Here is a 144,179-nt window from a genome sequence, read left to right as displayed (position 1 = left end):
TTTTTTATCATTTTGGTTATAATTTATTTTTCCCTGTCCCCCAAATTTACACATTTTTCAAAACTTATTTGTGAGAATGGGACTGGTGCTACACCACTGAGCACTGTGGTGAAGTGAGACAACAGTGAATCTTAGCTTCAGTGGGAAAATGTTATGCAAAATATTTTACAAATGCAAGTTCAGAACATCTCAATTTTGAATTTTTAGCCACTTCTGGCAGAAAAAAAAATTTAAAGAGTTTAGACATCTGATTTCCTAAGAAATCAAGTGGAATGGAAAGATTGTTGAAATACCTTTAAGTGTTCGTGCAGAAGATTTTAAGAAAAATAAGTGTGAATAAGAGGACCATAAAAAGACAGTAAAAAATATTTTTACAGTGCTTTATCTCCCAATTAATTTGTCCTGTTTTTTTCCATCTTCTGGGTTTTTTCCCCTTTGCTTTCATAATGTATCTTGTAATCTTCAAATTCTTATGTCAAATTTAAAGTATTCAATAGGGATCCTACCAAACAGACTCCTGTAGGATTTGAGATTTTGACAATCTTTAGCTTATTTTCTCTCACAGCATTCTGTTACGGGAGAAAGATATCTTTTGCATTTCACATATGGAAAACTAAAGCATGGAGAATCTAATGATAGTGTGGGAGGGGTGGGAGCTCCAGACAAGCCCTGCCTTAGCCTTGGATTTTGGCAACAATTTAAATTTTAAAAAACACTCTGTCCTGCAAGTCCTTATGATGGCAAAACAGGACTATTTATAAAAATGAATTTGCATTAAACAGTCAAGTGATAACGAAAGATCTTAATCAGAATTACTAAAGGAACTAGAGTCGATTGCAGCCCAACATAAAGCAGTGCATGACATGGAGGTACCTATATTAAAGCCAGCAAAATAAATAGCATTGATTAGGAGTCAAATGTAACTAACCATCAAACCCACAACAATGTACACAGAGCCCCTTCACTCAACCCCTGGGCAGTAACCACAAAGCAGGTATCCCTACCCACAGGAGAAACTCCACACATTTCCAGGGAAGGCGTAGAGGAGTTCTGCTTTGTGGAAGTTTGGTGTTGCATCTACAGTCCTGAAGTGAGGTGTCTGTTGGTCAGAAATCCAGCTTATCCTTCCAGATCTCCCTTCAGCAGTGAGATGTTTATTGGCAGCTGGGAGATGTTAACCAGTGTTAACCCCATGGCACCAAAATAACTCACTGGAAGACAGCTTATCCTGAAGTTATCTCACTGGTTAGCAAGCAATAAATAAGCTCTTGGCAGGGCCTGAGATGTCCTGCTACAAATTAATAGACCTAAAACATAATTCAGGCATCTAACATCAAATACACATGCAGTTTAGGAATCATCATCCCTAAGTCATTATCCTTAAGACTCCCACTCAGAATATCATAGAAATTCCCATATTTCAATAATTCTTTACTTTGTGACCTTTAAGAAAATCTTTCTAGGCAACTGAAGCTGAATTGTAACAAGTGTACTTCAGGCTCTAAAACTCTTACATTTTTGAGTAACACAGCTCCTAGACATTAAATAAAGCTATTTAGAGAGACCAGCCATTCTTTCCCTTAAATTCCATGGGGAATTTGATCTTACAGATGCTCTAGGAGCAAGACAAATGTGCTTATTAAGCTGCTAGCACAGAGGACAGAATTTAAAAACAAACATAGCTGGAAGACCAAAGATTAATTTTGACACTGATATGGTCAGTTGTATGATTGGGTTTGATTTTTTTTGGCTTTTGGGTGGGTTTTTTTTGGGTTTTTTTGGTTTTTTTTTTAAGAATAGGCTCTCAGATCTTGTTTTCTCACCTTATTAGTTCATCTAGTTAGGGAGTAAATAAATACAAATTATGAAGTGCTTAGTTAGGCTCTTGAAGTTTAAGCACTATATTTGCCAGGCCTTTTGTGAGTTAGAACAAGGTGTATCTCAATATATTTCCAGTTAATCTTTTTAATTGCTGTTTTAATTAGCTCATAATAACTTCTATTATTTAAAATTAATATGTCATGAGGTAGCAATAAATGGTGGGGTAGAGGGACAACATAACAATGGAAGATCAATGGGATTTCAGAGGCCTTTATCCTCAGTGAGGTGGAATCTATGTATTATTTTCCCAATTTTTTTCCTCTCATTCTCTTTCTCAGATGATCCTATATTCCCTCATGTTATTACACATTAATTCCCACTTTGATAATCATGCCTTCAGAATGTCAACATGCTGTTCTGAGAAGTTCATTGGGTTCTCTCCTAGTAATATTAATTACAATTACATAGGCAATAATAATGTTTCTTAAATTCTTCCATGCTTTACATATTTTAACAGCCTTTCTGAATTAGTAAGCCTGCACATTTGTATCTCATAAAATTTGAATCAAAGCTAGAGTATGAGCCTGCTTTTGCTTTACTGAAAGTTTGGAGTTTTTCTGCTGGTTTCCACAAGAAAACAGTTTGAGGCCTAATTGGGGATAAAAGAAATCATTCTTTAGCCAGTACATCTCAACCAGTCTATAATAACCTGTTGGTGTGAGAAAAGTTCAAGCCAAAAGCTGTTGATTTCCCTAGAGCCAATCAACATGATAGATGCAGTGGTGGAAGATCACAGCTGACTGGGTTTAGGCCTCTCATCACTAGCTGCAGATGGCATGCAATTTAGGGATGCCCATTTGGTAAAATTTACCAGTTTCTCTTGAGATCACACATATGGGTTTGCATTTAAAAGAAAAACAATTGTATCAGGAATAGCATTTTAAACAACAGATGTAAGTATTGACAGTGAAAGAACGCCCAAAAAGCAGAATATACCCACACCAGAGAATGGAAAGAACATGTGCTATGCTTTACATAACTTCATTTGACATTTTAACTTTAAAAAAAAAACAAAAAACAAACAAAACAAAAAACCCCCCCAAAACAGAAATAATAAAAAAAAAACCAACAACAAAAAAAACCCATAAAAATACACTTACCAAACTTCATAAATTAGATATGAGCTTTTGTTTTTAAAGATTATGGCCTTCAGGCAGATAATTTTTTTTCCCCAACTTTGTATTTCAAAATCATAATCTCAAATCCTCACATAGCAAAAAAGTGGCTTCAAAATAATTATGAGTTGGGCTGATGTCTTTTCTTGCTTTGAATTCTAGATTTAGCTAAAACAAAGCTAGCAAATAGATTGTTTACTGTAATATTTCCTTAATTCAGAGCAGATCTTTTTCTAATATTAAGGCTTTGACCAAATGACTGGTGCAGAATTTCAGTAAGTTGCATGACTAAAACAAAATAAAACACATTAATAATTGTTCCTGCAAAGTTATCACTAAAACAGCTGTCAGGGTAAATCATAATGCTGAAGTATGATAGTTAAAGAAACTGTTCTGTTCACTTTAAAAATCCACCAAAAGAAAAAAAATCTCAATTTTATAACACAGCATCAAAATAATTTTGCAAGTATTCTGATTTCCTTTTTTTCTGTTTAAGTGTAGGTATGGACATTTTCTGATGAGAAGCAGCTGTTTCTTCAACAATGTAGGCCATTAAGTCTGTACACTAACACTACAAATAAGATAACATAACTAAGAGGTTGGGTCTGAACACGTACCTTTCACAGTGATTAGTCCTTCATTGGGCACAACTGTATGTATTCTTTTTCTCAGTCTCCTTATTTAAATAACCTGGCTACAAGAAGACATCAGAAAGCAATATTCATGATTTACATAACTTTAAAAAATTGTGGGATTTGGTTTGGTTTTATTTGTGAGGTAGAAAGATGGGAAATTATTGTTCTACAGATTCAGTGAATGTGAAATTGGATTTTACAAAAGAGAAAACAAAATTATCTCAGTGATGAGATATTTATAACACCATTAAGAAAGGAAAACCAAGAACAAGCAGCAACAGGACTTTTAATATTCTATAATATGTAGGCAAATCAGTTGCTGTCATCCACTTCTGCTATATTGTTATGTATATTTCTACATAAAGCATTTTCACCTTAACCTATTACTTTGAAAAACTGCTAACAACTTTTGAGCATGCTAAATCCTGTAAGTAGTCTTCATGTGCCTAGGCAGAGACAAAAGCATTTCTGTGCCAAAAAAAATAGAAAAATGTGTAAAAATCTAAAGACAACTAAAAAATGCTATTTAAGACTACTGTTTTTGTTGCATCAAAGAAAAAAGAAGTGTTAGAGGAGATTATGGCTCAAGTGACAAAACCATACGGGTTTCTTAATCTGATATGAACCAGATTCTGAGGATCATTAAAGACATAACAATATAATCTGCCCAATCAAGTTTAAAAAATATAATGTTTTGAGAGCAACAACAAAATTATTTAATCTCTGACTTCAGTTAGCAGTCTTCTGTTGACACTAATAATAAGATTAGATCATACTATATTGTTCGTTTCCTCTTTTTTTTTTTTCCCCTCAGGTTTTTCCCTCCTTCTTAAATACCTTTGGTCAGATATGCATCTGGCAAGGGCGGGAGGAGACAACACAACCAGTCTCCAGAGCCTGAGGCTGGGCCACTTAATGTTAAGACACTCTCAGACCTCTCAGATAAAACCAAATGTGTAAGGCTATGCATAAGTCAGGGACAAGAAAGACAAATAGTGGTACATGTTACAGTTAGTCAAAACTGTTAATAAATAAAGACTGCACATTTGAATTACATTAAAATAACAGCATTTTATGAATTCTAGAACTTTGTAATATAGACAGCCTCATGATTAACCTATGCTGTTATTGCTCTTATAATAAGCTGCTTAGGATCTTTTGCAAATATGAAAAGAACTGATGTGCCAGTGAACTTCTGAGCCTTTCGTTGATGAAGAATGATATAATCAAGGGAAACAAACTCGTTGTCTTGAAGGCACCAAGCAGTCTGGGAGTGCCTCATAGGTCACAACCAGTGGAGCATACCTCAAACAAGGAAGGAGGATTCCTAGGCTTTAGAATCTTGCTAAAAGTGTTTTTCAAGAACCTGTTAGAAATGTATTCAGTTATGTCCTGAAATACATAATTTCCATGTCAGAAAGGGAGGTAATTTGCAAATCAATATTGGAGGGAGACCTTGCAGGATAATTGAAGGAGCTGAAGGGAAAGGAAGCAGAGCCTCTGTAAGCGTCCCTCACTACATCATCAAGGTCAACATGAACACTAAATTAGCCTGTCTGTATCTAGGATGCTTTTGGTGTGTAGCTGTTCGTGAAGGGGATAATTTGAACTTTTATTTGCTGAAAGAACTGGGATTACCAGTGGGATTATCCACTACAGCTGTACCATTGACTTCAGCTGAGGTTTTGTTCTACACTCTCAACTGGCTATATCCAGAAGAGAATCTAAGTGCTTAAAGTGGGATGCTCTCATCAGTGACCCAATATCCACAGATACTCCACTGTTAGATGATCAACTCTCCTATTTGTCTAGGGACAGGTTCATGCTGCCTACATCAATATGAAAATTTGGCACCTAAGCACCTTAGTTATCCTCTTTTAAAATTGCTGACATATAGATACCCACAGAAAACAAGCCAGAATCCGTAAGATTTTGGATTCTCTGTGCCAAAACACATCAGTTTTAATGTGACTGGAAAATTCATCCACACCTCAGAGCTGGCACTGAGATGTTATATGTCTTTCCTATTATGTTCATATTAATGGTTCAATTCAGAAGCTTTCTACAGAGCACGTGTAACATAGCACATCCCATTAGGATTAGTTTAAACCCAAAAGATACAGTTGGAGTTTCATCCTAAGTTTATAATGGGCTAAATAGTAGCTATTTAGCTTTCCCTAGCTTTCCTAGTAGCCCATTCTCCTCCTTTCCTTAAAAAGCAGGACATATGAGCTGAAATTCTTTCAAGTCTGGTAGCTTTCTATCACAATTCTGTCATGATCCAGCCCAAGGTCCTCAACTAATGGGATACAGTCTTTCTGAAATATTGGTACAGACATTCTTACTGTCGACACTGATCAGGAAGAAATTCAAGATTCATTGGCACCGACAGTATTTATTATATGTCACTTACACTTACACCACCTCTTTTCATACAATTTTTTCCAACATGAGGCACCAGTAATATGAGGCTACTTAGCATCTTTTTATTGATTAGATCAATATCAACATCTAGATTATTGTAGACTCTGTTAAACCAGGTGAGAGATGTTTCAAAGAGAAAAAAAAAGGAACAAATTTGAAAATTGTTGGTGATAGGTATATCACAAATTATTTTTAATATTAAGGATAGACTAAGGGAGATAAAACTGACAGAATTGGTGAAGAAATAGAAAACATGAGGATTTAAAAAATGCCAGCACATTAATAGAGAGGTGCTCCAAGGTTTCACATTAAAATCCATGTTTTTTAATACATTTTATTAATGATCTGAAAGAGAAGATTGTGCAGTGAGCTAGCAAGATGATGCAAAATTGTCAGTCAAGGCCAGAAGGAACTGCAAAAATCTTTAGTAAAGGACGAACACCTGATATCCAGTTTTTGGCTTCCTGGCTTCACAAATGGTAATTGCTTCAAAACTACCTAAATCAATTGCCTACACTGGAGGAAGTAGGAAGAATGTGCTGCAGTGCATTTCCATGGATTGGGATCTGTTTGAGTCCCAGCTGGAACACAGGAGCTATTCAGACCTAGGAAAGTCTGTAAATAAATCAATTAAATAGTTGCATCAAAAATGTCACCAAACTACATGGAGGAATAGCATGATAATAATTAATGTGGTAAAAGTTAAGAAATCTTTCCATAAATCAGTAGTGTAGTCTTAATTCTAGAAAATGCTGTACAAATTAGCACCCATCAGAAAGATTATTTGGGAATTAAAGCATGTAGAAGAAAGGCAGCAATAACCAGAACTCTGAAAAAAATCTGGAAAAAAAGGTAAGTTTGTCAGGGGGAGAACAATACCGAAAATGAGCAGAGAATTAGCTTGCATATTAAATTTGTGTCATGAGTGCACTAATAGGTTTCAATGTCTTGGAGCAGTCTCATCTGCCTGCTCCACTGCCACTTTGACCACATACACAGGAGCCAAATTCCCTGCCCCCTGGATTGACCTCATCCTTATACTACGGGGTAGTAGTCTCATGGTTGGATCCTGTAGACGTACTCTCTATCTTGTCTCAGAGCTTGTCTCTGTCCCGTGTCTTGCTGCCCTTGATGGGACCCTGTGAATGTATTCTGGAGCTGATGGATTGATTGCCCTGTTGGGAGCTAATGATGGGCATTGCTATCAGTCTGCAGCTCGGCCCGCTGTGCTCAGGCCCTGTAGGACTGCATCCCACAGTGAGAGCACTACCTGCACTGGGGTCACCATGGCTCCTTGCTGGTATTACTTTGGGAAGCAGCCTGCTGCTGCCATTCCTTATTCATCTGAGAAGTGAAGTTTTAGATGTCTGTCTTTAAAGTGACAAAATTCATCTGAGACCCCTTGTTTAGTATACAAAATAGACTTATTCAAATTAGCCCTCTTACAGAAAACATCTGGAAGTGCTATTGTCTTGGCTTACCTGAGCATTTAGATACTGCTCAGCTAAACCCATTTGTTCTGCTGGACTTCACTTGTAAAACAGCTCTGCATTAACACAAGCTGGTAGGGGAGAAAACTTGTTGGTTGGTTAGTGTTTGAAACTCTAGAGAAAAAAGAACCTCTGGTAAAATGTATAATTCAGTGTTCAGAGCAGGGTCTGAAGAGCGTGTGCTAAACAAGGCTTTACATCACTCTTTTGAGTCATGACAATAGCCAATGAGCATCATTCCCAATTTTGAATTAAATGAGTGACATGGTTGATTATGTCAATGAAGACAGTGCCACAGGAGGAGTTCCAGTTGCTGTAAATGATAGATACAGATTGTGCCTTAGCTTTGGGGTTTTAGTGATTCTGTTCTCTTGAAATGATTGTTTTTTAAATGGATAAATTGAGGGTCCTTGAGAACATTCAGGGAAAGATTGGGTCCATCTATGTGTAGACACAGAAACATAAAACTGATTTAAAGCAACCTCATTAGTGTAATTTTGTAACTTTGTATTGTTTGGTTTTTGCATCCTTCATGATTATCTTTCAGGTTTTTTTTCCTACAACATATTCAATATGCAGACAAATCATTATCAGTTAACATTCTGAATTGTATTCTAAAATGTGAAACTGATTTCTTCTTCCTATTATTGTACAGTAAGGAAGAATCCCATCCATTGCTAATATCCATCACATAATGCATTATATACTCTTTTCTTTTCTGGCTTCATATGCTTATCTCTTGATGAAATGTAACACTTCTTGTAAATATGATCCTCCATGGTCTCTTTTTCTGAATTGCTCACATTTATAGCAAAACATTAAGGTCATATGAGGAGTTACAGTGCAGAAAACAATTCACATCTTGTTTACTCCTGCGTTTTTCTTTTACTTTCAGGCAACTTTATGTATCTGATATTCTACAACTTGTTTATTTTAGAACACCATTGTATCTTTTACAGCTGTCTCTGTGTAAATCTTAATTGCAGGTTTTAAGGTTAAGTTTCTGTTTTTAAAAGCTGTAACTTTGGGTGCTCATCATTATTCAGAGTAGGCAATGATTCTCTTTGGGTATCACTCCAGTTATCAACAGACTGTCAGGATTCAACCACTCTCCCTAGCTTTACTAAGCTGACTACAGTACACTCACTTTTGAAATGAAATTAGTTGGGAAAAACAACAATGCATTATAAACAGCAAAGTTTATGCTTTAAGTCATACAGAAAGACAAATTATTCTCTTTCTTGCTCAGTCAAAAATCTTTCATTTATTTTAAACTCTTTCTGCATGTCTGAATCAGTTTACCTTATCCAAAAACTCAAACTGGGTTTGGGCAAAACCCTCTTTCATAATGTGGTGCAGCTAACACTGAACTAGTCACAGTTCCTGTACCAGTCCTTCAAAACCTCACCAATCCCAGCATCTGAAAATGAACCCACTCACCAGAAGCATATCCTCACATTCTCTGCAGACACGAGACAATATTCCACATCCATCCCTGGAGCCCCAACCCAGCCCCAGAGTGGCCATCAGAGAGGAACTCCCACTGGGGGAGGGGCCCAGGCAGGCCAAAGGCTGCTTAAACTGAAGCATGGGGCAAGTACAAGTCCTGACCCTGACTCCTGGAAGTTATGTCAGCTGAATGCTGCTGGAACCATGAGTGGTAGCTATGTTTATTCTTTCCATGTCTTTTCTGTCTTACTCTCTTTTTCCTTCTTCCAATTCCCTCTTTGCAGATTTTCGAGTAACTTAAAATTGAACAGGCTTGGAGTTTGCTGAGTTGAATGGGCCAAGCTAATGCTTTCAGATGTCACTTTGTTGATTGAATGCTGCTCTAAACTTTTGCCAAGCTTATTATCTGATTTTTCTGAAGTTGCCAGCAAAGTTTTTTGTTGTTTTGACCCCTTGGGAATACCTTGTTGGTATTTTGTCCAGGAAGCTAGTATGTAAAAACCACATATGCACTTTTAAAAGGCCCTGTGAGTGACTTTTTTGGGGAGTCATGTATGGATAAGGCAAATAATATGTAGAAAGGACTAACTCTGAACAGTTTGGACACAGGTCATTGTATTTGGCCCTGGAGAACAGGGATCACTCCCTTGCAGTGTGTAGCAACTGCTGTCTTAATATCATCTGAGCTAGGCTGATAGAAAACACCCTAAGTCAAATTTAATATTTGTTGTGTTCAACTCAGGATAGAATGGTGCTTGAATTTTATATAGAAAGAGGTATGCATCATAAAAGCAAATCTGTATATGTTTGTTTCTATAAAACCAGTATCTCACACCATCAGAAAAGGTAGTTTTCATTCAAGCAATTTTGCATGGGTACTGTGGATTGGAGAGAACATATTTAGTTTATTTATATTGAATAAATGAATGAATCCATCTCAAGTGGGAGATGCTTAAGTTCAGTACTGCATTCAGTATATAAGGTAGCATGTGTGAAAATCCTGCAGGTGTCCCAAGAGCATTAGTGTCCCCATAGCAGAAAACAACAGATGACTCATTTAGACCAACATCCTGAAGGCTGCAGTGAATGATTAGGAGAGATGACAAACAAGACAAGGGTAAGTGACATTTTCTCTGGTCTTTCTTTCCTGTTCGAGGCATCAACTGTCTAGGGCTTCTAGAATTGGAAATTTCATCCAAACCTCTATCTTTAGCAAGTACAGAAGGAACTTAACTTTCTGAACATTTTTGGCACTTTATGAGATTTATCAAATTCCTATGGAAATAAAATTCACTTTTTAATTACACACTGTAAGAAAAAATACTTCTTTTAGACATTTATAAAGCCACTGTTTCTTTATCTGCTGAAGCGTTCATGGGATCTTGAGTTGTGAACAATTACAAATAAAGTTCCCTATTCATTTACTATATTTTTTTTTAATTATTTTTTTTGCATAGTCTTTGTGTATGTGTGTTTGACAGTTTGTCTCATTTCCTAAATCAGCTTTTCTGGATACCCATTAATCTAAAATTGCTGTAGAGGACATTTTCCCCACTCTCTTTTAGAGAGGCAATTATGTAACTTAAATTTCAAAATCTGAGAGAGATACCCTACAACACGTATCTACAGGAGCTGAACTTTGATCTGGTCTGAACTACCTCTCAAGACAATTGCTTGAGACAGCATAGCATAACAATCACAGGAACTCAGAGGATCAGTTTCCCATCACTTCTCTGACCCTGAAGAATTTGAGCACTGGTTCTCTTTTCAGATCACCACACACATTCTGCAGGCTGCAGTTCTTGTTTACAGACTTTCTTCTGAGACTCAGTAAATGCAGCTGTATTGAAGCTTGCATCTCCCACAGATTTTTTGGTTTCATAGTTTTTCCCAGAGTCTTCTGGGTATCCTGAAATAGAGTTTATCTCTTCAAGAACTTTGTGGTTGTTAAAGGAAAAGATAAATGTTTTACAGAAATGAACTTTTTTAAAAATAAAAATAGTTATCTAACTTCCTCCATCATGAAAGGAAAGAAATAATGGTCAGGTTTCTTGTAAGTCCATGTTCATCACCATTAATGCGCACTTTTAGCAGACAGATCAAAGACTTGCATGAGGTAGGGATAGAGAATGCCTTCTCTCAAATCTCCCTGTGGTAAGTTTTGTCATGGCTGGTGAAAGCAAGGAGAAACATTTGCTGTCAGTAAATTTGCTTAGGAGTAACCTGACTGACAGCATGACCACTGCAGGTAGCATAAGGCATAAGACTACTCACAAGGTGAAATAGAGCATAATAGCTTGAAAGGATGTAGTACAATCCTTAACAAATACACCTTTGAAACACTAAAGGTGTTTGTTCTGGATATCATGTTCCTTCTGGTTTCTGTGAAGTATCTTGTCCTCATGATCCTCTTACTCCTTATCAGCCTGGATTCAAAAATGCTGTTCTTGAACTTCCAGCGTAGTGCATCCCCTGAAGATATTGCTTCAAGCATTTTGTATTAAGACATTCTCCCCCCACCTACCTCACCCCCTCTTCCCCTTACATGGGCAAAGACTAGTTAGCAGTACTGTGGGATCCAAAGGGCATCACACTGGTTGTAGAGGAGACCTGGGGCTGAGGGATTTGTGTCCCATGAGACCAGACTATCCTTAAAGGACATAGATAGCCATAAAAAATACAAATGTGAGCCAGCCTGACCCTTAGGGTGCAGGACTGGCCTCAATTATATTTTATTTATCAGTATTAACATATGACATAGGGTACATGATGTGGGTTAGGGAAATACAGACAAGTCAATTTAGAGAGGAACTAGTTTTCTGTAATATTAGATGGCAGTAGCCTCAAATGGAATCCTTTAGCCACTGTATGATGCTATGCTCTACAACATAATGAAAGATGATTTCTTTTTGTGGTAATTTTACTATGGAATTAATACTATTAATACTCACAAAATACCTAAACATTTTCTTTTCCATCTGTGTGTTTATGTACTCTTTGTACACGCTTAAACTGCTGGTGATAACAGACATTTCAAACCTAAATTTACAAAGATAAGGACACCATAAAAACATAACTACAAAAAAAGATCCCTAAGGATTAGTTTGAATAATGATGTATTTGTGTTGCATAAGCAAACAAAATGGTGAAATATTTATGAACAGAGTAAATAAGCCCATCCAGAATCTTTGTTTAAAACAAAAAAAAAGCATCAAGAAGGTTTCCATGTAGCATTTGATCATATGAATCTGTGAACCTCCTGACTTTCTGGATCAGAGCAGAAGTCTGTTCAACATTATGTTCTATTCTGACATGTCCAGTGCCAAATGTTTCAGTGGAAGTAGCAGCAGTTCCCTAGAGTGAAAAGTTACTGAATAAGCTACTCATTAAATAGTTTTTCACTTGCTGTTATCATTTGGAAATAGCAGAATGTTCCAAGGCATGAGAGTATCATAGATTCATCAGTGCTGAGGCTGGAAAGCATTAATGTAAATCACCTAGTTTGACTTTCTGTATATTGCAGAGACTTTTTCTCTAATCTTTCTATCAAGTCAATAAATTGCATAACCAAATCATTGTATTTTTGATCCTACTTAGTAGAAATAAAAATGTTATGTATCTAAGCAAATGAGTTAAACTCTTTTGTAGGTGTTGACTATAGTTTCTTCTTATCATTACTATTTTGTTTTTAAGGAAAATTGATTGGTATGGTTGAATAATCATGTCATTATTATTTTAAATTATAATTTCAGTGTCGTCTGCCTAATGTTCACTGATTGTTCTCAGTGAATGCACGTTATGAACAAAATTTTTCAAAAGTGACAGATTATTTTGCAAGGCTAGAAGCTATTTATTTAGGGAAATCTCTGTCATTTACATTTCTGCACTGAAAATTTCCAGAAGCTAATCCATCTTCCCAAAATTATACTAAAAGGCCTTATTCCTGCAGTCTACAATGCCATCTGCCAGAAAAAAAGATTCCTTCCTGAAATAAGGTGAAAAAATCCTATATGGCTCTAAGAGCTGTTTCAGAAGTCTGAAAGGAAAGGCCAAAAGGCAGTCTATTTCTGATAAAGACAATGCTGAAAAATTGTTCTTCATTTGCAGATGGGATATGCTCTGAAAGCTTTATACAAAATGAAAATGCACTTTGTGTTGTTGAGGAATAAATTTATTTTGTTCACAGTCCATTTCTTTCTGTAGTACAATGTTAAAGGAAATAAGTGTTCCGTTCATCCCATGTGGCATGTTAAGGCCCATATTGTTCCATACAAAGGATATATTTGCATCAGGATCAAATATTACCCAGCAAAAACCTCTGACATGCATTTTTAGCCAGATTATAGATCTAGTACTAGCCTGGAAATAATTTAATATTCAGGAAAGGGACTAAGGAAAGGAAAAAGCTGCTTGCTTTTATGACCTAAAAAGCAAACCAGAGATGGATGGAAGAAGAGGAAGGAAAAAATTTATAAAACATCTGCAAGTTTGCTAAAAAGTTGCTGAAGGTTTTTCAGTTTTTGTCTATAGAAGAAAGAAATTTGATGTAGTGAGTAAGGCAGACAGCAGTTGTCAAATTCCTAAGCACTTGAACCCTTCTTTGGGTGCTAGATGGGAATGTAATTCATGACATAATTAATACAAATAACACATATGTTACTTTATCCTTCTTGCTCTCTCTCTTGTTTTTTTTTTTTTTTTTTTTTGTTTTGGTTTCATTTGGGGTGGGTTGTGTGTTTGGGTTTTTTTTGGTTTTTTTAAGAAATTGCTTATTCCGTTGTCATTCGAGAGTATCTTTTTCACCATAATATTAGCACATCTCTTGGACAGTTCATTAAAGTTTCAAGAAGTAGTCATACAAATTAGCCTGAATATCTTATTTTGCCTTACCACCATATTCCTGTTAAAATAGATCCTATCATTACATTAATTCATCATCATGTGGCTGTGAGGTTCCAGGATTCCAGAAATAGTAAACACTTGTACAATAATTGAGAGCAACAATAAATTACATTTCAAGTGCTCATCAAGGTGAGAACAAGGTACTTCATGACTCTTCATACACCCTTGTTAGGAACATTGCCAAGCTGGAAGAATGCACAGGTACTATATAGAAGGTACTATTAGGACTTTTGTGCTGGAGAAACCCAGTGAATTTTTTAGAGACACTTCTCCTAGATTATTTTTAGACAAACAAAAGAAATAAAATGAAAATGGATTCCCTTGGGTGGAGATTTGTGCTAAAATCTCTGATATAAAATGCACTCGTATTCCAATTTGATAATTTAAAAGGTGATATGCATGGCTGCTTCATTTCCTTTGGGGTTCAGGCAGGATGAAATCCTGCATTTAGCTGCAGCTTCCTAGGAAAAAGCTTCCCTCAGCAAGGCACAGAATCAATAACTTAACATTGAATATTGCAAATAAAGCAGCTGTTGCGTAATTTGTCAAGATACGCATATGCTATAGAGCTGGTAGAAACAACATCATAGAACAACTGTCTGCTTTTCACACAGTTTCTTCACAGTTCCACACTTATGCAATGCAATTCAGAGAACTGGGAAAGTTTGCCTTGGCTTTAACAGGGCATATGAGCAAGACACAATTTTTTAAGTACCCTCTAGCTGGAAATTTTGTAGCTTGGTCTTGAAAAGTTATCATTCATTTTGTAAAACCTACTTGATCTCCTCTTGCTGTAATAAAGATATCAGCTCATTCACATGCTAAATTAATTGAGTGTTGCTCCTTTGTGTTAGCTTTGCTGGTATTCCACTATGCCTGGAACCAGATGATTTTGGCCAGCAATGTCCTAAGGGATCAAAGGTGCATCTTACCTGTGTAGTAACCACGATGGGAAGGACTTGATCACTCATGCCAGGAGATGATGACAGTAGACCCAGGATATGCAGGGCCTCATCTTTGCTTTCCCACCCTTGCCCCTTAATCTACTTCTCATGGGTTTGGCCAAATCCAGTCTTCCTTACGGGGCACATGGGAGTTCAGGCCAGTCTGGGAGTGAGAGGGACAAAAGGCTACCACCATCCTTCATCCTCCTTCCAGACCCTGGAGGCCATGAAGAGCCTCCAGTTCCTTCTTTATTGTTCGTGGAACATTAAGAATGAAAAGGATATATCCTGTTTCTAAGAGCCCTTGTTCTTATAGAAAGTTTTGGGGTGGTTTTTTTGTCTTCTGATGGTTCTTCTCTCTAAATGTATTGCTGTAGGTGGCTCCAGCTGAGTGGGCTAAAAAACAGATAGTAATAATTAGACGTTATATAAGACATTACACAGGAAGCATTAGAATAAAATGATATTTAAACATGTGTATGCTACACTGAATTGTGTTTCTAAGATGCTCAGGTCCTTCTTGAGTGTGGTCATATATTATCAGGTGACTTAGATAAAACTTGAGAAAGCATAATAGACACAGAGATCCACTTTGAGATATTCTGTGTGGAAATTGCTTCCCCTTTTATTCTCTCAGCAAAGAAGACAAACGGCTTTAGAAAAATTTTTGAAAGGTTTTGTCCTGTAAAGATAAAAATCCAAGGCCTCCCACATATCTTGTTCCTTCCCTTTGCAGCTGACATGGTTTGGTAAATTATTAAGTTGGTTGAATTCTGAAGCTATTGAAAGAAAATATCAGGCAGAACTATTACCACAACATGGTTTAGGGTAAGGAAATCTGGTAATGTCTGTCCCTGAATCTTCCTGTCATTCTTCCTCTTGTCTTAAATAAACCTGATAAATGTCATGCTGTGAGAGAAAAGTGACATAGAAAAAGTTAACCATGAGATGATGGTACAGGACATCTGAGATAGTTTTGGATACCCAGGCGTATCTAATTAAATTCACAGGTTTCTAGATGTTAATTCCATTCAGTGAGACTATTAGCAGAAACTGGAGTGTATGCTCAGAGTTCTGACTTAACAAAGGCAACTTTGATTTCCTGAAAAATACAGCTAAGTGAGAAAAAAATTAAATTCAGACATGCTAAGCATATACTTGTTCTAATGAATAAATCCTTGAAAGTGATGACTGAATGTAAAACAGAAATAGTTTGTTTAGTCATTTCAGGCCTAGAATAAATTTTTGTCTAATTTTTGGCTGAGTTTGATTTTGGTGAGGAATTGGAAAGATGAGGAAGTTTCTACTATCAGTTATTCTCTCTCTTTTCGTGTTGACAATGAGACTTAAATGCTGTTTTGCCCAGTTGTGGTGATTTGATTAGATCTGGCTAAATGCCAGGTGCCCAAGAAAGGTCCTCTACTACTCCTCAATTGGACAGGGGAGAGAAAGCAATGAAAGGCTCCTGTGTCAAGATAAGGACAGGGAGAGATCACTCACAATTACCGTCAGGGTCAAAACAGAACAAACATTAATAAATTAATTGAATTTGGTACCAATCAAAATTGGTGTACAATGAGTAGTAAACCAGGACTTTAAAGCACCTTCCCAGACTTAGCTTTATTCCCGAATCTCTATCTTCTTCCCCTCAGTTCGCTTCAGTGGGTGCCCCTGAGATGGGCAAAGGGGGTTGCAATTAGTTCATCACATGCTGTGTCTGCTGCTTCTTTGTCCTCAAGGGGAAGAGTCCTTCCTCCTTCTCAAGCATGGCATTCCTCCCATGGGAGACAGTCCTCTACAAAATTCTCCAATGTAAATTCTTCTCATGGGCTATAGCTCATCTCTCCATTAGATCCTCTCCAATTCCATTTTTCTCTCTCTTAATCTGAGTACAGTAATTTCACGAATACAAGCCGCAGCAATTTGACAAAAATTTTGGTGGAAACCCGGAAGTGCGGCTAATAGTCGGGTGCGGCTAATATATTAATAATTTTCTGACATTTACAACCCCAGACGTACCAGCCAGGGTGCCGAGCCAAGCACCGGCCAGTAAAAGCCGGCATTTCGCAATTGTTACAGTGTTACCGTGTTGCCCTGGCTCCCTACAGGCAGCACGGGGGGCGGGGAGAGAGGCGGGAGAGCTCTCTTCTTCCCTCCTCTGCCACAGCCCAGGGGAGGAGGGGGGGGGGGGCGCCGCCATTGCCGCGGCCCGGGGAGGAGAGGTGGGGGGCGGGAGGCGCCGCCATTGCCGCGGCCCCGGGAGCCGACGGGGGGGGGGGGGCGCCGCCATTGCCGCGGCTCGAGGGGGCCGCGCCGCCATTGCCGCGGCCTGGGGAGCCGACGGGGGGGGGCGCCGCCATTGCCGCGGCTCCGGGAGCCGACGGGAGCCCTGCGCAGCCATTACCGCGGCCCGGGGAGGCGGGGGGGGAAGTGCGCGCCGCCATTGCCGCGTCTCGGGGAGCCGGCGGGAGCCCCGCGCCGCCATTGCCGCGGCCCGGGGGGGGCGGGAAGTGCGTGCCGCCATTGCCGCGGCTCGGGGAGGAGGCGGGGTGCTTTGTCCGCGCCCGCCGCCGGCGCCACGGGCGCGGGAAAGCTCCGTCCCCGCCCGCCGCCGCTGCCGTAGGAGCGGGGGAAGCTCCGTCCCTGCCTGCCACCGCGGGGCAGCGCCGACCCGGGGTGACCGAGCCCAGGGGCAGCGGCGGCCGGCCCCGAGCTGCAGCACCAGGCTGGGCCATCTGGCCCCGTCAGCGGCCCCTAGCGGGCCGAGCCTGCACAGCCTTAGCTCAGCCAGTAAACCCCACCCTCCCGCGGTTCTGTTACTATTTGGCAACTTTGTTGCACACGGGTCCTCGCTGAGAGCGACAGAGCGGCTTATATTCGTGTGCGGCTTATCTATGGACAAAAACCGAAATATTTGCCAACACCCAGAGATGCGGCTTATACTCAGTGCGGCTTGTATTCGTGAATTTACTGTACTCCTAAACTGGATGCACCATTTTATATGCAAGCTCACTGGTGCTAAGTAGAAGGGAGGAATAGCTTCTCTTGATCTTGTGGAGTGAGTTTCTTATCAGTGTATGTAGTATATAACAACTGCATACTCAGTGTGTAGTTTGTCTTATTCAGAAGGAAAGAGCATTGGGAAATTGTCTCCAGCCTCGTGTAAACCATAACCCTCAAGCTCTCTTCAGAAGGACTTTCACCCACCTAGACGCTTCCTAACCTCTATTAATGTGTGGTATCTTTTCTCCCTTGGTTCAGATTGTTTCACTTGTTCTTATGGAACCTCAAGAGCTTTCTTTTGCTCTGCTGCTGAAGTTTATTGCAATCTCTTTGGGTAGAGTTGTGACATTTTTCATGCCACAGATTGTCTTGTTGTATATCCAGTCATTAAACTGCATGCAGTTAAAATATTTTTTATGCACACTTTACTCTTAAAAAATCCATGTTGGGAATTCCTGATTACTCTTCTTGTCTTTCACTTACTTGATGTGTTTATGAATTCTAAGAGCATGTGTTTCTTGATTTTCTCAGGGACTGAGGCCAGCCAAAGCTTCTTTGATTCTACAATTAATCTTTGAGATGTCTTTAGGTTCTCCAAAAAAATTACCTAGCTTTCCCTGACATCCTTCTCTTTCATGGCAACTACCCAGCTCCCAAGCAACATCCCGAATTAGAAGAAATATGCAGTTGCAAAGTTCAGAATCCAAAATGTGCTGCTTGCCTTGCTGTTTCACCTCCAGGTCCTTAAGTTAATCATTTTGGAGACACGGCAATTCAAGCCACATCTAAGACTGCCAGCAGGTCTTCCCTATTTGTAAGTAGAGCACTATCCCTGGTCATCCCAGCCAACACTTGCATTAGGAGATATGCTAGAAGTATAATTACACCATTCCTGAAGAGTTTTAACTTCTCCCCGAGGATATGAAATCTTTCCCTGGCTACTATAATTACATTGCATGTAATAAGAATGCATGGTTAATGAGAGACAAATTTTTACATGGTTATAAACTACTGTTATTTTCTATTACCAGAGTTCCAGGAGATACATTTCCAAATACAAGGGAGTTTTTTTACCTGCCTATTGCTTCTCACACAGGGCAGTGTGGTCACACAGGGCAGTGTGTGCATTACAGCTTTTTTGTGTGTTTGCTTTCTAATATTCTGTAAATAATTTTCATTCACATAGTAACTGTACAAACATTTGTTATAATGAAACTCTCTGTATGAACAGAAACAGCATTTTTGTTGTAGAGCTCCAACTTATTCCTGAAGATAGGAAATCTTTTTTGGCTAATATAATAATTCAAATTGAAATCTGGTCCAAAAATCCATAGCAATAAATATAGTTTATCTACAAAAAACTGACTTTGAGCCATTAATAATCAATGACATGTTCTTTTACTTCTAATCCAAAAAGAAGCAGCTCGAGGCAAGACAAGCTCTCCATTCTTCCCCAAACCAGGATGGCAGTAGAAATGTGGCTTTGGATGAACCCACTTGGAGCAGCAGTAACAGTTTTTTCTACTTCTGGCAGCCATGTAATAGATGCTCAAGGCTGTGGAATACCACAGTTGACAGAGCATTTGGGAAGAGTCCATATAAACTTAGAACATAATTTTCAATTCATCTTAGTATAAGAAAGAGGAGAATGAGGGCTTCCACTATAATCTTTGATAAGGCAGGGAACTTTTAAAGTGGAATAGTTTTGACTAATACTGCTTAGTTTAATATTGACATGAAAGGAAAGGACAGTGTCACCTGGTAAATAGTCAAGTTTACTTAGCAGAGCTCTCTGTTTTCCATGGAGATGTCCCAAGAATTGGTTAGAGTGAGCTCCACTTAGTGCATTGGATCTGGCACAACTATATCATGTAGTAAAATATTTTTAATGTACACTGAAAATGCAGACTGTAGCTAAGATGTTAATCTCTCATGGTCATATATATGTAAAAAAATCAGTGTTTGTCATCAAAAAAATTATAGTACCTTGAAGAGCAATAAAAATATAATGTGTGAGAAAAACTTACAAAATAATTTGGATTAGTAATGTGGACAGAAGCAAATAGCTCTGTTATGCTGAAATGCTGATTATAATCCAGACTTTTTATTGTGTTAGGATAAGGGCATTTTTAATATTTATCTGGATTTCAAAAGTATTTCTTTAATATTAAAATACAAGCAAAAAACATTCACAGGGAAATAAAGAGTGTCTAGATACTGTTTCAATATTTGTTATTTAATAGATGCTTCAAAATGTGACTAAAGATGTGCAGATGAGAATGACAAACCTTTGATTAGCTACTGTGTGGTAGTAAAGAATTTTCCCTTTGTTATAGGTGAATACATCTACGAAAAAATTTGGCTCAGGATGTAGTTCAGCTGAATCTGTTCAACTCAGTTTTAAATCTTCTACCTTCATGTGGTTCTTCTTGAGTGCCTGTGTTGCTAGATTTTAAATTTTAATTTTTGCATTCCATTAAAAGATAGGCACCTTTTTCATGACGCCAGTTTTCTTAGTTACTTAGAAAGCCAGAAGAGAATATATTTCCTAATATTATTTATAACAAAAACCTTGACTCCTGTAGGGATTTTAATGTCACACTCATCCATGTTCTACTGGTTTTGGTATGCAGCTTGAGATAGAAATCAAGCATAATCAAATGGTTTTATACAGATTTTTGTGTGCAACAAAATTATAAATGATCTTGAATATTATACATGGAGGTCAATTAATTATCTTAAATGAAGACTTGTAGTTACAGTGATATACTACATATTTATCTAAAATTATATTAAAACAATATTCTTCCTGCCAGAAAATTTGACTTTGAAAAATCCATAGTTTAAGCAACTATCTGAATCATATAATAAGACTCAATTACACCAGGTGGTATTGACTGATATATTTGGTAATGTAATAGAGATGCCAACCCTGACAAAATTTGTTAGTTTGAAAATAGGGCAAAATACCATTTTATTGCAAAGCTAATGAAAAATATTGCTTACAGAATGATGAGACCCATCAAGTAGATTTATAGCATATGATGTTTTTAAGATCTCAAATATTTCAAAGAGATTGGAAGGGCAATATGACTATTGTCTACTCAGTATAATGAACCAAAGAAAAAGGAGATTTGACATTCAGACTTGCATGGTAGAGGGCTATAAACTTTCTGAATAGTAGAACTCTTTAAGAGAGCAGGTTGTTCCTTGAGCTTACGCAGACGCTGTCATGGCTGGACCACCACCTGGATGTTTTTCAAGCTCCACAATTCAAAGAGATGCTGCTTGTGGGGATTAAAGACTGTGAGTCGGATTCAGTGAACCCAAATCCCAGCAGAAGTTTGGCAGAGGAATGAGTCAGTTCCTGGGATGCCAGCATTAATGGCTGAGGTCCAGACACTAATCTCAGATGCACGGCACGTGTCGCCTCCTATCTCGATTAAGCCACGTCTGTGGCTTGCACACACAGCGCACAACAGCAGATTTTCCAAGGCATATGCTGCTTCCAGTGCCATACGTTTTAGTTTAAAATCTGGTCCATAAGGTATGAGTATTTTGTTGGTGTTTTTTTCCTTCAGTTGTTCAATGAAGAAATAAAAACAAAAGAAAGAAACCCAAAAATTTGTTAATAGCACTCACCCTGTTTTCCCCCTGTGGCTCCTTCATCTTCTATTCCCCTCCTTCAAAAGGATTCAATCAGAACCACACCAAAGATGCAAAGAAATTAAAGTAATAATAGAAGCAGCACAGGAAGATTATTTTCCTTCATTTGTTCTTTGGTATATGTGAGACATGACAGGATTCGATAAACTCGTAAGTATTTACTCTTTAAGCTAATTCTGCAGTGTTGTAAAACATGCAAACTGCAGGCTAGAGAGAAATAAGAGAGTCAGCATAGCAAAACTCGATTAGAGAGTTTGATTTGATTATCTGTTCCTTATTTGCATCACACTGCTGTTTCACTCCGAGCTACCTGACTGGAATATTTTCACTGCAATCTGAGTGTGGAAACCAAAGCTATCAGCAGAATAACAGGCTGCAGGAAGCACAGTGTTTTATGCTGGAACATTCCAGCACACTTATTGCTGCTTTGAAAATCATACTCCAAACATTTTCTTGCTTCATTTAATCTCTTGGTTTCAGTGGAAAATGTCCAGAAACAATGCAGTTGAGCCTGAAGATGAGAAATGGGAGACTGAGTGGCTGAAAGCTACCATATGAGTGGATTGATGCAGTGTCTTAATGTACTGGCCTTGAACTGTACAAACTTCATGGTGAATTCAGCCAGATTAAGGAGAGTGAAAATCAATCAGTTTCAGATGGCTCTAAAAGTTGCAATAAAAGGGAAGATGGTGGTCCATTCATTGCCTAAGACCTACACGGAAGACCCTCTTGTGTAATAATAACTGAAAAGACTCAACTAGAAAGATTAGTTTGAAAAACAGGGAAGAAAACTACCTGAGCCTTCTGGTTTTAGAAGAAATCACATTAGCTAAATGATTGATTTTGTGCTTAAATTTTTTCTTCTTTTTTTTTTTTCTTTATTTCTCAGCAAGTATTGATCTCATTCTCTGTATTGCATTAAACACCCCAAAGTATTATCAATTGCATACTTAACCTAGATTGGGAGAGCTAAGTGTGAGACTAATTTTAAAAAGTCCAGTCATATCAATTTTCACTTTTGGATAAGCTATTTTTAACCTTTCACATTAAAGCATACAGGCACCAGAAAAAAAGTTACTTTTGGCTTTTTTAAAATAAAAAGTTTGTATAGGTTATTGGCTTTTTTTAAATAAAAAAATTGTATAGGTTATGTGCCAATTTTTAAAACCATGTTCCTGTTTTGCTCGTGTATAACCACCAAAAAAGAAATACAGTTGAAAGAAAAAGCACACAACTCTGCTTCTGAGACTGTGCAACAAAGAATGATCTTTACCATCACTGCCCCTGATTTTGCATAAGCTTCTCTCTTGCACACTGGCATCATATATAATGTAGATGAGATTGGTAGGGCCAGAAATCTTAATTTATTTATTGTATAAGCATAACGCCAACCACCTCCTGTTTTCATTATACCAATCTAATGCCAGCCATTTCCTGTTTTCATTAGACCATTGTAATGCTAGACTCCTACTGTTCTCATTAGTGCAGGACTGTGTAATGGCAACCACCTCATGTTTTCATTATAACAGAACTGTATGGTGCCAGCTGCCACTTATTTTACTTTACAGAAGAGCACTTGAATAGTACATACTTTTTTCAAGAGAATATATACAGAGATGTCAAGGACCCTAGGGGTCTAAGACCCCTGAGAAAAAGGTGGGAAACGCCCTTCATGACAAATTTGTTGCTGGAAGAATAGCAGGATTTATACAGTGTGTACACAGAAGAGGTTAAAGGCTGGGGTTAAACTGTTGTGGAATAGGTTTAAATTCTAGGAACTGCCTTTCTGATCCATAACCTATCTGATCTTCCTGAAGAAGGTAAAAAGGTGGTTGCAATAGTTCAAGGTCTGGATTAGAATAATAAGTAAATGCAAGTTAAATTCCTGGCTCCAGTACACATTGCCTGTGCAGATTATAATCTATAAATTCTGTCATATTACTCCAGTTGTGACTGGTCTGGAGATAATAAGATTTTATTTATCTGAAATATTGTTTTGTTTTGTTTTGCTTTGCTTCTGTAATACTTTTTCAATATGAAATGTTTCACTCCTTATCAGTAGTGCTTAGAAAGAAGCTGTGACTCCTTCTCTAGGGTCTTCAAATGCTATTGTAATGATATTAAATAGCACTAAGTACTGCCTGATGACACAAAAATCTTCAGTTGAGACTTCTTAAAAATATTGTTTGAAAGCTGCAAGGATTCTGTTACTAAGGTGCAGTTAAATTGTTGTTACACTGCAGAACATTAGGTCTATATTTATTTTTCGTAGCAGGTATCTGAATAAAATTTCCTCTAATTAAAAAAAAAAAAAAATTATAAGATGCTGTAAAAACCTTTTTTTCTGAAAAAATTTTCTATATTATTATAAAAGGTTTATATTTAGATGCTCAGGTTTCTGCTCATATTGAACATAATATAGATGTCAAAAAAATCCTTCCAAAACATCCCAGTGTCACTGCTCTGCAAAAACTATGTAACTTCTGTGTGGATACCTCGTAATATCACTGCAAAAAAATACCTGGTTTACATAAGGGGACTGCAGCCTCAGTTCTATAATGAATGAATGAGTTGCACATCAGTCATGCGGTCGAACTACCACATCTACTGGTACACGCACATCTGCTTCCTCTATTCTGAGGCCTTGGGAGCTTCAAGTGCTCAGTATCACAACCAGAAAAAACACCACAGTGAAGGCTATTACTCTGTACCTGACCAAAATTATCACTTCTGCACAGTGACTTTAATTTTAATTATTTGTGTGATGCCAGCTTGTCATGTTTTATCAGTTGTATGTTTTAATGATTTATAGCCTCGCTGTAGCTCAGGAGAGGAGAAGAAAAGCTCTGTGGACATGTATTATGAAAATAAAATTTTACTGTTACTATAAATGCTGGTTGTGATGGGTTGACCTTGGCTGGACTCCACATGCCCACCAAACTGCTTTAACAGTCCTCTCCCCAAGAACAGAGGGAGAACATAAGATACAAAAAACCCTCATGTGAAAAGGTAAGGGCCATTTAATACAGCAGAAGCAAAACCATGTGCATTAGCTGCATTAGCAATGGAAAACAAAAGATTTATTTTCTACTTCCCATCAGCAGGTGATGTCCAGTCCTTTTCTGGGAAGTAGGACTTCAGTACATGTAGCAGTTGCTCCAGAAGATGAATGTCATAAATAATTAATCCCTCCCGCCTCCTTCTTTCTCTTAGCTTTCATGTCTGAGGAGATATCACATAGACTACCCCTTTGGTCATCTGTCCTGGCTGTGTCCTGTGCCAAGGTCTTACCCATCCCTTGCCATCCCCAGGGTACTGTTGGTGCCAGCCCTGCTCAGCAGCAGCCAAAGCACTGGTGTGTTACCAACACCTCTCCAGCCACCAGTGCAGAGCACAGCACTGTGAGGGCTGCTGTGGGGAAAATGAACTCGTCTCAACCAGACCAAATACCCTGGCACTTACACTGATTTGTCTGGGAGAAAAGAGCTCTTTAAAAGTGTTTTTGTTCTGTGTTTCCAGTCTTGATGGAAAAGTTGTGTTTTCAAGAAAAGAAGAACACTTTCTTTGTCATTCTCAGATTGCTGTATTATTAACATCACTGAATGGAGTAATTGACAGATGTGTATAAGTGTTGCTAAAATGATTAAAAGCTCTGGAAATCATAACCTGTCAGTGTTCCCTGGGAAACAAAGACCTTTCCATCTGTTAAGGGACTCTGTAAAGGAATGTAATGAGTCACCTTTAAAATGACAGCTGTCACCCTTAGGATTTGAGCCTCAAAGGAAGTGCAAAAATATAATGAAATACGTATGAACTGTCAATCAGAATACCCTTAATTTGTTATTATTTTGATCACCTCACTCTGGGCAGGGTGTGAGAACTTGTAATTTTTCTATGATCTCTAGTGTCTGGATTAGGTCCAAGTCAAGAGGAAGACAGTTAGGTTTAGCAATGTTATAGTTTGATAAAGCACTATATCCCTGCGTATGTCTTTGCACATTTTCTGTCATAGTCTTCATAATGAATAAAATTTTACAAGGATAGTGGCATGTGATAGCAGCACAGTTGAAAATTACTTCTGTTTTGGAAACCCAATAAAATGGAAACTGAATGATGGAACTGAAGGATGTGAGGGGGATCGGTACACTTTTAGTTCACTTGCAAAGAGAGTATACTCTATGTGTACCACTACACCTTCCCCTTTTATATTTCAGTTGTTTGAGTAAATGTAAGTAGTTTGTCATTTCTTTACTTGTACTGTTTTTTCCTGTTTCTGATACGTTTTCTGAACTAAGGCAGGTGGAGTGATAACAGTTTCTGTGAAATAAATTGCAGATTCTGTTATGCTAATGGACCACTAAGAACTGAATTAGATTAAGCAGTGGTGGTAAATCAGCAATTATACTGCTTTTTGTTTTTAATAGCAAGATTCCAGCAGAAATAAAATCCGGTGGTAGTCACCACTAGAGGAGAAAGCCTAGGGCTGTTGATGTGCATTACTGAATTTAGTATACATTTTACCACCACTCAGATGCAGTCTTTAAAACCAAGGATGCTGAGCAAAGTGCTTTGAGTCAGCTGGTAACACAGTATATTAATTACAGCTCATAATAACTTCCATTTTTACATAATTGTTGCATGGTTGTACATGTTATGCCAAATAAAATCCTTAGTCTTGACTGGTGATTGTGATTAATATTTATGCTACTGTTAAAAATGAGCATACTTTTAGCTTCACTGGTGCTGAAGATTTTCTGGATTATTTATAAAATGCAACAAAAATAATAACTAAAAAAATTCCCAAACAGTACAAACAGGTGGTTCTTCAAATAGAGCTCTGATTTTTATCTGTCTGCAAGAAAGCATTCTGTGCTAACAAACACAGGCATTGAACCAGGATTGGTCTTTCTCCAGACCACCCTTCAAGGCTTGGAAGTGTCAACTAGCATTTACTAGTGTGTCTTATAAACAGTCAGGATGAAGGAAATAAAGTGAATGAGGGGAGCTGGCATGCACTTACAAGAAGCTATGGGATTCAAGATTTGGCAGCTGCACCTGGTGGCTCCTTGCAGTTGCGTGTTGTCATTGCCCATAGAAGCTTGAAATTTTTCCAGGCAGGAGGTAATGTGAACATCACCTTAGACTACAGGAATTACTGGTTATCAGCAGAGCTGTCTCAGGTTTACATTCTTGATCCCACAGTAAGCTTGGCAAATCTCCATGAAAGCTTTTTGAACAAGAGTGCTTGAATCAGACATCCTCCAATTGTTTGCACTTCTCCTACTGTTGCCATAATATGATGGGCCCCTGACATTTCACCTCTGCTAAAGGGATAAGATGTAATAGGAACTGGAAGTCTGCCTAAAGCATAGCATTCCTTTTCCTTCTCTATGTTGATTTCTACTGCCAGCCACATTTACACTGCAGCTGCAATGGTTTTACAATTTAGGAGTGCACAAAAGGTTATTAATAAGTGCAGAAGTACGAATCTTTTAAAAAAGATGATTCATTTGGAAATTAAAAAACTGACTGTGCTAGCTATCATTATACAGGATTTACCTGGGTTTCTAAAACTTCCATTACCCTCTACTGTTTTAGGTCAATGGAACAGGTGTATTTTGAAAAGAATGGTGGTGGATTTATACTCAACAACAGTGTTACTCCACTACGTTGTGGACGAATAAATGTCTACAAGCAAGACTCTATTTACTATTTTTCCTCATTATTTATTTTTCTTTTTTTGTGGGGACAGGGGGTGATGGTTTTGGGGAATACCTTTCAAAAACTGTTACTTTTTCCTTTGGAATGATTGCTGTGTCTTACTTTGACGTATTCATAAAGATGTACTAACAAAATCGACCTTCTGTGCATATTGGAACCCTAAATGAGCCACCTAAACAGATTGTGCTAGGGTAACATTGAGCACTGAGTGGCAGTGTGGCAGTGAGCTGGTCTATACCAGGGAGCTTGGTTCACTTACACTGGCTGATGGAGGTGCAAAAATTGTTATGGAAGCATAATTACCAGCCTATGGAGTCTCTTCCAAAAGAAGACAGCACAAAAACAAACTAGAGTCTGAACAGGACCCTTATTCTGGTGCTCTCCACTAGTACTACAACCCTGAAATTGAGGCAAAGCGACTATGCTTTTAAGAAGCTTATCTTGTGGTCAGAGATAAAGGCTTATTAACAGTTGCTAATCTCTGTTCTAAATCTCTTATAATACAATCGTACTATAATGTTGTTAAAATAGTTTCACCTGTATTCTACTCTGCTGTAGTTACTATAGTCACATGGTATTCTACAAATCCTTATTAAATGATACACGAGTGCTCATATTACTTTTTTTCTCAATTTAAAATGACGCACAAGGGAATACAGAATCATTGATATAGCCAACACATCTTCAAGCTCAGAGACTCAAAAGGTATTCAGAGTAAATACAACTTCTCATCTCATCTAAGACAGTCTCTAAACATATACTCTTAATGAAATACTACTACTTTGAACTGCATTATAGTTAGAGGATGATAAATGTATGGCTTATCCAGAATACACATTTTTTCTCATAATTTCAATACAAAAAAATCGCAAAATAAATTATTTTCACTGAAGATGAAATGGCTATATGTTTAGTTTTCAAGAAAAAGTTATTATTTAGAGCTGACTAGTTTATTGCAATACTCCTGGTAAGATTCCCCATTGAACTCACAATAATGAATTAAGAATTTGTTCATAAAAATGTAAGTATCTTAATCAGAAAATAAAAATATTGTTTTAATATAGTTCAGCAGCTTTAATCAAATTTTAAACCAAACAACTTCAAGAAATAAATTGAGGTAAGAAGTGTGAAGACTAATAAGAAATCTACTCCAAATTCTCTACATTAGATAAATTTTCAGTGTAAAGAATTTAAAATTGACATATAAAAAGATAGGAATGGTGACTAGGGTCACTTGCAGAAATCATTACAACATGCAGCATCATAATTGATGCCTGTTGTAAAAGGCTTAAAAAATAAATGCATGGAACATTTTCCCATAGACAATAATAACAGAAATAGATGGCATCTCCTGATGGTCAGACATGTATGGTGTTTTTATTTCAATGCTGATGCCAGCCTAGTGATCCATTTTTATTGATCTCAAATCAAACCATTGAAAAGACTTCTGTGTGTGATTGCCTTTAAAAAGATGGAACATGTACTGGTATTACAAAACGCAGTCACAAATTTGTTATGGAGTGTTTCTTGTTGCAGACGATTCTATAATGCTACAGTAATCAATTGATTTCCAGACACAATTTCAGTGCTGCTTTTAATTCAGAAACATTGAGGATTACTGGCCAACTGTTCCTCTAATTCTGTGGTAGCAGTTCAGTAAGTGCACTATAATAAAATTTCCATAGAGTTAGTGTTCAAAGTATTAAATAAAATATGTTTACAGAAATGGAATTTTCATTATTCCTTCCCTCAGTAGGCCAACATCTGAATCTGCTCTGCAAGCATCTATGTTTCAAGCTCGTCCTATACTGTTAACTCTTACCAAGATAAATTTCAGAATCTTTAGAGGTATTTTGGAGTCTTGCCCAAATCAAAGGTATTACCTCTAATGTAAAGAACCTAAAAGGGGAAACCATGTCAGAACACCATTTTTACAAAGTAACAAAGGGCCCAACATTTGACTAGCATGTATTCAGGAAAATATTCTTTAACAAATTAAAATAATTTGTCTCCCAGACAGTGAAAAAATGTTTCCCCAAAATTTGAACTAAATATTTTCATAAGCCAGGCATTATTGGGAACCATCAACAATAAATAAACCAAGAATGCTGTGAGCTTTTCCCTGAATCATAACATATGCATTATGGAATATACATCTCAGAAAATTCTTAGATGGCTCATTAGTTCCCTGATCCATTTCTTCACGCACTACTGAAACTAAGGTGACCTTTCACAAATCAAACTATGCATACAGCAGACAGTTGTCCTTTCTACTGGAGAAATTTCATTTTTAGGGAAACATTACTAACTGAAGAAATAAGCTTTCAGCTGCTTTCATGTCTTAGACTCAATAAAGGATAAGGATAGGGTATTTATCCCGTGAGTGAACACCCTGAAGCAGTAATACGTGGTTGGCTTAAAGGAGATCTAAGAATCTCTGTTTGACGGACTGGCCACTTTCCAAATGAGAAATCAATGACTTGTATTCTGGGTAAAGAAAAGCCAGGATGGTTTATGACTTGTTCTGTACATATACTGTGGGTCCAGCCAAGCTCTGAATCACACACGGTTGAAGACAGTAACATCCCTTGTCCAGCGAGGTCATCAGCAGCATAAGATACATTCTGTCTGCACGGACAGTGGCTTGCTAGATTTTGGAAATCAGCCTGCAGAAAGACAGATACATGTAGCAGAAAAAAGGGGACATAACATTGTTGGGTTTCAGTACCTATGATGGGTAGCTAACTAGAAGCAGGATGTTTTGGGGTTTTTTTTGGCAATGAGACTTGCAGAAAAAAAATGCAATGGGTAGAAGGTAATTCTGTCTGTAGGAATAACACACACCTTTATAATACCTGTAGTATTACAAACAAACTGAAAATCTATTTAGCTGTCAAAAGCAATGTCTATATACTTAATTACTTCTTAAAAAAACGAAACAAAGGTAAAAAAAAATCTCTCCACACGAAAAAAGGAAACAAAAACCCCAAAACCCCTAAAAAGTCTGGTTTACAGGCTTTACACTATTTGGTATGTCATTGTTACAATCACACAGGAGCAGACAGAGAGGGGCACACATTCTGAGGGATTGATCATAATGCTCAAATACATCAAAACCCAACCAAACAAAAGAGGTTAATGAAAGTGTTAGGTTATAGCAACAAACTCAAAAAAAAAGACATAGGACTTAGTAGTATTTTTCCCAGAAATTTGTTACATTGCTTACAGCAACATGAATAAAATTACTCTTAAGAAAGACACAATAAAAAAAGTTAAAAAGCAAAAACCAATTCCTCGCGTTCTTCAGGTTGTCCTTCTCCACTTGTATACTCAAGCAGTGTTTTGATCTTTCCTGCTAGGCTGACAGTCTGCAAGAACTTACAGCCCCACCCCATTTATACTGAATTCACACCAGTACTAAACCAAAATATCCTTTATCCAGTTCCATATTTCTGTGAGCAAATAACAGCCGTAGGAATTCAGTGCATCAGCTGCTTAAAAGATAAACCTACCCAGCTTGATGAAAACTCTTCTCCACTTTCCTGTTGAGAGAAAACGGTTACACATTTCTAATAAATGAAGCAGGAACTGTCATTTTTTTGGCAAACTGATAACTAGCTGTAACAGCCGCATTGCCACAAGTTGCTTTTCCAAAGTAATTACCATCAGGCTCCCTGCGGTATGCAGTGTTTAACACATTTCTTCTGTGTTAATGAATGCAAAAGCAGGCAACGCCACTATTAGTAATCGCTTTTTATTCGTAGTCCTCATTTTCCAGATAGGTCACATTAAACACAGCCATTAAACAATAGCGGTTGAGAAAATCCATACAATGTATGCTGCTTTTGTTTGGTTTTTTGTGTCATTCACCAGTCATTGGTGCAACTTTGAGCCATATGGGGAGACAGGGGCTGATAAATGAGAATGCCAACCTGTATCACAATTGGGCCAGAGAAGTCAAAACCTTAATCAGATTTCATTCAATTACACTTCAAGTCAACAAATCTTGATAGCCAAAACTCCCATTTAAATTAATGCAATAATAACTGCTGCCTGATGTCAAAAGAAAGCAATTAAACAATAATGAGTGAGTGTATGTTATGCTAAGCTTCAGACTCCTCCTTGACCTCAGCAGTTTCCCTTCCATTTGACAGCAAGCAACATGAAAGCTTGTTTGAATGGTGTATCTTGCTCCACTATGATCAAAGTTTGACTTCCAGTGGTAACTTGGATTGAGAAACCTCTATTCTCAAGTGGTAAATCACAATTCAGGAGAATCTGTTTCTTCATAAATATGCCAATCAATTTAAAAAAAGGGGGAAAAAGAAAGGTCTGATTTTGAGTTCTGATTTGATTGGCCAATTGTATAAGGAACTCCCAGTTGCTGACTTTTTTTAATTAAAAAAAGATACAGAATGCTTTATTCACTATTCACAGTGTACAGTACAAATTTATTAGTTGCTCTACTTGCCTCCCTTAATTCCAACTTTCCTTTTGTAATCTTGTGACAGATATTTCCTTCCACTCTTATAAAGCATGTGTGTAAAAAATGAGGGAAATAACTCATAAACTGTATCTTTCATTGCTGCCTCTTTCTCCAATGATGATAGTAGAGATACTATGGAGAAAAAACTAAATTCTTTTGTATGCATACGTCCTTCACACACAATCATGTTAATTTTGACTGAACCAGCAAAACTCACACTGTATAAGCTCTGCTGGTTTATTGGTTCATTATGAATCCATTTTAAATTGTGAAATACATTTTTAACCTGGGATAATCATGTACTGGGAAGCAGTATGCCAGAGTTCTACAAGGCAGTTGAAAGACAAATTAAATAAAAGCAAGATTTCCTAAACTCTTCTATAAAGCTGTGAGTCATGAATTCTGAATAACCTCAGAGTGGTAAATAAATAATCACTACTAAATACAGATAATGTGTTAAACAGCTAAAGCTAGTAAATCACTAGTGACAGAGAGCCTTAAGGTAAATTCCTCTTACATTGGCACAGCCCTTTCTCAGAATGTTGTGGTTTTATGTCTTCAGAAACATACAATGAATTGTACAATTGGTTACTCAGTGTTAAAATCATTTATAAAATACACAAATCTCCATCACTTGACTGCGTTTACATACTGGCTTAGATTTTGCTGAATAATGGATCTCACTGGCAGAGCTAAAGACTTGGTGCACAGACACTGAAGTGATGGGCACCACAGAAATACGTAGAAAAGACTGATCAAACAATAAGAATCCTCTCCACTATGGAATTTCAAGCTATCAAGCTATCAAGCAAAACCAATCTTGGGTCTCCTGGCCAAAAAAAAAAAAAAAAAATTATATAACACAGACAACACCACGTTTTAGATACATAAATTGTCCAAAACATGGAGAGTAGCTTGTTAAGACATGTACAAGATCCTTCCTTTTCTGTGTAATTGTAGACATTTTTTAACAGGTGTTTAAAGCAACTTGTGAGAATTGGTGTCTCCCAGAGACAATTAATTGTAGGACTGACTAGCTAAAATCACCATTTAAATGCAATCCCCAAACCAAAATAGGCTGTTGGGTCAACTTTTCTTCTTGAACTGATAAAAAAAAATATGGCTTGTGGTCTTTCAGATTGCCAACCCCTTTTATAAATTTAAATTTAAGAAATCAAATACATTTTTAAACAATGTGCCATATTGGTATTTCCAGCAGAGTATCTGAAGTATATAAGGGACAAATCCTGAGCTAAACATTTTGTTCTGCTTCTTCTTGTACTGTGGAAGTTCATTTGTTTTTTTCTAAGTTTCATCTGAAAGTAATTTTGAATTTTTCAAATGCAATAAAAGCATTCTTAGTAAACAATAATAAAAAGTAGAAGCTATATCTGAAGTTATTCTAAGTTATTCTGCAAATATTATGCAGATGAAGTGAAAACCTGGCTAAAAACACCCCCCAGAATAAGCAGTATTTATCTAGAACTGCAGTAAGCTATTGTGCATTCTGAAGAATTAAATAAAATACTGCTCATGCTACACTGGCACTGACATATTTTTCAGCTGTATAAACTTAATACCAAGACTTTTTAAATGGTGGCATCTCTGAAGAATTCAATCAAATGTCCTACATTGAGCAGGCTGGTTGAATGTGTTGAGAAGAAAATCAAAACCCAAGGGGGTTCCAGATGTTGATTCAAGTGTAATTTTTGTTTTTAAACATGGGTCTGCAGTAAAAGTTTCGACAAGGACTTGCACATAACCATGACTGATGGATGTATTTGTTCAGTTAGCTCCATCAGTTGACTCAAACATATTTTGAACAGATTATGTACTGCAGTACTTCGTAGACCATACATTAAACAAGAGACTTTGCTCTGAGGCGCTGCTTCCCATATTCCATGGGGAAAAGGAAGCAGGAAAAAACAAAACTCATAGAGTTCGACAGCTACTGAGGCAACACTTGCCATTTACAATATAAGCCCAAATATTTTTGCAACACAACTATATATTAATTTAATAAAATACACAATATAGCTCTTATACACTCAACAATTTGGCTCATATGCACTGAATCTGCAATAAATCAATAAAAATATGTCATTTGATGTAAACACACTGAATCTTCTTACATTTGCACATTTAAATGACCATGTGATTTTTGTGGATGTCTGACAATTTCACTTTCCTGAGCTATTTTAGTGTCCACAAATGAATAAAAAAGTGTTAATAATGTTAATTTATTTTCTGTATTACCCTTAAGGTAACTGGGTTTTTTTTCCCAAACTTTATTTAACTTTCTTTACAGCTTTTTTTTTAACTTATCAGTAACTATTTATAGCTTTGTTGGACACTAAAATGCTAAATAGATATTAAAACTTTTTTTTTTTTTTTTTTCATTTTATCAAGTGAATTAGTTTATGTGTGCGCAGGACAAGATGGACTATATCATTTTACATTTAACCTTAATATGATATGTAGTGTTTCATTAATGATGAGAATATGTTTTCTTGAAAAATGATCTGGAATGGTTCTTTTTGTTTTGTTGTTCTTTTTTTTTTTTCTTTTTTTGTATTTGTGGCAGATAACTTTGTACATAAATGTTTACCACAAATGAATGTTAATGTTTGGCGTCGCTTGGACTACTACAAGAACTCTTTATAGGACTTTCAGTAGAAGCCTGTGGTGACTGCTGGAAATTCACCACAGATCAGCATTATTCAACCCTGTTTTTCTTGGGGTTTATACGTAAACAGTAAAGTCAGCATCAGCTATTGAGGACAGTCTTAAAGTATCAGACGTATTTCCATTCCATCTTTCTCACACCTTCCTATCAGATTGTCAAAATGTCACTGTCTTTCCTTCTTTCATCTTGTTCTTGGTGTACTTGACTCTGTCCTAATGAAAGTTTGGCCAAAATGAAACCAGTGTTATCTGTCAAAAAGAAAGAGCAGTGAAAAGAACATACTTGTGGGCACTTCAGATGTTCACTAAAAGCCTTAAAGCAGCATTGGTCTTCCTTCATTCCTGTAATTCTGTTACAACCAGGAAATCTATTTATTTATTTATTTATTTACTTTCAATCAGCAGAAGAGGAAATGCAACTGCCAGCCTGTCCTTATTTTCCCCCTCACTTTCTGATGGCCACAGGGTCGCTTCCCCGACAGTCCTGCAAGAGCTTGTCTATTTCTCTCACAACTTCCTCGGCATCCACCGACTCCCTGCCTAGATCCCGGGCTGAACGGTCTAACTGCTCCAGAACAGAGTCCATCTCACTCGAGTCTCGGCTCACTCGGGAGTGCACGTCTGCAAAGGCCCTAGCCATCTGATCTGATGCAATGAAGGAAGCGTCCTTTGACTGTTTACTGGGCGATAGATACTGACTGTCAGTTGACAAGTACTGGCTGCTTGGTTCAGCCAAGGCTCCTGATTTCACTTCACAACCATCCAGTGGTCCTTTTGTTGAGGTGCAAGGCTCAATGCATGTCTTGGTTGGGCTGCTCGATGCTGAGGGAACCTCCTGAAGCAGAGGACTCAGGGCACGTTTGGCTTTTAAGTAAGGTTTAACATTGGCAATGAGAATAGTGTGCTCTCTCTTGTCTTTCCCAAATGTACAAAAAGTCTTTTTCCCAGTGGGATTCACAGTTTCATATGTCTCAGTCTCAACGTTAGCTTCAACTGTGGGTACAAAGACATTTGTGCGATAATCTGCATTCTCAGCCTGACTGGCTGCAGGGAACTGTGGCATCCAACACCTGTCAGAATGACCAAGCACTCTGCATTCATCTGTGCAGTTAACACATTCTTCTTGTTCTGCAAAACAAAGGAGAAAAAGAAAAAAACTCTAATTATAAATGGATTTATTTAGGCTAATGGATAGGCTATGATCATCATGTGATGGGCTTACTTGACATCTGGTTTCTTAATTATGGAGAAAAAGAAGAAGCTATAATTAAAATATTTCAGAAGGTTTGCATAAACCTGTTAGTTGAGACAATAGATTTATTTAACTCTGTTCTTCACATATTAAAGCATTCACACAGCCCAATGAAAGTATAAAGAGGTCATTAGAGACTCATTCTCAGTGGAATTGAGCTTCATCTGTAAACTAATCTGCTGTAGAAATCTTTTAGGCTTTGTTCTGTAAAACTCATACTAGAAAAGAGTGAACAGTACTTAGGGAACTCAAAAGGAATTATAAGGATTAATTTTTCAAATCAAATAACTGAGCAGTAACTGCCTTTCTGGAAATACAAACACTTCATAAAAAATCAGCAAGCTGGTTTTTCTTTTTTTGTCACCTCCATTTCATTTGTAATTGTTACGTTTTGTGACAGTCACAAAATAAAAAGGTTTTCTTAAAAGCCTACTTTTCCTGCTGAGAACAGAGAACTAGAATCTTCCATCAGTGTGCATTAAATATAAGCTTGTCAAAAAGTGCATATTGCAATTTTATTAGACATGAGTATGGATCATATAATCAGTTTTCCCCTTTTCTGTTTTGATGCAACTAAGTGAAAATGGATTTGCTCAATACATACAATTTGGAAGAATGACAAATGGTGACACACTATTTGAACTGATGATGTTTTCAGATAGGATTTCTATATCCTTATTTCTTTCAAAGAATATAGTTAAATGAGATTCCTTTGCTACACTTTTAGAAAATATGTTTTGGTACTTCCTGTTCTACAATTCAAAGAAAACTTTCTGTTTTATAACCCTTGGCTTATGTGTCATTTATATTAAAAATGTTACATTTGGGCCAATATTTACTGTCTTATAATTGTACTTACAACTCTAACCAAAGAATCAGAAAAAAGAAAAATCATAAATAGAATAAAACCTTTTATTATCTCTAGGTTTCGTTAACTATACATTGATCTTTAGCTATTAATAATTTCTCTTTCAAAAAATGAGCAGATGAGTTCAATATTCATTTTTTAAATTACATAATTTAGTATTTTAAAAATATATGGAATTCCAGTTAGACAAAAAAACCTGTTAGAATGCCTTTAAATATAAGGATGAAACACACAGAGACATGCAGAACAAGTCTTCAGAAAAGCAGAACAAACATGTTGACCCAAAGATAGGGAGAATTTAAGCAATCATTATCATTCCAAATTAGAAAATAAATTCCTAGTAATCTTATATCACTACCTGATTAATGGATGATTGCACTGCAGAAACATGAGAAAAGAAACACCAAAGGTGTTCTATGAGAATCCGAGAGTGTAAACAGTTTTTCACATTTCTGAAAAGATATGAATAATTGGAACTTAAACTAAGATTGTATTATGTCACAGTGATGTTAAACTGGGATAATTTGCTCTGAACTGATACTTGTTAATGATACAGTTGTGTGAAAAAGTGTCATTCTGTATATGCGCTCCCTTCCTTGAAGACTTTAAAATCTAAGACTGGTATAAACCCTGAAAAAATACCAAAAGCAAGAGAGAATTAGATATGGGGACAGCAGAGCAAAGTGATTGTTGAGGAAAAGGATGTAACATAAAGGCTTTAAACATAAAATTTATAGAGATGAGTATTTGGTAAAATTCTGGAACGGATCTTCCTGGAAGATGTAGCAAAACATACAAAACATATGGAAGATGAGGAGGTGATTAGACACAGATAAGAATGCTTCATTGAGGACAGTTTGTGTCTGACTAATCTGGTGGTTTTCTACAATGGAGTGAATGCATCAGTGGACAAGGCAAAGTCTTTTGTAAGGCCTTTGATATGGGGCGGGGCATGTGAACATCATGAAGTTCAACAAGTCCAAGTGCAAGGTCCTGCACCCAGGTTGGAGAAGTCAAGTATCAATACAGAATGGAGGATGGACAGATTGAGAGCAGACCTGTTGAGAAGGATTGGGGATATTGGTGGATGAAAAGTTGGATATGAGCCAGCAGTGTGTGCTCACAGCCCAGACAGCTGATTATGTCCTGGGCTGTATAAACTGAAAGCAAGCAGATTTAGATTGTACATGAGGTAGAAGCTCTTTGATATGAGAGTAGTGAGGCACTGGAACAGATTTCCCAGAGAAATTGTGGATGTCCCATCACTGGAAGTTTCAAAGGTTGGACAGGATCTTGAGCAATCTGATCTAGTGATGGACGTTAGATATTTCAAAGTCCTTTCTGACCCAAACTATTCAATGATTCTATGATCTCCAAGGAAAACTAATCCACACACTGGTTTTAGTATTCAATAAAAACTAAAATTATCACGATGAAAAGCAGGAGTAAAATAACCCCAGCCTTAGGACTGTAACAAAGTGGTAGAACTGAAAAGATTTTAAGGAAGAAATTTAATTTTGTTTTGTTTGATTTTACTTCACTTGAATGAGATGGCATTGGTATGCATAACCACAGAGACAACATATGTGTGGCAATTGCTTAATGAAATGGGAGCAATACAAATGAAGGACATAGCTATACACCTCATTCCACCCATTAGTTCACCTCCACTAAAGTTCTCTGGAGCTTCTACAGCATCAAACAGCTGCTGCTTTAAAACATCCAAGAGAAACTGCTACTCTCTATCTCTCTCTAAATAACATAAAAAAATTTTAAAAATCCCCAAAGAACCAGACCATCACCTCCTCCAAAAAAAAAAAAAAACTTGCCCAGAAACATAAAACTCCAGAAAATAAAACCAAATCAATATATTTTTAAAAACACCCTCTTCCTGATCCTTCAGCATAGATTTGTGGCAAGCTCAGCCTCTAACATTAAAAGCGAAGTTACAGAGATAGAAGAAACAGGTGTTTTCTTCAGGATTTTTGCTAACAATATCTGAAGTTACTTTTTTCTTGTGTGAAATTCATGACAATTCTGAGTAAAATCTTTCTGGTACTTAAAAAGTTTACCTAAACAGCTAATCAGCTTTCCAACTAACTCTTCTATTGTAAACTTAACTATTCTTTGTATGGATATTTGTAAGCAATTTTGTTGCTTTATAAAAAAAGACAAAAATAAAATCCTGCTGCATGTTAGGCACCATAAAATGCTCAGAATTGCACAATCAATGGACCAGTGCTTTTCTCTGCTGCTCTCTTTTCAATTACTCTATCAAAGCAAGATCCCTCTTTCCAAACACTACAGTCTATTTGATTATACCACAAAAAGGCCATCTGTAGAAGGAAAACTCTTTCTGTCTTTCAGGTTCTATATTATATTATCTTAAAATACTTTAAATAAATATTCATATTTATATATAATTCTCTGCTATGTACACTGACAACACACACACAGATATATATATGAAATATAGAACTAGGAAATTCTATTTTGACAATTACTCTTTTTCTAAAACTCGACTAAACTGTATTTCTTTAAAAAGAAATATTCCCTGAACTAAGATTGAAATGAACGAGCTCAGATGAAAGGTAAAGATCAGAGAAGTTCTCAGTCACTGGAAATAAGTACTGTAAACTTATTCAGTACTGTGCCAAAAACTATGCTTTGAGATTTTCAACACTCATTAGGTTAATTTATAACAAACAAGTTATGTTTGAAGATTCATATTTTTAGCTCTCACACAGTGCATACACATACACTGCTATGAGGAGGGGCCTTACACAGCGTTTATATTATTTGTTACTGCCAACAAAAATACAAAGTTAGCTGGAAATCCGTTAGTAAAAGATGTATAGCATATATATGTTACGTATATATTTCATGCTCCATCTTCTTTCCCCTTCTCATTTCTTATATTTGTTAAAGCGATTTTAATACTTTCATTCCTACTCACTGTATCAACTAACTTTCCATTTCTGCTCCCTGGGCATGGTAGAAGTGACTGAACTAAATATGAAGCCAAAAAACCCCACGGAATGACCTTGAATTGAAACCCACCTGCATTGCATGAGCTTTGGTGCTCTAGCCCTGAAAATCCCTTTCTTTTCATTTCACTATTTTATGTCACATCATAGGGAATGGATTTTGAGTATTGATTATCATACATTATAAGGTGCTTGTCTCACCATTACCCTGTAATTTTGACTGCTACAGCTAGCACACAGAGAAGAAAATCAAACAGGGATTTTTGTACTAGTAGCAGAAACTACAAACACAAAGTAAATTATCACCACCAAGGGCCAAATTAGTACATATGAGAAAATAGAATAAATTTAAAGGTAAATATATAAATATATGTATGTAAAATAGGTTGTATGCTGTGCTGTACAGCAAGATGCGCTGGTAGAGTGATACGCACCATCGGTCTTTATCTCTGTGCTTGTCTCCCTCCTGTTGAAAATAAACCCTTAACAGTGCATGTGTGTACAATAAACAGAAGCAGTCTAGAGGTTTTCCTAATTCTCTGGAGCTTTAAGGGTAAACAGTCAGAAGTGCTTTATGCACCTAGGGGAGAACATACACTAAAATAGAACTGCTAAATTATCAGTCGTAGAAAGAAAAGGAAGCAAGATATCTGTAAACAACAGTCGCCTAGATAGGAAACGTATTCTGGATAGAAATTTAAAGATCGTGTAGGATGAAAGTTATATTGGCAATACATAAAATGTAATGCAAGGTATGTATTTTGGCACAGCAGAAGACATATATTGCATATTTTATTCCATTACCAGAGGAGTTATATTTAACATCTGCCTTCCATAGCAAGCTAAAAGAAAATGATTCTTTATTCTTATATCTACAATTTCCTACACTTTCTTTATAAATATTGTGAACAGAATTTAATTACGGGTAATGATTTCACACGAAGTATATTGCACTATAAAGTTAATTAATTAATGCTTTAGATAGCTGGCTCTTTCAATGGCTAAAACAGATATCTTATTTTTACTCACTAATTATACAAAATTTGCATAATGATAACAAAGATGAAGCTAAAAAAATTATCATTTTTTAAAATACTACTCCTATGGAAAAATCAAGTAAATAAATACAATGTTTTCTGCAACTTAACTGGTCCCTAATTATTTAAATTATACATACATACAAAGCAGAAAAACAAATGGAAGGTAAACATCAGCATGCAAATATTTCCAAGAAATATTTTATGTACTATACTTACAGGATGAAGAACACTATAGTCTGTATTGAAGTACTCCATACAACTTAATACTAAATGTCAAGATTCCCACATATGGGAAATCAGACTATAAATATATCTATAAACACATATACATATATGCTTTTATATATATATTTAAGTAAATAAATGCGTCTACATATATTTAAATCCTAATTACTCCTATACACAGGCCTGGATATATAAATAGACATAGACTTAGACCTACAGTTAGATCTATGCCATCCTAATCCTCATAACACATTATTTTGTCAAATTTTATTTGGAGTTAAACAAGGCAGAGAGAGTTCAGATCACTATAATTTATAAGATTTGAACTGATAGTCATTCAAGTGCATTCTTTCTTAAGAACTTTTTACTTACAAAATATTTTAAAATGTAGGTTTTTATTGCCATTTGTTCATTGATAAAGACTAAAAAAGAAAACAGCTAGGTAAGTACATGAATAAAACTAAATATTTTAAAATACCAGTAACTTTTGTTATTTTTAATTGTCTTAGAAAAGCCTATCTTTCAGAGAGCATTTTTATTCCTTCAACGGGGGAAGTCTAGTTTTTACTATTGCATGAACACCTTCTATTAACGGACTATTTTTTAAATTCCATTCCATAAATGTGGAAGCTAAAAATAAACTTTAATTGTCAAGGATGCTTCATAGGTTGGTTCTGTTGATTCTGACTGGAATGGCTATCAACTAAAAAACTAAACTAGAGGACCAATTTCAAAATATATGTTGCCTTCTTTTCGAAAGTGAATAGTAAAGCACGTCTTTGATGACGCTTTTTTCACATGACAAAGATCTGTCTATAAATGCATACATGGAGTTCACACTGACTTGTGAACTTGATGTTGTGAATTTGTGTTCATTATTGAAAATATTTTCGTTTCGAATTTACTCAGTTATGAAACAAAGTGTGAAATTCTCTGCAGTGTGTATTTCTCTGGTCTAACCACAAACACAGTGTTCTTTATTCTGAGGGTGGTGAGGCACTAGAATGGATTGACTCATTCCTAGAGTGTCCAAGGCCAGGCTGGATGGGGCTCTGAGCAATTTGGTTTAGTGGAAGGTGTCCCTGCCCTTGACAGGGTGATTGGAACTAGATGATCTTTAAGATCCCTTCCAATTCAAACCATTCTATGATTTTATTAAAAAAACCTCCACCAACACCAGTACTTGTTTCAGACTAATGAAATAATGTTATGCTTCATATTTTTAATACCTTAAATAGATATGAAAGATCTGTATTTTCTGTACGTATGTGTAAGCAGATGGACAATAAATGTCACATAACATCTAACAGAGAATGTAATTAACTCCGCTTTTCAGAACTTCAGTAATTCCTAAAATATGACGAGAAAAAATGGTGATGGTTTGTTGTTTTGGTTTTTTTTTTCCCCGTTGTTGTTTTGTTGTTTTCTTTTTTAGGTTTTTGTTTGTTCGTTTTGTTTTTGTCTTTGCTTTGTTTGTTTGTTTGTTTGTTTGTTTGTTTTGAGACAGGCATTTACTTTTACTAAAGAACTGGAAAAGCTATAAGTAGATATTTATTACAGGAAACAAATAATGTGTGCTTTGGCATGTCCTAAACACCGGGTCTATATGACATTTCTATTGAGAACAATCAGCTAAAGCACTACCTTGGATTGTGGTTGGATTTCTGTTTAATTACAATTGATTTTGACATAAATGAGCAGAGATAAACAAATACTTCTATACTTCTCTTGCTGTTATTAAACAGAGCTGTCTCCTATCTGATTATTTACATTGGCTTGTCTGTTTAAAGGCTCCTTTCAGTCAGGCAAAACAATTATGTAGCTCAGATTAACAAAATGACTGGCAGTAAAACGAGAGTGGACTGCCACATTTTTAAACCTCTTTGATCTCATGTTTTTCTCCTGATATTATAAATGCAAGTTTCTGAGGTCTATAATCCTTACACAGTTTCCCACAGGTGGTGTTGGATTTTTGTTCAGTTGGTTTTGTTTGCTTGTTTTGTGGACATGGAATAAAGACAATATATGTTTTATAATTGTTATGACATGAAACACTTCAAAAGCCATCAAAACATGAGGGTCTCTGGATTTAATTGTTGTTCACATTTGTCCCAGACAATAAGTATTGGAGGAATATTTCAGGATTAAAGGCAGCATTATGGAAAATTTAAAACATTTCTTACAGAAGCATGCTCTAATTAAATGCTTACAATTTAATGACAAACACATGTTTTATTTAAAAACATTATAAGAGAAAGAAAAGATTTGCGTTACCTGAAAATTTTCCATCCTCACAGCGGGCTGGTCCACAGATCCCAACAATGGGTCTTTGGCCTCTGCTTTGCTGTTCTGGAGGCAAATCAGACCTGTGAGTCACAGACAGGGATAGGCTCTGCTTCCAAAATTCACAACAATGTCAAAACGTCTGCAGCAGAAAAACAGCTTCTACCCATGGCCCAGACACAGCTCATGGACCTTGAAATTTTTCTCTACTTTTCTCAATGGTACAAGCACACAATTTTATAGTTTGCAGTGAACTGAAAATGTCTAACTAGTAAAAACTATGTCTCGTTTTTTCCTAAAAGAGGAGAAAGAAGAAAATGGACACCCAGTCTTGATTTCCAGTGTTTGCCTATAAGTTGACTGGCCCTGACTCTAATTTGCAGTGAAAAGACCATACAATTGTAATGAAACAGTAATTTTGGTCTCTTCCCCGCTCCATGTAAGAAAGTCTTCCTAGCCCAGGGCTGCAAATATACAAAGGCTAGAGAAGGCAAATTGATATATAAATATACAAAGGCTAGCTTCTCCCAGCTGAGAAGCTACTGGGAAACTTTAGGAATATGACATACTGATAGTTTTAAATTGTAAGTCTTTGTTGTAGAACCCCAAGCTGTTTCCTGAGAAAGAAGGAAAACTAAACTGTAGTCATTAACAGAAGAGAGCAGCCTCATGGATCTTTTAGAAAGCACATTTTTAATATAGCACATTATCATTCTTGATTAAGGCAGTGCCAAAGATACTACAGTGATACTGTTTCAGCACTAGCATGTACAAAAGCAATGACTCTTCAATCTGAAACCCAACTGAATTTGTGTAATCATTTGCACAATTTGCATGATATTCACATTCTTTTTAATAACTTTATTGTGAGCTAGTCATAATTATAGTATCAATGATTTCCATATCTAATCTGCAGCATTTAGTAGGTGGTGCATACCGTAGTGTGGCAATGTTTATAATCTAGTCATTAACAAGGACCATTGTGTGCTCGTCTATACAAATATTAACAGATTGTATAGTTATAGACAAAAGGTAACAGCTGATTATGACAAACAAAAGCAATGAATGCGAAGAAAAGACAACATTAATGAAAATATAATCAAGCTGCTGACATTTCCTAAAAATACCAATATAAAAGCTCCATAATTTAAAGGAGCTGTCTCCATCTGTCAGACCATCAAGCCACCAGCGATGAGCTATATGTTACACCACTGAACCTTCCTTACCAGTTGCCAATTATCTCAGTGTACAAATCTTTAATTAGAAGGTATCAAGCTTTTCACTTTGCAAGCTTGCCTCAGATTTGGATATGACAACTTGTTTACAAGTCAGTTATTGACTGAGGAGGGTGTCATTAAGGAGAGAGACATGACAGGTTTCTGAAGAAATCTCTATGTCCTTTGGATATATGTTTACATCCTGACTGTAGGTAGACGCTATTGAATGGAAGTCTGTCTGCCTCTGTGTAGGAGCCTGGTTTTGTCCAAAACAAAATCAATGCAGTAATGCTCTTCAAATGCTACCTGTTTTCCTTTTCAAAATCTCATAAAAATAATTACAAAGGCTGCATGGATGCTGAACCATTCACAATCGGACCACTTTGGTAAAAGACTATTTTCCTCCACATTCCTGCCAGTATGCCTGGTTTTACATTCAAAATCTCCTTTAACAGCCATAATGAGACCATGTCAGTTTTATACTGATAGATGGAAAACCCTACTGGGTATCATCTTCTGCTTCAAAAGGTTGATGCCATAAGCAGACAGTTTCATGGAAGGTTTACAATGCATCTGACAGAATAGGAAGAAGAATACTTATCATGATGTTGCTCTCAAAAAAAAAAAAACTTTAGTTTGTCTAGACATCTTAAGGAGCTCTCGGACACAGACATGCAGAATTATCTCCTTATAAAAGAAAGAAATTTTTAAGAGTTTCATGTAGTCTTACCCATGCTAAATAACATATTCATTATCATATGGTTAGAGGGACCTTTAGACCATTATTTAGGAGGTTGCTGGTGAGTTGTTACTAACTTCGAAAGAGATCTGCAGAATGGTATTACTCTTGTGTCACTTCATGAAGAACCCACATTCTCTTAGCAATTTATGTTTCATAATACTACTTAACTTTCTGCCTGGATAGTGCCCCAATTAGATCAATCAGAAAGGCAAATTAAGGATGTCTTTTTCAAATCTGACTCTCTAAATATAACCAGTTTGGCAAAGAGAATTATACATGTAAACAGATTCAATACTGCATTTTCAGATTCTCCATGAACAGTGGATTAATTTCTGAAAGACACTTACTGAAGATACCTTCAGAATATTCCTATCTTCCTTTTCCCAGATCCTTCATCAAGAACTATAAATTACATATCACCTTCTTATATTTCAAGGATTGAGGAGATTATAGATATTAACACCACTAATACAGAAAAATCTCTCCTACTCTTTTATGTAGTAGGACTACATAAAACTAAGACTCACCTTTTTACTTGTCATATTTTCATTTGTTATAGCTTTAATTTCTGAACTGATGTCAGAATACTTTGATGTGACAAAATATAGCTTTAAGAAAAATTGTCAATTTGGGGAACTATTTTCAATGTTGTCATTATGCATTCTTTGTTTTCAATATTATCTTCACTTTTTAAGCCTGGTAACTATTGGAAGCTGTTTTTCTGGTGTCTAGCAACCTCTAATCTGAGCCCTGTTGTTATAAAAAGTGTATTTTAGTCTTGGAGATAGACTTAAAAGCTAATTACAAATATCATTGCTAAGTATGATGCAGTCAGGGTAATTTTTGTTAGCTGTGCCCTCAGCATACTTATCTGAACACCCTACAAAGGAAATCAGCAGTGACGCATTCGAGAAGTAAAACACTGTTCTGGTAAAACAAGTAAAAGATGTGGCTGCTAAATTTAAAGCTGCAGAAGGATTCAGAATAAGCCAGTTAACATCAATCTACTAACATCCTTTAAGAAAATCTTTACTCTGTAGAGATGATGAAGATACTACACCCCTAGAAATGGGGAAGAAATGTTATAAAATGTTATAAAATGCATATCTATTCCAGATATGGATCATTGTCAACTTTCTCAGGGTGTTTAAAGCAATCCTTTAATTTACTGAAACTTATCACTATAGTATTCACTTGATTTAGAGGTTCATGTATGCTTTACAATATGAGTTGATTTTAATGGGTTCCCCGCCTCCCAGGTTTATTATTGTATTAGAAAAACAAAAGGCAAGAGATCTGTACAGTTATTATTAGCTTGAATTCTGAGTATCACAGATAATTGAAAGCAGAGAAATCTAAGCCCCAATATCTACTGAATGGTTCTTCAAAAACAGCCTCTGGGTTTCCAAATAAAAATGTAGCTTTGCTTTGTTTTTCTTTAAGAAGAAGAATTGTTTTAATTCCCAAGGAGACAAAAATAAAGCACCATACCTGAAAGTAAGGCTCAGCCTGACCTTGAACAAATTCTGTAAGGAATTAAGTTAAGAAAAATATGTCTTATGGGAAAAAGAATCAAACTTTTTTTTGTTGTTTTGTGTCCACCTGTTATGCAGGTGCCTGTGCTCAGGCACGGTATGTATACCATTTCTCAGATACCTAAGAAATAGTCTAGCAGAGCTCTAAACTTATTTGTAAGCTCTCAAGTGACTCTCTGCAGTTCCAGCTGAAGATGGATACAAGGCAGCTAATTTGCTACCACCAAGGGAAAATGTTATAACATAAAAACATTCCCTCCCTTAGCTTCAAAACTGTTGAGTGCCTAGGGAGCCTGACTATTTGTAGAGCTGATACTATGCATATGCTTCCCCTGTAACTGTTACATGCATACATCTGGCATCTGTCTCTGTGTTAAACAGACTTAATTGTCCTCAGTAATACTATGTAGAAACTCTCTATCCTAGATGGCTAATGTGAAAGAAATAAATGAAAGGATTGATACGAATTTTTTTTAGTTTGGTTTTGTTTTGGGGTTTTTTTGGTTTTTGTTTTTTGTTTTGCAATATTGGCAAGATACACAATGAACTCTGTACTACAGCTATAATAAAAATATTTTAGCTGTGCCTTCTGTGTAATTTCAGGTAGAGATTATGTTTTTGTCTTAGTAAGACATTTGAACTTTAGACAGTCTTTTAATCAGGTGGGGTTGTTTTAGCAGGAAGTCTTCTATTTATTCTTCTTTTATTTTTTTCCTTTCTTGGTTATTTATGACCACTCTTTTACCCACATCAGACTTCAGAGTTTTTAATCATTTTTAGACATAGCTGGACTGATTCTGAAGATATGTAATTTCTTTTTTTTTTTTTTTTTCTTTTAGGTGTTATAAGGGGGACTCTAGTACATGCTAGTACATTATTCAGATCACTGTTGCCAGCAGAATCAAGACTCAGGCAAAGCACTTGATTTCAGATTTCAATACATTTTTAAAAGATCAAAGAGCATAGAAAATCTTGTTCTTTGGTTAGACAGACCATGCAGAACAGTAATGCTCTGAAAGATGGAGGTAGCTGCAGAGAACTAATACTAAATTGAAGGCCTTTTGAAGTTACTTTAACCTTTGTGCCAATGTTCATCTTAAAATCCCCAGCAAAGTAAAAAAAAAATTGCTTTTAATTGAGAAAACACACAGAAAGGAGTTCTTCCTGTAAAAGAAGAGGGGAAAAAAAACCACCAAAAAAAGTTGTTGGTTTGACATCTGAAATTAGTCATGATAGCAAAGATGAAATATGCTCAAGGTTCTTCTTCTACTAAGAATTATTTCTTTGAGCAAGACCATAAAGTATAGACTTTCCTAATGCAACTATACCTGTCTATTTAGGACTCAGAGTAAAGCTATTCCTACAGCGGAGATCTTCTGAAGAGCCTGACTTCCTCCTACCATGTGCATTAAACCTTAGGGAGTAGGAAGAGAGGCCATAGGTTTTTCTTCCCTCCTGATAAAGCTTCATTATCATACAACAGAGGAAGCAAACCAGAGAGAACTTCCATTTAAATTCCTGTTTATGAGAGAGTTCTTGTCAGTCAAGGGACTGAATAAAAGCCCACAGGATGTAGATTCAGATGCTGAATATTAGTTTCATCAGTGACAGAGCAGGAGCTATAAAACAGAATAATTTCATTCAACAAACAGAGAAAGTAACGTAATCTAATTTTTGACAATTAAAATTAGGCTAGAATTCTAATGTCATCTCTTGAGACAATGGAGGGAGATGGATTCAGAGAGTCATTTAGAATGGCATTGAAAGGCTCCAGACCTAGAACACTTAGGTAGGTCTACCTATCTTTACATGCATGGAGTTCATGCCCTGAAGTGGTCTACCTCTGTGTTAGGGATATTTACTATCAATAGGTCAGCCTTTTCATATAAATTGAGTTAATATTTCAGCACTCAGAAAATTGTCTTTTTTTAGTCTAAGTCCCCTTTTCCACAATGTGCTCCTAATGCACATTGTCTTACTATTGGTAAGAAAATAGTCCCTTTGCAAACTAACAGCTAAGTGATACCGTGCACTTATAACTTCTAGGAAATCCACAGAATATTTGCCAGATCAATTTCATGGTACTTTTCCACTGAACTATTTTGAAGAAAAAAGCAAACAAATTTCCTTCTTCCCCTATACTGTGCTAGCATGCTTATAATAAGCTACTACTTTTTTTTTTTTTTTTTTTTTTTAACAGAATTAAGATTTGTGACAGATTGCTGCACTTTGAATGCCTTAAGGAACACATTGGTATCTGATGATCTTCACTGAGTAAAGTTGTAGCTGATCCAGACCCCTCTTGCAGCTGCAACCCTGAGTCCAAGTTCATATCAAAAGCAGGGAGTGACTTTGCTGATGTATAGATTATTCCACAATTACAAAAACAAGATATTTTATGTGGTGTGAAGTGACATTTTTTTTTTTTTTATTGCTACAGAAATGTAGCAAGAGAAATCCAGATCAGATGATCAACTCTGTCTCCAGAGCAAGCCAGCATGTTACCAACTTAACCAGAACATCATCCTGTCTCCCAAAGGAATCTGGGGGCAGAGCCAAATCTTCTGTCCAGGCATACCTTGCTTTTTGCAGCTCAGGTTCTGCTAGCTCACAGATCTAGCTGAATCCTAAACACAGCAGAGTACTGGACACCTTGCACACCTAGTGATACAGAGTAGCATATTTGGAATTCCCACCAGTCTCTGATTTATTCTCAGAAATCCAATCTCAAAATTTTTGTTTTAAAGGCTGAGTAAGACTGAACACTTTCATTCATTAAATCTGTTGCTTTCAAAATCAGCCCCAGGATTTCTTCTTTAAATAAATTCTCAGTTAAAATTTGGCATGTGCTTTTTGATTCAACATGAGGTTGGTATTTCTCAGAGTCAGATTATGAAGATAAATGACTGTCAACAACTTTGTTCATAAAATACGAGTCATGGTCCTTTGAAAAGCTGAGACACTTATTTTGCAGTTAATTTTTCTTTAAATATAATCAAATGGAAAACCAATGATGGTAATCCTGTAAGAGGATCTGCACTATCAAATGGTCTCACAAAATTTTACCACAGCTAAATTTAGGGACTGCAGCCTATTGGTCTTCTTGATATACAATTAAATTCAATTCCAGCTTGATGTTACAGACTGTCTTCAATGAGTTCATTTGCAGTTCACTGCACCTGCATTTCAAGAGGTTTCTCAGGGCCTTTACTAGACAGAGAAGTAAGGCTAATATTCAAAAGATACATTGTGATAGAGTCTTGGGATAGAATATGCCAGGGTAGATATTTTCAGGTTTAGACCATGGGGGTTTTTTGGTAGCTAACGGCTATTAAAAAGAAAATAATTATTTTTTAAAAAGTAAAAATAGTATGGGAAAATAAAAGAAAATTCTTTGGTAGGCTAAACACCGAATAAAAAGGTCTTATGTAAGTCTGATTTTCAAGACAAAAAAAAAAAAAAAAACAAAAGAGAAGAAATTATGTATTACATTTAAATGTTTATGTAAACCATCTTCCCTAAAGTTTCCTATGACTAATTCATTAGAAATTAATTTGTTTGAAATTTTTCCTTGAAAAATTAATATCTAAAGCAATATATTTATTTTGCTTACTGTGAAAATCTTTTATAAAACAATCAGCAAATGTTGTTCTGGAATGTAATTGCCTAGTAAATTTCAAAGAGGAAATCAAAGAGGGGTAAAAATACAGGATAAAACATTTCACACAGAGAGAGATATGTATATTTCAGTCACCTTTTATTTTCTGACTTTGGAGAGGAAAGTACAGCATTTTCTATAAGTTTTCAGTGTCCCAGTTAGCCTGCTCTAACTATGATGACAACATGCATCTTTGATGACATGGATGAATACATCTAAAATTCAAGGCTACCTTCTAGCAAAACTGTAATCCAGTACAGAAGGTCAATGACAACCTGCGTTTAAAGGCCAACAGTTTGGGAGTAGTAAAGCAGCATTATTTTTTTAGGATTTTTCTCTCTGCTTTGCTATCTGATTTCTGCAGGGACATGTATCTATTTGCCACACTAAATCCTGTTGTTCATCCTTTGCAAGTAACATATTCGTTATTCATTTACTAGAAGCAGACAAACAGAACTGGCTTTTTTTTTCTCAGCAGTCTCCAAAGACACAGTCAGTGCAGATCTAGCTAATCCCCTCCTACTTATTATTCAGCAATCAGTGTCTGCCAATAGGATTTGGGAATCCCTAAAGGCAATGTTTAAAGGGAAGGGTTAAATTCAGCTTGTGTAATGCCATTCTCTCTTCATGGGATAATTCATCATATTCAAGGAATCTGTTCCATGGAGGGACCTAAGGCTGCCAATTAAAATAAATTAAACTAGATGGACAGCCATCTGAGTGAAAGAGATCTCTGCCATGATCTGAAGCAACTTTATTAATGGTGAGAAGCTATGCTGGTTGAGACAGTTCTTTTAATCTGCTCCAAAGGACCTCATATTCCTTGCAGAAAGTTGCATTTGGGAGGTCTAGAGTTAAGCTCCCTGAGAAGCAAGGATATTAAGAGAAACCTGCTGGGGTACTTGATTTAACATTAAAGTGAATTTATCAGCTACTCCCAACTTTTTGAGAGACTAATTGAATTATCAAAGGCTGCAATGGGGAATGTAAAGCCTTCTGAGAACAGATTTGTAATATAGATAAAATCCTTAACTCATGCCATGTGATTATCTCAAAACGTAGAAACAGCCTGGGTGCTAAAACACACCTGAAATTAAGATTTCTTTTGCCTGACTAAAGCCTCGCTCTACCCACCAAAATTATGGGAAAAATCAAGTGTTCAGAACAGGAAAAACCACAAAATTGTTTTAAAACATCTATTCTGTGTCCCTTTTCAATGTCCTCGGGTGTGCTAGGTGGTCATTAGGGTAAGTTCTGTCCAATTTCTTGCTCAACAGTTTACTGCATAGATTTTAATCTTTCAGTTTTTAAAGGCTTTCAGAAAGAATGTACAACTTCCCTCACTTTCAGTGAGACCACACATGACTAAAATCAAAGATGAATGCATCATGTGCATGAACTTCAGCATATAATAGTCATGGAAATGCTGCTATTAGCCTAGACAATAACTTCATCTGTGAAAGTTCGACATTCCCTAAAATTTTGCAAGATAATTATCTGAATTTTTATTTTTATTTTTTCATTATGTCACTTCCATATACATATTGGCCTGGAATTGTGGAAAAGATCCTGGCAAGATAGATTAGTGGATTGGGAGTGCATTGAGTTTAAAAAGTTTAGGACCAAAGGCAATTAATTGTATCCCACTGACATTTTGCAAGAGATCACTTTCAAGTATATAAACAGTAATGTTCACAAGGATGTTGTTGGATTTATATCATAAAGACAAAGCTTTTTCTACAATGCTTGTCGAGAAATATATGACAATTACTTAATTACGCTAACAATTATAAAAATACCTATAAAAGTAGAAAAAAAGCCATGCTAATATTAAAAGTATGACTAAAGCTTTCAAGACTTGCATGACAGAACAAAAGATATAAGACTAATTTTGCACCTGTTAACCTCCTATGCTTCAATCAAGTGCAGTTACAACAACCTGGAGGAAATCACTGCATGAAGAGGTGAAAAGAGGTGATTGCAAGAAGTGTGAATACATAATAAATTCATTTCAGAGTTCAAGGACATCTGTTAAAATGCTTTCTCTTACCACGCAGCTTTAGAGATATTTGAGAAAAAGCAGGTAAAGATTCACAAATAGAGGATAATTTAATAAGATGCTATAATGCACCAGAAAGAATATTTACTGTAATCTTATTCAGTGATAAAAGTGTATCCTGTCCCATGAATACAACTGGTGATAATTGTGAGTAATTAGTAATTACACCAAGAACCAACAGCTTATCTCTTATGCACAAAGCAAAGCAGTCTCAACACATGCTTGCACTGTCCTTTTTATGGGGATCTTTATTTATTTTTGTTTATCTCCCTTTTTATTTATCTCCCTTTTATGGAGACTATTTATGGAGACCTCCTAGAGAAGTGTAGAATCCATCATTCAGTAAAGTGGATCTAGACGCAGATCAGGAGAAGCTGAGGTGCTGTTAGCATCCCTAATTTTTTCTTCTGAATAGATATTTTCTGTTTTTATGAGAAGGGAAAGAGAGGGACAACAGCTCCCTGAATTCAGTTCATGGATATTCTTTCAATATACAGAAGTCAAATGTCTGTCCAGCCTTCCAGGAGCCTCAGAAGTAAGTTTGCTTGTCCCTCCCTGATTTTTGGAAAGTCATTTCACTGACAATTACAGATTTCAGAGAATATTCTGAGTTGGAAAAGACCCACAAGGATCTTTGTTGGCCAACTCTTAAGGGAATGGACTGTACAGGGATTGAACCCAAAAAGCTTTGCATTATTAGCACCATGCTCTGACCAACTGAGCAAATCTTAGTGGCCCTCATCTTTTGACTTTGCATCAGCTACCAAAGGGAAATTAAACATGTTCAGAATTTTTAATATTTCTTGTGCGACTGGGTGGGGATTTGAGCAACCTGGCCTAGTGTAAGGTTTCTCTGTCCATGGCAGAGGGGGGGAAAGTTGATGGATCTTTAAAGTCCCTTCCAGCACAAGCTATTCTGTGATTCCCTGATTCTATGATCTTTGTCCCACTAATATTCCTACTCATGACAGTTCTGTCCTTCTTGAACTGCTCCAAGGGGCTCTTAGTGTCCCTATGCTTGGTTCTGTTCACTAGGCAGGTTCAGTTCCACTGTCACAAAGATAAAATGGTTACAATAATACACAGTGCCATGAGCAGTGGAACTAATGAAAGCTTTGTTTCTGAAAATTTTTGTATTGACTAACATGTCTTGGAAGGCACATTCTGCTTGAAGCTTTCTAAGTTACTGAGGCTTTGTCCATTACTCTCTTCAGCCAAGAGTCTTCAGCATCTAATAATCTGTGACATCAGTTTTCTACTGATATTGAACACTTACATAGTCCATTACAGCTGTCTATATCCATAAAATTTGTGGAAACTTCCTTTTGAGTCCTGTGTCCTTGGATAGATGCTGGTTCAGAAGTTATGGGTAATCAAGGAAATGTACAGACACAGAATTTAATTTCATGGATTTATTACTAAAAAATCCTGAAAATATATCTAAAACCCCCAGGTTATTCTTTCCATAACTGTTGTTGAAAGACTGATTTCCCTACATAGAATTTCTGTTTCTTCTTGAATATCTGGAAAAGACTTAGGAGATCATTAATGGTACCATAAACTACTTATTGGCCAAGTTTTTCAAATATGGCTTTCCAAGCAAATCAATGTAAAATGTGTTTAAATGACTGCTTATGGAGAAGCAGATTATCCTCATTATCAGATTATCCTGAAACAATTCACTAAAATATCCAGGTTGACTCTGACACTGAACTAACTCAGAGACTTCCACTTGATGTGCAGTACTGCTCTGTGTTGTTTACAGGTACACACATTGGAACCTTGACAAAGAAGGTCAGAGGGACCTAGCACCAGATTCTGATCCTTGCATACCTCCAAGGAAGGTGTCCTAATGTGTGAGATAGGTGACCAACTTTCCACTCCAGCATATGGAGTCCTACTTAAGAGAATCAACATCACGTGCATGCTAATATAGATATTTAAAGTTGATCTAAATCCCTAACTAGGTGTATGAATATGGATCAAATTGGCACTCCAAATAACTAAATATGGATGTAGGTTATCTTTTGGCAGAAATACTTGAAAATACTTAGTTCCCTACCCTAAATACAGTCTTCTGTAACAAGACATTTTGCAAAGAATTTTGTCAGTGATTATGAGAAGAGCTGCAGAAGTGGCATCCAATTGGTTTCTTTTTGTTTCTGTGTTAGGGAAAGTCCTCTTTTGATTAATCACTCTTGCTACAAAAATGTGCTATTTTTTTCACAGCAGTTTTCAAGAAAGCTGTCTTGAAATTTCTTGGAAGACACGCTCCAGCTTGTTGTGCCCAGCTGTGTTACATCACGTAACAACACATACATGATTAATGAAAACCATATCATCTTACACAAGAAAGAACTCATTTAATTCACCTAAAAATTCCTATTCCTTCCATAAGAATAAAAAGATATCTTAGTGATACTTTAAAAAATCAAGCAGATTAGCTTCTGTACTCACACTTGGAGCAAACGATAAGAAGGAAGTTTCAAGAGCTAATAGGACAAAACCAAAAGAGGACGACATATTGCTTTTAAAGCAAAATGTAAATATTAGAGGGAAGAAAAAAAAAAAAAGCCTGAAGACATACTTTTGCTAAGAAGGAATTCCATCCTCCAGCATGAATTATATTATAAACCTCCAGCCAACAATAAATATCACTTATTGGATGCAATTTTTTATTCAGGCCAACAATCTTTAAATCTAGTGAGCTTAAGCATGCCATTTTCTGCATGAGTAGAAAAAAATATTTTAAAATGGAGAATTTGTCAATGGGTTAATATAAAGAATTCAAAGTACAAGAAAAATTTCCAAGTATGTACAAAATATGTGATTGCAAGCATGCAGTAAAGGGAATGTGGGGTATATACTTGCTTTGTCTAAAGACAATATCCTATTATAACCAAAATAAAATAAAAAAGGAATCTGTGGTCATAAAAATCTTATAGTCTTCCTCATAAAACATTTTAAACTAAACTTTCCGTTTATTCAAATGGCTCTGGTTAAGCTCAGCTGTGTCAGGTATGTCTTTGATTGTTTTGGATTTTTTTTCCCCAACTGATATTAAACAAAACTAAAAAATAAAATGTTTTTTTTCTAATAAGCTCCACACAAGACTGCATTTCAGCACATTTTAATGTGAAGATCTTTTTTTTACCAACATTGGTTCTGTCATAAAGATATAGCAAACTTATATGGCTGTAATCACTTCCATAACCTCAAGTAAAGAATTAATTCTTCTTGGTGGGGAAAAAAGGTGTGGTGAATTTTAAAAGATGTCCAGAAATGGACACTAGCTAAGGTCTAAGTGAAGTTGTTCCGCACATCTAGAGTTTTAGTAAAAAGGATGTGAGCTGAAATGAGCACAGCTGGACTTTCTATCCTATGCACGCCTAGAGGATCTCCTTTTAGAAATAAATCTGGGTATCTGTGGTGATACCACAGATTCTTAACAGGAGAAATACTCTCTGAAAAGTATGTTTGCTTTAATTAAATATAAGCCATTGCCAAATATGTGAAATAAATATGTTATTAATAACTACTTTTATTCATTTATATTTTATTCTTCAGTCTTTTGTTTCTCATCTTGATCTGTTTTTCCTGTCCATGTTTCTCTTATTCTGTTCCTTCTGCAAAAATATGTAATGTTCTATCAATGCTATTTAGAGAGCTGGCATATGGTTTTCTGAAGTCACCACAATTTTAGTTTTTCATTGAAAAAAAATTACCCAGAACTAAAAATAAACCATAGAATTAATCTCCAAATCTGAACAAAAATCTAAATGGCTACAACTTTTGGTTATTTTAGTTTGACTATTTTAATGAATATCGTGGGGATTTTCCTTATGAAGTACAGATTTAATAAACTCATAATTGTATACTGACAGCAGTTACATGACACCAAATGAGAGTCAGTCACATTCACTCACATAACCAAAAAGCAATAATATTTTTTCAAGCTTTATGTTTTTGGTCAAGTATAGAATTTCTCCAAGCATGAACAGGCAGGTTGTAAATGAAAAACTTTCTCATTCTCAGCTGAAATTTGTGTCTTTCAGTAAAGTAGGTAATAACAAGACAAAATATTTCATGCTTTAGCAAAAACTGCCTTTTCAATAAATTTAGACTAGGTAGTAATGAGCTATATCATTTAGGGTTTAATCTGTTTTTTAAAAAAGTGGGAAGTCATTCTTCTGCCCTACTCTCAGGTATTAAGTCTGTACATCTTTTATGTTGACAGTTCAGCTTCAGGCTATAAAATAGAAGAACCTGTTCTACATCTACTATTTAAAACAAGAGCAGAAAAACTAAACCTCCATCAATCTGCTGTCTTTGTTTTATAGCTTATCTGTGGCAAAAAATGAATCATAAGAAAGATTTGTTCTGATTCTACAGACAGATCCATCAACCCACCAGTACCCATGAACCATGCATTCCTTCAGAGATTGGTGCGAATGGAGTAGCTGGGATTTTAAACGTAATATAACATCAAACTACTGCCATTCACTTGCAATCTGTAATAAGAATGTATTTAGAAAAGGCACATGCACACAGCACACCCAAGTAATACAGGTCTTTTTTACACATTTTTATTTCTTTCAAATAGCATGCTTTCTTTTAGACCTCTATCAGGACCAAAACAAAGACAGTGATATAATTTTGAATTGGGTTTTTTTGTGTCCAAATCTCTTAAATGCAAAATTAATACAAATATGCAGTTTCTTCACCAAATTATTTGTAAGGCCTTCAAGAAATTACTGTCTATCAAGCTCTGATATGTGATTTTTTTTAAGATGCAACTTTTAAAAACTTTTCAAAAAAGAAACCCTACACATCTTTATAATCTCACATGTAAATTTTGGATCACAAGAGAAGACAGCTAACAGATGAAGTATTTGCTCACCTGAAAGAAGCAGATCAACAGACTGAAGTCTACTTGTGATGGTATGTAGGGTGAGGATAGCAAAGGAAAGCAAAGTCGGGAATGCTTGAAAAATAAAATATTTTTCGTTAACAAGAAGAAAATTAAACTTTGGAGAAAGGATTCATTTTGCATCTGAATCCCTCTTCCAAAATGGTCTCTGATTTTAGCTTAATCCTGTGAATAGCCATGTATGAAAAAGTGTGGTAGCAGTAGCAATAAAGCACATGATTCTTTCAGCCAAGGGCCACTGCAGAGAGTATTCAGGAATAACTCTCAGGTAAATAATCAGAGTAAAATTGAGTGTACAGTGTGGCAGTGATGCAAATGATTTAGTGTAGTGCCTACTTGTAGTTTCATCTGTCTTGTTTAGATAGCTCTATCCAGAAATTTCTTAATGCATTCAGACCCGGTGCCAGAAAATATCAACTAAGTGGAGAAAAAAATTGAAACATTCTTAAAAAATTATAGTCCTGTTGGCTTTAAAACATGACACAAGTGTGAGAAACATAGAAAACATACAAGTATAGTTTGATGGCATTTGTTCTGTGAAGATTGTGGAAAATGTATCTTGTATGGATTATTTGGATATTTGCAAAGGATGAAAAAAGCAGCTAATTACATAAGCTATCAACAACTTCCCATGAAAAGAGCTTATAGGGTTTCTGACCTGATATGATATTAATTTAATCTAATTTATGAAACTGCTTGAGGAAACATTCAGCTGCTTTCTTGAAAGACTGACTTGGGGATTATTGGAGATGTACAATTGTTCAACTGATCAGACTTAAAAAGAAACATTTTGTTTTACATTAATCTTGCAGAAATGGGCAATGAATTTGAGAAATAGATTGCTGTCTAAAAATCTTGCCAAAAAATGTCTAGCTGTGAGCAACCACAACAATTTTTTTTCTAACAGTCTCATTTTCTTATTTTCAATCTTTATTCAACATCTGTTTTCTCCCCTCCTCTGTAACATAATTATGCAGAAATCCAGCATAAAACAGGTTGAGCAGTTAATAACAGGCAGCTTAAACATTTTTCCCCATTGATGCACTGCAGATGTTTCCTTCTCTTTCTTTTTTTTCACTTTGGCTTCTTATCTAATTTGTATACATTTCTATCCTGATCTTGAATATGCTCTCATAACATATGGAAGCACCTGAAAGTAAGTCTGGAAAATGCACATGTTTATTATAAGGCTGTTATTGGATATGTAACACATTTAGTGGGAAAGCAGAATTTTTCCAGATAATGTTGAAGGAATTTGACTGAGATTGGTAGTTTGCCACAACAAGAAAGACTTCCGGACATTTTTAAAAATATTCTCTATAAAGGTTTGTGGCCTTTCAGTATGTGTCTATGTGCATGTATTCTATTTCCAAGATATGTTCACTTTGCTTTTTATTTGACATAAGATTATCTCAAAAGTAGTTGTGGCTCCATGGTAAATATACCTAATTTTTCAAAGACTTCATTTCAGTAATTAGAACTTGACATCTAGCCAAAAAGAGATGGCAAAATCTTACACTGCCAGCTATTCAGAATGTCCACTAAAATATAAGGGTTCCTCAATACAGAGGAATAGGTACAGGATGCTGTTTCCCCCTAAATTTCTAAAGGATATTCTTATTATGATAAACAAAGGAAACTAATTCATCTGGAATTAAAAAAAAGGGGAAAAAAAAAGTTTAAACAGGTTGGAGCTAACTGTGGAAAATTACTAAAATTCTAGGAAATCTTCAGTTCCCACAAAGAAGAAAAAGAAGATAATAAAAATTGCAAAAGACAATACTACGTAGAAATAGAACAGACTTCATTTCATATGGTACATGAGAACAAAACACAGTGAGTATAATTGAATGTACAACCTATTGTAATTAAGGGATTCTATCTTCAGATTCACATAAATACCGTAATTGGAATTATTCCTTCAGTGTTAGATGAGTTCATATGAGATAAATCCTAGCAAGCCTCGTAAGGGTAAAATTTTTCCCTATGGGTTTAATAATGTGTAATTGCTCCTGTTGGAAAACTGAAGACTGGACAGCTTGGAATTTTTATTCATACTGCCACTGATTTAGTTCTATATTCTTGGTATGGCAGAAAACTGTTGCATATTTTCCATATATTCTGGATCCTTGTGCAAAAATGTTGATTTTACCATTTTTCAACCTATCTACTGCTTGAATTTTTTACGTTTATTTACACTCCATATTTGATGTATTATATGCAATATGGATGAGATACTACCCTTTGTTACTGAGACACCACATAATCTAATGGCTGCTGCTGAAGGAAAAATATTATTTGTTTTCATTTTTTCTCACAAGACATGATGAATAGTTAAAAATTAGCACAGAAGACACATGTAAATTCCTAGTTTAACTATGAAATATTTATTCTTTAAGAGGGTCACAAACCTGCAGTTTCTAAACTGCTGTTTTAAAGTAAAAGAGAAATTCTGCCATTGAATAATGGCATACTTAGTAAAGTAAGTTTGACAAAGATGAATAAAATAATATTTCTTAACTAAATATGAGTTTTAGAAAAATCTGAAACATTAGTATCTTTTTGAGGGGCAAAATTACATTTAGAAAACTTACAGGTTATAAAATTATTTAATTTTCCTTTGTTTCTGTGAAAGATGGCTAGTTTATCTCCAAGGAATAAAGTTAACCATCATTTTCAATTTAAAAAGAAGCCCCAAAGAACAAAAGACCAAACCCAGAAAAAAATACGCAACCAAATCCAAACTCCAATTTCAAATGCCCCTTTTTCAAAAGGTAAGAAAAAGGATTTGATATTTTTTACCAACTATCTAATGCTAGAAGCTGCTTTAATAATGAAAGATTACATGGGTAGCTTTTGTAATGTGCCCAGTCAAGTTAGCCATAAATATGTGCATACAAAACAGAAAAATTCTTTTGTAATGCAAAATATTACTTTGCGAAAAAATATTATTTTCATGAAGGAGTTCTTCAGCATACTTGAAAGGCCTATCTTGATAGTTGCACTTTTAAATTATCGAAGTTGCAGAAAACTCTTGTTGTTCCACATCGTCCTCACCTGCCCCCAGCAAAGGAATCAAAGCAGAAGAAGACTGGAAGCAGAAGTATGTGAAGAAACTGAACAACACCCTGCATCCGGTGTATCCCAAAATTACCCTGGAAATTTGCTTAGGACTACCTGCCATGGGGTGTGTTGAAACTTTCAGTGCCCTTATGTATGCCTGGAAAATTGGGATTCTTGGAATTAATCGATTCAGACTGCAATTTAATTAAGTTTTTTAGATTATTTGTGGCATGAGAGGGAAGAAAAGTGGGAAAGAGAGGAAAAAAAAATAAACCATGTAGCAGCATCTTCAATACAAACACAAAGAGCTCTTTTATATGGGATTGACAAGACTGTACTATGGTTTATGGAGGAGTTTTTCTGCACACCACCATCATACCTGAAGGGAACCTACAAGAAAGATGGAGAAAGACTATTTACAGAAGCATATGATGACAGGACAAGGAGGAATTTCATCAAACTGAGATATAGCTGTAGAGTAGACATAAGGAAGTAAATCTTCACTGTGAGGGTGGTGAGGCACTGGCTCAGGTTACCCAGAGAAGCTGTGGATGCCCAAACCCTGGAAGTGCACAAGGACAGGTTGGATGGGGCTCTGAGCAACCTGGTTTAGTATTGATATTCCTGCCCATGGCAGGGGACTTGGAAGTTGTATGATTTTTGAGAGATATCCTAAACTATTCTTTGATATTGTGAAAAGTATATTTGACATGGGTTTAATTTGTCTGTTCTTTTATTTCCCTTCTCTTCCAATACATGAAATTCAAGATTTTTTCCTAGTATTCACCAACAAAAGAGATTTTTCAATTGTTGTTATGTAATGATTCATGTAAAACAGTAAAAATATAATTATGAAATATACACAAGATCACTGCAATGTTCTACCAAGACATGATAGCTCTCAGAATAATGTATTCCTGTCTTTGTGGAAAGAATTTTTCCTGACTTTAAAATACGTTTTCTACAAAGTTCATTAGCCTTAGTTAGGGTTTGATGATATTTCATTTTTTTTTAATTTTCAGTATTTGTGCCATTCTGTGTATTCTGTCTTCCTCCTCATGACACCCGACTTGTTTTCTTACCTCCAGATTTCACCCCTTTAGAGTTTTCTGACATTGTTGTCAAAGTTCCCAGGAAAAAAGTTTTATCTGGTATCTGCTGCTTGAATCTCTAGTCTTGTAAATATTCTGCACAATGTTCCTGTTATAACGTTAATATTACAAAATATGTATTTATATACAAAACAAGCTGTTCTGGTATGGTAATTTAAAATAATAGTGCCTATTAAGTAAATAATAGAAAAAGAAGTTAATTGATACATTGCTTATAACTGAATCATGCAAGGTATATGTCCACTAGAAGTCTCAACCTTTAATATAGCTATTCACCAAAAAAAGATGAAATTGATCCCTAAGAAAATGCTAATCCAAAAATTCTGAATTATGCCCTTTGCAGCTCAGGAAGACAAATAATGTTGGCTGGAGGGTGACTGGTTCCAATCCTAACTGGAGCAGATATTCCAATAAGTCATCTCTCTTTTCTTTGCAAAATGAATATTCTAAAAAATGCTGAGATTCACCAACTGTAATAAAACTGACATCATATATGCATTCATCTAAATCCTGAGTAAGCTCAGGAAGATGTTAATTATTTTTTTTTTTTAATCTACATAAGTTTAATATTCTTGAAAACTTAGTCTGGACTTGGGTCATGGACTAGACTTGGCAGTACACTGGGTGTTGATCTAAAGAGAAAGATAATACTTTAATTATTGTTATACTTCTCTACTGCCATGTTGTTAAATATTGTCAAGCATAAGATCTCTACCTTCTTTGATCTAGGGAGAATGTGCTATACCTTTATGTCAGAAATGAGAAATAGCAGTACCTAACTAGGACTTGCACTTGCAGTGAGCAGTACAATCAGTGTACCTTCAGGTGTTACCTAAATGTCATCATTAGATCATATATCATGTATATTACCTGATATCATTCACACGATATGGACTGAAAAGTGAACAGCTTGCATTAGCCGACAGCTTTTCCCTCTTTATCTCAGGAAAATGATGCTACCTTCACCAGGGACATACTTGGAAAACATCAGCTTATGAAGGCATATTTACTAGTTTGCTCAGAAGAGAAAATGGCCCTTAAAAATTCACAAAGGTATTGTGAAACTCTCACAACTATATTCTAATCTCCTGGGCTGAAATTCTGCCAGTATAAGGAATGAAATAATCTGTGTTCTGAAAGGGCTACCTTGCTTATATATGTAAATTGAGAAGTTGGCCTTTTTATGCTCCCTACCTTATCTGTGGAAAAAGAGAGGACAGAAGCCTGGAGAAAAAAAAGGTTTGGTGACATCTTATAGCAACCTATCAGTATTCATATAGGGGTTTATAAGAGAGAAGGATAAAGACTTTTTACCAAGGCCTGTGGTGACAGGACCATGGTCCAATGGTTTTAAACTTAAAGAAAATATATTTAGATTAGATGCAAGGAAGAATTTTTTCACAATGAGGGTGTTGAGTCCCACTTTTGCTAGAGAGGTTAGACTAGATCATCTATAAATGTCCCTCCCTACCCACACCATTCAATGATTCCCTGTGACTACATATGTCATGTATCTTAACTTTTATGTTCTTTATTGGTAAGAAGTTGTCACAAACAACAGCCTATACAGCCTTGGCTACAAAACTGACTCAGCCAAAGAGAAAGTGGAAGGCCCCTACTCCAGTCTTCAGTTTTCTGTGCCATAGTTCAGCACATAGTTCAGAACTAAAAATTTTAACTAGAATTGGAGTCCCTTGGGACATAGGCTACAAAAAATGGATTAATTTAATGGTGCACTCGGATATTTTTGCCTTCTAGAGAGAAAATGAGAGAACTTAAGTCAAGAGCTCAATACACTGCTGGGAGGTACTCAGAGACTGCTGTGATGAGTATCAACACAATGAACAGAAATATCTAATACATAATAAAAGCAGTTTAGGAAAAGGTTGACTTTCAGAGAACTGCCTTCTCTTTTCATGATAACTTGGCAGTATATGTGCAATGTGTGCATATAGATAGATATATATATATGTATATATATATGTGTATATATATATATTTATAATCCTTTTTTCCTGCTATACAGTGATTACAGCAAGCTCCTCTTTTGCTCTATGCCCATTTGACAAGTATGATTTCTTCAGAGAGATACATGCCTTTCACTTCCAAATTAAATATATGGTTGAAAGGCCTGGATACTTTTAAGTTACTACATTTTGCAAGAACAAACAAGAAGACTAATCATGAGCATGAGTAATTAACATGAACAAAACTAGCAACAAACCATCCTGCTGGATGTCAGCACACTGGAATGAACACAGCATGAAGAGAATTGTATGAAAAATAAAGAGTGAGGTGGATCACAGAGTGCAGTTACTGTTAAAATTTTACCTTGCTGGACTCATGTTTTGAAGAGTAAATTTAAGAAGTAATCTAAAAAAAAAAGTCCCCCAAACTCTAAAAAATGGTTAGGGCAGGAAGTATTTGGGGCCATTAATCTTGACAGAGCTGTCTTTGCCCTAAGCAGTCTTTGTGCTTTCATAACGTGACCCACCAATGTTCATTTGGAGACTGAGATGAAAATATAACTGTATTTCACTCATGGACTAGTGCTCATGTTTTGTTAAATGCACTCACTTAGTGACTGACATAGACTTGCTTTCCTGATGGACCTTAAGAGAGAGTGCAATTATTCAAATATGAAAACACCATAGATTGTTTTTTTTTGAAACTCATGTATTCCAGCAATTTAGGCTGTGTCCGAGGGTGATCATGTAATCACTTTTAAGTGTATTGCCCTAATCTATACAGAGCAGCCAAAAAGTTGAAAACTTAGACTTCTAAAAAAAGAAAATCACATTGCTGTGAACAAGGACAATACAGTATGCAAAATACTTACTGAAATAATAAAAAAAAAGATTAGAAGTAATGCTTCTGATCAGAGGTGAGTGTCATGGTTTAACCCCACATGGCAACTAAGCACCACTCAGCTTTGCTCAGTCATTCCCCACTGCAGCAGGACGATGGAGAGAATTTGGGAAAAAAAAAGTGAGAAAACATGTGGGTTGAGATAAAAGCAGTTTAATGGGTCAGAAAATGAAAATAAATTGATGTGTAAGGGAACTTTTCACCACTCAATGACCGATGCCCAGCCAGCTCCCAAGCCATGGCCCCTGGCCAGCTTTCCCCACAGTCTATATGCTAAGCATTCTGCCATACAGTATGGAATATCCCCATGGCCAGTTTGGGTCACCTGTCCTGGCTGTGCCCCTGTTCAGCTTCTTGTATCCCGCCAGCCTTCTCCTTCATAAGAAGTCCTTGATTTTGGGTGAGTGCAACTTAGCAAAAACTAAAAACATGAATATGTTATCAACATGATTCTCATACTAAAAAACATAACACAGCATTGCACCAGCTACTAGGAAGATAATGAACTCTTTCCAAGGCAAATCCAGGATAGGGAGTCAAACTAACGGAATTAGGCTAGTCAGGAAAAAAACAAAAACAAACAAACAAACAAACAAACAAACAAAAAAAACCCCAAAAAAACCGGTAAAACTGTGTAGGGAAAAGTGGTCAAAAGATTAAAAATACATACCTTATGCAAAATGAGACAAAAGGAAAAGGTGATCAAAAGGAAACAACATATCCTAATTAAAAGGTAATTAGAGGAAAAGTCAAATAACAAGGTGGAAAACAGTATGTGACTATCAGGACTAATATACTAAATAAGAAAGATAGAAAAGGCGATACTTTAAGAAAAAGTCATGCAGCACCAAAACATAGGAAACAGAAGAATGTTAAAATGCTGGGGAAGAAATGTAATGTCATGACTGGATCAAAGGATTGTGGTAAAAGTCACATAAGTGTAAATAAGTAAAATTATGAATAAAACTGTACTTATTTTTTTTAAATAAAAGTCAGGAACTAAGGACTGTTATGATGGAAATGAAATAAAAATCACAAAAAGAACAATTTGATCCACTTGAAAATACCACTAATATCTGTGCAATCTGACTAAATATATACTTTGTAATACATATTTTAGTGCCCATCAATAGCAGATAAAGTATTATGCAGAAATGCATGCATAATAATAACACAAGCCTAAACCATTCAGCTGTATCACAAATAATAATTATCTGGGACACTAAAAGATCATGGCAAAAGCTAATCTAATAAGTCTTCCATTATCCTTTAATACTTTAAAACTGTGCCGTGAGCTAAACAGTTGTCAAAATTGAGTTCTGTTTACACCGAGCTGAGTATCAGTGAAACAGAGATCACTGCTGAGCTCTAATTACAAAAACAAATTGTTCTCTCTGTAATCGAGCTGCAAAGGTTAGTCTGCTTCTCATTCTGCCACTCCCCCACTCCCCCGACAGATTTTACGCTTATTGGAGAGACAAAGATGGATGAAAGATCATATGTCATTTCGTTGATCAGATAGGAATTGTATGCGAGGGGACATAATACGACCACACCAGATAACACTGATTAGCTGCTGCCTTGCAGGGATGAGGTTACAGAGAGCCCAGTGACTACTTTAAACCGGATATTGTATTTCATTTTAACTCAGCTAATGGCATACTCCCTTTTCTCCAAAGTGCAGTGGCTACCAGATAAGTGCAGTCCTTGGCTATCCTCCTTCTGAAGGGAAGTACAGACTGCAGAATATATGTAGAGAGGCTCAAGGAGTGTCCTCTGCTTAAATTCACATGGACTTCCATCCTCCATGATGTATATGCAAGCACTGCAGTTGTACACACTCCACCTGATGCAGACGTGAGCTAGCTAAGCTTTGTGGAAGGATAACTGGTGTGCAAGTCTGCATCAGGACTGAGTTCAGATTTTGTATAGTGATGTTCTGCCTCCATCAATGTCCAACATGAATGGAAGTAGGAGAGTTCACTAATTATCGTGTCTCCTAAGTTTATATTCGTTCCTGCTGGGGAGAGTCAGAGTTCTATTTGTTTTGCTGCAACAAAATCTTACATTCACTGGAAGTCTGATATCCAGCTTCCCACTTCCCAGCCCTCTTGCCAATAATTTCCTCTATCACAATCACAGGTTAGATAGTGTCTGGCACCAATACAGATTTTCATGTCTGAATATAAAATGCTGATTGTTCTAGTAGCCATGGTTGCCTATGCCATTACATCTCTACGATATGTAATTCACTTGTTGAAAGAAATGCTATTAGAATGGAACTAAATATAACACAGCTCCACAGCAGGTATCACTGTGGTGAGAATAGCCCATTGCAGTCAGAGGGTAAAAATTTGTTTTACACAAGCCAGTCTCTGCTTGTTCACTGTCAGAGAAAATACATTTTGCATCATCACTTACGTTGTTTTCCTTATCTGGCATGATAGCTACAATCTATATTTCTCAGCTCTGTGCCCCAAGGACTGAAAGTATCAAAGTAGAAGGAAAGAAAATATGCTAATAAAAATGCAGTACCAACCCATCTCATGAACAGAACCAGAGTCATCTTTGATTTCCAGCATGCTTACAGCTCTTTTCAAGACAGCTGTTAAATTACTACTTTAAAACACTGAAAGCCAACATGAGTAAAGCTCTTATTTTATGAATAACTTCTACCTAATACACACAGCCTAGCTCAGGGAAGAATACTGTTTCATTATGGCTAGTACTCAGTTTTGCATCTAGAACTTAAATCAAAGGAAAGATTACTGAGAAACTTTATTATGATGGCAATGGGTACTATTCCTTTGAAAAATGAATTACTGAAATGAAAACAAAAACTGAAATAAAAGGCAATTAAATCTACTTAATTCAACATTCTACAAAACTAACCAGATCTAAAAATCTAAGGCTCATTTAAAGCAAACGGAGTGGGTCATTAACAACTTATTGAAGATGTCAATCAATTGGAGATGTGGTAAGAATTTAAACAGATTTAAGTGCTGGCAGTCCTCATGCCTGATTTCTTTTCTTTTTGTTCTACTAAGGAGAAAATTTCCCTCTTGCACCATATTGGAACTAGAAATTCGTCTTTATATAGATTCACATTTGTAATTCTTTCATAATGCATCTCCTCTAATAGTACAGATGTTTAGAAATGTCATGCCTTAGGAGTGGAATGTCTACTTACTTTATCAAGAGTAATTAAATAAAAATAATTTTGCTATTTTGAACTTGGGATATTTAACACATATGAGTAGGCGCATTGCAATAGCATGTATGTTTCATTTGTTAAATATTACTTTTGTAGATTTAGGAATCTTTAAAATTCTTTTTAATTTGTTTGTGTGTAGTACAAATTTGAATTTTCTGCTGGAAAGTTAATTATTTCACATAAGCCATTTACAATTTGCAAGAAAAATACATTATTGTTTGATATCCTAAATGGTAGAATAGAAAATCATTACAGTAATTTCACGATTATAAGCCGCACTGTTTTGACTAAAATTTTGGTCCGAACCCAAAGTCTGGCTTATAATCAGGTGCGGCTTATATATGGACAAAGAACGAAAAGTTACTGGCACCCGGAAGTGCGTCTTATAATCAGATGCGGCTTATAATTATGAAATGACTGTAAAAAATGTAAAAACTGAGCAGAAATCTGCACTACTATCTCAGCCCAGAATGATGAAGTATTGGGTATTTCTTAGCAAAATAGAATTTGTAATCTGGTTAGGTCGGTAAGAAAAACATAAATCACTACATAATGAATAAGAGTGGAATTTCTAAGATCTTATCTGTAAATATATTTTATAAATAAAATCTGTACTTTTAAATGCAAAATAATATAATACTCATTCATATTAAGAGTTTATCTCTCATCCTCTACACAATGATAGTTTCCATCTTGCTGTATATCTGGATTGGTAATTCGAAAATCTAACTGCTTAAACTTCAGGGCCTATGCTTTTTGCATACACAGAATGAGCACTCATTTGTTCTGCGTGCCAAACAAGTAGCTTAGATGAAAAAGATAAAAAACCCAAAATTGCAGATAATGTAATTAGTTGGAGATTATCTTGCAACATCTTGCCTATATGTAGCAGAAATTCTTATTGAAGGGTGTCATTAGTTTAGAAGACATAGGGAGACATTTATTTATTTGTTTTTTTGTTTGTTTGTTTGTTTATTCCTCTGGCAGCATCTGTGGAAAAGCACATAAAAGTTTTTGTCAAGATGTGCCTAGTTTCAGAAAGCTGTTTTACCTGTAACAGGCTAAAGTGACTGCCCACTTCTTCATTTGCTCAAGAGTAATATTTTTACTCAGGTGTGGGGAAAAAAAAAAAACATGCCATTTGCCATCTTTTTGTTTTGCTTTAAGCAGTCTTGCAGTGTGGATTCACGACTTTTTGGGCTAGGTAACATCCCTAGTGAAGACCTACCTTCTGACTGAAGCAAGCTTCTCCTTTCTTTAGGCTGTAGTTCCACAATATGTAAAACTAAAACAGATGATTCCTTCCTGGCATCTACTCTTTGTTTCTATCTTATTTCAATTTCAAGTGCCTAAAAGAACGTATTAAAAAAATCAATTCACCTTTCTGAGCCTGAAGGATCACAAGTCCTTTTTTCTTTAAAGTTCTCATATAAAGAATGGAGAATGTACTGTATAGAACCAGGATGGTTTGACTGATTTAAACCAGATAAAATTGTGAAAGTAACTTTCTAGTGTTGAAGAGATTATGAGAGAGCCCATCCTTGCTAATTAGGAGCTAATACTTACGGACAGTCACTTGTATTGTTATTGCTCCTTCTAATGTTAGAAGCTTCTTTCTTCTTTTGAACACATTAACGCCTTCCTAGGAATTATCCTTGTCTTGGGTTACAATACAGGGTGTGATAAAAGGTATCTATTCTATCACCGTCTGTTGAGGGCGGGGGCAGTGATCCTTATCTCCATGGGAGATATTCTGCTAATGAGTCATCCACTGAAACCAGGCAGGGCATTGTTCTTTATCTTTTCATAACCCATCCTTCCTCCAGCGAGTCATTTTCTGCTAATGGCCATTGAGTCCCACTGTGTGACTGATAAAATTACTGCATCCCATTGGAAGTTGCTCCAGCCAGGGGGAAGAGCCCAACATTTCCTACCAAGATAAAAACAGAGGTTTTGGGACACTAAGGTAGCCCCTTTCTCCACTGGACTCCAGAGGAAAACTGGATTTCTCCACATCACCACTGGACCTGTGGAGGGAAACTGCACCTTGTACAGGAGCACTGCTTCAACTGAATCACATCTGTCACTGCAGGAGGATGCAGCCACCATTTAATGGGACTGCTACAAACACCCTGCCTGACAGGGTGTCAGGTTGTACTCTGACTTTGTCAGGGTTTGGAGTTTGTTTCTTTGTAGTACTGTATTTCTATTTTAATTTCCCTAGTAAAGAAGTGTTACTCCTAATCCCCATATCTTTGCCTGAGAACCCCTTGATTTCAAAATTATAATAATTTGGAGGGAGGGGTTTACATTCTCCATTTCAAAGAGAAGCTCCTGCCTTTCTCAGCAGACACCTGTCCTCCAAACTAAAACAGCAACTTTTCGTTCTTTGTCCATATATAAGCCACACCTGATTATAAGTTGGACTTTGGGTTCGGACCAAAATTTTAGTCAAAACGGTGTGGCTTATAATCGTGAAATTGCTGTAATTGTTTCAGAGGACAAGTCATCTTAACCTGTCATATCAACTCGTATTTTCTATCGGTTCACCATTTATTTTCAATGCCAGTTCAAGAACCTGGCCATAATATTTAAGGCTTTGCTGAGCAGGATGCATCCAAGGATAATTCTCGTTCACTGCACAATGAGACAGCTGTGTCCCTCTAGGCCACTCTCATGAGTGTGAAGCTCTCAAGACTAGAAATAAAATGTTCTCAGTTGATGTCTGTCATTTGATGGAAAAGACACATCACAAGAAATAAACAGGGGCTCTGGTCAGATTCTCCTACACTGAGGAAGCAATAAAAGAATAATAACTAAATAAAAAATCCAAGAAGTTTAAATGCAGTAAATAAAAGCAGCCACATCTGTTAGCTACCAGTTGGAAAGCCAAGCCTCTCATTAGCTCCTCCATGGCTACATCAAACTTACATGGTGTGGACCTGCTGGGATGCCTCCTCATGCCTCTGCTCCCCATCCACGTCCCTAATTCCCACTCTTCTAATGCAAATCAGGGTGCAATGAGATAAAAATTATTCCAACACAGTTGTGGGGTCCCATCCAGGACACTGTCCCAGTAAACAGTTGAGCACAAGCAAGTCTCACATTGACAGCTAAATGATTGAGGTAATTGTGTCTCACAGTCTACAAGAAGCACCTGGAACAAGAACACCTGGAATTGCCATTAAGAATTAGATAAAACCTTAATCCTATGGATTTCAGCACACTGTCTGTACCTTTCTTTGTCTTTTCACAAGAAATATGACTTGATTTTTTTTTTTTCATCCTAACATTTTTCGTAAGGAAACAGTATGGATTTTGTTTCTCTTCATATAACACTACTGTCTTTTCTTTTGTTTGCTTGTTTTTATTTGCCCAAACTCACCTTCCTTGCACACTATTCCTTGAAGTATTTGGAGGAGCTCCTTTGGAATGAAACCCATTTCTACTGGATAGAACAAATGGCAGGATATGCTTGCAGAGTTACACAGCTGGCAGTCACCACTGAGAGTAAAGCACATAATGCTCAGCATGCATCAGGTGGAATTCAAGCTCAGCTGAACAGAGTTGCAGGTATCCTTGTCTACCTTTGAGCTGTTCAACCCGACAGAGCAGTGTACCATAACTTTACATTCAGACCTGTTTTGTTCTTTTCGGTTAGGAAATCCTGAATACAGCACTGATGGCATCACTCGTTTTGAATCAGCAAGCAAGCTATTAACGGGACGTGTCTGGGTCAAATATTCCACAAGTTTCAGCTGTTACTGTAACCTCTTTGTAAAACTGAAATGGAAAGAAGTTATCTTTTCCTAAGGTTCCAGATGAAAGAATTTTAAATAAATATGTATTGTAATTGAATGAGAATCTGAGAAAAAAAATTGTTAAGCCCCTTAGATAAACTGCGAGACTCCTATTCTTGTCTGAGTGACAATCTGTGGAGCTCAAAATGTTGATTCCTTTTCTACGGATTCTTTGGCTGAATCTGACTTAATAAGTGCGAAACTGCCACAGCAGAAATCTGTCTATTTAGTCTAATAGCCCTGCCTGTAATTTCCATGCAGCTGGAGTCATGCTGAGCACACCTTTGGCCTGATTCAGCTCTCACGTTGCAGACATGATTCGGAAGTCAGCATAGCCAGGATTCACGGCTGTGTGATCCTTCTTCTTTGCATAATGTTCTTTTTGGATTTTACCTTGAACCTTTACAGAAATTCTGTGAAATGGACCCTTGGTGACACAAGGAGGTGATTTTTCTGTACTGCAGGGCAAAAGAGACTACAAGTCTCTGTGGCCTAGCTATTGAGCTCGGCTTCAGGGTCAGAGGACCCCTGACATCGGAGTGCCAAGGTTTATTTGCACAAAGCAAGAGTATGAGGGTGTTACCTGAGAGGATCTGAACAATGGATGAATAAGGATGCATTAGCAAGATGATTGTTTCATGTATAATGACCTTGTGTTTACCAGACTCAACCAAGAAGCTGCAGCAATCCCCACAAAGCTGTGGCAGCCTAGTCGGGAGCTACAGCAACCCAAACAGATCCTACTGCAGTCCATAAGAGAGGTTTGGACATCAGGAGGAAAAGAATCTTAAGGTACTGCTTTGATGAAAAACCTCCATAGTGAACACAGAAGCATGTAAAAGCACACCTACTTCTGTCTGAGGCTACACTGAAATACCGCGCCGCCATTGCTGCGGCCCGGGGAGGGGGGGGAAGCGCGCGCCGCCATTGCCGTGGCCCGGGGAGCTGACGGGAGCCCCGCGCCGCCATTGCTGCGGCTCGGGGAGCCGACAGGAGCCCCGCGCAGCCATTGCCGCGGCTCGGGGAGCCGACGGGGTGCTTTGTCCCCGCCCGCGGCCGCCGCGGCAGGAGCGGGGAAACTCCGTCCCTGCCCGCCGCCGGCGCCACGGGCGCGGGAAAGCTCCGTCCCCGCCCGCCGCCGCTGCCATAGGAGCGGGGGAAGCTCCGTCCCTGCCTGCCACCGCGGGGCAGCGCCAACCCGGGGTGACCGAGCCCAGTGGCAGCGGCGGCCGGCCCCGAGCTGCAGCACCGGGCTGGGCCACCTGGCCCCGTCAGCGGCCCCTAGCGGGCCGAGCCTGCACAGCCTTAGCTCAGCCAGTAAACCCCGCCCTCCCGCGGTTCTGTTACTAATTGCACGCGGGTCCTCGCTGCGAACATCTGAAAAATTAATCCTTATCAGTTAAACAGACAAAGAAGATTTGCTCAGTTGCATCAAGCCACTAAGGAGATATTCTTATACTCTTCTTGTTATACTCTTACTCTTTTCATAACTTTTTTCTAATTCTTATTCAGATCTAAGGTGCCCTGATTGTCTTTACTCTTATTCACTTTGGCACTTTGGATTCACTTTGGATTTAAGTTCGGGCAAAGTGACTGAATGTACTTTAGCCTAAACAAAGATTAAAAACAAATAGCTCAAAAATTATTTGACTAATCTGCCTGTAATGTTAATTTGGACAAGTTTTCACAGCTGCCTCACTGTAGAAAAATAGGAAAAAATTTAGATTGAGGGAAAATGGTAATAATAATGGATGCTTACATTCCTAAGTGGAATTCTGCAACAATAGGTGAAGGATGTCTAATAGTATTTTTCCAAGGGTGAGGAAAGTCAAAATTGCAAAAGGGTAAGGTACAAGCCCAATACAGGCATTTGGCATCCTTGTGTAACAAGAGAACAAGGGAACAATAAAAATATCTTTGTTGCCTTTGATATGTGATATTACTAATGTACCAAGGAAAAATGAACATTGTCTGTACAGGTACTTTAAAAGGTTATTCTTAGTTGCCAAAACACCCAGGAAGAGTGAGAATAAAAACCAGAAGGAGCTGAAAATAGGAAATTGTTGGTAGTCATCAGAGACAACCAATATCAGGTGTGGGTGTTTTTTCTAATAAAAAGGAAGCACAACATTGAATTTTACTTGAACATTAGTTACAAGTATAACTATCAAGTCTCTCTCTCATAAAAATTCATTATGAAGAGGCAGACTTGAGTCAATTGAATTACAAGCAAAAGATAAAATTCAAGATAAAAAAGAGACAGCTAAGGCTCTCTCTATAATTGGTTTGGAATAAAATTGTCTTCTTTTTTTTCTTTTCTGCCTTACTGTAGTGGCCTGAGAAAGAACTGAAAATGACATCGCATTTTGCGACATTTCTGCATTTCTGTAGAGATGCTGTTTCTACTTTCTGAGTTTTAGATGCTAAAGCTCATATACTCTTTGAGATTGAAAATTGGTAAGACGAGGGTGTATTTTAAATAGCAACCAAGGAAACGTTTGCTATGAATGGTACATATTCAAGAAGACTAGGCATTATGCAAACTAGCAGAAGAAATAGGCTGGTAAGATTTGAATTGTCTATGATAATGTTTTTTAGATTGAAGACAAGTGACAGGTATAGAAAAGCATGTAATCTCAGATAACAGATAACTTGTCAAGTAGAGTGAAGTCACAAACTGTAAAGTGAAAAAGGAAAAAAAAATAAGGTAGAGCAAAACTTGATGGTATTCAGAGCAGGAATATCAAAGAGAAACTTCATTAAAAAAAATCTCAATTGAACAGGGAACATAAAAACTGGTAGCTAGACCAAAATCAAGTATTTACTTGATTCTACACTTTTTTTTTAAAGTCTAAATGATAAGAACTCCAGCAACTGGTTCTGAGAGAGGAATGTGATGTAAAAGATACCTCGCAAAGGTAATAGAAAGAAAATAGCCAGTGTAACTCAGAGTAATTATAATTCCAAGATATAAATTATATATGAATGATGAAGCACAATGCAATTATAACAACTAGTCAAAGAGTTCAGGAGAGGATAAACAGTGTTTACTTGATTTATTTTTTAACAGGCCAGGTGGAAAAAGCAACTATAAGTTACACTGTAATGCTGGCAACTAAGCTCTCAAATGCAACATCTACAGAAAAGAGAAAAAAGAAAGGGAAAAAAAAAGAGACTACAGTATCATTGTATCATTTAACTAAAAAAAAAAAAAAAAAAATGGTAACTACCTGAACATGACAAAGCTTTTTGAAAGGAAATTGAAGAGGACAACGAAAAGACTAAATCCTTGCAGATAGCATGACAGAGTACCTAGAGATACTATAATAGGAGTTCAGGGAAACTGCATACCACTTATCAAAAAACACTTTTAAAGGACAAAAAAAAGCCAGCATGGTGAAACAGCAGACTAAAGAAGGCCATTAAGAGTAAAAAGATACTCTGAAAAAAAAGTCAAAATTGTGACCAAATTAGCATGAGAAAAATGCATTAAGTCCAACACATAAAATGTTACGGTATTGTAGGGAAGTATGAAAAAGATTTTGAAGTTTATTTGTTCATGACACATAAATTAATGAGAATTTTTATGAGAAAAAATCAGAAAAAAATGAAATTCTGCCAGACTATCGGTGAGGCTAATAGAGAATCTGCATATACAGAGTGCTGAAGAAGATAAGGTCAAAAGTACAACTCCTAAAAAACCAAAAAAATGTACATATATATATACATACATACATACATATATATAAAGTTTTGAAAAGAAGGAACCCAGGGTGATTCCTACAATGCAGATATTTTGGGGATAGAAATGAGTCATTGAAACTGCCTAGAATTAAAAGATTAATAGGGTAAGATGAATATTAACGAATCAGCAGACCATATGGAATCCAAATATGAAATTAGAGAATTGTAACACTATCGCTTAAATTAGCTTTAGAACCAAACAAATGTGAGTAGTAAAATCTGAGACTGTGAAGAGCTGCAGATAGATGTCATACAATGACTACAGTAAAATGGCACATGAGATTCAGTGTCAAGAAATGCAAGTAATATGGAAAACATGATGGAAAACAGTAACAACTCTCAATACACAAGCAAAGGATTCTGACACTGATCTCTGTATTAGTCTGGACAGTTAAATGAAGATGTCAGCTAATAATTCATCAAGAGAGCAGTTAGCACAAGAAGGTATCTTGGAAAAGAATAGAGATTAAACCACAAAACATTACTCTTTTAATCCATAGCTGCTGGTCTAGACTTCTGTATTTAAATCTGCTCTTGCCATGTTCAAAAAGAATATAATAGAAGTGAAAAGACAAAAAAGAGCAGCAAAGATGATCAAAGTTGTGAAAAGGCTTTCATAACAGAAGAGATTAAATAGACAAAGATTTTCCAGCTTGAAGAAGACACAACAAAGGGAAAATATGAAAAGATTTTTGAATCGTGATTGTCACTGAGAAGACTAATAGGAAACAATTATTTACTATTTCTCCTAAAGCAAGAACTAGGCACTGCCAGTGAAATTATCAGGTGGCAGGTTTCAATCAAAAGCAGAGTGTTTGGACACACACCAAAGCTGTAGAGATTATTGTGCAGGACAAGTTAAAGGTCACCACATCACATAAAATCACAGAACAAAAATCCTCACAGGTTTCACCAAAAAATGTATTTTTTGTTTTTGTTTTGTTTTTGTTTATTTGTTTTTGGGGGTTTTTGTTGTTTTTTTTGTTTGTTTGGTTTTTTGTTGCGTTCTTTTCTTTAGACCCTTAATTGCTCAGGGATGTAATTGTCCTGAAGTCTTTGTGCAAAGGCTGGAGTAACAGGAAGTTCCACAAGGTGACTCAGATGTGGCATTTGATTGAATTACCTACAGCTGCTGTAAATGAAGGGCATACATATGGTACTGATGCCCTAGACTGCACCATGAGTTGAAGCCTGTTACTCCTTGTGTAACTTCCATGTCTCAGCCCTTTATAGACAGGGTTGTTTTCATATGCTTTTAAATCCCTACAGATTAATATCTTACGTACCAAAGAAAATGTTTAAATCAGTGTGGTAGTTGCTGAATCAGTGCTTGCACTGCACCTTCCCAGCAATTTTTATTACTCTTGCTTTCATATCCATTATTCTGAATGTCAGGGAGCTATTTTTAAGCACTAGCTTAGTTCAATTTAATAAAAGATATTAAATTATCCATACAAAAAAATTAAAAGAATTCTTTATGAAGAATTTAGTTTCATAAAATCAAATGCATATGTAGCTACCAGCATGACTGCTCCAGACAAGCTACATTTTACAATCTACACTGGAATGGTGAGATAGAAAAAGAAAGATGAGACCTGAGTTATGAGAAGTCACTGACTTAATAAGTGCAGTCAAAAAATTTCATATGGTTGATAGAAAATTTACCTACCTTTTCAATATTTTTAAAATATATATCATATTATTACTAAGTTACTGCTTTAAGCTTAAACTCCTTCCTTTTAGAAATCTCTCCTAATTTTTTCCAGGAATAGAATAATCATAATATTGAATTCTTGTCTTTCTCAGAGTGAAATTTTCTGATGGTAGAAAATAAAAAACTTTGTTAACTTTCAAAAAGCTGAGGGATCTAAAACCCAAATCAGAAAGAATATTAAGGGATTAAATTGGCCCTTATTAGCACTATTGCCTTACAAGTCAAGGTGTAGAGATATTAAAAGCTGCAAAAGGATGTCAATTGAAGACATTTGTACATTATTTTCAGTAAAAAACACATTTGCTTTCCTCTTCTGCAAAATAAACTTAGAATATTTTATGAACTACAAATCTAGCTGTAAATAGCAAAACATAAATTATTATTTGGGACTTTAATCTAAATTACTTTTCCCATAATTTCTGAAATAGGAATCTGTAGTTATTTAAAACTAATTAATATTTTCACAAGAAACATTATTTTTTTAAATCTTAAAATGGGGGGGATTTGTTTGTTTCTTTTATACACTGCTTCTTTATTTTCTCATCCTTTGTAAAGTACTTAAACATCGAAGAAACCAACCAAACAAATATTTTGTTGTGGGTAAAAAATAGTAAACTGAACCATCAGAAGAAAGTACTCAAATTTCCCAATGTAAAGGGAACTATCTTGAGAGAGAGAGAGAAAAAAAAATCCAGATACGATGATTACTTTGCTACTTTTTGTGTTAACAAAGCTGAAAGAGCAAACACAAAAGCAGAAGACAGTCCTAAGTATTTCATTGGTGTACAATATAGAAGGTTTACTTTCTGAGATAGTCCTGAGAGGCACTTACAGAGTAGCTGTTATTAGGGTTAATCTGTACGTGAGAAGGTGTGTAACATATTCCTGACAACAGTGTTCAATTTGCCAAAAATGCAGCTCAATGTTTCTCTGTGTGAGCCTTGCAAGAAAGCAGACTATGTTCTCTATCAATAACACTGATGCTGAATAGCAACTTGTGAGACCAGATCTATATTGTGAAGCATTGCTGACAAAGATATGTCATATAGAACTGTGAAAAAACATGACAACCCCGTTTCTCACAGCTATTTGGCAGAAAACTCTGACATTCCCATAGTTATATGAATATACATTTAGCTTAGTTTATCTCTTTCAGGGACACAGTGCAGAAAGGTTAGAAGGAGACCTCTTTGTGCCAGCATGTGCAACATTTCCAGCAGCTGGCTCTGGTGATGGAGTTGATAGGAGAGTGGCAGGTGTACTCATGCAGATAAACCTCACCTTGCCATCATAGTGGCACACCCTGCAGTAGGTGTGATAAAATTGGATAGAATTGAAGTATCTTGAACAAATATTTACTTAGATTTAATAGGACTGTTACTGTATGTTTATGAAATGCCAGTTGATTCTTAAATGTATTTGCTGGGGATTAACAGCTATTCCAGAATCCATTGCTATTTAATGAACATACAAGAACTGTTTTAGATGTTATAAGGAGCTAGGTTTAACAAGTTCATGAATTACTTCCACTCACCAAATGATAAAAATTTACTGAAGATTAATAATATCTAAGGTACAGATATTTTACACTGGGATTAATCCTTAAATTAATATATTTATTCATCCCTTGGTATTTAATTAACTTAAATTAAAATAGTTCAGCAATTTTATTTTCCAGCATAATTTATTTTGATTTTAAGAAGTTCATATAATCCATGACCATGCCTTAATTTTCTTGTGAGTCATTTCAGTAAAGAATTTCAGCACATACAGCTTTTTAGAAGGTTGATTTCAGTTTCTAATTTTAAACCTCCATTGCTTCTGGCACTACCAATTTGATCACAGGAATCCAAACCAAAAGCCAAGTAGACAAATATTTAAGCAAAGCATAAAAATAATTCACCTTACACAGTTGCCTAATTTTGTAAGGGTAAAAAAACAGTTCTCATCTGCAAACATGGGGAAGAGGGAATAATAGCCATGCAAACAGATACCATATTTCTGCCATGGAAGAGAGAATCAACACCTCTACAGCATGACTGGTGAAATGGGATGATTTGCTAAATAAATTCTCAAAACCTGAGAAGAAATTCTTCTTTCATAGGTTTAGGTATATACAGTTATTTATATCGGTTAGTCATCTTTTACTGACAGTAAAGAGGATGTGATTCATCTTAAACAGATCAAAAGAATCATACTCTAGAAGTACCTAACTCTCCTCAGTAATTCTAGAGAGCTCATCAACGAATTAACTAGAAAGAATTAGGGCAACTAGCCCAGAGGTAGGTGAGATAGTAGGTGAAATTACAGGAACAAGGTTCCTGAGAACATGTGGCTGTTTTTTCCATCAAGAGGGTTGAAAAAGTTTGGGAAGCTTTCTTTTCTTTTCTTATTTTTTTTCTTAAAAAAGAAACAAAACAAAACAAAAAAAAAAACCCTAACAAAATCTTCAGGTCTTTGCAGCTTATTACATTTATAGAGGATTAAATATCTAGAAGAAAACCTGTGCCTTAGTTTTGAATCTACTTTGGAAATATAAAATTCAGTCTAAATGAAGATGCCATTAACTAGAATATCCTGGATTTCACTATGATTTTGAAGAGTACTTTTAGCTGTCTTAACCTTATCACTTTCTTAATTTTTTTTCTATATTCCAGAGTATTATGTTCACACATCTAAAGGAAAAAATATCACCTAAGTTTTGTGCTTATGCAAATGAATTATGTTACCTGACATTGGATTAAAAATACAAAGTTATATTTTGTAGATTTATAACAAAGCAAAACAAAAAAATAGCACTGTGTTGATTCAATATGGGCAAGATGGTACAGGCCTGCTGACCATGATGAACTTGTACAATAAAAGCAAGTACCTGTCTAATATGAAATATTTTCAGTTTAACAATATTTAAATGCAGCTTGTCTCTAGGAAGATTACATATTTTTATCACTTTTGTCAGAGAAGTAAATTTAACAAAAGAACACTACCTCTAACAGTTTCTTACTCCTTAGGACATCTGAATGTGTTCTGATGGCTCGTTTGGCTTTCTTTTCTCCTCTGTGTTGCATGTAATATTCCCACACCCTTAACTTCTAAGTAAATATTTTTTCTTTTTCTTTCTCTAACTCTCACTCTGTCTTTCCACACTACTGCACATCAGAAAAAGACGTTTAATAAGTTTACAATAAATCTGAGCTTCTACTGACATCTAAATCTATGTCCTTAAAGAATTTAAAGTAATCTCTAGGTTCTAAGTAGCAGTGAAGTTCTCAGGCTTTAAATACTGGCTTATTTTGAGGCTTTAAATACTGGCTTATTTTGCCATACTTATGAAGGTTACACATCTCTTGAAATCACTGTAAAATACTGGTGAATCAGAGGTTGGGGTAAGATTTCTCAATAACAAAAGAAAGGTGAATTCACACTAATCAGTACTTGTCCGGTCTATGTTTGAGAGGTTGTTTTCTTGTGCCAAAATTTTAGCAACATATTTCTGCTATTCTCCATATAATAAGAAAAAAAAAAGTGAATGCACAGAAAATAAAGCATATAATTTTTTTTTAATTAATGAAAATATGCATTAATAATAAAGAATGAATCAACAGACCTAAATGTAACAGAAAATATAGATATTATCGATGTTTTGTATAAACAAAAGGCATCCATAAGAAAACCTCACAATTTTATATGTCATAGTCTTAAACACATTATGGGATTTTATTTTCATAATCAGTATAATGAAGAAAGAAAATTTTGAGAGAAGTTTTATTTTAGAAGTCCAAAGCACTTGACTTATTTGTTTATAGCCTACATGAATGCCAAAACAATCCTTGTTTTGTTTTGTTTTGTCTGGGTTTTTTGTTGTTGGGTTTTTTGATTGGCTTTTTAGGGATTTTTTTGTTGGTTGGTTTGTTTGTTTGGGTTTCTGTTTGTTTGTTTGTGTTTTTAAAATAATATTTATGTTCCAGTTCAGCAATGTGGCCTGCTTATTGATGTACTCTGGTACTTCTGAGAAGCAAAAAAGCAGCCACAGAATACTGGCAAGTTAAGCTGAGTTTAAAGCTTTCCTCACACCAGTAGCTTCAGTGTTCGGGGAATTTTTTTTCTCCATCCTGCTTTACTCCGTGTACTTTCCCTCAAAATGGAGTAACTTATGTGAACTTTACTTACAACAACAAATTACCATAAGGATAAGGGACAGAATCTTTGCTTCAAGTCAAATTAGCAATGTTGAAAAGAAATAAGGCTTGTTAAAACTAATCAGAGACATGAAATGCAGGAATATTCCATAAAGTGTAGGAATACTACACAGAGTGTAGGAATATTCATATTCAGCAGCACACACAGATCCAATATACACTTCCCAGGCCATGAAAATCACAGATGTGCTGCAACAGTCTCTCCACAGGGTCAGAACATAGTTCTGTCTGTTTTCTTTTTATGTTTGATTTGGACCTTGAAAGGTTGTTTGGGCTCTGTACCTACCTAGAGATCTTGTCAATGGGCAACCTAAACTGCACTTTTTATGTAAGAAGTGTATTCATTTGTTCAAATAAAAATTGGGTCAGCTAGTGCTATACATTATTAAACAGATGTTTTAAAACTTTATTGTTAAAGTAACACTTTTCAATTATATACTCTATTTTAATCTGACAGCTTCTGCCTCAGAAATATTATTCTTTCCAAAACAACTTTTATGGTGAAAATTAAGTGTTTAGTGTAAACAGATTTGGGAATTGTTCTCATAATTGCAGCTTTAAAACAAGCAAGCAAAAATGTTGTAAGATGCATAAAATGTTGCAAAGCATTAAATTTTCTATAATGTTAAGGTATAGATTTATACATAGATTACAAAATTAAGTTTTCAGGGATATCAGTTAATGATGTCTTATTTTTGTACTTATTGGTATGTATATAGACATGCACACTGCATATACATACACAATATTAATAATATTGCAATAATAATATATAATAAAAGCTATGATTTTAAATATGTAATACATTAATATCCCCACTATTTTATATGAAAAAAATTATTATAAAAACTGGAAGAATAGGGTTCCAAATCTCAAAAATACCTACACTGGTCTTAAATAAAGGGATATTATCTGTGCCACTGTGTGACTTGGTTATACTGGGCATATGCTTTTCTCCATTTCCCACTGCAGAGGAGAGCAGATGGAAATAAATATAGCTTGGCATGCAGCACAGGGGCAGCCATGGAGCACTGTTTTTTAGTACCACTCAGGCATTACCAGGTCTATATACATTAGAGATGAAACACAAAAAAGGGCATGTCACCTTCAGGAAAGGGTAGTAGTCAGGGAACATCTGTTGTACATGCAGTGTTCCCTGTAGAAAGAACTGAAACATGATGAAATATGCATCAAAAGTTCCCTATGCACTGAGGTACATTAAGTCCCTTTCAAACCATATGAAGCCCACTTGGGGAAGGGAGGTTATTTGAGTGCAGCAGCTGGAATAGGAGAACGCAGCAGCAGGGAATGGAAACCAGCTGTTCTGCCATTCTGGAGATTAGATTGGGCAGTAGGTGCACAGAGGCTGATACATGGCATGTTGTATCATGGATGTACTGAGACTAGACAAAGTTTGAATAAATTCCGCTAGTTAATCCTTCTGCAGCTCTGTCTCTAAGCCAAGACCATGTTAAGTGTTGCATATTGTTGTTGGGAAGCACTACATAATCCACATTCCCTGCAATTCTCTAACATGGTGAGTTCTTCAAGATGAAGAAGGTGTTCACAGAGAAGAGGCTGAGGAATGGGTAAAAGCAAATATTCTCTTTCAGAATGTTCTACTCAGGATTAGACCATGTAATACATCCCCATAATTAATTTTGACACCGTAAAAGGCAGGACTAGAGTGGATCCCCTGGCCCCAGATAGTTTAAAATAAATCTTGATTATCACTGACAAATGTGTATTCAACCTGTTTTAAAAATCTCCAGGAAAGGGTATTCTTTAATTTACAGGGGTAGCCTGATTCAGTGCCTACACACCCTTATAGTGAAGTTTTCTCTCACATATAAGTTAAATACTTCTCCCAGAAAATTAAACAAAAAAGAAAGAAAAAAGCAAGCAGCATCCTATTTATAGCAACTTTATATACACAAAGATCTTTATTATGCTTCACCCCAGTCCTCGTTCATTTAAACACACACAGATTCTAAACAAACACTTCTTTCAAACTTCACCTATAGGCGATGCTTCACAAACCTCTATTTTCTACTGTTATTATACCTCTTTTTTTGATTTTGAATTCTTCCAGATCTATCTCTAAAATATGCTCACAAACTGTGTACTGTGGATGTATCACTAATTAAAGCATGCTGCAACTCTGTCCCAAATTAAATTAAACTATGTTTCTCCCTCTGGAAACCACGGCATAGGAGAAAAGTAGCATGTAAATAGAAAAAGGGCCATGAAAAGGACAGTCTCTATTAGTGTGCACAGACTTTAGGAGATGCTATTTGGTCCAGAGGAACAAAATACAATTAGTAGTATTCCAGCTAAATTATTGCTGAATGGAATAATTAACTCTTATCTCTTATTTAAGACACTTCTTTTTTGCCTTCCCCAGCTGGACACAGAACTATTGATAAATACAATACAAAAATACAATCCTCAGATTTCCAACTAATATGTATCAGCTTCATGGAAACTCCATCTCCAGAACATTGCTTCTTTTTGGTAAAAACAACGTGGCTGCACTATGCAATGGGATTTTTTTTTAAATCTTGTCCACTATTGCTGTTTATCATACCAGTATTTTCTGCTGACTTAATAAGAGGAGATACATAAACCATAAAATGATGATTTAAAATGAGGAAGAGGGAAAATGTGTTCATTTTAATTGTCTTCCCTATATAACTGAATAAACACACATACCCTCATATATATGTTTGTTATTTTTAAACTCTAGTTCTGGGTAAGCTTAATTAAAATAAACCTTTCAAGGATGTAAAGGTAAGTATGCCATTTAAGGACGTTTTCAGACACAGAGGAAGAGTCAAGAATAGTCCTGTTACAATAGTTTCCTTGATATTAAGTATTCACCCAATATATGAATATATGCCCTAAAATATTCATTAACAAAAGTAAGCACAAGTAGAGAACATCCATTTATCACCCAGGGAAATGCATAAAGCCTGATTCTATGAAAACTCTCCATTTTCTGATTTCCTTGTTTCAAAAGTTGTTGATCTTTCTATGCCCCCACTTTTCTTTCAATTTATAAAAAGAATGTGAAAAGAAGAAATGTTAGCTGAAGATAATGATTTTGACATAGAAGGACCTCATCTTACTGAGAACTACAAATCCTTCTCTTGCTCTTCTGGTGGGAATAAAGTGAAAAGATAACTTATGGATTCTAAGCCTTCCAGTAACAAACTGAAGTACAATAACTGTGCTCAGCCCCAGGAAAGGCAGTGTCAAAACAGAAAGTACAGAAAGGATGTAATGAGATTTCCACTAGTGACAGGGGAGGGATATTCTCCTTTGTTGCCTCTGAAGTAAAGCAGGAAGAGATGAGCACCCACAGCTACAGCACCCAAATATTAGAATCTCAGATATGAGACTTATGGTAATAGACTTGTGATCTTGAAGGCATGGTATGAATTAATTTGCAAATAAGCTTATCAAAGAAAACTCTTCTGAAATTTATGAATACTTTTATTGGTGCAGTCATGAACTTTTCAGATGTTAGTAAGGGCATATCTAAATTGATTCAACAGTGAAGCATCCAATGAAAACAAAGCAGGTCAAAAATACATAAAATTTTCAGCCCCTGAAGTAATTTTTAATTATAAAATAAGTAGAAATAACGTGGAGGAGAAATTAAATTACCTAAAAATGCAGCATGACATACCAAATGGTGCATAGATGAAGTTGTGATGAATGGCTGCAATACCTTTGAGTCACGCTGACATGTTGGCCTTTACCAATGGAGAAAGTTCTTTCTGTATGTTTTGAAAGTCACTTATAGAAATTTGGCCCCCTAATCTTTGGTTAAATACATTAATTTTGGGATATGTTTTTCACAAAATTTCACAGCTACCAGATCTATGATGGCAATAATCTGCCAGGTGCTGAAACGTGCACCTGATTAAAAACCCTGTTTGGCAGAACATGCCAGCTGAAGTACAGGATAATGGGCAATAACAGGCAGCAACTAAGGCAATCTGATGTAAACTGTATTCACTGTCACTTCAGCTGCCAGAATGTTTCCACCACTTTTCTATTTTGTGTCAACAGTGGCAGAGAAGTCATGAGGCATTGAGTCTATCCCTTCTCCGTTAGGATGCCACTTCACTTCCTTTTCTGAATTTTCTGTTATTTTAGGACAAACATTTGCTTCCTCAAACTTCTCCTTCCTTACCTGGATAGCATTGCTTAAATTGACTGGTAGACTAGGACACTGTCTAAAAATAGAACCTAAACCATGAGAGATATTCCACATAATACTCTGAGTGAACAAAAGTTGGCAGATATGAGATTTTTCTCTTTATTTTATCTAAATCCATCATATAATTTTCTGTAGACATTATACAGAAAAGGATATGTCATAGATTACTAGGTATTAACATGAGAAAAGCTGACAATCATCTGTACAGCAAAGGCAACTGACCTGTATTTTTCTCCCTTGTTCATTAACTTTGGTTAGAAGGCTGAATATTATTCTGATCTCTCAAAAAAGGGAACTATTGAACATGTGCACAGGCTAGCTCAGCCTTGGTAAAAAAAATCTTGCAAAAGTGTTACCTAGATCATCTTCAAATGCTTAAGATCAAGACACTTAGAACATTTGAAATTTTTATTAGTTTCCTTAAACTAAAAGTGAAATATATAAATTTAAAAGTTTAATCCCAGTCAAAGTTTCAGTATCACCATTCACAAGGACTTATAAGGAGTATGATACCAATAATAATGCTGCTAATTCTCATTAGAAGTACTGTTTCACTGAGCAAAGTACTCACAGCACCAAAAAAAGGAAGGAAGTAATGTCAAAATGTCATATTGAACTTGCTAAACACACCAGAGTAGATAACAAAGAATGGTATTATTCTTCATAAAACTCTGCTTTTCTACCTATAGTTTTACTCTTAAAGTCTCATTATTAGAATAAGGCCAAAATCAAATATCTCCAGCTTGTTGATAACAAACCAGAAACAGCTACAGAGTAGATAAATTTTCTTTGACCTCTGCTAGTCCTCATCTAGGATCATACAAGTGCTTGCATAAAACACAGAAAAGAAAAAAAAAAAAAAAAAATGAGAAAAATATAGAGAAAAGAACAAACAGAAGCAGAAATCCTGAGACTCAAAACCTCATTTTCTGTGGGCTTCACCTAAAAATTTCCAGCTCTAGAAACAGATTCTATTACTGAGAAATACCAAGAAAAGGAAAGAGACCCTCAATATAATTAAGTTGCTCTTATGTCTTTCCTGGAAAACAATCCATCAGATGAAATTGAAAAATAGATACTGTGTGCAAGTAAACAGCAAGTTAGCATCTTACCTGACCATGTTAGAAGTAAGTGAGTTAGAAAGGATGATAGTGCTGGACATAAAGACTCTTAAGTGGTGTCAGAGAAGAAGTGCAGTCTGATAGCTATTCTGAGCACAGAGAGAATGTAATAGATGTTCTGTCCAGGGGAAAAAATCTATGGGAAGAAGCACCTTTGAACAAAAGATTTCATGGGTTGTGTCAGCTCCTGGAGACTCCCAGCCTCCATCCGTTTCTCAGAAGAGGCCATCACCAGTTTTGCAAACTTTGAAAAGAAATATTTCTCCACAATCTTCTTTTTCTATTATCTCATTAAGCTGGTGTATTCATAAAAGAACTCGTCATCCCCAAATGGCATGGAAAGCATTGGTGATGATGTCAGACAGCAGAAATGTGCTTGATGAACTTTCTGCACTTATCAGTCTAGACTGATTCTAACTCAGTTAAACAGAATGGATTTTAATTATCCCAACTGACTCTAGCAAGATTATGCCACGAAAATTAATGGATAGTCCAAAAAAATCTTGGTAATTTTTTTTTTTTTTTGTAATTTCTGCTCTGCTGCAGACAGATAATGCAGGGTATTTGATTACTAGGATCAGTTTTGTTTAGAAATGGAGACTACAAATGAACAAGTTACTACAGCCTCGTTATGTGGACATGTTCAGTAGGCAAACACAAGGGGTAACAGTGTTCATACAGAGTGTCTAGAAAGGATATAATTTCTATTCCTAAGACTTAGCATGCAGAACTGCATCGGTTGTGATGCAAATGTATTTTTGCTGTGATGAAGAAAGAGCTATTATATTTTCAAATTACACTTAGTATCACTTTTTTGTGCAGATGCATTAAATTCCTTTTATACTTGTAACAATGCAAGTTAGACTAAAATGGGGCTGTTTTACAGAGAAGCCCGATGGGTAGCCTAGTTCCTCAGTCCTTCAAGGACCTATACTGAAGAGTTTCATTTTACCCTTCCTCCAAGCAGTTGCTTCTGTTTTTTTCTTTATTCTCAGGACCCACACTATTATAAATGAGCCAACAGCATATGCAGAAATGGGTCTTCTATGGGATGCAGGTATGAATGGCAAGAAACTGTTGAAAGAAAGATGCAAACACACAGTGATAAAGCAAAAGCTCAACAAAGCCACTGAATTTGGAAATATTTAATCCCTTCAATTTTTTTGAGAAAGACATGAAAGTGTAGATTTACACTAAAACAAGAAAACACAGTCAGAAAAAAAAACCAAAAACAAAAACAAAACCACCAAACCCAGAACAAAAGAAAAAGAAACCTAAAAATTCCTGGGAAAATATAACAAAGACAATAATTTATGAGTAATTACAGAAAAGTCTGTAACTCGGTATTTTTTACTGATTATAAGGTAAGCATATGCAAATTCACTAAGAAAAGTATTAAATTAAAATCTTGCTGTTTTACTGCTCCCTTGTAGATATTATTGTTTATGTTTTATGGGTTATGATATACTTTGCAGCTTTAGATACCTTTTAAAGAAATACTGATTATTACTGATTATTGCTTAAACCATAGCAAACCAAACAATTACTCTGTTATTTAAATGCAAAAAAGTGAATATTACATGCTGCAGCTTCAATCAAAATAAACACGCAATTTGACAGATATGTTCAAAACTATTAATTCTTATAAGACTTCTAAGTAGAAGAATGTCCAAACTAGTGATAGGGTTTAAAGTATCCACAACTGAAGTAGAAAAAAAGACAGGTAACAAAGAAAAAAAAGTATCCAAACCCATTCTATTAAAGGAGTAGCAGGCATACGGAACAAGCTGTTTAGTAAGACAGCTGATTAAGATAGCATAAGTAAGCTTAAGAGACAGATACTCTTATGCAGAAATTGGCTTGGATATCACAGCAAGAGAGTATAAGGCTGAGATAACTAAAGTGGGACATGCCTATTGTAACACGAGACTTACTGTCATGAAATGTTTACAGTTTGGGGTTTTTTTTCTGTTTTCCTTCCATTAAGGCCATTCTATATGCATTTCATTAATTATGAAATTATTATATCTAATTTGCACTGTCTTTCTTATTTGTGAAAATGTTTAAAATCACTACCAGACAAAACTTGGATCTATTTTCCTTTAAATCAGCCATTTCAATAGTAAAGTGACAGGCTGTATCAGTCACTGTTTTTATTAATTTATTGGAAATTATCTTATAAATTTATTTTTTAATTTAATGGAAATCACAAAGCAATTGATTACTTTCCATCTCATGCTAAAATCAGAAGACAACTTGTCTGCAAAATTTTTTCCGTAAAATTTCCTACTTCTCTGTTACTGAGAATTGCTGTAGTGCTACCAACATGCTTTTTATCTCAGAATGACCTTTTAATTTTTAACTATCTGGGCTAGAGTTGCTCAAAACTGTGGTCAAACTACTGGTGCAACTACAGTTCTTATTGCTGCCATGGGCAGAATTGGACACATGACAACAGTGTTTGGAATTACATGAAGAATATGTCAAACTTAACTAATTTTTAAATCAGAATTCTCATGCCAAGATCCTGAGTTCACAGTTAATCCAGATAACTTTTCAATAATTTCAAAATATTTAATTATTATTGTTTATCTAATAGCAGAAGCTAAAGTATTTTAAATATCTTTAAAAAAGAATAATCAAGCCTAGAACTTGGCTACAAAATAGTGAATTCCCATCCCTGTATACAACCCAGAATGATGACAGAACCACAACTTCTGATATTGCTCCAGGCATTGCTGGAGACAATTGTTTCTACAAGCTTTCCATCTCCTTTTCCCAGGAAACAATTTTTCTCTAAAGAAAAATTCAATTCTTTTTCTATCCTAATCACATATATCATATTTCTTACCCTCCTTCAACTTGGCTTATGACTTGAGAAAGCAATTTTATTTATCTCCTTTCAAAAGAGAAATATTACATTGGGCTAAGAACCCTAATCATACTAAGCTCAATGACAAGTAATCATTGATTTCATTAGGAACACCACATAGCACCACATTTGTTACTGCAATGACCTGAAATTCCGTAACGTGCTTGATGCAGGTTCAGTCTCCATAAACGACAATGATTTTATTATAGTACACTAGAGACAGAAGAATTCATTCAAGCAAGAAAATTTATATCATTACTATTTGCAATTATATTTGGGGGAAAAAAAGGAAAAAAAATAGTTAGTCTCTCTATCCCCATTATTTTATTTTCCTCAGAAAAGAAATTCACATAAACAGTTGCTTCTAGTAGTTCAGTGGCTGACAATACTTAACGTCCACAATTCAATATATGTTTAATATGAACATGAGGAATTCATCTGAGTGATTGGAATACATTTTCTTGATGAATGGGGCAGCTCACCTCAGTATAATGACAAACCCAAATCTGCATATAACTCTTTGTATTATGATGAAAATAAGCTATGGGAATGGTTGGTTTAATTTACTTACTAGATTGCATATATTTTGACCAGAATTGGGCTTGATGCTGCCAGACAAACTGCAATATTATGAACATTCACCATAAAGTTATTTTCTAAAAAATTACTTTTTTAGACATACATTTTTCATCTGAGATAGTCTCCTAGCGAAATTCTAAAAATTTTAAAGCTTTTTCATGGCTATGCTTGATAGATGGAAATCGAGAATTTTTGTCTTTGTGTCACACAAAACTGAGAGACTAAGACACATGCTCAAATAGCTTCTTTAAAAAAAAATCATGTCCTGCATCTTTATACAGATCAATGTCCAATTATAAGCAGAGAGTTGCTGTGGCAAAAGGTCAGGAAAAAATAATCTTTCTGGCATTTATTACTTGGAAAATAAGGTTGCATATGAGGTCAACCTCCAAATCTATACAGAATAAATTATACTGCAGCATTCTAAATATTCTGCAATGCAAAAATTGTACTGCAATCGCAACAAAATCAGAAAAATGAAGATGAACATGCATTTCCTGATGACTATACTACAGATCAGACTAAGCTAAGAGGTGAAAAACCCAATTAATCAAATTAATCAACAATTAATAAAAACCTTATAATGTATTTCTGCTCAATTAGAAATATAACTTCTCATTTAGGCTGATTGATTTAATAATTCCCTAACTATCTTTAACACTGAAACACCCTCCCCACAACAAAGTAAAATAATGGAAAACATACAAAATTTTAAAAATCATTCAATGATGCACTTCTTTACTGCTTACAGTGTAGAAGCAAAACTTAAAGGCAGAGAATGCCGGAGTGCTTTGTGTGTCTGATTCGCTAAAAAAAAAAGAAATGTATCTTTTGAAATAAAAGATCTCCTAACTAGATAAAACTCATCTGGAAAAAAAATGAATTGGACACAGTTTGAGGAAATAAATATGCTTGTTTGTCAGAATAAATCTTGGCAGAGAGCGTTGTTATTGTCCTGATCTAAGTAATTTTTGCTGTTTCACAGTCTTAATCTTTGCTACCTTCACGGGACATGAATGAAAGTATACTGAAAAAAAGATTGTATTAGTATTTGACACTTCTCACAGTAATCTTAATTGTGAAATCAACATTACAAACAGGAAAATGTATCTATTAAATGAAAACGTGATTCATTTTTACTCGTCTTTTATGCGAAGCATTTTCTTTTCCTCTTCTCCAAACTACATGAGGAATGTAAATGACTGGTGTTCTTTTATCTGTTGCAGTCACGTCTAGTTTGAATTTCCAAATCACAATCTGACAGAAGGATTGTATATAATATATCACAGGCAATGCCAGTGGAGATAGAATATATTCTAATCATTTTCAAAAGTACTAATTTCTCTCTCTCTCTCTTTTTTTTTTTTTTTTTTTTTTTTTAATCTGCTTTGGACACTTGTGGTTTCATTTCATGTTCATTCTGCAAGATACTGTGTTCCTTGCTCTGGGCTAGTGACAAAAATTACTGTTTTCTCTGATAATAATATCAGTTGGCTGTTCCTCCCTCATAACCCACAACTGCAATACTAATAAGTTGTTAATGACGTTACAAACTTTACGATTTTGTAGGCATTGTAGGCTTCACTCACCTTGTTCAAGTGGCTGGCTTTTAGTTGAAGTCGTTTTCATCTTGAGTGCCTCCCTAACAGACATGTCACAACAGGAGCCCTTGTTAGTGTCTTGGTCACTGTCAGCCTGATCACTGTCCCCATGCCCGCTGTCCCTCAAGCTGGCTCTTTCTGGATCCTTGAACGTGGAGCTACTGAAATACATATTGAAAAAAAAAAAAAAAAAAGAAAAGAGAGAGAGAGTGTTGTATTTACTAGTTCTAAGTTGAATTGTACTCTCTGGCAAAGCAATTTTGACAAGAACGCAAATGGGGAAGCCAAGAAAGTTATTTAATAGGCCTTACCTTTGAACAAACTGCTGCCTGCTGCCCATGTAATTGGGCTCTGCGGGAAAATTGTCTGTCTGTGAAAGAGAAGGAAAAAAATACGTATAGTTGTACACTGGACAAATCTCCTGCAGAGCAACAAGATTTCCTAGAGGAGAAATGATTAATAATTCAAAAATTCCCTTAATCTTCAGATTTGTACATTTTAATTAAATTGGAAAATGCTGGCATGTAATTATGTGCTCAGAACAATTAAATGATTCCGGTCCACAAATTACCTGCTAAAGTAAACAATGAGGCTCCAATAAGTGGCATTCTCTGTTAGTAACCTGACAGATGACACTGTTTATGTTTTTTCATTAGATAGATATTAAGACTGATGGTTACTGAAAATGAGAGAAAAAATTACTCTTGCATATTAAAAAAGTGAATTATTGAATAATACTAATTTTTAATCATAATTACATCATCTACTGGGATTCTGAAGCTCTTACTGCTCTACTACAGTTTTGTATACTGCTATATTACATTTCAATTGAAAAAAATAAAAATATCAAGAAAATTTATGGCTGATTAGCTGTTTGGTTTCTCAGATGCTACTGGAAAAATGTAAGTATGAAAATATTTGGATTTTCTCTCTTTAATTTTCATCAGTATTAATAGCTATGTCAGAATAATGAGAACCACACATGCAAACCATAACATTAAATGATCTGTTGACAAGTAGTTTTCAAAAGAAGATACTTTCATTAAGTCTGTCATGTATATTTTTAGCAGCATGAGCCAAGTAACTGTAGAAGCAGAAGTATTAAAAGGATCCAGATCAACATGGAGTCCTGCCAAAGGGAACTGAATTCCCCTTGTATCATTAGCTGAAGTTCTTTGGGAGAAAGAGAGACTGCATCATTCAGAAAACTCCGCATACTGTACATTCACGCACGTCACTTCTTGCAGCTGACCTAGCGACAGAGCTCCTACTGTTTTCTGCATCACTTCACATCACACCACTCTGCTTCGCAGCAGCTCCGGCTCTCGCAGCAGCATCCAGCGGATCAGTATCCATAACACGGGCAGCACTCAATTCATGAAGCTCAGGGGCCAAGCTTTAATATCACACAGCAAGTGCTTACACGAGTGGCTGGGGTCTTAGATATTTGGGTTTCCCTGACACTCCTCCCCACACCATTTTTTCATCTTCGTCTTGTTTTTATCAGCAGGAGGAGAAATATTTGTTACTTCTTGAATGGTTGGAATATTTGAGCTTAGAGAAGAGGCAAAAAGTTTTATTAAAAATTTAGGTCACTGCTGTTTGCAACAGAAATTGGGCAGACACCTGTTACTCCCAAGGGACTTGTGAAATAGATGTGCCGGTATACCATGGGTGTCTTTTGTGTTTTAGAGAAGGGATGGAAAACGTAGAACAATCTTCTGTTCAGCATGTATGTCAATGTACACTGTACTTTCTTATAGTTCCTAAATATTTTATTTTAAAAATCCAGATTATAACTCATATTATGTTACATATTACTCACACCCATCCTAACTTTAGTATATGCAATTAGAATAAAAGTTCATCTTCACATTTAGTATGTATCAAGTTAGAAAAACAAACATTGAAAACTGGAAAAAAAAAAAAAGATGTATTTCAGCATTCTTATATGTATCTCTCAAATGCAGTGTATCATACTTTGGAAGTCGCTATAATTCTGCAGTTTCTTTTCTTCTCACAAGTTTTAAGCTAGTATCTCTTTTATGCAGCAAACCTACCTGATATATATACACCCATATACAATCATTATGGCACTTACAGAACCCAGTACTTATCAACCTAAATAAACCTTTACAACTGCAGAATGTCTGTTTTCTGTGTCTAATATCTCAAATAGAGATATCCAGGAAAACTGACCGTATGCTTTTACTTATGTAAGACATCTGTCTCCTCCTAAACACAGCTGCTACCAGAATCAACATTTCAATTTTTCATTACTTTGGCAGCCAAAACGCCTGTTATAAACTGCCTTTTCATCAATTCTCTGCCATTAAAAGAGTCAGACTTTTGCCCTGGAAATAGTTATAACTCCTCCTTTTTGATGGTGCTAGGAACTTAACTGTAAACTGGACCACTCTAAGAACTGGTCATACTTTTTGTCTCAGCTTTTTAATAGCAAAAAAGCATTTCACACATCCTGGATGAGCCAATACACAGATTTTAAAACAGAAGATATGACCACATCTTAGCTGTTGAGAAATTCTGCATTTATGGTAAATATTAAATACCTTTAACTAGATAATAATTTACCAATTACCTTCATACTGTATTTTGCTGCAATGTAATGAATTGGGTGCTGTGTTACAGCAAGCTTATTATTACAAAAGAACAAATGTAAGTAGTTGATGATCATATACAGACACAGAGCTCAGAGTTGAATACTATTCTTTCTGCTCTAAAAGCATTAGCCCTTCTATGAATTATGAAGGTATGAGGCTTGCGTTGAACTGTAAGACCACGCTGAGATACAGACTGCAAAGGGAGAACTGTTTAATGTATGAAAATATCTATTAAAAATTGTGATAATTAAAGAAGGCTTTAATTTTAAGGCTTGGCAGTTTGGAGGATACTTAGAAATGTAAACATCTGCTTCACAATGCATGAGAGAGAGAGAGAGACAAATGTCTAATATGTCTAATTCCCTTAAAATCTATTTTTTTTTAATCCCAGTTGAAGTGAGAGGTCATACACTTAAAAGTTTTACACTTTAACATTTATGGAAGTGATATCACACATTCCAACTCATGCATTAATCATTTCTCTTTACATTGCATAGCTGTAACTCTAAGAAATTAATACTACTTTAAAAATCTAAAAAAACCCATTTGTTCTTCTCTGGATATACAGCCCTTTCTAGGACAACAAAATCACCAAAACTCTGGACTTCCAGTTTTAAGGTAGCTTGCAGCTCACCTGCAGAAATCAACCTAAAATCTAGTCAGCTACTCTAGATAATCTGCCAAGATCCCTCAATGTGCCTTTGAGAAATACAAAATATCCCATTCAGTTTCCTAGAGTTAGGTACATAATACTCCTGGGGACTATTATTGGCATAGGGGATTCTTGGCAACCAGCAAGATGTCCAGTGCAATAGCTAAAGCTAAATCAGATGCATCATATTGCAGTCTTCTGATAAATAACCAAAAATTATTCAAATGCCAGCATCCCAGCATCATAAACTTCCTGAAGAACAACAACAACAACAACAACAACAAAAAAAAACAACACAAAAAAAACAAAAACAACAAAAAAAACCAAACTCCACCCTCATTTTTACTCTCCCCTCCCCAAAAAAACACCAGGAACAATTTGTCTCTAAAAGTCACCAGAGTTAAACAGTTAAGAAACGTTTTCTATCTCTGATTCAAGACTGAGGACTGGAGTATCAATTAGGTCACCTGCAGCTGCTGCAACAGCACAGGCTCTCCAGTATCAGGACAAATGCTATTTATAAGTGAAACAAAAGCAGAAATGTCCACTATTAACAGAAAAGTAAAGTCTGTGATGTCAACCTAAATGTGCCAAGCCACCTTAGAAAAGTGGCCCTGTTTTTATGGCTCATTTTCACAGATTAGTGGAACCAGCTTGTTTTCAATGAGAGTATGCTGTTAAACCATTAAACAGATATTCTTTTTTGACAGTTGTTACAACAGAGCTTTAAAAATACTTTCTTCTGCCTATCTGTTCTAATATGTGACTCTAGATCAAATATGAAAATTTAGGAACACTGTCATTAGTGTAATGTTGCAGAAAAATGTCTGATGATTTCTGTACATGCATTTGATACAGCTTTCTCAGAAGTTGAAGCTCATTAAAAAAGCCATTTAAAAAGAAAGAGGTCAGAATGCATAGGAACCTTTCAAAAGCTGGGGGAAAAAAAAAAAAAAGAAGAAAGGGTTACTTCCTTTCAGAAAACATCATACAGTTTGATTTTGTTACCTTTTACCTCGGTGAGTTGAGGAGAAGGAAAATAAAAGAGGCAAATTAAACGTGCAAAATACACTTTTCATAGAATCATTGAATGGTTTGGGTTGAAAGAGACATTAAACATCATCTAGTTCCACACACTTTCTCCCCATTATGGGTAGGGATACCTTCCACCAGCTCAGGATTGGATTTACTGGTATGGAATTTCAAATGCAACAATATAATAGCTAAAGTCCAGTAATGGAACTTTGAAAATCATTAACTGGCCAGTGTTTGCAAGACCAACACATAGAATATCTTTCCAAGAGGTATCAACCGTCTACAAAACTATTCAGTTTATTGCACCTGTTAGGATTTGCATATTATGACCACATGAGGACCTAGATAAACTAAAATTATTGCCAAGTACAGCTCCCACATGGTGTATTTGGAATATTAAATTTTATAGACTCAGAAATAAAACTATTCAAAAGTTTGAATGTCAACTGTTAAGTTTCTACTAATTAATTCTGCAATGGCTATGGTTTCCAAAAGTTTAATTTAGAGAAAGGAAAATGAAAAATTACAGCCAAGGACAGAGTATGAGCAACAAATTCTTCATAGGATCCATTAACCTTAAATAAACTCATAAGAAAAAAAGTAAAAATGTCATCACTGGATTTGAACTAGCCTGGGCCAAGCATTACACAATGAATTATGGAGAGTATTTTTAGCAATGTGCTATATTAATCTCTTATCCTTTTTTCATCTTTTCATAAATTCATGTTCACAAGGTATATGTGTTTACTTCTGTTGAAATATTATGCTATTTTTATAAATACAAACGAGTTCTACTGTGGCTCTGCACACAGGGTTTTTGGGGTTTTTTTAAACTCAAGATTACAGTTATGGCACCATATTAACCAATCAGATTTCAAAATTTTTGCTATTGCTCAGTAAGAGAACAGTAGATGACTCCACAAGGCTTCTGCTTTCATGAATTCCTGCAAAGAGCATACTGTTTCTTAAAAATTAGAGGTTCCTTGCTATTTTGCTCTTCCTTTTTATTTTTAATAAGGACATTTTTTGTGTCACAGTTGCAAAGACTTCAGCAATACTTGGTGCATTCTATACTGTTTGAATAAAATTAGAGAAAAAAAAATTTAAAAGTGTGCAATTCAACAGGTCTGTCTAATAGAAAAAGAATTAAAATCAATGCCTATAATAAAGAAAAAGAAAAAGTGAGAAAAAAAGAGACAGGGACAGAGAGAGAAATTCAATATTTAAGTATTCTTGACAAATTATGCCTAGAAATAATTGTCATTTAAGGGAAAGATGTACTCAAAAAAATGAAAAAAAGACTTAGACATTAATCAGATTTATGAATATTAGACGACTAGAATATTCATAATTTTTTCTCAGAATTACAAGAAGAAGTATCACATTTTCTGAAATGATTTAATGCTGCTCCATTTTATGTAGGTGTTCATACGTGGAACTATAATAAAGCAAAATGTCTTTGCTGACTCTAACTTCTTTTTAATTAAACATTAAATGCAAAAATTAAATGAAACATCTCTCACCTTTATCAGACTGCCACTTAATATCTAATTCAAGCATCTTCTGTGTCTTTTCTTGAAAAGCTGAATTCCAAGTATTCACCCTTCCCCCATGAAACAAAGATTGTATATAATGGCAATCTCTTCTGGAGGCAAAAGAATTGTATTCTGCCAAATTGAGTTTTGAAAGAGCAGACAATTGTCTTCATTTTGTTAGAAACAGTGTGGGTTCAACATAGTACAATTTTTCACAAAGACTTCTCAGTATAAGACTGCCAGTGAGTGTGTATACTTAGCCTGAAATAGTAGTTTTTGGTTCCACGAGATTTCCTTCATTAGGAAAATTCATTTTCCCAATAGCAAAGCCAAACAACAACAAAACCAAAAAACTGGCCATAAACCTCTCATAAGTTATTCTACCTTTTCCAAGGACAAAATTAAATAGGCTATTTTGAAAAATCCTACTATTTACTCTCCACTCTCATCCCTTTGCAAATGCTTTTGAGATATAATTTATATGATATGTACATATTTGGGAAATTTTACACCTGCTGCAAGATGTGTATTTTGGTGTTAAAGGTAATACAGTGTGTTTATGTGAATTTCTGACATATACAGCATTCTTCAAAAGCACATTGAAAACACAGGGCAGTAAAAACAGTCAAATGTACAAGGTAATATTGTTCACAAAGCTGTTGTACTCTTTATAAAGTGTTGGTTAGTGGCTAGTGTTTTCCTCTGGAATGAGAAAAGCAAAACTGTGAGAGGAACAGTTCCTGAGCTCTTCAGTCAATTGCACAGTGACTTCTGAAAAGTGAAGCTCTGAGGACAGACAGTAACATCCTTTCCCATAAGCAGAGGAATGCAGATCTCCCTGTATAAATGCCTAATCCATGCACTGTTGTCTCTTAGCAAGTACCATATTTGTTACCAAAATTAATTATTGCTGATTTATTGGTTAGGGTGTCATACTAAGGCATTGTAAATTATTTCAGCTGTTTGTACTACTGGTTTAATGAAACCAAATATTTGTTAAATTTTTACAAGAGTTTATTCTCAATGCATAAGACACTAAAGATTGCAGAAACCTGGACTGTGGGAATGTAACACAGTTCAAGGATTAGAAATCACAGGGCCCAGACAACGTTCTTCTCATCTCACTGATGACTGACCCAAGTCAGAAGACTGAAGAAGCCAAAAAGGTCACTACAGAACGACATAATTTTAAGTGATCTTGGTTAAAAAAACGTAGACCTGAGTGACATTCAAAAGATGAGGTGAGACCAGACCCTGATCAGATATTAAATAAAAGATTTAAGCATTTCAGGAACAAGCTTGTCTCTTTGTCAGCAGGGAAGTCAGCTCAACAGAAGCCTTCAGCTCCTCTAACAGTGCAGGATGTGTGTTTAAGGTCAGACTTCTCTCTCTAAGAAAGATGTGACAAAGAAAAACTGTGGAAGCTGAACCCAAAACTTCCTTGTACTGAAAAGGGAATCAAGGTTTTGTGGATAAAACTCATATTGCTGGATTTTTTACAATGATTTCAGGTTTCTGAGCCTCATTTTATTTTGCACTGGAGAAACATGAAATGTAATGAAATTAGCATGATCTCAGAAAAGAATGTAGAAAGTTGTCAAATGTGACTAGAAAAAAGGAATTGTAATATGAGCTCTGAAGCTGAACTATTTTTTGGAGAAGATGCAAGATGAGAATGTAGGAAGAAGTGCTGAACATCACACCACATAAAGAGCTCAAGCTCAAAGTACAATAACGCTATCACAGCGTCAATAAATAAACATAATGAAATTCATGACACATTATTGCATTGCTCTGCACTGCCGCTATTCATTTAAAAATTATGAACACATTTAAAATAATTCACAACTTGTCAAATGCCTGTAAGCAGTGCAGTTAGACTAGTGCTGTAAGAGGCATTTGGAAAGGTCTTACAAGAGAGCTTCATACAACTTACAGCAAAGATGGAAGCATGGAAAGAAAAAACAATAACTACACCTGAATCTGCTAGTACAGTTGCATCCAATATATTTACATTGCTCACCAATGATATGTACTTACTAAAGCTACTCTGTCAATAAAAACCACATTAAGAACCTTCTGAAAGAGCTTCCCTGTCAATTAGGCTGTAGATACATTCTATCGCTCCAGTTTTCCTGTCAATTTAATATACTGGATCATATTAACAGTACTGGCTTGTCAATAAGGCAAATCCGAATCCTATTAATAGAGTTACAGTGCCAATATAATCGGCTTCCCATTTATCGAGCTTCCCAGTATTTGGGAAAGCTGTGAAATGGGATTAAAAGGGTAGGTTACATGCATCTGTCTCTATATTACATAATTTTTTCAGGAATTATATCCCGTTGTGGAAAGTAATACATGCAATCACTTTTTTCCATTACAAAAAACTTTTGATGACAGAATAGTATAATAGTTTGCCATTGCTGAGAAAACATTAAATTATCCTCATTTATCACATTGTTTCCTGCTTTCATAAGTAAGACTGCTCTTTTATGAGACAGTCTACTTGTGTGCCACACATACAGAACTGCTAAGAGATGTATCCACCTCACCCTGCCCTCCCCCCTGGCAAATGATAGTATCTGCTTCACAACATAAATGGGAAGAGATAAAACATATTTTGGAAACAAAATACAAAGCACTCCAGAGTTTCAATCTGTTTTTAGCCCTTGTGCTGTGCTGTATAATCTTTGTGGAAATGAAACATATAATTCTAGTGTAACAGAAACCCCCATAAATAATTAATAAGGGGTATTAGTTCATGCATTAAAAAATAGTAGAAATTCAGCAAACCCTCTATTTAATAGAAGTCTTGATGAAGTTGAACATTAGTTGTTTTTAACCACGTTCAATATGAAATAACTACTTTCACTAGATTAGCAGAATATACAACAGACCATTAAATCTGATTATATTTAAAAAAATAAAAAGAAAAAAGTAATTGCCTTAAGATATACTGGGTATTCTCTTATTAAATTACCTCTCTAGGTCTGACTTGAAAATATGGATTTAAAAGTCATGGATTTAAATATGGATTTAAAACATGGTTCAAAAATGACAGTTAAGGGTCAGTGAATCAAGCTGCCCATTATATTTTCTGGTAGCAGATGGGTGCAATGAAACTTAATGATTGAATTTGAAACGCTTTAATGCTCCTTTTATCTATGGCTCCCACCATGTTGAGTCTACCTTAGTATTCCTAACAGATACTATGTTTACTGTATAACAGACTCAATTACAATTAGCTACCTAGAATGAAATCTGCACTTAGCACAATATCCAACATATTTCAAGAATATCATACCATGACCTCAAAATAACAATACATGTGGAGTGTGTCTTTGATAACATTTGTCAGTTGTTTTGTTTTGTTTTGTTTTTAATTTTTCATGTTAAATATGAAATCTAGAATTCAGAGGAAAACTTCAATCAAAATAAAAGGAAAAACTTTTTAAATAGTGCCTTGAAATGTAAGGATATGATCAAAGTATTTGTTTAGGATTTAAAAATATTTAGAACCCATTTTTTTCTGCATGAGAGCAACCGTATCTTTTCTTTTTCTTTTCTTTCTTTTCTTTTCTTTTCTTTTCTTTTCTTTTCTTTTCTTTTCTTTTCTTTTCTTTTCTTTTCTTTTCTTTTCTTTTCTTTTCTTTTCTTTTCTTTTCTTTTTTCTTTTCTTTTTTCTTTTCTTTCTTTCTTTTTCTTTCTTTCTTTCTTTCTTTCTTCCTTCCTTCCTTCCTTCCCTCCTCCCTCTTCCTCTCGTCCCTTCCTCTACATTTTGTAGTGCAATTTTGATCTCCTGCCATTTATTTTTTTAATTTTGAGACACATATGAAAGCTCTTACTTATAAGGAATCCCCAGTGAAGCCAGTAAACAAAGTGAAATTTGTCCTATTCTTACCACTGCTTATTTCCTGTTTCTAAGAGCAACATAACCCATTTTTCTTCTGAACAGATAAAAGCTTATAAACACTGCAGTACTAGGTGGTGGAGAAGAAGAATTATGACCTTTTAACACTGTTAATCTGTCTTGTACTTATCATATTTAGTAAGGAGAAAACAGAGACGTTGGATATTTAAAATCTGTTAACTTTGTGTTAACATCTATCCAGTATGTTTACCTTTTTCTGTCCAACCCATACTCTCACTAAAGGCAACAATAAAACTCCCACAAGCCATGACCTGAGGTCCAGTGAAATCAATGGATGTTTTCAAACTGGTTTCAATAGCCCTTGGATCAGTCTGCTTACTTCAATGACCAGCTAAGCAAGCCTTTACATAGCGTGCTACATTCCCACAGATACATATGTTGTATGCTGAAGAAAGTTGCATTTGAACAGATTTGTAATGGCAGTGATGGGGAAAGGTGATTAGCTAGGCAGCAAATGCTGTATGTAGCACAAAATCTCAGTTCTATGTTTCTTCCCTACAAAGTGAAAGAAATTAGCAACAAAGATGGAGCAGGATTTGGTTCTGCCTGCACAGAAAACACACACAAAGCAGAACACTGAAGCTTTTTGCCTAGGTGGTGATCAGAAAAAAAGGGGTAAATCTAGATCAACTCCTTTTTTTAAAACACACCGCCTTATCCTCTTTCTCTTTCTAAAATTCCTCATCAGAAAAGCAATGATTCCCCTAAATTCCCTAGGATTTCAGAAGAAAATCACAGATGTTAAAACTAACATTATACATTTCTAATTTCTTATTTAGGTCATGCAAATCTTTATCTCAACCTTTTGTTAAAAACACTCAACAAGGTATTCTCTAAACATTTTGTGACAAGATACAAAGTCCTACTTTCACACAAATACCTTTGCATAATTATTTCCTCTAAGCACCAGGAAAGCACTAAATATGCTGCCAAAATAATGGCTGAATTTATGACAGAATAGTAGATCATCAAGCTTTACAGACTCACACAGCCATGCAAGGAGATTTTCAGCTGTAAAATGGTGATGAGTTGATTTATTATTTGTGACATAAGATAAATAATTTAGGCTTGCACAAATTTAGCAAGAGGTTCTGTCCCTAAATATATTTTAAAGTCATAACAGTCATGTGTCTATGATGAGGTACCTCATAAAATGGAAAGTTTGATTGAATACACCATTACATCACAAGTAGAGTAGCAGTGGTCAAGTAGACTTGGACAGACAAAAAATAAGGCTATTCTGATACAGGGCTGTACACATGCATCCACAACTCTGTCACTTCAATGTTGACCTACTGCAATGCCTTCTGATAGGACTCTATATTAAATTGATTCAAAACAAGCAAAAGAAAAATTAGCTACCCATCTTTATAGGATCACCTCATCTAGGACACAACACCCACTTAACTAAGGATTGCTACAGGTAATCTCTAACTTCATAGGTATTTAGAAGATGACTTGGACCTGTACATTCTCAAAAGACGGGAAAAAAATGTTCTGGATTGCTCTTCTCATTAAGGTTTGCCATATCAAGACTCTGAAATCAGATCTTTCTGTAAAATTAGGAAGATCCACATAAGATATGGTCTCTGCAGAGATTCCAGGATTAGATAAAGTCATCTTTCTGCTCCAAAGCAGTGTTGGTTTGTCAATATCTAGGACACTGCTGCAGGTTCCACCAGGGATAGAGTGACTGAACACGAATGCTAATATTTGACTGAGGAGTTTGTTCGAACACAGGGATTTAATTCCTCTCTATCTAATTAGCAGGATGTTCACCCAGTATGCAAGCACTTTTGTCCAAAGTGGAATGCATTGAACATCAACTGAAGGATGTATATATATTTTATTTTTTCAAATTGTATTTATGACCTCTCAAAGGAAATAGTTAATGAAACCTTCTCTATTAATGTCCACATCACAAAAATCCCCAAGTTGACATTCAGAAGCCTGTGTATGTGGAAACCTCTTTCAAAGTGGGGAAGAAAACACTATAGTTGCAGTGCCAGAAATTTCAAACAAAAGTTCATGCAAAATGGGAGAAAATAACATGGGATTGTTCATAGTGGTCTTCCTGGATAGCAAAACCAGATCATGTGCAACACAGAATAATGCTGCTCCCTGCAGGTAGATCATGAGCCCACAGGAAGCCACACCGACTTCCAACTTCATTGGAATTCAACATGGAGTTATGTGCTTAGCTGCAGAGAGTAATCTCCAGGAGCACAGCTTTTGCATGCAATTCATTTAATCATATGCCCTCAAAACTTGTTTTCAGGTAGAAAAACCCACTAGAAGATGAATTATTTCCACAGGGATCTGTTAATTTACATAATTTCAGGTCCATCTTAGTTTACTGGTGTTTCATCACATTTTGCTGTTTCAAATACAACAAAAGCTATAAAATATTAAGAAACTACCATATTTTTCAGTTCACATGCAGCTTTATTAATGTCTTGATAAATTCCTAAGAATGACTAAACTTGAGTTTGTTTGGTGTTTCTATTTAAATCTTTTGAGACATAAACTAATTAGATACACAACACCCTTCTAAAGTATGCTAAAAATCAACAGCAAAATCACTCACTTTCCACAAAAATAAAATTATTATCATGCTCCTAGGATGCTGTGGATCACATTTCAGAACAAGGCAGTGGTATAACATCCTAGTGCTAAAGGTTTGTAGTAGCATTCCTTCTTTAACCTTAGCCACAGGATAATAAACCGCACCAATATAATGATAGTCCAAGCTACCAGTAACCTTAAGAATGTGCAAGGAATAGACTGGCAGGAATTAATCTGCCGTTCTCATATATCTGCCCAAGGGAAGTATTGTAATTGCAAAAATTTACTCTTAGACTGCTGAGACTCATAGTAATTATGTTTCTTTTTTAATAGAAATAGCCACAGGTAGTAACAAATTGGGTTTTGAGATGGGGAACTGGGCATGCATTCTAACCCAAATTACTATGTAATTGTCTTTATTATAAAGCACTATAGAAAACCCAAAACTTAAATCAGAATAAAAACTTTCCCTTAAAAAAGTCTTCTCCTCCATGGCTATTCAGCATGTGTGCCTGTTTCTTCATTCACAGGTATCAGCAAGACCAGTATGACTGTAAGTAATTTATCTAAATTTTTTTGCCATTGCTAACCAAAATTCCTGAAGTTTACATTTGTTTAATAGACACAACTTCCTCTTGCTTTACAAGTAGTTCTAAATCTGGAAATCCAGATAGTCATTCCTAAGTTTCTTTTGCCAATATCAGGGGATGAAGGAAAGACTATTTGTGGTCTACACATATATTAAATGAACTGAAATTAAAGTTCTCTTCGAAATTCTGAAAGGCTGTTTGAAACAAATCAGCCCAGGAAAGTATTTTCATGCTTGAAGATATTATTACTTTGTTACATCACATCATTGCAATAATGAGAGGTGTACTTTTGGGAAAGATCAGGTATGAATGAATAAATACCAAAATTAATTGATGCAGTTGCTTCTTCCCCTTGCAATACTGTTGCCTGTTACACCTAAAAAGAAGCTACATGTGGTTTAAATAGACAAAACACATGTACAGATTTAGACAAAATGAAGACTGTATATTGAAAGAAATAACAGACAACATCATTGTTTTCACCTCCTTTTCACCCAAGAGCTACATAGCTGACTGATATGTTTCTTGCCTTGGAGCTTTGAGATGCAAATTATCATGTGCTTTTTAATAACTAACACAGTCCATGGAATCAGTTAAGTGCTGTTTCTTTTCACATGTTGCATGCATTGTACTTCCTTTTAATCATCACTCTCAGTCCTGAAGTTTGATAGCAGGATTGCATCATGAAGTGGAAAATTAGGTCCTTCCTTACCTACTCTTGCCTCAGGAAAAAAATGACAACATCATTTGTCTCTAAACTTGAATGCTTTCTAGTTTGCAGCAAAAGGTGCAGGTTGACAGCATCTTCCAAAATACTGCTACACAGCTCTGTACAGATCTCACACAATATTAAAAAAAAATAAATTAGATGCATATTGCTCATTAATAATGTCTTTTATCCATCTACATGGTTCTTTTGATTCCATTCTGCTCTCTTTTCTGTGTACATCTACATATGCATGTGTACACACAGTTCCATTATCTGGCCCATAGCCTAGAAATATAATAGTTTCTAAGGCTTCGTGCTTGTCATTTTAAAAAGGTTTTTAATTTCATTATTTCACAAGCACTCTAAATTCCACTATATTCTTATTGTCATTTGATCCACTGAAATGATGAAGCGATCACAAAAAGAACACACTTGGTACTTTACAGCTGTGGCTAGATAATCTGGCTCATGATCATCAAAGCAGGATTGTTTTTATGATCTTCAAATCTGCATATCAAATTACTCAAGTCTCTGTGAGAAAGCAAGACATCAGGACTACCTCAACAGAATGCAAGAAATGTAGTTGGAGGCTAAGTGAAACTAACAGCTTTTGCAGTTTTGCAGCGTTCTTAAAGCAAAGGAGAGAAGCAACAGGGAGAAGTTCCGATAACAGAGACTAACAGATTCTGGGCTGAATTCTGCACATTCTGCACATCAGCAACCCCACACCTATAAATGATGTAAATGATCTATTTAATTTTATGGTTCCATTGATCTGAATTAAAACGATCACTTATTAAATGTTTTAAGGATCCTGCCCTGAAAGAAATATTAATTTAATTATACATATGTATGTATATTTCCACAGGCCTCAAAATTGCTTATGCACTGAGGGCATGCTTTTTTCTAGATTTGCACAAAAAGAGCATTTTTTACTCTGCTGGTAGTCACTCAAGTGCTGAATCTGAGGCACATTGTTAAAACAGTGTTCTTTTCTTTGTAATTTTTAAAATTTTATAGAATTTAAATATTTTCATTAAGAATTAATGAACATTTGTTTAGCCCACTTCAGCTTACTGGTTTTTTAAACTGATTCGTAGCTAAACAATCATAAGTGGTTGCTTAGCAATCAGCAAAGAGCGAGACAGAAATATAGTAAGTAAAGAAACTGACTGACATGTTCTGTGTTTGAATCATGGTGTTCGGTAAAAACAACAAAATAACACCAAGAGAAGTTTAAAACAACATTATCTTAATAAAAGAATGCAAAATAATTGTCTTTAGGAACAAATTATGCATTTAAAAGCTGCAAATTGTTATTCACATGTCTGTTGCTATAAAAAATTCCTGTAGCTATTATTAAAAATACATTAAAATCCTTCAAATGTTCATGAAACTATTATTTACCTTTTGTTTTAATTCAATTGTCAACTGTGCTTCCAATGGTTTTAAAAACAGTATATATCTACAAAGCAAGCACGAGTTTACAGCTTTGAAGACTTGAAATTGATTTTTAATGCACCAGCTTTCAAACACTACAAAGGCTGCTCTCTGCTGATAAAGACAGTAAACAAGAAATTGTCCTTTAAATGTTCCCTTTAATGTTTTTCTTTAATTAAAAATCAATCAAAAAACATTGCCACACAAAAAAAATAAAATTAAGACATTTTGACACACAACACATTCAAACCAGAATGAAAACTTATGATGCTATTTTGTTTACTTGCATTAGTTCAGACTTTTTTTGCACTGTTAACATTGTTAATCAAAAAATAAAAGCATGTAAAAGTACTTTATCACTTAATTCAGCTCTTTTTATAGAGTGGAAATGGTTAAAATATGATGAAATTAAACTAGAAATGATAAAAGTACTAAAGTAACATACCTTTTAAATATTTTAAGATTATTTTAATATATTCTTATCCTCTAATCAGACCGAAGCTTATTTATGTAGATTAGTTACATCTAGAGTCTCCTTTATCTAACCTGTATTTATTTTTTGATCACAAAGCTTGTTAACTTAAATGGTCTTTTATTGTTATTATTCATTTTCCCATAATTATGTGGTTTAACTGCCTGATTTTTTTTGTTTTAATAAATATATGCACATGCACTGATCATATTCAACAGTATTATGCTGGATGCTCAATGAACTGTAAGAGCCATTTCAATATAATAAAACTGCCTGGAAGCGTTCCAGGGAAAGGACTGGAAATAGGAGTAATGACAGTGTCACTAGAACTAGTACAGGCAATACACACGTCATACACAGATCAGTGCATGGTCTGAACCACCTCTGCAAATAACTCTGCAAGACTATCACTGCAAGAACCTACAATGCATTGATCAGAGGTCTCACCCACACAGTTGAAATTATGCATTTGCATCTCATGACAAGACTTTTCCTTTCCCCTTTGGAGCTCTCTTTTGGCAGGCCACAGACACTGCTACACAAAGCCACCCAGCAGGGAACAGGATGAGATTAGGAACTTTTCTGTTACGGGTTAAAGTTTTTTATGAATGTGAGAAACTCTGATCATATGCCACAAGGCCAGTAGAAAGGTCCATGGCTAAAGTCAAATATCTTAATTTAAAGGACTTAGCATGCCTAGGTGGCTAATATCTTATTATATTGAAAATAGACCAGTATGAGACTGATTGTCTTGAGGACTGGAAAAGGAGATATCCCCTCAGTGAACCAAAGTGAGATACAAATTTACCTTTATGCTCTTCCTCTGTAAAAATAATACTAATAATTGGCTGGGGCTATGCAGTTTTGTCTTTATATGCAGAGGACCTCCTCAGCTTTGAGGACTGAAAAATAACTGATCTCATGTCAAGTAAGAGGATGAATTGATCTAACCTTTCTATACAGGTAATATCACTACCTGGTAGAAGCAAAACAGTAGGAGAAAGAGATTATTCTTGTGTGACCTTATTAACAAGGAACTGTATCAGCAACCTTTGGGATTTAGCTAAAAAATATATGACTGCTCAAGAAGGTTATTTAAAGCACTGTCTAATATTGTAATTAACAGGGACATTTGTAAGAATTTGCTTGTTCTTGAATGTATTACTTAATACTGAATATTTTATCTAAAATTCTTTATAATTTACTTTTTTTTCTTTCTTATAAGATTTACAGTAATTAATCCAGAATTTTCTTCTGCTTGAAAAAAAAAAAAGGCCACAGCAGACTGAAAAACAAAGGTTACACTATGACAAATAGATTAATAGAGCTTAGAATGCACCCTGGATAAGAATTATGGCAGTTGCACATTACTCTGTTTCATCTCATCAGCAAAAGCAGAGATTAGTTAATAACCTAGCTGTCTCCTTAAAAACTTAACAAATAAAACACTTAAATTCAAGGAACTTTTTTCCCAAGTCATTTTGCCACTCTTTTCCTAGTACCTTTTTTCTATTTCTTTTCTTTTCCCTATTTTTTCTATTAAGGCAAGAGCCAGCAGTCCCCTGAGAGTTTTACTTGTTTCCTGTATTTTTGAACCCTTTAGCATTAATTTTACCACTTCTCTTACAGCTGAAGTAGCCATACAATTGAAAGCATAAAGCTTTCAGGCTATCTGCTGCAAAAATTTGTCCCAAGTGCTCTACACTGACCTTTTGGCATCAGAGGATTGCTTCTGTATTTTAAAGATAAAAACAGAGCTGTGTTTCTGCTCTGGTCTACAAATCCTTGTTTAAGTTCTCATCACTGAGGTTTTTTACCTATTGGAAAACATTAATACTAGTGTCAAAATGTCTTTTCTTCATACATGCAGGTACTTCTCAGGCTTGAAGAAGGATCTGAGGAATTCTGCCATGCAACATAGATGTTTTCTTCAGGGAAAAAAAAAACCAACCAACCAACCAAAATCCAAAAAAAACCAATCCACATACATTCACTTTTTGTATGTAGAATGAGTGCCTTGCATGGCAAAATCTAAAAATTAACTAGATTTAACTTGAAACTTTTAATTTTTGTAGAAACAATGAAAGAAAGAAAAATTAGGAATGATACTTAGAAACATACACATAAATATTATCTGGTATGTTAATGCTTCCCGGGAAGAAAGGTAGCAAAGAGAAAGAAAAAAGTGCTCGGGAAAAAAGACAAAAGGAATACTATTTTTTAAAAAATAAAATCCCAGTTGGTTCACATGCAAATGTTGTGACTTGGGAGGAATTTTTTTAACAACACTTTTGTCTTATCAGAGAAACCAGACTGTATCTATTCTTTCTTAATACCAAGTAATATTTGTGAATATTTAAAGCATACCTATTGCTAATTTTCCATGTAAAAATATTTGCTGAATTTTAACAATGATGCTGTATCATTCACAGTTTCAAAAGTATAGGAAAATGTGGTAAAATATGTTCAGCAGTATATTCAATGGGGTATTTGATTTCTTTTCCACTGTACACCTGATTATGCCACGTTAACCATCAGACTTGATCGTCCTAGAAGTATTGCCCAACCTAAACCATTCTATGATTCTGTGTTACAATTCCCATTATAGTTACAAAAACATCTAAATTCCAGTCTCCTTAATCATCCATCATGCTTGTAAAGATGCTGCAAGAAAAAAAATCATGAAAACCTCAAACCTCAGAATGAAGAACCCAATCATACTATTCTTAGCTGCATTCCATAGAGATCTTTGTCACAATTCACTCTTGAACCACTAAAATCACTTAAGTCAAAATTATGCTATTGACTGAATTATGAGTAAAAACAGGCCTTTTCATCAACATAGGTAAGCATAATAGAAACTTGAGAAAACATGTTGTTAAAGGTAATTCCTCAAAAGATTGATCAGTCATTGAAATTGCACTGGAAATCACAAATTTATAGGGATTTTTCCATGTAAGTTTAGGTACTGACAGTGAACACAAAGATTCAGAAAGCTCAGACAACTTCAAGAGAAGTTGAGAGCTGTGACAGTCAATCTTGCAAAACTTGTTTCATATATTTTATAAAACAGCAAGTTCTACAGAGATATTATTCTTAATTTTTTGTTAGCGAGAATTTCTGTTCTACAAAGACGGTTTTCTTTTTCATAATATTTATATTCCAGTTTAGACTCCTCAATTGTTTTTTCTCTATAATTTTTATGTTCTTTATTAGAGCTCTTCATCTTGGAAAGTTCTTTAGATTTCAAATGGACTTTTACATCAAGAATGATCCTTTAAAAATAATAGTACTATAGATATCACCAGCAAGGAACTCAAAATCAAGACTAGAACAGATGTAACACAAAAAAGAAGTTCAATTCTGCTTCCTTTTTTCTATTTCAGCAGCCAGTGCAGATGCCACAGTGAGTGGAGTGTTGCCAGATCTGGTCCTAAAATGTATGTGTTTTGTGTAACTGTACTATGCAGTGCATCTTCACAAAAGAAATTAAATAAAGCTTCATGGAAACATAGGAAAGGTGTTGTCCTGAAATTCTTACATAGTCAATTCTAGGATGGACTTCATCCAGTGAATGAAACTAAAGATGCAGAACAATGGAACACAAAAACAGGCTGTACACAAAACTGCGGACTGTATTTACACAATGCAAGCATTCAGAGGAGTTATTTTGCAAGACATCTAGCCTTGTAAAACACTGTTAAAGCTACAATAATGATACCTAGGCAGATAGTTCAAGGGCTGAATCTCACAACTTAGTGTCTTTAGATACAGCCCTAGAATATGCAGCTGTGAATCTTTGGAATATACAGAGTACAAACTGCAAACTTGCAAATGTTTAGAACTGCTCTAGTATCCTCTTGATGCAAAATGTTACCTTGTACTAGTTCTAGTGAGAACAGAAAATAGTACTCCTCAGTTGAAGAATGAAATACAAAAAACCAAAACATTATACCTCTGTTTTCAGATAGGAATTTAAATCACTGAAGATGAATGCAGCTTCTGTGATGAAAGCTGCTTCCCCTTACATGCTGCAGCTTCAAATATCTTTTTGTAATCTTAAAATTTCTGAACAGAAGTTTCTCAAAGTATGAAATAACATATTTAAAGCACTAATATGGTTAATTTTTTTATTTCCCTTGAAGACTCTATCTTCTTAGGTACTACCAGACACCTGACGACGAAGTTGCACTGGGACATGACATTAATCTACTGATACATCATAAACATCAGGTGCCTGAAGTATGAAGAATGATCTGTACTTTATCTTGAACTGCTGTGGGAGTGCCTGGTACATCAGATACAGAGATTCCCAGCTTGAGAGCTTCTTTCAGCACAGTCATTCATTTTTAGCTGTTGTTTAACAAAAGCTGTGACCGCATCTTTTTTTATTTACACCCACCTTATTCCTGATACATTGACAAAATCCCCCAATTCACCACAAGTATAGCAATAAATAATCTCTAGGATGAACGACACTACTTGCATATTGCAGATAGTTTTCTACACTATTTATATGTCACTTTGAGGAATCTATTTCTGAAACATACTTGTGTAAAGAAACTATTTGTTTTCTTTTATCTATCCACTCTTACCTATTGGAAATCTGCAAGAATAAGCTGTGACTTGTTCACACAGGGAAAGGCAAACTGACTAACTCAGAATTTTGGTAGGAGAGATACATATATGTGTATGTTAGTACATTGTTTTTTCTGATGTCTGCACTTCAAAATAAAGCAAAGTTCTGTTTCTTTTAGTCAAGTGAGCAGGTCACCAGAATGAGATGAACCAAATTTGCCCAGTAGTCTTTAAGGTCTAGAGTGAACTAGAAATCTTCTTTCAGCCATGTTGATTTCCATTTTCTCCTGCTTTCCCTCTCCCCAATAAAAATTAATAGTTTGGATCTAAAGTGGTTTAAAGGTCACATGTAATTTTGACCCCAGCAATGAGAATTGAACAGCACTGCCCTATATTTAAATATTTTTAACAGACTTTTGTTTGAAAGCACTGTTTCTAAAGTATCTTTAGAAAATGATTGCTGAAGTTAAGAACAATGAATCATGCTAAAGTGTAGATGTGTAATTTCCCAGTATGTTACTAATATATACACTGTTCTCAATACACATCAATCTCAGGTGCATATCAAATCACAAATGGTCAATCTTCAGTGGACATAAGAACTTGCAATTCTCTTGCACCAATAAAAGCTGAATGTGTGCAGCATCCTTGTCCATCCACCCAACATTTTATACATTTATGTATGTATGCATGTTTAAATTATTTACCTTTTATGGTACTGAAGAACTTCATTGACTCATATATAAGTAACACATGCAACTGTGGTACATTGGTGGATGCTGCAAAGTAGTGAGGAAACACACAAGCTGTCAAATTGTGTGATTAGTGTGCAACAAAAGTCACTTAAAGAGAGGCAAGATTACACCACTCTTACCCATGTCAGGAAGTATTTCATTCAACTGCTGGTCCTTTTGGGTCAGCCTGAAACCCCTAGTCACTAAGTAACACTTTACTCCACACGTATTTTTTGATGCAAATTGGGCTATCTGTAGAGTAAAATACTATTCATGAGAAATAAGGGAACCATAAGGTCCATTGGCTTCACTAGGTCTTACTAGTAAGTGAAAGGAAAGAAAATATTATGCACTCCTAATAAGAGTGAGAAAATTTGTATCTTACTGAGAAAGAAATTATTTATTTGTTATTAAATATTTATAGAATCAATTGGATGTACTAAGTAATAATATAATATTTAGCATGTATATAGAGGATTGTGCCATTAAACAGCTGCTGAGAAAATGAGAAAGAAGAAATGCAGTTCCATTGTATGAATTACATAGGATGGGATCATCAAGTTTCAAAATATATCTGTAAAAACTAATGGGAACATTTGTTAGACAACCCTTACACAATTGTTTACCTTCCCCTTACTGAGGTACTGAAGAAAACTGCTTAACTGGGGTGATTAACTAAAAGAGATGATAAAGCAGCTGGATATTGTGTCTTTTTTTTTTTTCCACTGCCTACACCTTTTATCCCTAACTGTGTAATTTACATATGCAGACACAGGTTTCTTGGAGTGATTAAAGATATAGTAGATCCAGAGAGAGGGCTGATCCTTTATTCTTTCTCCTTAAGTCTGCAGTTTAAATTTTACATGAGGTAGAAGTACAGGACCAGACATAAAGTAGTGCCTACATTCTAAATGCAAATTTTATCTAAAATTTACTCCAGAGATGTGAAGATGGAGAATACAAAATGTATTTTAGTAATGCAAAAAGTACAGTGAAGAGGATCAATTTTCCCCTCCAGCTACTTTTAATCTGAGGCTTTTCTTAATAGAAACCAACTACACTGTTCCTTACTGTGTCTGTTTTGCCAATACAACTACAAAATATAGTATCAATAAATATGTTTGAACAGGTTTGCACACTAGGTAAAACCGAGTGTTTTCTAATCTACTGTCTGGACCATGCAAACCCCCAAAACACTCTGTGCAGATAATGAGGGAAAACAAGACCAGCTTTAGATATACCAGTATATGTTATGAGGAGTTTCAGTTATATTTTCCACAGCTGTCATAATCAAACCTCTTATAGAAACCACAACACACTTTTTAAGGGAGGAAATTCCTCTTTTAGCTTTATATAGATTTCAGGAAAAAAAAAAAAATCATGATTGATTTTATACAGTGAACACTGTAAGAAAGAAGGAATCATATTTTCCATAGGGATTTTATACTACAATTGAAACTTTACTATTCAGTAGCATCAATACATTAATTAATCGCTTTATATAGACATTACATGGTTGGAGGAAAGTATAATTTTCTGTCTTTTAGTAACTATTACACTCGGCAGTAGGAAAAATGTGGAGTGTTTCTTTTTTTAGCTTTCTGACAACTTCATTTTACAATAAAAAAAAAGTTGACATCACTTAAACAAGTGTCATGGAAAGCTATTTGTTTTTTAAAGCATGAATAATAAATCAAATTATCTCCGGTTGTGCCCTAACCTAAACTCTTTCCTAAAGCGTCACTTTTTGTTAAAATCAATTTCAGATTTGAAGTCTTGCTCTTCTCACCTAATTGATAAAAACACAAATTCATGATAGGCATAAAATGAAATTGTTTCTGTGACACAACTCAATAGTTGCTTGAGGATTACTTTACAGTGACCTTGTACAGGCAGCCTTTTATTTTTTTTCCCCCAGTTATAGATGTTCCATTTCCAGATCATCGGTTACTTGAATTTTGGTTCTTTAAACTGCCAATTACCATTGGCCATTTCTATTCCATTTAAAATATTAGATACAGCTGGCAAGTAGAACATTTGGTGTTCACAGATCACAGGACATGATAACTCCAAGGTATTATGAATCTTCTTCAGGTACATCAAATGACTACAGTGCAACTTCTTTCCCACTAGCTCCGTACACAAAATGAGTCTCTGTCACTTCTGATACACTCAGCTCATTCCCCTATGACTCAGAACAGCATATCAGGAGAACCACAGGATAAAACAGATATGACATTTCAAATATATTTAATAGTCATTATCCAGAGCCTGCTTTCAATCTGAACGTTAAAAATCACTTTGGAACATACCTGTAGTGTTTGAACATTAAGCTGCATTAATCATGAAGTAATACTTTAAATTAAATCAACTGGAGCCAATTTCTGCCCTCACCTTCACTCTGCAAGTTCACTGCTCTGAAATAAATCTTCTGAGTTTGGACTTTAAACTACCTGCTAAAAATTAAGTCATTCTTTGATTAGTACCCTATATCCAATGGTCTAAATTCTGGCATTTCTCACATTCACAAAAGTCAGTAGAGGACAGCGTGGATATAATTACCAGCAAAATGCAGCCCAGCTACAATTTCTAAATGAGCTCTGGTAGAAGACAGAGTGTGTAAGTCTTTCACTATAAAGCAATCATCAATGTTGACTCAGGCTACTGGAAATCTGACTAGGTGTTTTTGCTGGTTTATGACAGGATGTGAGTTTTGTTAACATTTGGAGTTAGGAGGGAGTCACCACATACATTTTCTTTCTATTTGACTAAGCAGAATTTTCAGAACTGGAATTTTAGTTGTTTATGGGGAGAGGAGGAGGCAATGGGGCCCCAATGATACTGTCAAAAAATATATTTATGGATATATACTCTGAAGAAGAAAATTTTAAAAAATTAAAACATATGTCTTAGAACGATTGCTCATATTTATGTACAAGATTGGAGGGCTATAACACACTGTTGCAATAGATGTCCTCAGTGTGCAGTTTCTTCCCTGTCCTGTTAGTTACTGCAGGTGGTATGACCACTTTAGAAATGCCCTCCCTCTTCTCCACCCCAAACCAAAGAGAAATGAAACCTGTGGAAGTGCCCACCTCTGTCTCACAGTCTCCTGGGAAAATACCCCATCATGCCTCAAATGAACTAAATGGCTGACCACACTCTCACATGCACCTCTTTGGCACTGCCATAATTCTGTCTGTGTTTCAGTGGGCATTTTCTTTTGAATCACGTGGGAAACATCAATGTGACAGTGGAACCAGACCCACCAGATGTGGTCTGGTTCCACTTTCATTAAGTCCATCTCTCTTTAGTGACTTATGTTGGTCCCTTCAGTGGTGCCTTACAGTAGATTGCACTGCAGACAAAAGGGAAAGTTAAACCAGTGTCTAAAGCGAGGTCCAGGGTATTCTAAAAGTCTCCTACCTGAATTATGGACATCCGGCTCGGGGGAGCCTCGCTGGCGTTAGTCCCTTGCCCTGTGAAGCTGGTGTGGCAGCCCACATGTCCCTGGGGTACAGTCAGGTTGTTGGAGGCGGGCTTCAGGTACATCACCTCAGACCTGGGAGAGCTGAGGGGCAGGCGGGTCTGGTAGTCAAAGTACATGGGTGAGGTGGCCAGGGATGGGCTGCTCACCACGTTCATGACATTGAGGGGACCCCGGCTGTCCTCGCCCTCACTGGGCACCAGCATAATGTCATTCTTGCTGATCTTCTTCTTCTTGCCCTTGCCCCCTCCACTGCCACTGCCTCCTCCTCCCCCGCCACTGCCTCCCCCTCCTCCCAGCTGAGGGTGGCTATACTCGGCAATGCGACAATTATAGGTGCGGATCTCCTTGTTCTCTCGCTTGCACTTCACAGCAATAGTGATCATGGCAGCCAGCAAGATGATGGAGACAGTGCTCAGTGTCACAATTAGCGGCAGTGACAAGTCCCAGTGTGGCCGCCGATGCTGCTCGCCATTCACCTGCGGCTCGCCAGCCTCGGGCAGGGGCCCTGCCAAGGCCCTGACTATGAGCTTGGCCACAGCAGAGAGGCTGGGCTTGCCATGGTCACTGACTTTTACCACCAGTTCAGCCACAGGGCTGAGCTCCTCCCAGTAGGGGTGCAAGGTGCGTATCTCACCACTAGTGGGGTCCATCTCAAAGAGATGCTCCTCGTTGCCTTCCACGATCTCATACGTGAGGCGCCCACTCTCCCCAAAGTCACTGTCCAGGGCACGGACGGTGCCCACGGGGTAGCCCACCCCAGCATTGCGCGGCACCTGCAGCTCAGCAGTGTCATTGATGAGGGCAGGCAGGACAATGAGAGGTGCATTATCGTTGACGTCGAGCACGGTGACGCGCACTGTGGCATTGCTTTCACGGTGGGGTGAACCCGAGTCTTTGGCCAGCACGCGGAACTCAAAGTGCTTTGTCTGCTCATAATTGAAGCTCCTCAGGGCATAAATAGCACCATTTGTGGGGTTGACAGAGACATAGGTGTAGATGGAGACATCTCCCACATGCCCAGGCAGAATGGAGTAAGACACCGTCCCATTTTGTCCCAAGTCAGGATCCTGGGCCAAGACTGAGCCCAGGTACTCTCCAGGGATGTTGTTCTCAGGCACCTGTAAAACGTAAAGATTCTTGCTGAAACGGGGAGGGTTGTCGTTCTCGTCAAGGATCCGGACAGAAAATGACTTGGTGGAGTTAAGTGGGGGATTGCCCCCATCACGTGCCACAATGGTCACATTGTACTCGTCCTGTGCCTCACGGTCCAGGGGTCGGTCAGTGACCACAGTGTAGAAGTTGTCATAGTTCTCCTCCAGGGTGAAAGGAACGGCACCGGGCCCACCACCACCACCCAGCACCCGACACTGGAGCTGCCCGTTCTTGCCTGAGTCACGGTCGGTGACCCGCACCAGGGCAATGACAGTGCCTGGTGGGGCAGCCTCACTCAGAGCTCCCTGGCGAACGGAGACAAAGCCGATGGTGGGAGCATTGTCATTGCGGTCGATGAGGCGGACAGTGACCTTGCAGTGAGCAGGGATGGGATTGGGCCCCAGGTCCCGAGCTTGGACATCAATCTCAATGAGGCCACTCTCCTCATAGTCCAGGTTGCCCTTGACACGGATGAGGCCACTCTGTGGGTCAATGCTAAACAGGTCACGGACGCGCTCAGGTGCGTAGCCACTGAAGGAGTAGAGTACCTCTCCATTGGTGCCCTCATCAGCATCAGTGGCATTGAGGTCAATGACTGCCGTGCCTAGTGGTGCGTTCTCTGGTAGCTCTACCACATAAGAGGCTGCCTCAAAGATGGGGCTGTTGTCATTGGAGTCAATGAGGCGCACATTGATCTGCACTGTCCCTGAGCGTGGTGGGTCACCTCCGTCCAGTGCTGTCAGCACCAGGGTGTGGTGACTCTGTTCCTCACGGTCTAATGGCTTCTGGATGACCAGCTCTGGAAACTTTGTGCCATCACCACGGGACTTCACATCGAGGGAGAAGAGGCCGTAGTCATCACGAGTGAGCAGGTAGGTGCGCAGACCATTGTCCCCAGCGTCTGGGTCGTGGGCGCTGGTGAGGGGGAAGCGGGTGCCTGGTGCAGCATTTTCGGAGATGTCCATGTCCACTTGGTCAGAGGGGAATGATGGTGCGTTGTCATTCAGGTCCTGAATCTCCACTTTGATCATGCAGATCTCCTGGTCATTGGCGAATACCTCGAGGGACAGCTGGCACTTGGCGCTGCGCCGGCACAGTGCTTCACGGTCAATGCGCTGCTTGGTGTAGAGCAGCCCGCTCTCCCCGTCCACGTCCAGGAGGTGCGGGGCTGAATTCTCCAGCACCCGGAAGGTGGACTTGGGGCCGCGGCTGCCGCCGGGGCCGCCACTGGGAACGCCACGCTCCGCGGGCAGCATCCCGCCTCCCGCCGCGCCTGCCGCCAGCCGCGCATCGCGCCCGATGTTCCCGATGACCGTGCCTGCTCCCTGCTCCTCCGGCACCGAGTAATTCAGGTTCTTCAGCGACAGGGCGGGAGCCCAGCAGAAGAAGAAGCAACAAATGGAAAGGTACATCCCCGAGCAGGGGTGGGGGCGGCAGGAGCAGCAGTGACGACCAGGGTTGTCCCCGTCCTCTTTGCCTCCTGCGCTGGGGTTGTTCTTCCTCCTCTGACGGCTCTTTTTTTCCTTCCTTTTTGGTTTTGAATTTTTTTTTTCCCTTCTCTTTCCCCACCCCTGTATTTCAAGTTCCTGAACCTGTTGCTCTAAAACATCTGCAGAGACACAGGATGAGAGGCAGCAAATAGACCATGTAGCTCAGAGGGAGGGAGCAGCCGGGGGGGTCAGGGGAGGGGAGGGAGCACCTTCGGCAGCGTTTCAGCAAGAGCTTGCCGTGCTTGCAGTTCCCTCGCAGTTACTTCGTCTGTCCAACTTCGGCAGTGGGAGGGTTTCAAAAATCAGAAAATTTGCAAAAGATCTTCTCCGCCGGCCAGGTGATGTGTTCCCGGTCCTTGAATCCCCGCAGATGTACAAAGAATAATAAAAATAATAATAAAAAACCGGCGGCAGTGGTAGTTTTACTAAAAACTATCAGAAATATTTTTTAAATCTGTGTATTGATATATACATAGGAAAAGGGGGTGGTCACAGGTCTGCAGCAGAGGTAAAAAAGCTTATTTGCTACTCATCGCTTGTGATACGACTGATGGAGTGGAGGGTTAGGAGAAAGACAGAAGGGAAAAAAAAAGTCTCAGCTTGTTGTTGCAGCCTTCTTCGTGTGCAGTGAGCGGCAGTGAAATGTCTGATTGCACCGCGGGGTTGTTGGTTTTCAGGGAGTGTTTTGCTGCATTTAGAGATCTAATCTTGCATTGCTTGCGGCGGAGAGCTGCATCTCGCTGCCGTCGGTATTTCCCCCCTCTCTGTCTCGTACACCCTGGGTCACTGTTTCCTTCCCGAATCAGAGGGAGAGGGAACGAGAGGGAATGAGGATTGCAGGGCAAGAGGGAAAAACAAAATACATTAAAAAAAAAAAAAAACAAACAAAAAAACAAAACCCAGACCAACCCCCAGCAAAAACTAGTGCTTGGATTTATAGCTTCCTTTCTCTCCCTCTACTACCAGCCTCCCACCCGTCATTTTGGGGTGAAAAAATTAAGAAACCCAGCAGCTGACCTTCATCACTAGCAGTAAATATATATTTTGAGAGAAAGCTCAGACCGTGCCCAATCAGCAGCACTCTTGGGTTTCTTTAAGACAGGCCAGTAGCCGCCGCCACCACCACATCCTTTCTCTCCGTGTATATATGCGTGTGTGCGTATGCGTGTCTGAGGAGCTGCACTTTTCTCGATGCAGTTTAAATCCAGTTTGCTTTTCTCTCCAGCCGAGAGGAAAGCAACAGGCAACCCATGGCTGGACGCATGTATTAAAAAAAAAAAAAAAAAGCAAGGAAGGGGGTGGGAGGGCGGGGGGGAAGAAAGAAAAGCCACCACACACACACACACACTCTCTCTCTCTTAGTCTCTCGCTAAAAGGGAAACAGTCTCTGTATTCACAGGGCTGCGCTATCAAGTGCCTCTCTTTTCTTTCTATTCAGTGTCTCCTTCCAATGACACTGCCGCCTAGTCCTCTTCATTTAGGGGAGGGGAGAAGAAGAGGGAAAACAATCCTGGCAATGAATAAAGTGGGAGATCTTTTAATCTATTAATTCGCTTATATTAAAACCTATGCAGTTCCGCGATCAGTGTGATGCATTTTTTGCAGTCCTTTCAAAGCTTTAACAGTCTCTCGGAGCATCTTAGTACAGGGGAGAAGAGCGGCAGCAACGCCAGATGCGTTCCCCCCCGCTGATATACACCTTTCCTAGCGATACGGTGTATAGGTAAATACTGGGGAAGGGTAGCGAGATTTTGTTTCAGGTTCTTTTAACAACCTGAAATAAATGAATGTTAAATCCAGAAATGCAGGTATTTCAATCTGCTTGGATGAGTCAGATCCAGCGGAACAAATCACATTCACTATCGCCTCATGTTCCTCCCTTCACAGACATTAGTTGCAGCTTCTTCCTAACGCTTCCCTGACTCACTCTATAGAGAGGAAAAAAAAAAAAAAAATCAGATTTATATTTTGGAGAGGGAGGAGGGAAGGAAAAAAAAAAAAAAAAAAAAAAAAAAAAGGAGAAGGTGGGGGTGTCGGATCCAGCTACACTTTTACTATACCTCTTTCTCCAGGAGACTGAGGATCAGGAAAACAAGGCTGTTATCCACTCACTGGCACAGAGGCGCGTCTGTCTCCTGCTTTGCTGAGTGTTTTTAACCACCTTTCCTCAGTGTTATGTGTGAAATAAATCAGAGATCTTTCACATTAAAAGGAAAAACAAAAAGGCAATAAAAACATAGGTTTCCAATACATAGCTCACAGATCTAGTTCCGAGTCTCAGTTCTGCACTGTTTTTTTCTCCTTTATTTGAGTCCGGACCCAAAGTACACAGTTAATTCTGCAACGTGTGGCAGGGAGGCTTTCAAACGCAAAAGAAGAAAAAGAAAATAATCTTCTCTGCCTCATTGATGGGTGGCCCCTTGCAAACAGACGGTCGCCAGTCTTAGCCAGGCAGCACGCGGAGCGAACGCCGATCCCCGATAAACCAGATCCATTTCACCAGCCGCCCGCAGGTAAGCGGAGAATTCAGTGAAAATTCAACAGTTGGAGCCGCGCTCTGCCTCGCTCGCTCTCTCTCTCCCTCTCCCCCCCTCCTCGCCTCCCTCACTGCAGCACTCGCGGGGCCGCCGCGCCGCGCTCGCCCAGCGCCGCTCGCCGACTGCCTCTATTCACCTCACGCCGCGGCTTAAACATTGATACGGATTCCCCGCCAGCCAATCGGCGGCGGCGGCGCCGGCCGGCCCCGGCGCGGCCCGGCCAATGGGAGGCGGCGGGGGGCGGGGCCGCGGTGGGCGCTGGGTGTCATTGATTAGATCGGCTCGGAGGGGGACGCGGGGCGCGCGAGCGGCTCGCGCGGGTTGCGGTGTCTGGCCGCTCGCGCACCGCAGCGCCGCGCCCCCGGCCGCCCCCGGCCCTCGCCGCTCCCTCACCCTCACCTCTGCCTCCCCCCTGCCTCCCCGCCCCCCTCATTTATTTATTTCTAAGGCATGCTAACAAGTCCTCCGCGCTGGCGGGCGGGGAAGCAGGGGGGTACGCGACGCCCCCGAACTCGCCCAAAGCACTGCGAGGGCGAGGACTTGACTCCTCCGCACGGTCCCAGAGTGACCGCCGGCCCGGGGATGCGCGGCGAGAGAAGGGCGGTGTGGGTGGGGGGACACCCCCCGCCCCGCCGCCTCCGCCCCGGCCCTGCGGAGCCGCCCCGAGCGGGTCTCGCCCGCCCCGAGGGGCAGCTCCCGAGGGCGGGAGCGCATCCCGTGCCCGCGGGGAGCGGGGCGGAGGCGGCCACGCCGTGAGGGGCCGGGGGCCGCCGCAGCGCCCACCCCGGCGCGCAAGGGAGGCTCCCGGCCGGGGGCGGAGGCGGGGGGAGCACTGAGGCTGGAAAGGTGCGTGCTCGGATTGCCGGAGGGCCGCTCTCGACCCGTGCGTTCGGAAATGAAGCTGCCATTTGTGACGAGCGTGTAAGTAGCAACAATCATTTAGGGGGAAAGGAGAAAGAAAAAAAAGGAAAAAAATAGATATAAATTTTAAAAAAGGAAGAAAAGAAACTCTACAGCACTTACAAGACGCTTCTGAATTATTTTTGGAGCGTCTCTTAAAAGAGTCAATTAAGGCAGTTGCTCGTTTGCCTTGCTCATTAGGATAGCCTTCAGCCCTGAGTTATTATGTCCATATATATAATTTGACTTGGAAAAAGTCTTGCAGATTTATAAATTCAAATGAGTGTTCTTTCCAGACTCATCTTCCCGTCCTGAGGACCTCTTTGTAGCTGTGAAACGGATAGTTTGCCGTCCAGAGCGAGTGTGCTGGTAGCCGTTGTAGAACTAATGCCGTGTTAAAATTCAGTGTATAAATGAAGTATACATACATTAGTGGCAGCAGAAAACCACTACTCTCAGCCGAGCCAACTTTCTGTGTGAGAGCAACGGACAGATGAAATAAAGGATGTGTTTACAAAATGGGCTTTGCTTTCTGCATGAGGGCTTCAGATTGGCTGAGGGAATTTGGCGTATTCGGCTAAGTCACGTATTTGGAGAAGTTCCCTGTAAAAACAGCACAGTATTAAAAGTGGAACAAACACCAGCGTAAGCCCCTGAGCTATCGGGAGATCTCGTTTGACTGCAACTTGAGTCTTCTGCTTTGCTCCCCTTATTCTGCAGTGTATGCCAAGCCTTCAGGATGTCTCAGGATATCCAGAGATTTTTCCACGCCAGTTCTGCTAATTGAGGTGGGGGGGAAAGGGTCATTGCACTTATGTAATGGCTCCCTCTAGCGTGCCAGAGATGCTGCTGCATTTGGGGTATATCCCATGTGCGTGCATCCTGTGGGGCGTGTGTGCGCGTGTTTGTATACATACATACTCTGGGCTATACACTGTGCCTAAGTGTGTACACGTGTGGTAACTCTAGCTTCCTTTCAGAGCATGAAAGCATCAGCAGGAATAAAAAAAAAAAAAATAAAATGCTTTGTATTACATTAGCATGTAATATGTAATACATTTCTGACAGTGTTTCTCATGTTTAGTTTTAAAAACATCCTCGAAACCCAGGATGAATTGTACTTTTTTTTTTCTTTTTCTTTTTTTTTCTTTTTCTTTTTCTTTTCCTTTTTCTTTTTTATTTTTTTTTTTTTAGGAGGGTAGCGTCTTTTTTTTCCTCCAGCCTAGTGAGTACCTTTTTTTTTTTTTATATGACTCAGCACTGCACAATAAATACTCTGACTCCACAATCAGTTCAATACATTTGAGGGCACTCTGCAGTTTGTAAAACAAGTACTCGGGACTCTGAATTAAGGGGAAAAACTATATAACCCTTTATACAAGTAACTGGTGTATTTGCTTGTAAAATCTGTCTTTTTTTATCAAACATCTTGCAGCTTACAAGAATCCATTGATACCAACGACATGCATGGAATACTTAGAGGAAAAATAAAATCTGAAACACTAGCACTGGATCTTCAAACCTCTGACTGAGTGCCAGGTGATAATGATAAATGAAACTTCTTGCTCTGCAAGTCACTTTGGTTTTGTGGTGTTAAGTTCAGCAGAGCTGCATTTTAATACTCATTCTCAGGTATGGCTGATTATTAATTATTTTTAATGATTTCTTGGAAATCATGCCATCTTGGCATCTTTACAAATTGGGGCTCTTAAACCCAATGGAGACGTAGATGCCTAACTGGAAAAATACATTAAAAAATCTTGCCTATATTTAAAAACATACAGGCTGATGTTTGTTGCATCAGCCAGTTTATGACAACAAAATGGCATTTATTGATTTTGGTCCACCTGTGCAAGTAATGAATATTTTATTAGTTGGATGATTTTACAGTATATCTGTAATACTTTTTTGTGAATTTTTAGCACACATTACATATTTGTAATGGCATCATAATTTCAATGATGTTAATACAAATGAATTCAAATAATACCTATATGTTGTGCCACGTCACTATATGTTGAAAATATAGTTTGTATTTATTGCTGAAAAAACAAACAAAAAAGAAAACAAAATAAATAAGTTCTTATTGACAGCTTGGAGAGAAAGCTGGACTGTGGAGAAGCTAATACATAGAAAAAACACAAATCCTTAGTAATAGAAATACGCATATAGAAGACTTGCACTGTCTGCCAAATCAAGAAAAGCACATCAAATACTCTATAGGACAAGCTCAACAGAGGAGCAAAGTCAAATATAATAGTCCTAACAATTTACTATGTATGGAGTTTGGAATGCTACTTTTCAATACTACAAGTATGTGTTTATTGGAAGCTATATTTTGATGTTAACCAAAATAACAAGTAGTAACAGGACACATTTCCAAACATTTTTAAATTGATTTGTTGAAAACATAACACAACAGTATTCAGCCTTTTTCTGTGAAGTGTTCATAATTTAATCTAGTACTTTATTATTCTGTCTTTAGCAGAGACAGGTAAACCTTTCTTCTTTCAAAAAATAAAAAAGGAAATAAATAAGAAATACCCTCAGTCAGAAGTGTTGAAATGAAAATCTGTTGTCTGGGTGTGGAGGGTGCTTAAGCATAGCACAGAAGTCTCAGAATAAATAATCCCAATAATCCCTAAAAAACTAAAAGAAAGCAGAGAGGAAAGGAAAAGATCGATATAGTTAAATGTCAAGGTTCGGTATTTAAGTTATTTGAACCTAAAATGTATCATTGGGAAAGCCCAAATCCAATCAGCTCAGGAACAATAGAAAGAAGTAAAATTAGAAAGACCTAGGAGCAAATTTGAGGAACAAAGAATCTCTATATAGGACAATTAGTTACCAGCTTGTAAACAAACATGTGCTTTACCTGTGTGAGGAAACCATGACAAAACTGTCCAGCCTATTATTTAGCCATAGCTATAAAACAAAAAGTACTGCAGAGAAATTATATTTCTGTACTCTAATACTCATAGCAAATAAAGCCATTTCCTCAGGTCAGCTTTATTTTAGTAACAAAGATGGGATGTGGGTGTGTATAAGGTGTCAGTGGTGATATTCTTAAAGAGCAGAAAGCATCTAACTAAGTAGTATTCGTCAAGCATTCTTACAGAATCAGAAAATGAGGTAAATGAACTTAAAAATAAGCAGGCATTAAGATCAGTTACTATGTCTGAGGATTAAAATGTACAAAATCTCTTTCTCTTTTAAAAAGACTAAAGCAGTGATCAATAAATTGTGGTGTGGCAAGATTTATTTTTCATAGCAGTATTATAAAATGGGTTAAAATAGCAATTAAAAATAGTAATTGTATGGTATCTAGAGAAATGTAGGAGAAGTAATGTCCAGAAACTCAATGAAATTGATAAAAACCGTTCCACGGATTTGATTCATCCCATAGTAACAAAGTACAACTTGCATAGACTAAAAGGACGTTCTTTCTGTTTGTTAGTATTGTTTCAAAGTTGTAACAGAACACAGATGAAACCCCTTTTGTTTCTCTGTATGTAAGCAGTTCCATGTCAATTTAATGGTGAGGTCACACCTGCAAGACATGTATAAGAGAGAATTGCTGAGAAAGGGAATACAAAATAACAGGACAGTAGGTAAAGGCAAGAGAGGGTAAGTGTCTGCAAATGATGTTAGTGGGCTAATGGGAGGATAGGACCCAAGAAGAAAGAGGAGTAGGAAAAGGCTGCTGAAGCAGGGCACAGCGCTATTTAAAAAACTTCAGGCAAACAGAATTAGTGAGTAGACTAAGTCTGAAATTCTCACTGAAAGAGTTGATACTTATGGCTTCTGTGTATTATATTATGGTTACAGTTGTATCTGTGTCATTTTGGAAATGCAAATGAACAAACACCCACAAACATTCATTGGGCTTACAGAAAGGGTGAATTTTAGGCCAGACGTTAGGTCTTAGGAGCTGTATTCTTATCTCTCTTTTCAGACACATTATTAAATTATTATTTAGTACAATATACAGAAATACTTTTTGCTTTTTTATTACAGTGAAAAGAGGGTACACTGAGATAAAACCCAGCATGTTTCAAACAGACCAAGAAGCTTTCTTAACGAGTTGTTTTTTTTTTAAAGCAATTTCTTTAAGAGCAATTGAAATACTGAAAACTGGTTTCCTACAGGTGTGTCTTTTAATTTTCCCTCTGCCACTACTACCAGATTCTGCCTGTGTCTGATGGTTGCCCTGCAGCTATGAGTGGCTGGCTGAGAGGAACATGCTGCTGGGCCAGGCAGCAGCTGCCTGGGAAGGTACAACAGCTACCTTTACTTTTCTCAGGGTATCGATTTATGTTGCATACATACCCACTCACTGAAATGAAATTTAAACTAAAACCGCCTTTAAATCACTTGCAAATTTGATTGAAATTGTCCAGTGGCTCACCGGGTTGCTGGACAGAGTGATGAAGAGACAGAGACACTCAGATAATAGTCAAGGGGGCTGGTGTTTTGACTTGCATAGCCTCCTTTAAAAAATGAAAACATTTTAAAATAAAACACTTTAGCCATTTAGTTGTAACATGATGCTGGTGCTGGAGATAGGATATTGTGTATTAATATGGCATATTCATATGACATGGCATGTTAACATAATGCATGCACTGCCAGTTCCAGTGAGATAGGAATATACTGCAAATATAGACACTAGATCTTGTAAAAAAGAAAAGGAAATATCTGCATTTTCAAATAAAGGATATTTTCTGAAGCATTTTGAAACTTCTCTGAAGCAAATATTTTATGGATTTTTCTTAAACCTGACTTTTTTTTTGCAGAATAAATTACATCAAACCATACAGAGATCAACAATATGCTTTACTTCACTGAATAATAAAGTACTTTACTGATGAAAATCTGTTTTGTGAATTATTTGTGACAAGCTTGTTAGATATTAGAGCACATAGACCTGTCATTAATACAATCATTTAAGCATTTGTTTAGAAATTTATAAACATAATTAAATTTTATTAAATTATTTGTTTAGTAGATGGAATTAATTTTATTGCAGTTATTGTTAATGGTTAATGTTTCCTATGTCTTTTTAAGATTTTGTGTCAGGACAGGATAGATTTTTATTGTATGGTTCTCCTTTGGCTTAAGCTGCTCTCTGGAAATATTGTGACTTCCTTGGGAATGGTCAAATAAAGAAATTTATGGAAATGAGGGGAGAAAAGGAGAAGGAGGAAGGGAGAAAGAAAACAAAATCAAGAGTGAACAGAAACTCCAATAAATGAGAAAAGCAGGAAATAGAACTACTATAAAAGTCTCAGAGGGGAAGAAAGAAAATATTCTCTTGGGCTTGGGGAGTGGACTGTGCATAATCTGCAAATCTGTTGAGCTGCCATACTGGGACCATGCACAGACGAGAAGACCTGGCTGTGGATGTTCACATGCACCTTTTCTAATATGTCTAACTTAAGATGTTTTATCAAACTTAGTTTTGGGTAGACTCTTATCTTTGTGATTTAAACTTTCTTGGGAGTGCTGATAGTGCCAGCTTTAAGGAAAAGGTAGAAGCAGATCAAGCTCAAAGATCTGGCTAAATAATTTATATTTTGCAGGTAGGAGTACTGGTAGAGGACAAGGTTGGAGAAGCCAAAATCATAGAATGACAGAATGATTCGGGCTAGAATGGGCTTTAAAATTATCTGGTTCCAACATCCCTGCCATGGGCACAGATACATTTCACTAGATCAGGTTGCTCAAAATCCCATTCAACCTGGCCTTGACTGCTTCCCGGAATGGGGATCAGCAAGTTTTCTGGGCCACCTGTACCACTGCCCCATAACCCTCACAGTAAAGACTTTTTTGTTAATACCTGATCTGAACCTACCCTCTTTTGTTTTAAAGCCATCCCCCCTTGTCCTGTCACTGCAAGCATTTGTAGTTAAAGTAATGTCTGATTATATGAAAGATCAGGAAAATCAAAGAAAATGGAGACCCTAACAAAAGTCTTGATAAATATAGTTCATGAGAGCTGTTTAAGGGCCAAATCCTGTTCTGGAAGAACTGTAAGAAAAATACCCTACCTAGTAGTCTTTAAAGTTATTCTCAGAGATTTGGTATGGAACACATATTTTCCTTCTCTCCATTAAAACAAACAATTTGCCAAACAAAATTACTGACCCAACAGCATCTAAGAAAGCTACTGGATATTTCTTATGCTTCATATGTAGGAAGGTCCCTAAGAATATCATAATAATATAATAATATTGTTAACGGTAATTAATACATTGGGATTCACTGAAAATACAGTGTGTCACTGAATCTCTTCTCTCTTCTAGTATTTCCATATTACAATTGCTTCAGGGCTAATGTTTACTGGCTGTAGCCAAGGAAGTGTGGTAAAGTTCAATGCATCACTTTCTCCTCACAAAGCACTACTTAGCGATTGAAAACTGTAACATCAGTCAGACATGTCAGCAAGTTTCATCTGAAGAAGGACCAGTGTCTTCAGAGCTGATGCTTCCACCTTCCAGTATTGGTCAAAAGCAGAAGATTGAGGAAGACTACAGAATAATTTGCAGTGTAAAGTACCAGGTAATCCTGATTCACAGAAATTCACCTCTGCCAATATTCTTGCAATTACTCCCAGGTGGGATGAAGATGCCATCTTTGAAATATTTGCATTCCAAGTGCAGCTAGAAATCAAGTTTCAGTTTCCTGAAGAGAAGAAGCCTGAACTGTGCCAAGTAATATGTGTGTATAAATTTGCAGGAGATAAAGTTCATACTGGAAACAGAACCAGTAACAACAACAAAGGTATTAAGCCAGATTTCTGGTAATCAGTTATTTCCATTTTTTGTTTTCATTTTAGTTCTTCTAGCTAGCATTTTACTCCCTCTGACAAAATTTCAAAGTCTTCTAAGGGTGTATGAAATTCCCTATACATTGTACACTAAAGATTCTACAAACTAAATTTACCTGTTATGCAACCCTTTTGTTTCCAAAGTGTTCCTTTGTTTAGTTATGCTGTTAGTAGCTCTACTTTAAACATGACTGATTGCAACTCTGTAAACAATTCTGTTGCTGAATCTCTCAGAAAGATGGAATCCCATTTACTTTCTCTGAGCTGCAATTTCAGAAGATTAGAAGGGAAAAAAAACCCTAAACTAAAAACTACCAACCCAAAACAGATAATGAAACTGTTTTTGCTCTCCATCCCTAAAGTTCAGAAACACAACTAGGAATAAATTATGATAATAAAAAAATCTGCTGAGTCAAGTGTTACATTTGTATGCCTTTTAAAAGGGAGCAGCATCTTTAGACTTTTGTAGCTGAAAACCTTTCTTTGCCAGTGAACACATCTATTTGAAACCAACCATCTACTTTTGTTCCTTCTAACCCTTTTCATTTGTATACTCCTGTGTGAGCTCCAACATAAACAAGACTTGTAAACAGCAGGCTATAGATAAGCTTTCAAAATGTTGTGTGGCATTTTGCCCACATATCTGTCAAGTAAAAGGTTAGAATCTTCACTTTTTAAAGAAAAACATACCAATTAGCAGCAAGGCAAAGCTGTCTAGAGCATGAGGTTTTCAAAGTTTGACACATCTGTAGGTGCAACACGAGCCATTTATTTGTACGAAGCTCCCTTTCATCTTCTAATGGCAAGAGAGAATCCAGGGAGGGGCCCGTCTATGAGGAATTTGCTCTCAGGAATTAAGAAATGAGGTTCTTACCCAATGTGTCTAGTATATCTGCAACTGAGTGATGGGGTAGGAGATGATTGCTTTGCCTTGTTTGACTACCAGATTGAGCTCTCTGTACTGGTTTCAGTGGCATGATCACCAAATAGGATTGCCAAATACTCTTATCCCCACTGTGCAGGAAACTAAGACAGACTTGAAGGCTTGCTTCCTGGCATGGGCTAGTGTGACTTCAGGTCACAGCAAAAGCTGGAGAGTGATGACAGCAGCCTGTGAGGGGCCACTGGTCCCTGTCCTGATGGGGCACTGGCAGCTGGTGCTCAAGGCCATGCAGGACTTTGGCTTCATCCCCTCAACACATTGGCCATCTGAGATAAGCTGAACTGACAGTTGGCTGCCAGCACAGAGCAGTAGGGGTTTGTGCCCCCCTTAGAGCCAGGGGTAAGCGAGAGAGAAAATAATGTTTCTAAAAGTCATAATTCCCTGCTCTGTTTGCTCCTGGGATGGTGCTGCTATCCATCCCCCTTTCTGCAGGCAAACTGTTGTCTTACAGTCTTGTCATAAGTGATTAGTCAGAAGCCAGTGCTATTAAAAAAACAGAACAGAATGTAATAACCAAGGTGCAAAATTACCATTTAAAAAAATCCTATAACCTGCTGCAAAAACAAAAACAGATCCTAAAATTAAAATATGAAATACTGTATCCTTGAGACCACTAAAAATGCTCAGTGAATTTTTCTAGCTTTATGAAAGACATATTAAACAGGCTTGGTTTTTTAAAAATGTGAAGTATCCATGTCCTGGAAATTAGGTCCTTTAAGGCATCTTAACGATGAGTACATATAATTTTTTTTTACTCTTTAAAAAAATGCATATATTGGATAAACTATGCAAAAATAAAGTATGACAAAGAAACAAAGAAATCTATGCAAATATAAATCTTAGGTAGTATTTCTGTCATTAATGTTGATGTGTTAGGTACCAAAACAGGTTTAGTCTTATATAAAAAAGTGTATTCATGGCTACTGCCCTGAGGAATTTAGTGTTAGTAAATTAACAAAAATGAATTGCTACAATTTTCTATTTTATTATAATTTCTAAAATTGTTATCAGACTTAACAGTTCTACATACATCTAGAGATAACATCTGAATTGCAAACAAATCACTGCAAAACATGTGTTGCAGACAGTTTTATTTAATGTGCAGAGGCATTAAATATTTAAAAGGCTAACTTCTGCCATTTGCCTATTCCACTAAGTGCGTCCACTGTGGTGCATAAAGGAGAGTCTACTATATTGGGAGGGGTAATATTTCAAGGCAAAATTTATTTTACCCTACAGGTATTTAATTTAGAGCTAATGAGTCAGTTATGTTACTAAAATAGCATAGTTATTTTAAATACATTTATTTAGATGCAGGGACTATATAATTAGGTTTTTTATCCTTTTTTTACTCGGTATTTCTTAATAACTAGTTCCTGTTTAACATGCAGTAACTTGTATCAAACCTAAATTAAATGCTTTTTGGAGGATTGTTTTTTAAAGCTTTACAGAAGAAGTAAAATTTGCCTTTTTAAATTAAAAATCTATTTGAAAAGACAAACTAAGGGTATGTAAGCATCTCTAAGGCACAAGGACACACCATTTGGTTATGGTGAATGATGATCCTGGCTCACTTATATCCTCGTTTGTGTAACGCTGTAAACACACCCTCACTGCCTGGGAAACTGTCTGCCAGGGTGCTGCAGCGCAGCCCCTCCATAATGCTCGCTACCACCTGATGTGTGAGGGCACAAAGTCTCAGAGCACACCAGTCAAGTTCAACATCTCAACCTTATTTGAAGGCACTTAATGACTCAGGGTATCAAAAAGACTTAGTCCTTTGTGATGACTGGTTGACACTTTTGGGATTTTGTCTCATTAGAACAGTCTGACATAAATATAGTTTATCTGGAGAGGGACTGGTATCTTTGGTGGACAGACTTGCTTGATACAGTGGAATGAAATCCCACAAGAAACAATGAACATTTTACACCTCAGGAAGTGTCTGCTTCACTTACAAGACTTTTCTCTTTACTTAGCTTGCTTTAAAGAAAATATGTGCAAAATGTGGATGTAGGTAATTTTAATATATAAAGATGAAGCAGGTTACACACTTCTCTTTCAAACAAGGGTGCCAGAACAAAATTAAAGTAGATTAATTTGTAGTGCTTGATGAACTAGTTTTAGATGTTCTCAACTTACAGTGATTAATATCTATCAAAAAACCTGTGTGTTGGAGAAGACCCCATATGACTACAAGGAAGGTAAACTAATGGCTAATTCAAGCTGTATGAAATATATTCGGTTACAAAAATGTCTGAATTCAGACATTATTGAGCTCTTATTACAATGCATAATCATATAGGAAACTGCTAAAGAAATGCATTTTCAATTGCTTTGCTCTTCTCTAATGATTGTCTCTGATTTTTAAAGGCTGTAGTCATGTTAGCATTAGGCTGTAATATGTTAGCATTCACTTCTTCAGCAGACATAGCTAGTCTTTATAGTATTATCACTGTAGTCCTGATCCTGCTGTCTTGCAGACCAAGTAGCTGCTTGTTGCATTTTCCTACTAAAGGCTCACCAAAGCATAACCCGATTTCATCCTTCACTTACATGAATGTTATCATCCTGATATCGTTTGGTCCATGTGACACAAAAATCACAGAAGTCCCCATGCAATTGAATTTCTAAAGAAAAACAATTTGTGAACTTTTAATCACAACTTCTTTCAGGGGTTTTTTTGTTGTTTTTTTTTACAAATTAATGAGAATACTAAAGTTTTGCTTGTGACTTTCCTAAACCATTTCATGTAGCAAGCTCTTTGGTTTACAGTCTTTATGGGAAAGCATTCACAAACAGGGGCCATTGTTTATTGTCTTGTAGTAAACAGCAACTCTCTCAAACAACTGGCTACAGTCCCCTGGGAATTGGACTCAAATCTCTGAAAAGCCACTTACCATAGTAAATTCATGGAAGAAAAATGTTAAAAATTCATGGAAGGATTTTGAAAGACCTCAAAGAGATCAAATTATTTTCTATGCTGTCTAGCTCAAAGAGTTTAAAATAAGGTACAATACAAAATTACACCTGGCAAACCTAAACAATGCATCACTAAATGCCCACATACACAAAGTGTAGGGCCTCTACTAAGAAACTAAATATTTGAATATTAATGCTTAATCTCTATTCTGTTTGGAGACACTGTTCTTTTTCAGTATGTTCATTTAGATTTGAAGCTGTGGATGCTCTCTGGTAGATTCTAATACATGTCGTCCTTCCAGTCACTGGACCAAAAAAGAAAAATGACAATAATTAGAGTTCACACCTTATCATATAAAGGGAACACAGATGGTTAATATACAGATTTAGGCAAATACCAATATGTTGGGGGACTTACTGTTGTGCATAAATGGCATGAGTTTAAAATTATTAAATCACTTTATATTTGGCTATAGTATAACCAAGGCCTGTTTCTGAACAGAACAAACTCTCATTGGATTTAACAGGTCTTTTTCAGTATTAGGCATATTTATGCAATTAATTAGGAAGAAAGAGATGATAAAAACATGACCTTTTTTCCTTCTGTGGAGTAAATATCAGGTGTCAATATTAACAGTAATGCAACTAACATTTCTAATGTATCAAGACAACTATTTGGAATATTGACCTATGGAATAAACAAGTATTGAGATTTTGTCATCCTTTCTAAATGTCACAGCACTGAAAATCACACAGGGAGAAAATTGGAATGTTAAATGGAAAGCTGCTGTGTTCAACAGCAGCAAGGAAACTGAGACTCATGGGCTAAACCACACTGGTTGACTGTTGTCATCTGTTAAACATCTTCCTTCCTTCCTTCCTTCCTTCCTTCCTTCCTTCCTTCCTTCCTTCCTTCCTTCCTTCCTTCCTTCCTTCCTTCCTTCCTTCCTTCCTTCCTTCCTTCCTTCCTTCCTTCCTTCCTTCCTTCCTTCCTTCCTTCCTTCCTTCCTTCCTTCCTTCCTTCCTTCCTTCCTTCCTTCCTTCCTTCTTTCCTGCCTTCCTGCCTTCCTGCCTTGCTGTAGAATTTTACCATTCACTACAGGCAGCAAAAGTACACACTGTGGTACTCAAAATAGGGGTGATTTTTTTTAATCTTCGCATAGGTGAGCACAACAATGGTTTTAATTTGGGGTTAATAAATTGGAAGATTTCTACCATATCAACCAGTAAAAAATTATGCTATTAAAAGGTAATGTAAATTATTTAAAATTAAGTATGTAAGTATACTTGGCTACCACACTGAAATTCTGCTTTAATTTGGTTCAGAGATATACTGAAAAAAAAACGATCGTGTGTTTCAGTGAAATTTGAATTTTTAATTTCTTTTTTCAAATACAGTACTTACAATCAAAATATTTAGATTTGGTCATTATCAACACTAACTCACTAGCACCACAAAGTGGGAGTAGAGTCTCTGGTACATTTTTATTTAAACCAGTGTAATCACACCTGACATTAACAGGTGTGGTTGAATTTAACAACATGTTTTCATTATAGGTGTCAATATTTCTAGCAGGTTGGTGTACTTCAAAGAAAGAATAATAAAAAAACTTCTACCAACACTCATAGGGCAGATAGATGAACAGTTGGCATGTGTCTCCAGATGTGTGGAGCGTGTCACATATATGAAAGCAGGTCTGAGTTTAAGCAGCGAGTTACCAGTGTTGTATGCTGAGCTCTCAATCAGATTAATTTCTAAATCACTTTATAATGACATATTTTTATCTCTTTTGCTGTTCAAATTACTTGGTTTAATTGGAGGTGGGATTGTTTTCCCACAGTAGCATCAGATACAGATTTTTTTTTTTTCTCATTTGTCTACATATTACAATTTAAGAAGAATACTTCTAATTAATCAAGTTAGTTACATATCAAGATGCAAATCTTGTATGGTCAAGGGTTTTAGTGGTTTTTTTTGTTTTTGTTTTGGTTTTGGGTTTTTTTGTTTTTGTTAGTTCATTTCATTGCTAAACTAAAAGAAATATATCACGTACACTGCATTTGCTTCAGAAAGAGTTACTGATTTGCTGCTGCAAGTTTTTCTTTTCATTTCCCATTGCTTCTATCAATAAAACTGATAGCAGTTGCTTTTAAATGCTTCTGATACTCTAATACCATCAGCAGTAAAGATTTACAAACATGAATTTAACTGACAATAGATTATAGAATCTTGTTACTTAATAGCTGAATTATGGGGAAGATTCGTATGATAAACAAACTGAAATGCCCCTTGGCTGAGGAAACTCCTAAGAGTAAAAGGAATAAAAGGTTCTGTTTTGTTTGTGGCTTTTTTTTTTTTTGAGAGAAATCAAAATCCTGCCATAAACTTTTTGCCCAACATCTTTAGTTGTTATATGCCTTGCCTATGAGTTCTTTCCATGATCCACTTTATTTTTTTCCCCCTGCTCTACAGATTTAGGTGTACCTGTCTTTTTTCAGTAGGAGCTGTTTTGTTGAAAGGAAGCATATTTATTTCAAAATTAACTGTGGCTCCAGGCTCTTTTGAGAAAGTCACAGAGCTCACATAATTCATATAATTTTTTCAGGGGTCACATCATTATGAGAATCAAAAGTATATTTACTCTCCCATAAAGTCCAGGCCATGGTTTAAATGCATATCAGCTGGCTGTGGTCAGCCTTTAAAGGAAAAACAATCAAATGAAGGAATCAAATTTGTCAATTATATCTGACTAATACATAGTAACCACTAATCTTTTCCTTTGCTGCACTATAAATCTGGAGAAGGGGCGAATTTGAGACATTTCTGTTGTTTACTTAGTATGAATATATTTAAATGCTACTTTGTATATTTATTTACAGTGTGATGCAAGATGATGAAATAAATTTCATAATTATTTTGTCAACTTCATTGTTATACCTGCAACTTCACAAACAACTCCTGTTTTTCAAAAACAAGCCTCTTGCTCCAGAGCACTCATAAACAAATTTACACAGAGTGCACAAAGAAACATGAAAGAGGAGTGTTAAGTTGGTTGGCAGGTTAGAGCAGAGAGGATATTTTAGGCACTGTAAACAGTTTTGGAATAGAAAAAGGAAGTAATGCATGAGATATGGATACACACAGTAAGCAGGACTTTATCACACCCAGGAAAGAGTAAGGACTCAGTCTACTTGTAGACTAAGGTAGACTCTTGCAAAGCCTCAAAATTGCGAAGGAGAAATTTGACCTTGTATGAAATGAGACAGAAAACCACCCGAGGGACTGAGAGAGGACTTGACATGATCAGAGTCATGAACAAGAAAGATAACTTTGGCTGCAGTGTTTGGAGTGGACTGGAGAACGGAGATTAGAGGGAAGAAGGTTACAGTGGCTAGGAGGTCACAGCAGGTGAGAGATAATGAAGGTATGAAGCAGACAGGAACAGAAGATGAATTACTGAAGATACTGTAGGTAAGACAGAAGAGGTGATTTGGCCAAGGAGTCCAAATTCAGATATTTGAAAGTTGATTATGTAAAAAAAAAGTAGTCAAGGCTCCTGTTTGACCTATTGACATGCAGCAGCCAACTTACTGTAGAAAAGGTTACAGAGCTTTCTAGATCATCTATATTGTTATCTGTCTCTGTACATTCATGTGTATTGATAGCTATTTTTATATTTTGACTGTAGAGAAGGAATATGGAAATCAGGTGACACAAGTTTATTTTGTCAACTCTACTACTGATTAGCCTGTGATCTTGGATAGGTGTTTTCTGTTTGCTGTGCTACAGCTTCTCTCTTTGTACAGCAGTGAAAGCAGCTCTTTCCTTTCTTTTTAAATTTATAGATGAAAAAGGATAGATACTGTTCCGAAGACTTAGTAGAACTCAGCTCAGAAGATGCCATCAGGCCACTCCACATGGACACCTGCACAACCACTACTTGGGTAGCAATGGTCCTTCTGTAGTGGCAGCCAGATGCTGGGGTGGGTCCAGATGCGTTTGGAGTTGCAAGAAAGTTAAACGTGACTGTGTCCAAGTCGGTAGTTTTGACTGGAGGTGTCACAGCTCACTGGTGTCTGAAACCATCAGAAACAAAATATATTTGCAGGCACACGTCACCTATCAATTGGCTCTGTAGATTACATATGGCTTTGAAATGTGTTTTCAAAAGACAGTGATGATATTCTTCCCTGAGAGTGCTTCATTCAACATACCAAACAGCTTTTTAATATATTGGTAAAATAAGACATAAAGCAGACAAAATACTTGTTGGGAATTTCACTCCAATATATTTGGAGTGTCACAATTCCAGTTCAGAAAAACTGCAGACAACAAATGATCATGCCATAGAAGACAGAAAGAAAAAAAAAATATAACTAGCAGATTAGCCATAAGCCTCGAAAGAAAGAGTACCTCAGCAGTAAACACAGACATAATAGTGACTATAATTTTTGCAAAAGCACAAACTCTGCACTCATTAGTAAAAGCAAATAAAGAGTACAAACTGGTAAAGAATATTCTTTCCTCCGAGGTAGTGTTTTTTGTACTAGTGGTACTGAAGCTAAGAGTCCAAGAAGATGAAGAAAAGGGGTAAGGTCCTTCACTATAGTGCTGAATGTGGCTATAGCTGCCAGCTTTTCACCAGCTGAAATTCTGAATGCCAGAATTCCTGTGGAGATAATTTTTGTGGCTTACGCCTCCTGGTTTTCTCCCTGTAAGCTATGACTATAGAAACCTGTTTGCAGCATCCACTGTACAGATAAGTCAATATTTAGGAAAAAAAATAGATTAATGGCTATTAGAACATTAACTGCATATTAAAAGAATGGTCCAGTAAATAATATCTTTTGAATTCACTGTAGGAAATCATGTTGTTAGAAAGCATAAAATTCTTAGAGGGATAAAGATCACTCAGGAAGAGATCTTTCTAATGTGGTAAAGGAATATAATACAGAAAAAAAATCTGTTGAACATGTTGAAACTTTTTTACTTCCTAAATTAAATTGTTTTCATTTGCTGCTGAGACAATTAGCAGGTGTCAGTTAGACGACACAATAGATTATAGACCAAATTACTTTCTCTTTTTAGACAACAGTTTGAGTCACAAGAATGTGTGAGGAGTTTTAATCAAAGATTAGAACTTTTTAATTAAATACAACCGTATGTGACTAGTCATTTGACATTAATTACTGTTTTAGTTGGATTCCTTTTGATTTGTAAAAGGCCCTGAGCACTGCAAAAATTATGTCACATCATAGAAACTGCTGATTATTAAAACAAAAAGTTTCTTCATCAGGCCATCACTCTCCTGAAAAAGAAATGTAATTTCAAAAGTGAAACGTCTGGCTTAAAGAAGACCAATGAGTTTTGAAAGCAAAAGAGCAGATGGTTCTTCAGCTGACTTCCCTTAGAAGGGATGGTCTGAAGGCACTTAATTGTAATGATTGATAAGGTCTTCTGTCAATGCTCAGCAAAACTTTCAAGGGGCTAAACAGCTGGCATGAGGTTCATGTGGAGTTTTAACTAGCTGACTACCCTTTGGGGTGTCTTAAAGCTAACTAGCATCACTGATATTAATAGAGGATATCAATCAAAATGAAATGCTCTTGCAGAAACTGGTTTGAGACTTCAAGTAATATTTTAATTTGTTGGCCTACAGAGAGGAGGATAAATGTTAACAGTGTCCTTGTGAGATAACTTTAAATTCAAGTCCAATGGTGGTATAAGTATTTGTGAGTCCTTTTGTGATTTTGGCTTTTTCATACACTCCACTTATTCAGAGTAGAGTGGGAACAATGACAATGAAAATCCTTATCTGAACAGTCTGCACAAAGAAAAGGGAAAAAAAAAGAGAGAGAAAGATATAAAGGAGTAGGAATAATTCCTAGCTCATGTAAAGATTAGAGGTGAACTTCACACAACACTTACATGCTTAGAGTCACCGTGCCTTTCTTGGCGAACTTTTAGAGAGATTTGTCTGTCTGAAGGTGAATTAAGAAAGCCCCTAACCTGCAGTGGCACATTGCAGTTTCTAAACATGGGGCTTGAATGCATGTATCTGTAGCTCTTTACTTAGCCTACCAAAATGGTGCTCAATACCGAGCTACAAAGTCTATCTGCTGCAGAGCTTGTTCCTGGAGATGACAACTTGCCTGAAACTCAGAGTGGACAATTATTATCTCACGAGAAAGTTCAGAAATGTTTGAACCAGTGATAGTCTGGTTGCCAGCAATGCCACATACAAATCTGGACTTGTCTATCTCTGTTTTCCCACAGTCTAATCATACTCATAAGTTTTAAATTGGCAAAGCAATTAAAAGCCTGTTTCGGACCCCAAATTTAAAAAGCACTTTGCACGGAGACTGTTTCATGGGCAGAAGTATTGACATGATAGAAAAAAATAATATTACTTGGAACTAGCTAATCTCCACAAATTGATACCAGATTTACATGCAAATCTGCTCCTTCTGGCCGTCAGTACAGGAGGTTAATCTGCAGTTTGAGTAACAGTTAAATGGGGTAAATTTACTCAATGGAAAATCGAAGTCTAGTTTATAACCTGGTCTGAAACTCAACAGATCAGAGTTCATTTCTGTGGCAGTCTTCCTATATGACTGTGAAAGAAATGTCTTTCAATTTCTTTGTAACTCAATTTTCTAACTATAGAAAGATGGCAGTACCTTTCTGCATCTCTTAGTAGATGGTAGGACTCTGAAAAGTTATCTGCCACTGGCATTGGTGCGGTGCCTGGGACAAACAGATGATGCTAAATACTGTTGTTATTTCTAGTATAAATTGTATTTATTCCTATTTTTCTAGTTTAGCCTCCAGCCTGCTACAGTCTGAAAATCACTATGGAAACTGTGGCAGTAAATGTGGTATTTAGCAAACAGTCTTCATGCCTTGTCTAGATTAAATCTTTTCCTAAAATTATCTGAATCACTGTCTATTTCCTATAGGAGTGCAACCTCTCCTTTTCTGGACAGAAAAGTTCACTCCATTCAGATAGAAAGACTTCATTTAAAGTGAAAAAACCTATCAGTTGTGTATGAAGACAAGCACTGTAGGAAACTTTAAGTCTAGAAAGAATGAAAAAAATGTGTGCTTTATTATTGAAGAGATATTGTTTTTCAAGGAAAAAGAAAACTGAGGAGAAACACGAAATTATCATAGCATTTTGTATTCACTGCATCAGTTATTTCCCAAAGAAAGCCTATCAGTTAAAATGATGAATTTTAACCTTTACCAATTCTTCTAGAGAACATTCAATTTATATTCTTCAGGCACTTCGCGACTTGTTCACCATACTGATGCAAAATTATTGTTTTTGTAATATTTATAAAGATCTAGTTACAAGTTTTCAAGGACATATTTTATTTTGTTTTCCCCGAAATCTAAACCCTTTAGTATAAGTTAAGAAATAAATGGAACAAAAGTTAACATACAGTATACTTATATGCCTTAATACATTAATATTTAAATAAAGTATTATATTGAATACAAGTCTGGTGGTCAATAGAAAATACAGAGGTCATATTATCACAGAGTACATAAAGCTTTAAGAGATGAATACCAATGAATAAACATTTCTGTATAGAAACTATTTTCCTCATTGCTCCTGTGAGATCATATAATGCCTGTATGAAATCAGTGGTTTCAAACTCCCTTTATGAAACCAATCCTGTAACTGCTGTTAGCAGAACTAAACTTGAAAAAACAAACAAGCTATCAAACAAAGAAACAAAAAGTCCCTGGTTTGAATATAGGTTCAGATACTGAGTTTCGTGTCTCAAAAAATTTCTGTAGACATGGAGTCAATTTTTCTTCAGTCGCTTTAGGACTCTGGGCACCTTTTTTAAGAGAACAGTAGTTTTAAAAATGAATATTACTGCCCTTTATTACTGCTGTAGTATTGCAGTATTATATGCTATCTTTGATCTGCAGTCCAAGGCTGTATTGGGTGATACCCCTGGGATCAAAACTGCCAGCACACTGAACTAGGAGATGGTGTGTAAGAGGGCCGTGGAGAAATGGGATGACCTAAAGGTTTGCTTGCCTTCGGTTATATCATTTTTGCAGAGTAAGGTTAACAATTATAAATTCTTCAGAGAATTTTCTTTTACTTTTTTCTCCTTATTTTCTATTAATTCGTTTTTCAAAACTATGTTTCTGTTCCTTCAAAATGAGTTGGCCATGTGGATCCCTGTAGGGGATTTTGGATTTTTTCTGGAGAGCATTCTGAGGAAGCACAGAGATAGGAAGTGCAGGGGTTTGCCAAGGGTGAGAGAGAAGTGGGAGGCTTCAAGAAGGTACATACAATGAATTGGCATCCTGCAGGTCAGGAATATCGAAAGTATTTTTAGAGGCTTCAGAGATGACAGAAGCAGTGTCCCTACTAACTACAGAGGACTGGAGCTTCCAGAATGACTGAAATAAAGTGTAAAAGCAAGGACCTACCTTTTAAGATCATTGAGGAATTTGGTCATTTAAAGTAGAGGAAAATGTTTTATTTTATAACTTAATTTTTAATTGAACAATTTTTTACCATCCTAGTAATTTTGAGTCTTTTTGTCCAAAAATGTAACTATCCTAGTTGAAGAACTGATAAAGCCTGTATTTTCAGTATTTTCAGTTTCTTTCAGAAACCTCACTCTAGCAGAGACATCTAGACTAGTCCTCCTCAAAGATTTGGCTGATTTGGGGTCCTGCTGAAGTTCTTGTAGATATTCCAGTATATCTGAAATACTCAGATTGTGTTTCAGACTCTGCTGTGAAGCACACTGAGTAGTCTCTGTTCTATGAAATTTTAATCTAATTATCAAGACACCTACCAGTTTAATGCTGTGAGAAGTTTGGTGTTAATATGCATGGCCTGCGGCAAGAGCTTAGTTATAAGGGGGATATTACCAGTGGAAATGTTAGTCACCTCCTAAGTGATATCAGAGACTTGCAAATGTCTCTGGTACAAAACCTTCCCACATAGATACCTAAAGCAGTAGTTGTAGCTTAAGAATAAGCTCCAAAGGAAAGCCTGTGTGCTAGTATATGTTATTTGCTGTATCCCAGGAATTGAACTTTACTGAATCAGACATCTAAGTAAAGAATATACAGACATTGGAGTATTAAACACAGAGATTTCAAGATCAGTCAACTTGAAACAATAAAAATGGATGTCTGAACACCCTTTCCCTTCCAATTTCCGAAGGCAACTCTGAGACACACTTAGTTGCCTGCATGGGGCTGGACCTCACATAGGAGTCTGCCTTTCATATGAGTAGCTCAGTGTTTAAAGCAACTGTCACAACAGCTGGGGATTTGGAATAAAACCTAATTCTTCTATTCTGTAAGGCACTGCACTGAGTGGAGAAGAGCCAGATTTGCATTCTGGTCCCTACTCTTGCCGTCACCATAACTTTTTTATGTAATGGCACTTTAATGTAAATTGGGTAGGGAAGTCAGTGCCCAGTTCCCCCTGCTATTGAGTACTTCAAGCACTGTGCTGTATTCTTCCACAGCTGTTGTATGTGAGTGTAGAATTCTTGCTTGGCACCCACCATTTGAATTCACTCCAAGCTCTTCTGAAGAAAAAGTCTGATTTAAGTATGTGCTTGGTTCTTTCCTAAAGTTAGTTTGTATTAAGTTTGAGAACCTGCCTTAGAATGAAGAGCAGTTGATTTGACTATCAATCATTTAAATAAATTTTTGAAAAAAGTTAATGTGTATTTTTTCTACATTTCATTATTGTGCAGTGGGGAAAAAACCTTTATGTGACAATGACAAAAGTGTACAGATCCATTTTAAGCTTGGCTAACTGACACAGGAAATATTCTATATCTGTAAGTAGATAGCCAGCAATTTATTCATCCACATTAGGAATGAACAAGAAAATGAAATAAAAATTCCCCTGCAGAATTAACAGAAGTTCTCAGTTTGACAGAGGGGATGAAACTGTAAGACAATAACATTGAACATAGTGATTTTTCTACTGCATTTACCTCAGGCAATAGCACAGTGATATTTAAACAAGCTGGTAATTATATGAAAGATGTCAAATAAAAAACATTCAAAATTCAAATTTATATAAAACTCTGTGTTAGGGCTTCTAACTTATATAAGTAGGTAACACAAATCCAAAGAAAATTCTTTTTCAGGATGTCATAAGAGTTGTGGGTGTTACTGGTATATCTTTGGTAAAAAAGAATTCTTAGACATAGATTTACTTTGATGCTTCTCATTACATGTCAAAGTCAGTACATAGTACATCACTTTATCTCTAGGGAGATTTTTCACCCTATATTTTTGCCTGTCTTTGTAATTATTAAAGGGATGGATGAAGAATGCATTCTAATATTTTATATGGGGTACATAGAAGACAGGTGAAGAATTGTGCCATAGTAGCACAGCCCTGCACTTCAAGGGTCCAAGTAAGAAAAGTCTGCAACTTTTTTAAAGTACCCACCTACTTGTACTGCAGATGGCTTGAATTAATGGTTTCACTCCACACTTTGATTCCTATAGCACTATACTGCTTTCTAATGTAGACATACCTTCTAATTCCTAAGTCTTCCATCAAACTATAATAAAGTCATTAAATTTACAAATACCATTGATGGGCTGCTACTGGGTTTGTAACTTTTATTTTAAAATAATAAATTTTTTAAAGTTATTTTTTCTTCCTTTAATAAACTGCTAAATTTGTGTCAGGTGTAACTAAATAAACAGGGTATCTCAGTGACATCCAGGCAGTGGTATATCAGAGCTGCCACCTGTTTGCACATCTGAAGAGGGTTTTTTCTTCAAGACACTCTCTTCTGCAGTTTGGATCACTGTCTGAAATACTGATCTGAGAAAAATAGAATATTGTGGATAGCTACAGTGTTGAAGGAGAATGAAAAATAGTTGTATCAAGTGCAATGTCATTATCTAAGAGGCAATAAACTGGGAGCTAAATCAGATGCAAGAGGAGAAAAAAGAAGCAGCTAGTTCTCTAGCTGTAATAGTCTATCAGGGAACAACACTCCCTCATGAACCGATTACAACCCTACTATGTATCAGGTAAAATTACTTCAGTAGAAACAGTAGAATCAGATAAATAATAATGTCTCCATACAAGGACCCCTGAGTTTGAAGTTTTAATTTGTATTTAAATCCTACAAACTGCTGAAAGTATTCTTATATTCTAAGACATTTTGCAGGATTCTTTTTTTTTCTGAGACGCAGATGACTTGGAATCTTGAGATTCTTCTTTTCTTGAAGAAGTAGAATTGTCCATGGAAATACCAATTTAATTCCTCTATTTCTCTTAATTCTTCTATCTAGAAACATAAATATCTGATGAGTAGATTGTTGAAGACAAAAATAAAAACCACGGATCATGTGCTGGAGGCAAAGGAATAAGAAGAGAATCACTGATAGAAGTTATCACTATCCTCTTTTGCTTTCCATCTGCTGGCCCAAATAATTTAAAACTGTAATAAAAAGCAAACACATGTTTTAATTTCATGTAGAAGAAAACAACCAAAAATGAACATAAATAGTGGTTAGGTCTTCTGTCATTGTTTGTGTATCCTTCTCCCTTGGCCCTTAGACCAGAAAACCCCTGTATGCCAACTACAAGTAAACAAAAGACACAGTCAAAAATACCTGGAGTAAGAATTAATTATAAAATTAGAGCTCTCATTATTCATTTGTAAACAAAAGACTTGGAGTCAAAAAGAGCTAATGTTTGAATTTCAGTA

At 36.5% G+C, this 144,179-nt stretch overlaps 1 protein-coding gene and 1 long non-coding RNA gene across 7 annotated transcripts; one reads left to right on the top strand and one right to left on the bottom strand.

Moving 5' to 3' along the window:
• Window positions 1-30,968: 30,968 nt before the first annotated feature.
• PCDH17 (protocadherin 17) lies at window positions 30,969-120,954 on the bottom strand. 5 transcript variants are annotated; one of them, XM_033086793.2, is made up of 6 exons: window positions 120,370-120,954; window positions 115,604-119,102; window positions 91,624-91,682; window positions 91,301-91,473; window positions 43,048-43,122; window positions 30,969-35,529 (listed from the first exon to the last, which is right to left on the bottom strand). In XM_033086793.2, exons 2-6 carry the CDS (start codon window positions 118,229-118,231, stop codon window positions 34,847-34,849), a joined length of 3,618 nt encoding a protein of 1,205 aa, XP_032942684.1. In that variant the 5' UTR covers window positions 118,232-119,102; window positions 120,370-120,954; the 3' UTR covers window positions 30,969-34,846. The 5 variants fall into 5 exon arrangements, with proteins under 5 accessions (XP_032942684.1, XP_032942705.1, XP_032942691.1 ...); XM_033086814.2 differs by having other exon boundaries at window positions 91,301-91,470; XM_033086800.2 differs by having other exon boundaries at window positions 115,604-119,095.
• A 667-nt stretch (window positions 120,955-121,621) lies between these two features.
• LOC116993052 lies at window positions 121,622-126,021 on the top strand. 2 transcript variants are annotated; one of them, XR_004417174.1, is made up of 2 exons: window positions 121,622-121,767; window positions 123,182-126,021. It is a non-coding gene; the product is annotated as an uncharacterized LOC116993052 (long non-coding RNA). The 2 variants fall into 2 exon arrangements; XR_004417173.1 differs by having other exon boundaries at window positions 122,043-126,021.
• Window positions 126,022-144,179: the final 18,158 nt, after the last annotated feature.

This window comes from Catharus ustulatus, chromosome 2 (assembly GCF_009819885.2).
Source record: "Catharus ustulatus isolate bCatUst1 chromosome 2, bCatUst1.pri.v2, whole genome shotgun sequence".
Taxonomy (NCBI): Eukaryota; Metazoa; Chordata; class Aves; order Passeriformes; family Turdidae; genus Catharus; species Catharus ustulatus.
The sequence above is the reverse complement of the archived record's forward strand: the minus strand, read 5'-3'. Positions and strand labels throughout refer to the sequence as shown.

Coding starts and splice junctions, on each gene's coding strand:
- PCDH17 (XM_033086793.2), bottom strand. CDS start 118,231: ATGTACCTTTCCATTTGTTGCTTCTTCTTCTGCTGGGCTCCCGCCCTG. Junction 91,683..115,603: donor GCCGGATGTCCATAATTCAG/GTAGGAGACTTT, acceptor TCTCTTTCACAG/ACAGACAATTTTCCCGCAGA. Junction 91,474..91,623: donor AGGCAGCAGTTTGTTCAAAG/GTAAGGCCTATT, acceptor TATGTATTTCAG/TAGCTCCACGTTCAAGGATC.